At 33.9% G+C, this 103,196-nt stretch overlaps 3 protein-coding genes across 4 annotated transcripts in view; 2 read left to right on the top strand and 1 right to left on the bottom strand.

Annotated features, from left to right (window-relative positions):
* Positions 1-2,902: 2,902 nt before the first annotated feature.
* kif1ca (kinesin family member 1C, a) lies at positions 2,903-61,984 on the bottom strand. 2 transcript variants are annotated; one of them, XM_073840517.1, is made up of 24 exons: positions 61,455-61,984; positions 41,719-41,852; positions 34,852-34,928; positions 33,830-34,009; positions 32,755-32,820; positions 32,372-32,550; positions 29,876-29,987; positions 29,669-29,746; positions 29,206-29,271; positions 28,944-29,022; positions 26,296-26,374; positions 23,311-23,459; positions 22,428-22,588; positions 21,387-21,466; positions 19,504-19,579; positions 17,073-17,152; positions 16,890-16,984; positions 15,279-15,362; positions 14,055-14,235; positions 13,703-13,775; positions 9,029-9,127; positions 7,723-7,893; positions 6,385-6,771; positions 2,903-4,990 (listed from the first exon to the last, which is right to left on the bottom strand). In XM_073840517.1, exons 2-24 carry the CDS (start codon positions 41,822-41,824, stop codon positions 4,118-4,120), a joined length of 3,531 nt encoding a protein of 1,176 aa, XP_073696618.1. In that variant the 5' UTR covers positions 41,825-41,852; positions 61,455-61,984; the 3' UTR covers positions 2,903-4,117. The 2 variants fall into 2 exon arrangements, with proteins under 2 accessions (XP_073696618.1, XP_073696619.1); XM_073840518.1 differs by having other exon boundaries at positions 6,394-6,771.
* A 9,222-nt stretch (positions 61,985-71,206) lies between these two features.
* Positions 71,207-82,175, top strand: tnfsf13 (TNF superfamily member 13). Its single transcript, XM_073839552.1, has 6 exons — positions 71,207-71,434; positions 73,622-73,721; positions 73,814-73,864; positions 77,352-77,470; positions 79,749-79,887; positions 82,066-82,175. The coding sequence occupies exons 1-6, from the start codon at positions 71,207-71,209 to the stop codon at positions 82,173-82,175; spliced, it is 747 nt and encodes a 248-aa protein (XP_073695653.1).
* A 19,166-nt stretch (positions 82,176-101,341) lies between these two features.
* The window catches only part of LOC141334369 (NLR family CARD domain-containing protein 3-like), a gene marked incomplete at its 3' end in the record, with an annotated part of 2,618 nt that continues 763 nt past the window's right edge, over positions 101,342-103,196 (top strand). The window contains exons 1-5 of the mRNA XM_073839424.1: positions 101,342-101,460; positions 101,758-101,859; positions 102,021-102,122; positions 102,414-102,497; positions 102,648-103,196. The exon at positions 102,648-103,196 is cut by the window's right edge and continues 763 nt beyond it. Of these exons, the coding sequence (XP_073695525.1) occupies positions 101,414-101,460; positions 101,758-101,859; positions 102,021-102,122; positions 102,414-102,497; positions 102,648-103,196 (884 nt within the window). The remainder of the gene's footprint in view (positions 101,461-101,757; positions 101,860-102,020; positions 102,123-102,413; positions 102,498-102,647) is intronic.

Raw genomic sequence — 103,196 nt, 5'->3', positions numbered from 1 at the left:
TTCCAAAACACCAGAGGTGGCAGGGTGAATAGAAAAGTGCTCAAAGGGCTCAGTGGGAAGTTTATATTTGATGTAATGTTCTTTGAAGCAGTGAGCTAGGGGCTGGCTGGAAATGGGTTGTGGAAGCCTATGGCTCTTGGCTCTGTTGCTTTTTGGTCAATTATTGGCTGCCTGAAACCTGTTGATGACCGTATTAACTGCATTGAGGAACAGCCCAGACGGCGAAACCAGGGTTTCCAGAAGGAAGCTTTTCTCTTTTTCCCCAATGCCAGACAATTTATACCACAGATGCCTCTCTATGGCAACCAAAGCAGCCATTGAACTGAAATGGGCTGTCTGCTTGGTGGCACAGAGGGCTAATTCTGTGGTCCAGTGAAGCTCCTTGACTGACTCTTGCCAAAGTCCAGTTCTTTAACAGGTCAGCCTGATACACATTTTTAAATGATGTTACTGAAGCAGGGGTGAGATAAGCTAGAGAGCGTCCCATCAACTGCAAATATAAGCCAAGTAGGTGCAGCCACCTCAAGCAGTACTTCAAAGGCATGAGACCGATGTGTTGACTTATGAAGGGTAATCGGGTGCATTGCCAACTAGCTCCTCAGAGCCAGAGGAAGCAGATAGTAGGTCATCATCCAGACCAGACAAATACATAGGGCAAGCTTCTGAATTCAGAACGAGGTCCTGTGAGTCTGGCATGGAGCAAGAGAAAGGGCAGAGCCTCAAGCTCATCAGCCAACTCCATTGGGGACTCCCATGGCCTGAGTTGGCACGCCACCTTGGCAGATTTGGGACCTCAACCACAGGGTGCAGTTGACTGACTCCCATTGCTTATGAAAAGAGCCAGGCATGAGCAGAGCTTCCTCAAACTGAAGGGCAACTGGTTCTCTTGTTAGCAGATCTAGTATGCTCTGACACACAGAAGCTTGTCAACCCTCTTAAGGTAGTGAGTGCATGGCAGATCACACTGCTTGCAATTTTTTTGCGTATGCCATCTTTCACATAAAACCACAAAAGATGATAGTACTTTTTCTAAAATGTATTCCACTCCTAACAAACACAAAGGATTTAACACAGACTATCCACTCATGCAAACAAACGGCTTCCTGAAGACAAAAAAGCTGGTGACGTTCATTTCAGTTTCAGCCATGATGATGCTGTTACGTTACGCCCCCATTCTGACAGCCAGTAGAATTTGCCATATTTTTCACATGTGCTTAGTGTTCCTATCCACTTTATTCTTCAACGTGCAATATGGGCGAGACATCAGGCTCATTAGCCTCTATAGGGAAATATTGAGAAGAATAACAATACGCAGTAAACGCTAAAACTGCACTACAAACCAGTCTGCTCAAAATTAAGATAATACATTAAAATAATATGTTAAGACACATCAATTTGCAATATGAAGCCAGACCCGTTAAATTTACAAATGGCCGTGCCCATATTATATATATTAATATTATGTATTTACATGATCATATAAATATTATATCATCTGCACATACAGAATTTAAAAAATGTACTTAGATTTGAAGCACACTTTTTTTCACAAGAGAGGTTTGGAACGGTGGGTAAATTATGACAGAATTAGCAATTTGTGTGTGAACTAAATCTTTAAGAACCATTCAGTTATTATTCTTGTTGAATATATGTACATCTCTTGCATCAAAGAGCTTCATCAGGATCTAAATAAAAAAATGCATTTTTTAACCTTGTGTAATGAGAACGTAAAATTTTGCGCTGAAACATATCTGTTACTTTTGCTTGTATGTGAGTGTGTAACATCAGCCCTGGATGACACAGCTGACCCAGTTCTTTCGCAGAAGGGTTGAAAATAGCCATGCGGCAGAAAGCAGATAAATGTGTGCTCCGAGTTGTTAAATATGTGCCTCATGTCCCACTGAGAGTTTGTTATGATCATCTGCACCCAGTGACATAATGTGCTGAATGTGCATAATACAGTACAGTACACACACACACGGACAGTTTTAGACGCTCTAGAATAACCCAAATATATTATTGTGCTGATTTTGTGCCTTTTATAGCACAGAAAGACAGTCAGCAGAATGATTCCATGTGTGAGCATGCTAGTATGCCTTCACACGTGCTCGTTTGTGTATGGCCTAATGTTGGGGAAGCAACTAGCTTGTCAAGCTACAAGCTATTTTAAAATAGTTTGAGTACAAGGTAAAAATAACATGCCAAGCTACAAGCTACAACCAAACACAGCTAACTGCATTGAAATGAAGATTATTAGATAGCTATTGAAGCTTGTTTCAGCATGATAGATACTGCAAATAAATAGATACTTTCCCCCCCCACAATTCTGACATTTTCTTGCAATTCTGAGTTTATAATCCACAATTCAGGTTTTTTTCTTGCAAAAACAGACTTGTAATTCTATAATTAAAAGTCTGAATTGTAGGATAAGAAGTTGCAATTACCATTTTTATGCTGTGGCAGAATTGTAAATATAAAAAAAATGCTAATTACCTTTTTTATTTTGTGGTGCAAAACAAAAACTGAACCATAAAACTTAATATGGACAACTTTACAGGCGATTTTCTCAATATTTAGATTTGTTTGCACCCTCAGATTCCAGATTTCCAAACAGTTGTATCTCAGCTAAATATTGTCCTATCCTAACAAACCATACATCAGTGGAAAGCTTATTTATTCAGCCTTCAGATGATGTATAAATCTTAATTTTAAAAAATGGACCCTTATGACTGGTTTTATGGTCACATATCTAGAACTGCAATTCAATTCAATTTAATGGGTGGAAAATACTTTAACTTTTATGTTATTTGGTTGGGACAACTTTTTTTTGATCCATATTGTATTTTCGAAAATTATACACAATGCATAAATCACTGTGATTTTATTAAATAAAACAACTGGGGTAGTTAAGGTAAAATTATTTATTTTTCCAATTGTAGATCAGTTGAGACCTTACAAAATGGCAATAACAGTCTGTCCTTACCAGGTGCAACACAACAAGAATCCAGCAAGAAGTCATAATTGTCTAGAATTTCAGCAAATGTGGCACAAAAAGACAACAGCTGTCACCCATAATTTATTCTGCAATCAAAAACAGCCTAAGAGTAGACCTTAGTCAGAGCGGAAGCCATAATAAATGTAACATGGATGACTGTAAGGCTGCGAGGGACAGATTTAGCGTCTTCACATGCACTGAAAAAAGGGTAAAAATCCAAAAGATGGAATGCTGTTAAACAACAGAATACAATGCAGTACCTCAGTCCCTCACAGCCTCATGGTCATTCCTGCAAAACATTAAATACGGTTCTGCCGTGACTAAGGTCGAGAGGACAGTTACCAAGACAAACGCTGCAGGATTTGGCTTCTTCTGCCCACTGCCATAAGGTCTGCTCCACTTCGCAGTTTACTCTGGCCAGGAATAATCACCAAACACCAAAAGAAGTTAAATGATGCATGGATGGATAGCAAATCAGATCAGATCAAAACAGTCTCTTTCATTTGTCGCTTTGCTGCTGCAAAACATTGTCAGTGTGACTGCACCTTAATATAAGTTGTGCCCGATTAGGACAAGATAAAACACACACTAAAAGTATTTTTTTCTGATTGTTTGCACATAGCTGTTACGGATTACGTATCCCACGTCTTTTGCTCTTTAGTCGTCAAACAACACAACTGATGAAACACGCCCCTCAGGATGCAAGAATAAAAACATGAATGGCAAGATAAAAAACGTCAGCTATAAAAATGGCATCCAAAGCAGATGTGAGCCTGAGGGCTATTAAATCAGAGTTCTTTGGCTTTTCAGCAGGCACAATGTAAAATCATCAGAAATCTAGCTTGGCATCTCTGTGCATCAAACGGAGCTTGCAAATACATACACTTCCAATGTATAACCTACTTATATACACATCTGAGTAACATATAGATATGTGCGCACATAAAAACATCACTCGGTAGGTGCAGGTACGAAACCGCGAAATGTACATAAAATTCAGGTGCATAAAATATTGTCTCGTTTCAAATGATAGGTGTTATTGCACTGAGGAGAAGCCCTTCCACAACAAACTAAAACCAAGGTATATCTGAGAGCACAAGGTTAATAGAAAGCTTGATGCAATCAGGTCTCCATGGGGGTGGATTGTGGATTGGGATCGGACCCTTGCTGGCTCGTCTCTGGAGGGTTGTCCTGCTTGTGAGGGTGCTGGTAGTGTGAGTTGGGGTGTTTGTAGACACCTTGTCTGCTTTGGTTGTAGTTGTGCTGGAATCCGTCTCCAGGAGTCTGGTCTGAAGCGAAATTGGGACTGTACCAGGTGTAGCGCGCTCTGCCCTGCTTGTGCTGCCCTTGGACCGAGCCGCCGTCCTTACGTTCAACATTTCCAGCCTGTTCATTGGTTAAATAGCCATCGAATGGATTCCGTCCTCTGTTTCTAGATCGCTGTCTGTTTCCCCAGTTGCCGTATCCTCTGTTACCGTGATTGCGCCGCTGCTGGTGATGATTGTTCGGCCACTGGCCTTTGTTCGGTGAGGGAGACGATTGGAAAGTATGAACCGAATCAGTCTCGGACGGAGCGGATGGGTCACTTCCACTTACGCCTCCTGACGACGGGCCCCAGATGAAGCTTCGGTGCTGGGGGTTATTCTTAAAGGGGAACTGTAGCCTTCTCTCTTGAGGTGGCAAGAAGCGTCCTGTGCCTGGTAAGAAAGGCCCATTGGGGTTGCGGGGGTTTTGAGAATTAAACGACGGATTTAAGAATCGAGACGATGCCGAACTGAACGGGTTGTTCTGAGAGTGTCCCGAAGGAGGCGCTGAGTAAAGGGCGTTGTTTGGCTGATTGTTGGGTCCTTTGCGACGTTTAGGGTCGTGGTATTTCTCCGGATACTGCCAGCGATGGCGACCCCGCCGGTACCCAGAATCCTCATCGCGTCTGTTGACTTGTTCTGGCAGGTCGTCACCTCTGGCCCCGTCCAACTCGAATTCGGCGTCATCTTCCTGAAACACAGATTGCGCAAAAATCTTTACATAGTCATTTGTATTTAGTGTTTTGGCTACACTTTATTTTAACCCTTGTGCATAATAAAATAAATAAATAAAAGTTACACACAGGTGCAAAATGGACAAAAATGTCATAAAAATATGATTTATTAATTTTTTTCCCACTTTCACTGATGTCGATTTTTAACCAGCATCTGTTCTATCCATAGATACCAAACATTCATTAATTTTCAGAATTGTAACCCTTTAAATGCTGGCTTGTTTGCATAGTGCCACAGGTGTTTTTACGAAAAAATTAAAAATAGTAGTTCATTTCCATATACTAAATGATAAGCTGAATTTTTTTTCTTTGCTTATTACATTCTTGGGTGTATAAGTGAAGAACAACAACATTAATTTTGAGGCTTTTATATTTTTTATGTTGTGTCAGATAAAAAAAACAAAAAAAAAACACTTAGGTCCATAATGGACCAAAATGTCCATGTCAAAAAACTCACGGAAATGTTATATTTTAATATTTTATATATATATATATATATAAAACCACACTCAGACATCCTTACCAACATACCCACACAATTATAGCTGCTTTATTTTTCCAGTTGACTCTATAATAGACTATAATATGCATAAGGAGAAAACACGAAAAAAGCAAGTATTTCTTTTATATGCCAAATTTGAAAAAAAAAAATGGCACAATCTAGTTAAAAATGGTAAAAATTTCAAATTAGAAGCCTTGCCGATAGAATGAATCCCTATTAGCAAATATTTCATCATTTTATAGTCAAATGGCCCTGGGTTGAAAAATTGCAGTTTAAATGGGTTTCAATCTGGACAGTTTTGTCCTGAGTGTGAGTATTTTTTGTACGGAGGGTAAAATTGATATTTTGAAGAAAATGAGGGTGAAATATTAAAATTTCAATAAAAATACACACCCGAGCCAAAATTTATGCAGTTGGCATTAACACAGGTACACTTACAACAAAAAAACAAAACTGAAATGGACAAAAATGTCCGTAAGGTCGCACAAGGGTTGATAGTGACCAGAGATTAAAATTAACTTTTTCACTCAACAGCCAATTTGGCTACTAAATTTTCAAGTTACCAGCCATTCATAACTTCTACTAGCCAAAAAAAACCCCAGAAATAAACCAACAGCTTGAGGCCGTTGGACATCGGACAAGAAAAAGCAACTGTTGCAAATCATTAGGTCAGTACTAGGGGTGTGTGATACTGACAAAAAAATAATATCTCAATACTTTCTGGGATTTTATCAATAACAGTATAGATAAAGATAATTAGACAATATTATCCGGATTGTGTTATTGTGCATCTACAACTGACTCCTGAATTCTTTGATATTCTTCATTTTATAGTGGTTTTAGACTTACGAGTGTTACCTGATCTTCGACTGGGAATATCTTCTCCATCTTCACCATGCGATCTCTTAGCGATCGGATCTCCTCATCCTTCATGTTGTTCTGCAGCTTGACTTCCTGCAGTATGTCAGTCAGCTTGTCGATATGAGCTTTGAGCTCTCCCATATCTGTCTTTCTTCCCTCACTCCCTCCTCCACCAGCGGCTGTTGTCGTTCTTTCCTCCCTGTCTCCCTCCTCTTCTCCGATGCCCACCGTCTCACAAACGTCCTTCGCCACACTTTTCCAGCTCTCTCTCTCCTGAGGGTCTTTTTGGCCGTATGTGCGACAAAGCTCCTTCATCCTGACAATGGCCAAAGCCTCGATCTCTTGCCGAGTGTGTCTAAAGTCTCCAAGCGCCACCTTAAGAGGACAAATAAAAAGATATACTTATGTTAACCCTTGTGCGTCAAAAAAAAAGTTACACATTGGTGCAAAATGGACAAAAATGTTCAAAAGCGGTCATAAAAATATTATTTATTACACATTTCACTTTCACTGATGTCGATTTTTTAACCAGCATCTGTTCTATCCATAGATACCAAACATTTATTAATCATCAGAATTGTAACCCTTTAAATGCTGGTTTGTTTGCATAATGCCACAGGTGTTATTATGATAAAAAATGAAAAATAGTAGTAATTTCCATATACTATATTTTTTTTGCTTATTGGATTCTTGGGTGTGTCAGTAAACAACAACAACATTTTTTTTTTGAGGCATTTCTATGTTTATATAGTGTTAGATTAAAAAAAAAAATGTATATGCCAAATTTGAAAGAATGGCACAGTCTAGTAAAAATGGTAAAATTTTTTAATGTAAAGCATTGCCGATAGAATAAATGCAAATATTAGGAAATATTGCATCATTTTATTGTCAAATGGCCCTGGGTTAAAAAATTGCAGTTTTAATGTGTTTCAATCTGGACATTTTTGTCCTTAAGGTCCTGAGTGTGAGTATTTTTTGTACGGAGGGTAAAATAGATTTAAAAGGAAATGATGGTGAAATATTAAAATTTCAATAAAAATAAACACCTGAGGCATTAACACAGGACACACTTATAACAATAAACAAAACTGATATGGACAAAAATGTCCATAAGGTCGCACAAGGGTTAATGTAAAAACTACTGCGCATATAAGCTAGACGTTGATATAGTGTATGATCAGTGACTAGCCAATTAAATTAATGCTTGCCGATTTAACAAAGCTCTTGCTGTTTTTGTATATAATATGCATTAGGCCATCTGAGGCTAAACCTACTCTAAATCTGATGTAAAGTTTTAATTCATGTCAAAGTTACTCTTGAACACACCTCATAGCAGATCTCTTTAACAGCCTGCGTGCGAAGCTCCTCTAAGCTGAGTCTGTGTTTGGACTCTTGGCTGGCGGGTATGCGGCGGCGCTGGGGGATCTGATAGACACGCAGCGGCTCCCTCCTCTTCCCACTGCTGGGCAAACCACACTTCTTCACAATAGACTGCATCTGAAAACAATCAGCAAGAACAGCAACTTACTTCCTGTCAGAAATTAACAGTAGAAGCTACTTGAAGTGAAGCAGAAAGGAACAGAACTCAATGTGTATGCAGTATCTCACCTTTACATTTCAGCAACCATTTTAGTATCTTCTCAAGGGACAATACTATAGAAATGAAACTTGGATATATTTTAGAGTAGTCAGTGTGCAAGCTGCAGTATAGATTATTGTCAACACGCAGTCATTATTTTCAAAATAGCTGGGAACAAAAGTGAGCACACCCTAAGTGATAACAGCAGTATGTTGTTTAACCAGGCAAAGCCACATGTCCTATTCATCATGTTTATGTTTATGTCGGCTTGACAGGACCATACAAAGTTGTGTATCTTGTAATGGAGCAATTAAAATTAGGTGCTTTAAGTACAACTCTCTCATACTGACCAATGGATGTTCAACATGGCATTGTTGCTCTTCACAAAGATGGCCAAGGCTATTAGAGGTTCAGTAACACCCTGAAATGGATTTCATTATAGAACATGATACCTTCCCTTCAGAAACTAGGCCGAACGGCAGTTTTCCAACATGGAAACGATCCCAAACACACCACCAAGATGACAACTGCCTTGCTGAGGAAGCTGAAGGTGATGGTGATTGGGTGGCCAAGATTGTCTCCAGACCTGAACCCTATTAAGCACCTGTGGGGCATCCTCAAGCCTAAGGTGGAGAAGCACCATGTGTCTAACGTCAAGAAACAACCTGTGCAGCTCTGGTCAATTCCATGCCCAGGATGATTAAGGCAGAGCCAAATAACAATGGTGCTAACACAATATATTGACACTTTGGACAAGTTCACTTAGGGTGTGCTCACTTTTGTTGCCAGCTATTTTGACAACAATGGCTGTATGTTGTTTTTTTCAGAGGACAGTAATTATACATACTGCTATACAAACTGCACATTGACTACTCTAAAATATATCCAAGTTTCGTTTCTATAGTATAGTCCCTTGAGACAATATACTAAAATAGTTGCTGACATGTGAGAAGTGTACTCACTTTTCTGACATACTGTAAGTGCAAGCCAAAGGAGTTCAGTATAAATGTATTGGTGTGTGTGTGTGTGTGTGTGTGTGTGTGTGTGTCTGACCTTGTTGGCTGGTAATTTCTCTCTGAGAGAAGAGATGAGTCTCCAGCTCTCCTCACAGGACCGCTTATCTGAGTCATCACCGCTGTCTGAGTCTGCATACTGCACACAGAGAGACAGAAAGACACATTAGCTCGCTTCTGAAACCCAGTGAGCTGCCTTTGCTGTAGCTTCTATGGCAACAACGTCCTAACCGTCATGGGAGCTCTTAACAGACTCATTTGGAGCGCTCTACATAGGCAGCAATCTGCAAACCACACAAAAGCACTTCACACACAAAACACACGGGAGACTCAACTCACAGTGGAGTCTGATGTTAGCATGATGCCAAACTATGTCCTAGAATTCAGAGTCTCAAAGCAATTTGCAGGATTATTAAACATTTACATTAAAACAAAGAAAATGTATTTGATCTACTAAACAAATATTCTGACACCAACAATGTGAACGAGGTGAACGAGAGTTTTCATCCATTTCAACTGTTCCAGTCACATTGCAAAAAATGCTTTTTTTCCTTAGATTTTTTCTCTTGTTTCCAGCCAAATTATCTAAACATTCTTGAAACAGGAAGGATTTTCTAGCCAAGTAAAAAATATTGTCTTGTTTTTAGTAAAAACAAGTCAAAATTAAGTGAGTTTTTGCTTAAAACAAGTAAAATAATCTGCCAATGGGGTAAGAAAAATAATCTAGTTGTCTGCTTGAAATAAGATTTTTTTTCTTACCCCATTGGCAGATTATTTTACTTGTTTTAAGCAAAAACTCACTTAATTTTGACTTGCTTTTACTAAAAACAAGACAATAATTTTTACTTAAAATCCTTCCTGTTTCAAGAATTTTTAGATATTTTGACTGGAAACAAGACAAAAAATCTAAGTAAGAAAAGCATTTTTTGCAGTGCATTCATCATTTCTGCATGAGAATTTGTATGTCAGGCACACAAGCTTGGAATTAGGAATTAAAAAAAATATATAACTACATACAAACAGCCAAAGTTTGGAATAAGGCTCAATGCAGGTTTCATTTCTACATTTTCCCATGAAACATAACACAGCTTTTGGAACGAACATCACATCATGCTGCATAACAAAGATTATCAGGGTTTTATACAAAAACATACATGTACCGTCGCATCTGGATGCATTTAGACCATTGATATAACGACCAAAACAATGGGCTTTTCATTCACGCACACTGCCTACATATTTCCACTAAAATCTCAGTGCTATTTGAGCTTCCGATAAACTGTGGGAGCAGCAAACTCTCCCCGTCATATTTCTAATAACCGTTAATTACAAATAATCATAACATAGGGCATTATTTACTTAAGCAAACATAACTTTTTAATATTAAACTATGACATTTTAAACATTGCTTTGCCCCGTCATGTAACACTTCAAGATTTAATTTTAAATTTTCTCACAATTTCCATACACTGCTCTGCACCTGAAGCTGTGGAGACTCCAGACGCCGAATGAGAAAGCGAATGTGAATTGAACGACTGAACAACAATCCTATTTAATCAGTTCTTTCAGTTGCATTTTTTTTTTTTCTAGCTATAAATAAATAAATGAGAAGCATCTGTGCCTTTGAGATGTATTTTGTCAGCTACCTTACCATTAACTGACTGTGACCCCTGGCCATCTTGATCTTTGTAAACAAGAATGATTAAAGTAGTTATTCACTAGAGAAAAACGGGCTGTAGGGTTCCCTTCGATTTAATCGGCCATAAGCGAGGATATAATAATGTGGAAGTATGAAAAGATTAGCTTTACAAATAAACTTGGATATCCGAGTGTAGGTAACAGAGAAAGAGCACACCCTGCTCATTCAGATAGTAACAATAGACAATAGAAACCTGGTTGAAAATCTGTGAATTCATCCTTAAGATAGCCTAGCTGACTTTTTTGATAGAAATTTTTATTTTGCCATGGCTAAACTGGTAAATATTAATGCTTTATATATTAACTGTGCATACAAGCGATCCATTTTAAATTAATGTTTGTTACATCTGAAAGTTTACATTGTCTCAACTCAACTCAAATATCTATCCTGTTTTGTCTCTCTCTCAAACACTTGTTTAAAAAAAAAAGGCTTTTGTTTTCTCACTTCAGATGATCAGATAATTGAGTCATGGCTTAACACTTAAAGGGTTAGTTCACCCAAAAATGAAAATTAGCCCATGTTTATAATGGACTTCTATGGTGCACATGAGTTCGAACTTCCAAAATGCAGTTTAAATGCAGCTTCAAAGGGCTCTAAATATTCCCAGCCAAGGAAGAAGGGTTTTATCTAGCGAAACGGTTATTTTTTTAACAAATGGATAATTTATACACTTTTTAACCTCAAACGCTTGTCTTGTCTAGCTCTGCGTGTGCAGTGTACATTTTCTCCTCCAACTTCAAATTCTTCCTACATCGCTGCAGAAGTCCCGACCCAGTGTTTACAAAGTTAACATGCAAATAAGATCAAACACTCTTTACAAAAAAAGATAAAAGCGATGTAGGATTTTGAAGTTTTTCGACATACCCTAACTGAACTTGAACTGGAATACAGTGAGTACACACAGAGCTAGACAAGACGAGCATTTAAGGTTAAAAATATATAAATTGTCCATATTTTTTTAGAAAATAACCAATTGTCTCGCTAGACAAGGCTCTTCTTTCTCGGCTGGGATCGTTTGGAGCCCTTTGAAGCTGCACTAAAACTGCATTTTTAACCTTCAATCTGTTGAGCACCATTAAAGTCTATTACATGGAAAGAAATCCTGAAATGTTTTCCTCAAAAAACAATTTCTTTACGACTGAAGAAAGAAAGACAAGGGGGTGAGTAAATTGTCTAAACATTTTTGTTCTGAAAGCGAATTACTCCTTTAATAGGAAACACTGATTTCTTGAGTCATAGATTGGTGTGTTTTTGTATCAAAATACTGGTGCATTTGATTTCCATTGTGCACAAAAAAAATTTATGAAAAACTGAATAGTAATTAAAAATCAAAAAATCGTAAATCTATTTTTAATCGAATCATGACCCCAAGAAATGCTATTAATTGAATTATGAGGTACTAAAAGATTCCCATCCCTCCCTATTATTATTTTTATTATTATTTAATGCCTACAATCTTAAAAATAAAGGTGCTTTAAAAGGTTCTTCACGGTGATGCCATAGAACAACCATTTTTAGCTCCACAAAGAACCATTCAGTCAAAGGTTCTTTAAAGAGCCATCTCTTTCTTACCTTTTCATAATCTGAAGAACCTTCTTTCGGCACAAAGTACCTTTTGTGAAACAAACCATTTAGACAAAAAAAAAGGTTCTTCTATGGCAGGGGTTCCCAACCTTTTTTACTCCGGGGCCCCCCTCCTTCTCCGGACAATTTTGCAAGGCCCCCCTATGCCTGACATGTCCTCTTATACTGTACTTCCGCAGTAAAGAAAAAGTATTTATTTTAAAACCTTTTTTTATTAACCAAAACATTTGTTTTGCCTTATTATTCTTCAACTGCATGTTATAAAAAAACTCAAAATTCAAACAAACTTTAAATTAAAACTTAAAATAAACCTTATAATCTTTAAAGAAAACCTCTGCTCAATTCTAACTTTTAAAATTATTTTACTTCAGACATTCTTTACAACTTCAGAGTACTTTTTCTTAAATAAGTGAACCTGCCGTATAACAGGGAGATACCAAAAGACCACTGAACCTATCCCTTTGAACTTGACTGACTGAATATCTACTGTTTGTATCCATTAAAAACTAATACACAAATTCAAAACACAGCAAATACATTCTAAATCTGTTGAAACACATCGATGTGAAGGTTTGGGATCAGTGAACTCTGTCAGTGCGCGCCTGATGCTCATAAACACCGAGCCTCACTCCTCTTCTATGGGCGAGCATCCATTATAAAACACTCACAGGACAATAATTTGGACAACTAGGCAAATGTTTGAAATTTCACGCAAAAATAAGATAGGGATCAGAGCCCCGAGAGCGCGGACTTGCGTGTCTCATGTACGACTTTGACATACACGAGTGTTATACATTAGGCACGCGCAAGTTCGTTATTATGACACTAATCATTTTTACCTTTACATTAGAGCGACGGTTTGCTTCATGCATGCAGCTGAGAGATGTAACAGTAGTTTGCGTACAGCGTTTGGAAGTTTTGAGCCGCCATTTAGTCTGTATTTAACAGTGCGATGAGGCTTGCTGTGCCGAGTCTGAAGCAATCAATCACAGAACCCGAGAGAGGCTGTGCTTTTATTATTTTCATTTCGCATATTAATAATGAAATGAAACAATTATAGGATAATATTTAAATTAATTTTAAGATATCTTGCGGCCCCCCTGGAGGATCACTGAGGCCCCCTAGTGGGTCGCGACCCCCTGGTTGGGAACCGCTGTTCTATGGCATCTTAAAGCACCATTATTTTTAAGAGTGTACAAATTTCCATTAAACGGGATTTCTGAGAAATGCGGTTAAAAAAAGTGAATCTTGTAACTTGTAGCCAATGACCAGTAAGGGGCGTGTCCATTCATGATGGGGGAGGGGCCTGTGTTGCATAGCAACTTTGTGAATTTGGGGGCAGATATTTTTGAGTAGCTTTGGTGATTTAAAATATCATCAGAGTTTCGCAGAAATGGCTTACTGCACCTTTAAACATTGGACTTTTCTTACCAGTCTCTGCTGTTCCAGTATCTGGTCAGCCTCTTCCTTCTCCTTGCGGTACTGATTCTCCAGATCCTGCAGTCTAAGAGAGAAGGTTCAAAGAAAAACTAAATATTAGTCTAGCCTGCTGGGGGGAAAAAAACAAGTTTTACATGATTTCTTGCCTATCCAAAAAAGTCTGGAAGGTTGCTCAGATGGACTACCAACTGGTTTAGCTGAGACTGACCTGTAGACCATCATGGGCAATCTAATCTCAGCTGGAAAAACGCTATCATTCCAGTGTTTCAATTTGCATTTCAGACACATTCTCCAAGACTACAACCAGAACACAGATACATACACATAGGAAGATACATTAAACCTCTTCTCCATCTCCTGCTTTATGTCGATGCCTTGTTTCTCCAGCAGTTCTTTCTGTGCGTAGCTCCAGTCCACCGGCTCCCCCTGCTGCTCCTGATTGGCACTGCGCTCTCTCTCCAAGCGGGCCTGCTCAGGGTGGTTAAACCTGAACACATGGTTCTTCCCCATCACTATACGGTTACCTACACAAGCACAGGACAAAGGAGAATGTAATAGTTTACAAGCACGAGTATGTCTGTTTAGTTAAAGATAAGATAATAATTTTGCAACACAGAACTGTGCATAGTGTGAATTTTGTCTGTATGACTAAAACATTCAAATTACTTTTAAAGAAAACTATAAATTTAAAAATGCAAAACAGCTGAAGTTATTTAAAAATAAATGCATTTGAAATGTTTTTCTGCTGGATTTGCACTAAAGACCAATTATAGGTTTGCAAACATTACGGTTGCAGAAAACCCGCGAGAGATAATCTTTAGGGCTAGAGAATTGCACGGATACGGTATAAAATAGTTAGAATTAAAAAAAGATTATAGATTATATTGATCAGCTGTCATTTTCAAAATGTTCCCTGCTTATTACAAAGGCTTGTTATTTAACATGTTAGATAGCAAGATAGTCTTACAGATCTGAGTTTTTTTTATGAGCTAGAGGCAGAAAACTCACTATTTTTGAGTTAAATCGAGTTATAAAGTCTGAATTAGGAGATACAAACTTGCATTTGCAAAATAAAAAAAAAGTCAGAATTGTGAGATAAAATAAATAAATGTAATGTAAAAATGCTAATAGTAAAAGGTTTAAATAATATTTCATGCTGTAACTATAGGGCTAATACAATAGGTCTCTTATGAACAGTATTATGTATATTATGTGAATATTATTGTTTAAATCAAATTTATGCTTTAACAGCAGAGTAATCACAGCAGTTTTCATCCATAGTCTGTCCGTTTAAACGTCTGGGTTTATCTTCTAATGCCGTCTTTGATGACAGTATTCTATTCAAAAGAATTTGCATTCTGATTTTGACATCAAAAGGCATAAAAATATTTTTTTTTCTCTCATTCCATGGATTTTACCCATTTACCTCCACTTGTTACGTGTTTTTCTGCCACCAGCATGCACGTAACTGTGATGTCTACTCCAAATGGGTCTATACAACAGCATTTATTTGAAATAATAGTAGGCAGTATGTATAAACTGAAAAAAAATAAATAAATAAAATTACCTTGTTTGAGTACAACACCATCATTGATTCGTTTTCCATTGACATACGTTTCTGCTCCAACTAATGGCTCCAAAGTTACCACCACTGCAGACAAGAGACAAGAGATTTGGTTTTGAGAAGTGATTGTATTAACAAAAAATAGCTTGATGTAGCAATATTGGATGTAACGAGATTATCAATATTATGATATCGCAATAGCAAAACTGTCTCGATATTATTGATGATATGAAATGATAGGTCTTTCGGACAAAAAATATATTTAAACTTCGTATTCCAACATAAAAGGTCTTTAAAGTTGTGTTTTGGGCCATTATGCTTTGGCACAGTGTCTGAACTAAAACTGAAAGCACAATATGGCTTAATCCCTTCATCAAGTCTGTTTTCATTCAGCTTATGATCCGGTGTTTTCCGTGCCTCAGAACGGCTCCGTTCACAGTGAATGCTGAAGCTGGAGTTTTCCTTCAAAATAAAAGCTTAAAAGTGCAGTATGAATTGCTGACAGCTAGTGGTTTAAATGGGTAACGTTACCGTAGTCCAAATTTAAAATATCTCTTTCAAATTAGAAATTAGTAAAGTAGTATTGTATTTTCCTATTGTAGTTTAAAGCATAAATAATACACCTATGAAAAATCAATTTTCACTATTTTACAATGCAATTGTTTTACAATATATGGCTATAACTGGTCACGGTCATTATTATTCTAATATTCTAATTTGTTTGGCTAAAACACCATTGTGAATGAATTTAGACTTGGTATATCACAAATACAAAGAGGGTTGAGTTCCTTTTAAAGTTCAAGTACTTAAGTTTCTTTTCTGACTTAAGTTTTCTTAGTTAAGAACATGGTTTAAAGCGCCCTTAAAAGTGCATTAGATAGAATAATTTAACTTTAAAATGTATAATTTTTTTTGTTCCAATTCTTCATTTGTCCTTTGTTTTTAAATATCGCAATGAATCTTGTATCATGGACTTCAAATCATGATTTTTTGATATCGTTACATCTCTAGTAACTACTAAAGGTCTACTTATATGATTTTATTGATTATGATTTTTTTATATGATCTTTGACATAACTTTGATTAAAGTTTCAGTAATTATTGTTTTATGTTTTTGAATAAACTTTGACCAATGCTACATTTTTTGAGCAAATAATACTGTGATATATTGTTACAGTTTAAAATAAATGTTTTCTATCTGAATATATGTTAACTTAAAAATCACGTTTTATTAATTTAACACATCCTTGGTAAATAAAAGTATTAATTTCTTTCAGAAAAAGAAAGAATAAAAATTTACTGACCCCAGACTTTTTAACAGAAGTGTATATCGTTAGAAAATATTTCTGTTTTAAATAAATGCGTTTTATTCATCAAAGAATCCTGAACAAAAGTATCACAGGTTCCAAAAAAATATTAAGCAACACAACTGTTTCCAAAATTAACAATAAATCAGTATATTAGAATGATTTCCGAAGGATCATGTGACAATATTTTGTGGAAACCTTGATAAATGTTTTCAGGATTCTTTGATGCTACTAGAACAGAAATCTTTTGTAACATTGTGTTTGCTGTCACATTTGAATGCAATAAATGTCAGGTGATCACTCTCACCCTCGTTATTCTCATTAACTTCACTGCAGAAGACACAATGCAGCTCCTTTATAAACTGACCGCTAAGACGAATATCCACATCCTCCTGACCAACCCTGCAACACACAAACACAGGCGTGAGAAACACAGTGCAGTATGTTCACAAACACAAACCGACCACTCCTTCAACAACTCACTGCTCACCTGGTGACTCCATCTTTAATATAATAGATCAGACACTCTGACATCAGAGGATCCTCGTTCAGATTCACCAGGTGCGGCGTCTGAGAAAAAAAAAAACACATGATTTAACATGTGGAAGCATTTTGGACCTAACAGGACTCATAAAGTGCTGGGAGAGTGAGTATGGGGCTATTCACACAGAATATGTTTTTGCTTTTAAAACACGAGACGTGGCCAGAGGAACGGGCAAAATAATCCTAGGTCTTGAGACATATTTTTAAAAGCTATGTTTTTTTTTTTTGGAATGACACAACATGCTGCAAAATACAAGAATGCAATGGTCAAACACAAAAATCCAGTACATTTACATTAGACGAAAATGGAAAAATTGCACAGTGGAAGGGAAAAAAAAAATGCCATATGTGTGAAAGAAATCATAAGATGAAATTTCAGCCAAAAATTTTTCACAGGCATTATCTACACTGCCGGTCAAAATATGTAAGTCAGTAAGATTTGTAATGTATTTTAAACATGTTTCTACATTGCAAAAAATGCTTTTCTTACTTTGATTTTTTGTCTTGTTTCCAGCCAAAATATCTAAAAATTCTTAAATCAAGCAGGATTTTCTAGATGAGTAAAAATGACTGACTTGTTTAAAAAAAAATAAAAATACATAAATAATCTGCCAATTTGGGAGTAAAAATAATCTTCCTTTCTGTTTCAAATAAGATTTTTTTTCTTACCCTATTGGCAGATTACTTTGCTTGTTCTAAGCAAAAACTAAATTTTTACTTGTTTTTCTGAAAACAAGAAAATCATTTTTACTCGCTTAGATTTAAGATTTTTTTTAGATTTTGGCTGGAGACAAGACAAGACAAAAATCTAAGTAAGAAAAGCATTTTTTAAGTGTAATGCTCATCAAGGCTGTGCTTATTTGATCAAAAGTACAGAAAAAAATATTGTTACGATGTAAAACAATGGCGTTCTATTTTAATATACATAAAAAATCAGATTTATTTCTGTGATCAGAGCTACATTTTCAGCATCATTACTATTAAATGTGATCATCATGACGAGAGGAATCAGGTGTAGTAAGTTTCGTTTTTCTACAGCAAAGGGTTCAAAACGTTAAAACCATTTGAATAGTGAATACTTGAACTGCTGGTGGCGCTATAGAGTTGGTCCTAGGGACACCAAAGTTGCTCAGATCACTATCCATGGCCATCACTGCAAGTGTGCCAATTTTCATCATTTTTCTATGTTCCATTCACTGTATAGGGCTGCCATAGACACAAGTATCAGTGTTGGGTTAACGCAAGTTACATAATAATATTACTTTTTCCAAGTAACTAGTAAAGTAACACATTACTTTTTAATTGACAAGAAAATATCTGAGTTACTTCGATTTATTGATTAAAAGCTCTCCTGTCTCCATGTTGAGAGAAATTGTGAGTAAGATGTTACTTTAGTTCTAGAATAAATGTGAACATGCATTAATTCATCTCACTCACTAAAAAACAGATCCAGTGTTCTTCAAAATGAATACAAACACTGAAATTCAAGCAAACCTCCAATAATTAAATATGTTCAATAATACAAATATCCTTTATGTATTTAATCCCAATTTATTAACCGATGTCTTTGCTGCCGACCTTCGATGATCCAAATCATCCATACTAATAAGCAAAAATTACTCGAGATAATCTAACATTTGTTTTCCTTTTTATCGCTGAATAGTTGACATTTTTTCTTCTGCAGTCTACTGTACAGACGTCAATTTACTTTTCTCTAAACCTGAGGCTTTTGCTGTGAAAAGGCTTTTACATTTGACAAAAATAGAACTTTTCATATTAAAAACAAACAAGCAAGTCCTGCCCTGATTTAAAAAGTAACGCAAAAGTAACGTAACACATTACTTTGCATAAAAGTAAATAAGTAATGTAATTAGTTACTTTTTTAGGGAGTAACTCAATGTTGTAATGCATTCCTTTAAAAGGTAACTTTCCCCAACACTGGTCAGCATATTAGAATGAAAGAAACAGCTGATGAAAATTCAGCTTTGCATCACAGGAATAAATTATATTTTAAAGAAAAATAATATAAAAAACATTATTTTATATTGTAATAACATTTTATAGTATTATTGTTTTTCTGTCTTGATGAGCATTACTGATATCAAACATTTGAGCAGTAGTGTATATATAAAGCACAGCGGACTGAGATTACAATTTGAAACCAAGCAGCTTCCTGTTGGTCAGTGAGTCGAATTCGTATGACTAAAATCTGCCTGGGGAAAACTTTTAACCTCACGTGAAGTTCACAATCGTGTAAATTCCAATTAAAAATGACTAGATTTCACCTGTGAATGTGACCGCACCTTCACTTCCTGTAGAGCTGCTTTGACAAAATGTATTGTGATCATCACTACATAAATAAACATGATTTGACTCACTCCTTTGGGCGAGAAGACACCCACTGTTCCTCCATCCTCTTTGACAGACACACCCATCTCAGCCAGCAGTGCCTCCCTAATGTGTCACACAGAGAGAGAGAGAGAGAGAGACGTGTGGGTGTGTGTTTCATACTCATATTAGTCTCACAGAGCCAGACTTTTGTCGTCACTCAAGGACTGTGATAGGCACATTTGTCTGGTCTTCAATAACATTTTTGAATGACTAAAATTAGAAAGTCGTGACAAAAGCGGTGTTGAATTTCATTCATTTCACTATTTAAGTAGCATAAACATATGCTTTGTAGAGCAGAATATTAGAATACTAGTGGTTGACCAATATATTGCGCCATGGGTGAAATATACTGGCTATTATTGAGCTTTTTTTAATTAATTGCATTGGCCAATGAGTCTCAAGACTTTTATTTTGACAGCATCAGTGAATAAAAATTCTGTTATTAATTATTAATAATAATTATTATAATTATAATTAGTAATTATAATTAATAATTATTATTAATTACTCACCCTCATGTCGATCCAAACCTGTACACTGCAAAAAAAGGCTTCTTAAATTTTTTGTCAAAATATCTAAAAATTCTTAAATCAAGAGGGTTATCTCTAGACAAGTAAAAATTATTTTCAATATGAAGTGAGTTTTTGCTTAGAACAAGAAAAGTTATCTGCCAATGGGATAAGCATTTTTTTTTTTTATTACAAACTGAATTACCCCATTGACAGATTATTTTGCTTGTTTCAGGCAAAAACGCATTTAATTTTGACTTGTTTTTTTTTTCTGGAAAAGAGACGATTTTTACTCGTCTAGAAAATCCTTCTTGATTTAACATTTTTAGATATTTGGGCTGGAAACAAGAAAAAAAAAACGAAATAAGAAAAGCATTTTTGCAGTGTAAGAACTTTACTGACAATTGTGAGTTTATATCAGGGAATTGCGACTAGTTCTCAGAATTGCGGCGTTATTTCTTGCACTTCTGACTTTATAACTCAGTTTTTCTGAGTTTATATCTCAGAATTGTGAGATAACAAGTAGCAATAACCTTTTTAAAATTTTCTATTCAGTGGTGGAAATGGGCTTCTATAGATGACACTAGTCAAACCACAGAATCAAGCAAGCACTGCTGTGTTTACAATTCAGTGTTTCTGCATCCTAACTTCTTCAGTTTCCCTTTTTTAATGACTACTGCCACCTGCTGGTATGGAGAGTTATCTTTATCTCACACAGTCACAGAATGAATGCGCTGGTTGTTCACTGGCTGTAGTCAACATGGGCCGGTTGCACCAGCTAGACGTAAAAAAGCTGTGTGTAAGCCCTACACTGGGCTTTGCAACTTCCAGCTTTACAATAAATAATTACACCTGTTGCATATTACATGCTGTACAGAAATATATTTGTATTAGGTCAATTAGGCTACTGTCGGCAGCCTACACAGAGCTAATCCTGCCCGAAGACCATAAAGATTACAGTTCATGTCTGCAGGAATAATTAATTAACAGACATGAATCCTAAAAAAAAAAAAAAAAAAAAAAAAAAAAAAAAAAAAGAATAATGTCTGAGCAAACCATGACTTTAAACTTTACACCAACCTTTGACTAGGCGTAGGATTTTGTCTCATAACATAGCACTATGCCTAGATGGTGCGACGGGTATTAATTCTATGCACGACTTAAAGCGCATTTCAGGTCTAGCCTAGTCTTACAACCAGGTGTACTTCTAGCTGGTGCAACCAGCACCAGGAACTTTTCGGCCCAGATAAAGTTATTCCTTAAATGGCATCCTCATTCTGTCCATTACAACAGTTTACGTTATAACTATTCACACATTTCGACACACTGGGAACACTTTGTTAGATTGTGCCTGTTCTCACCTCTCTTGTCGTATTGACTCGGTTTTCCTGAGCTTCTCCTCCCATGTTTCATTCAGCTCTGCAATTATCTTCTCTGTTTCCTGTTAGAAACACAGCATGACAATGCTAGACACTGATTTTCTCTGTTTTACATACGAAACATATATATAAAAACCCATTCAGCTAGAAACTCTTTCTGAATTTGGATTTTGGTGACACTGGGTTAGCTGACATGCCTTTGAAAGTCATCTTTTGACAGTTGGAAGTGAGCAAAACTTCTGAAATTACAGCAATTTTACCAACTTTAAAGGGCTAGTTCACCCAAAAAGTCAAAGTTCTGTCATCATTTGCTCACCCTCAAGTTGATCCAAACTTGTATGAATTTCTTTCTTCTGCTGAACACATATGTGACCCTGGTCCACAAAACCAGTCATAAGGTTAAATTTGACAAAACTGAGATGTATGCATCATATGGAAGTTCAATAAATAAGCTTTCTATTGATGTATGGTTTGTTAGGATAGGACAATATTTGGCGGAGATACATCTATTTGAAGATCTGGAATCTGAGGGTGCAAAAAAATCTAAATACTGAGAAAATCACCTTTAAATTTCTCCAAATTCAGTTCTTAGCAATGCATATTACTAATCAAAAATTACATTTTGATATATTTACAGTAGGAATTTTACAAAAAATCTTCATGGAACATGATCTTTACTTAATATCCTTATGTTATTTGGCATAAAAGAAAAATCAATAATTTTGACCCATACAATGTATTTTTGGCTATTGCTACAAATATACCCCAGCGACTTAAGACTGGTTTTGTGGTCCAGGGTCACAAATAAGGACCAAACAATTTATGTAGCCATTGACTTCCAGTGTTTAAATGGAAGTCAGTGGTTACTGTCAACTGTTTGGTTACTAGCATTTTTAACAACATAATTTTTTTGTTCAAAAGCTGAAAGATATTCGGGTTTGAAACAACGTAAGGGTGAGTAAACGACAGATAAATTTTAATTTGGCTGACATTGTTAGACAAAATCTGCTGAGAATGTTATACCTTGAGTCTCTCCGCGGCCTCCTCTTTGCTGATGGGTGCCGTGGGACTAGTGGGCGTCTCACCCTCCATTGGGGCATCAGAGGTAGACGGCACATATGAGAGCGAGGGCTGATGGAGCTCACCTGATACTCCTCCCAAAGCTGGGCGGCCCGACTCAGACCCTGCGAGAAAATGAGTGTGCCAGTTATTGATTAAGTGGATGTTTGTGTAATCGAATTAGAATTTTTGGATATTTTGGCTGGAATCAAGACAAAAAATCTAAGGTAGAAAAGCATTTTTTTGCAGTGCAGTTTTGCATCAAAGGAAAAAAAACATTTTAAAATATACTCAAACAGAAAACAGTTATTTGAAATTGTAATAATATTTTGCAAAATTAAAATAAATGTAGCCTTAGTGAGTGTAAAAAAAATCCCAAAATTTGAACAATCCTGTATATTTTTACATTTAACAGCCTTTAATTTATGCTTATTTAAATAATGATTAAAAAACACATTAGTAAATCAAGAAAGATTTTGTAGACAAGCAAAAATTTTCTTGTTTTCAGAAAAAAAAACAAGTATTTTTTTTTTACTTGAAACAAGATAAATAATCTGCCAATAGGGTATGAAAAATAATCTTGTTTTCTGTTTTACTTTTGACTCGTTTTTTTCTTGTTTTTAGTTATTTTGGCTCCAAGTAAGAAAAGCATTTTCTGCAGTGCATTGATATTAAGCATACCAAAGAGGTTCTTCGAAGCCATCTAGACCTTTTTCAAATGAGCTTAAAAGAAAGTCAAGGAGTCTCCAAGACACATTAGCCATGTTTATACTATTTTAGCACTGTCCACTTGTGATCTGACTTTCTGAGACAGCTGATCATGACAGGCGTGTATGTGTACATGTACCTGAGGCAGTGATGAGGTTGCTGAGTCCCTGAGACAGGAGGAGGTCTTTGAGTCTGTTGACTTCTTCTTTCAGCTCCCTGACGAGCCGTGCGTTTGGATCCTCATTAATGACAGCGTTACACTTTATCTGCTTGGCTCTGTCTGCATACCTGCAGCGCCACACATAGTGCTGGTTAGATAGTATGTACTAGGGGTGGGAGAAAAAAATTGATTTTCCGATGCATCGTGATTCTCTCTTCAACCATTCTGAATATTTCAGAATCGATTCTGAGCTTGTTTTTTTTGCCCCCACACGTGGCACGTTAGGGGTGGGAACCTAAGGCACTTCATGATCTGATCCGATCCCAAAATGATTCTTGATCTAAAATTTAATTCTTCTGCTGTGCAAATACATCTTTACATTTGAACAAAATGTAAAATTGCAGTTTCTATGCTTTTTGTTTCTAGTTGTAATCTCTGTATGTCAGTACACTGCAAAAAATGCTTTTCTAGCTTAGCTTTTTTGTCTTGTTTCCAGCCAAAATATCTAAAAAATCTTAAATCAAGAAGGATTTTCTAGATGAGTAAAAATTATTGTCTTGTTTTCAGAAAAAAAAGTCAAAATTGAGTACATTTTTGCTTGAAACAAGCAAAATAATCTGCCAATGGGGTAAGAAAAATAATCTTGTTTTCTGTTTGAAATAAGATTTTTTTTCTTACCCCATTGGCAGATTTTTTTGCTTGTTCTAAGCAAAAGCTCACTTAATTTTGAGTTGTTTTTCTGAAAACAAGAAAATAATTATTACTCGTCTAGAAAATCCTTCTTGATTTAAGAATTTTTAGATATTTTGGCTGGAATCAAGACAAGAAATCTAAGGTAGAAAAGCATTTTTTGCAGTGTACTGCCATCTTCTTCTTTCACAATTCAATTTAATCAAGATTTTCATTATGAACTAAATATTACCATGTGACACATTCTCAGTTTTCAATATTACTGCACATGGCAACATTCTCATATGCATTTTATATCAAATGTATTTTTTTTTTTATATGAGCAGGTTACAGTGTTCTTTAAGTATCCGAAAGTTTACAGACAATGCTTTTTGTTTTTGCTTTTTTCCTTAGCATTATTGTCGTTTGATTTTTACTGATGAGATCATGGACAGTGGCAGCTTTAACAGGCTGCATTCAAACAGATCCATTTCCATATATCAGATGTTTTGTCCTGCTTTGAAAACATAACTGACTGTGTGTGCATTAATTTCGTATAAATGTATTCGCAAATGCAAGCGCATTTAACCACAAACAAACACAAAGCACACATGAAAGTCTGTCAGTGTGCGAGTTTCGTGCATCTAATAGTACTGCATTCCAAACTGCATAAATGCAAGCATATCTAAAGTAAAACATGGCAGATGGAAGCACACACTGTCAAGCAATGCACCGCGTCTCACAGTGCAATTCTGTGCAATGAAGCCCACCACGTCTCTAGCGCGCACACATGCCGTATGCGGGGGGAAAACAAGCGCTATATTTACAAATGACTCAGAATAATTGAAGAGAGAATCATGATGCATCAGAGAATAACCCCCCCCCCACCTCTACGGCATGTGTGCACGCTAGAGCTTCATTGCACAGAATTGCATTGTGAGACACATGCGCATTGCTTGACATTGTGTGCTTCCACTCGCTATGTTTTACTTTAGATACGCTTTCATTTCTGCCATTTGGAATGCATTTCTATTAGATGCAGCAAACTCACACACTGACAGACTTTCACATGCGCTTTGTGTTTGTTGCTCCTAAAGCTTGATTGCAGCTGTGGTTAAATGCACTTGCATTTGTGAACACTTTTATACAAAATTGATGTTAAAGCTGCCACTGTGCATCAGTGATCTCATCAGTGATAATCAAACGGCAATAATGCAGAGGAAAAAAGAAAAAACAATGACTATTTTTCTGTAAACTTACGAAAAACTTATTTTAAATAAGTAATTGTTTTTAAAAAGTAGCCTGCTCATATAATAAAAAATAAAGTACATTTTGCACAAAATACATTTGAGATAAAATGCATATGAAAATGTAGCCACACTGAGAATGTGACGCATGGTGATATTAAGTTGATAATGAAAATCTTAATTAAACTGAAACCATTGAAGATTCACACCCCTACTTTTAAGATGGCAGTACTGACATAAACAGATTACAACTAGAAACAAAAATAACTGCAATTTTACATTTTGTTGAAATGTAAAGCAGTGTTGTTTTCGTCAATGATGACGATATCATTTCGTTGACGCCACTTTTTTTCATGACGATAAAGAGACGATGACGAGATAAAAATGGCTCGTTGATGACTAAAACATGACGAGACGTGTGTGAGTTTTCGTTGACGAGACGAGAATAGACGAAAATGTTAGTGGGTGGTCCGTCAGACGTTTAATATGCATGACATTTCTGCTTATTGTGCATGCCAATCAAAACCTAAAACGTATCTGCCGCTATGGCAAGCCGTTAAATACTCTTTGCTATACTAGTATGGAATGCATTTCTATTAGATGCACCAAACTCACACACTGACAAACTTTCACATGCGCTTTGTGTTTGTTGCTCCTAAAGCTTGATTGCAGCTGTGGTTAAATGCACTTGCATTTGTGAACACTTTTAGACAAAATTGATGTTAAAGCTGCCACTGTTCATCAGTGATCTCATCAGTGATAATCATTCAGTTGATAATGAAAATCGTAATTAAACTGAAACCGTTGAAGATTCACACCCCTACTTTTAGGATGGCAGTACTGACAAACAGATTACTACTAGACACAAAAATAACTGCAATTTTACATTTTGTTGAAATGTAAAGTTGTAAAGATGTATTTGCATAGCAGAAGAATTAATTGGGGAAGAAAGTGCCTGAAGTTTCCCACCCATAGTATGTACAGGACATAGTTATCTTAAATTAATATTCACAAGAAACAACTATGGCTGTCTCATGTATGTTTTTACCTGAGAGTACTGAGTGTTTCCTCATAATTAATATCTGCAGGGCTCAGAGCAGCGATCATAGCTGTGCGAGAGTTTCCACCTTCAAACACAAACACTCAATTAAACTCTGTGAGCAGCAGTAACAACAGCTGGTTAGAGACCTGCTCACAACAAAAACAAAACCTGAATGTCAATGAATCACTGACAAGTCTATTCACACCAAAAATGAAAAAGCACTGCTTTAGCAAAAGTTAAAACGAGCTTTACTAAAACAATACTCAATATTATGTTAAAGAATTAAAGCTTTCTATTACTTCTTAATTAAGAAACGTTTCAAGTTTTTCCAAGTAAACTGTCAGTCAGTAATAAATAAAACTATGAAAAGCAGGACTTTCTTCTTTTCTTCTTGATATTGGTGTTTGATTAATATAAACAACATAATACAGCATGACAGGTCTATTAGACCTCATTTTTGATCTAAATGAAGACCCTTTTAAATATGTGAATTTCACTTAACACCAAAATTCTTTAAATTGTTTATATCTAAAACTTTCAGAAGACACACAGCTGCTTTCTGCCTCTCTGTATGTTACTGGAAAAATATGCATGACAAAATTAGTTTTGTTACTGTTTAATCTTATGTTGTGAGCTGTATTTGTCTTCACAGGTGGGTCATTCCGTGTCAAATCAAATTCCAAGTTACAAGGGGTTAAAAATGAATTCAGAAAGATGGCAGCATCATTATCTTATTTTTACACAGAGATCGGTAGTTATATTAGTAAAATCTGTCAACTTTAGCAATCTTTGTTGCATTATGTGCCAATGGTGACCATTCAAAAATGGGGAAACAGCACTTTTTAGGTTTATCTCTGAAGTTTGCATGGCTGTAACTCAAGCAGTATTAAAGATATTTGAATGCCCTTTTAGATATTGGGTCTTAACAAACTTTCCTTTCAGCATCTTTATTTTTAATGCCCTATAAGATTCGGTTCCAGAGATATTGGAATTTCAACATGACTCCAGGAGTAAATCATTATAAGGGTCAGTTTGAAAAAATACGATGTCTTTTCTTAAAAAGAAATGGCTGAAGAACAAATGATGTTAAAACTAGATATGTATCTTGTTTCTTTCTGTCAAGAAAACTACATACCAGTATGAGTGCCATAAATATTATTTTTCCAAAGTTTGCGTGCCTGTAACTCAAGGAGTATTAAAGATACTGCAATATGAATTTAGATTCTAGTTGTTAATAAACTTGTCTTTTGGAATATTAATTTTCAAGGCCCTACATCATTCAGTCCCTGAGATATGAGGATCTCAATGAGGCTCCATGACCAGATTGTTGAATGTTACCCATTTTCAGTGGTTGGAAAACAAATGTTGGTCACTTTGTGATATGGAATATTTATGGCACTCATACTGGTATGTTCAATCCAGTCATCTTGACAGAAAGAAACAAGATACATCTCCAGTTTAACATTATTTGCCCTTCAATATTCCTTTTTAAAATAAAAGTATCATTTTTTTAAGCTGACCCATATTTGGTTTTTGAACTTTTTAATAATTTACTCCTGGAGCCATATTGAAGTTCCAATATGTCTGGAACCGAATCTAATAGGGCATTAAAAATAAAGATTCCAGAAGGAAAGTTTGTTAAGACCCAATATCTAAAAGTGTATTCAAATATCTTTAATACTTCATGAGTTTATAGGCATGCAAACTTCAGAGATAAACCTGAAAAGTGCTGTTTCCCCATTTTTGAATGGTCACCATTGGCACATAATGCAACAAATATTGCTAAAGTCGACAGATTTTAATAATATAACTACCGATCTCTGTGTAAAAATAAGATAATGATGCTGCCATCTTTCTGAATTCATTTTTAACCCCTTGTAACTTTGAATTTGAGCCGGGGACGTTTTTGAAATTTGTTTGATTTAGGCATGCAACCTTTAGAGAAAAACTTAAAAAGTGCTGTTTCCCCAATTTTTAATGGTCACCACTGGCACATAATGCAACAAAGATTGCTAAAGTCGACAGATTTAACTAATATAACTACCAATCTCTGTGTAAAAACGAAATAATTATGCTGCCATCTTTCTGAACTCATTGTTAACCCCCTGTAACTTGACTCTGAATCTAAGGTGAATTTTGCCATTTTGACTCTCCTCTACAAAAAAGTGGATAACTTGGTAATTATCCATCCATGGCATTTGATATTTTGGTTTCATTACTATACATGTCTATCTTTCTTCAGAATAAAAATCAGCAAAATCCAAAAATTTAGCCGGGGACCTCTGGTTGAGTTGACACTGAATGGCCCAAGTAACTTTGAGAGCAATCCTAAGATTTAACATCTCAAGATGATGTCTGCCTCTTGGGCTGACAGTAGAGTCACTTAATGACTAGTTGGATATCAGATAAACTTGTTGTTGACTGGTTTCGGGCATCAGACCAAACTGGTTTTAGACGCCAGACAAAACTGATCTTCTGATGGGACATTCCTGACACATCAACAGGATCTGACTACACATGATTCAAAAGCATCTCATTGGCCAATGAATTTATTTCAGCGAAAACTTTTGACAAACTAATTTGTGTGAGCAGATGTGTAGGAATGTACAGTTTTAACTCAGTCTGTGAATAGGCCTTTAGACAGCAAGACATACCTAGATTTTCCCTCAATAGCCACGTGAGCACAGAATCCCTGTAGGGAATGAAATCGGAGCGTCTCTTCTTTGTGCCGTGCTGTGGACAGGAAACACATTGTTACTCTTGACAAAGAACTCGACATTTGAGACAAAACACTAAAAGACAATTAAAGAGACGAAGACACCGATGACAAATGAGGTGAAGAACTAAACTGAAGAAGCTTTAAGAAACAAAGAAGAGACACACAAATGAATGAGAACAAAAATAAGTTGTTGTTACCATTTCTGCCAGTGCTGAGATGACTTTACCCAGTGTTGTCAGAGATTTGTTAATATTTGCTCCCTCCTAAAAAAAAAGGCATTTGATTAATACAATTATAATTTCCTCAGCAGAATGTCCAAAGCATTTCAATGTAATTCAAGTAACTTTGTGTCAAGCTCCTAAATGTTAAAAAAAGCAAGATAAAATTGTTACACCTGACTCATGTCAGTTCAAGCCATGATTCACTAGAAAACTTCCATTCACATATATATATATATATATATATATATATATATATATATATATATATATATATATATATAGAGAGAGAGAGAGAGAGAGAGAGAGAGAGAGAGAGAGAGAGAGAGAGAGAGAGAGAGAGAGAGAGAGAGAGAGAGAGAGAGTGAGAGTGTTTAAATGACAGTATTTTGTTTATGTAAACTATTCCTTGAATACAGAACCAATATAAAGTCTGACAGACCTTCAACCTCATGCCTTTGGCTCCAGATGAGTCAGCTCTCTCACTTCCTGCCAGATCAACCAGGCTGATCTTGCTCACCTGAGCAGAAGACAAGAAACCAAACTGAGTAAATAACAGCAACAAATGAGTATAGGACAGTGTAGAGAAGACAGGAAACTAAGTGGGAGAGATAGAGTGGGGCAGGATCAGGATTTGAATTTGGGACACCTTCTCAGTGTCCAGGCTGGTCATGTTATCATGCCGGCGCTGTGTGAAGAGGATGGTGAAGACGGCATGTGAGCGACTGCTGGTCTCGTTCATGTTCGTAGCAGCAACCGTCCTTAAGGTAAACAAGCAGAAAGCAAAAAAATGTCACCAGAAATGCTGTCAAATACAGAGACATCTTAATTTAAAGTGTTAATTAAAGAAGAACAAAAATGTACAGATAATGCACTCACCCCCTTGTCATCAAAGATATTCATGTCTTTCTTTCTTCAGTCGTAAAGAAATAGTTTTTTCAGGATTCCTCTCCATATAATGGGCTTCTATGGTGCCCCCGAGTTTGAACTTTCAAAATGCAGTTTCAATGCAGGTTCAGTCGAGAAATAGGAGTCTTATCTAGTGAAACAATCGGTTATTTTCACATTTTTTTTTTTACAATTTATATCCATTTTAACTTCAAACGCTCATCTTGTCTATTTTTTCTGGTTCAAGACAGTTAGGGTATGTCTCAAAACTCCCATCTTATTTTTTTCCTCCAACTTCGAAATCATCCTACATCAGTGAAGAAGTAGCGACAGTGTTTACAAAGTGAACGCCCTTTATAAAAAAGGTAAAACAGCGATGTAGGACGATTTTGAAGTTCACACAGACCTAGACAAGATGACTGTTTGAGGTTAAAAAGTATATAAAAAGCTATTTTTTTTAGAAAATGACCAATCGTTTCACTAGATAAGACTCTTCTTCTTTGTCTGGGATTGTTTAGAGCCCTTTGAAGCTGCAGTTAAACTGCTTTTTGAAAGTTCAAACTCAGGGGCACCATAGAAGTCCATTATATGGAGAGAAATCCTCCAAAAAATATAATTTCTTTACAACTGAAGAAAGACATGAACATGTTGAATTACAAGGGGGTGAGTACATTATCTGTACATTTTTGTTCTGAAAGTGAACTACTACTGAACTACCATTTTTATGAATGTAATGCGTGTATGATCCAGAAAAACACCTGGTAGAAAGATCACAGAGCTTCAGTCGAGATCAGACACCTAAATACTGTCATACCTATTTTAACAATTATACAAGTTATTAAATGTATTATGAGAAATCATTAATGCTGTCAGTCACTTCTCACCACTCAAAATGCATCTTTGTCCATAAGTAATTATTTCAACCCTTCTTCACACAAGTATGCAAACTCAGATACGTAGCTATGTGAGCTCAATATACAATTGCGTTTAAAATGTGTCCAAGAGCAATTTAAGTCAACTACTTTCATACCAGAACAAGTGTTTAAAGTGAAATTCACTAAACTAGTAGGTCAGTAAACGGTCAACATTTTAACAAGCCGAGTAACACATCTAGTTAGTTATTAGAAGGTAACTACCACCACAGTAGTGTAAGAAATCACGCCTATATTTTTTTTATGCACAGGCCTTGTGTTTCTGCCTTTAGCTAGTGATTTTGATTTTATTACAATTGTTACCAGTATTTTTATTGATTGATTTATTGTTTGTTATCTGCATTTTTAATAACCCTTGTATTTCAAAACTGTTCTGTGCATTACATTACATGAAAACATGTAATGCGATCTAGGAAAACCCAAAGTATGGTAATATTTTACCTTTTTTAGGTTTTGATACCATGTGAAAAATGCCCTTTCCAAAACTGTTTTTTGGGAATGCATTGATACACCTTTATTAAATGTTAAGTGGTTTATTTTGATAGGTTAAGTGTTTTTGTCTGCAGCGTGTTCTTAACATAAGAGAAAAGACACAGACAATTGTGACCCTGGAGCACAAAACCAGTCTTAAGTCGCTGGGGTATATTTGTAGCAATAGCCAAAAATACATTGCATGGGTCAAAATTTTAGATTTTTCTTTTATGCCAAAAATCATTAGGAAATTAAGTAAAGATCATGTTCCATGATGATTCTTTGTAAAATTCCAACAGTAAATATATCAAAATGTAATTTTTGATTAGTAATATGCATTGTTAAGAACCTAATTTGGACAACTTTAAAGGTGATTTTCTCAGTATTTTGATTTTTTTGCACCCTCAGATTCCAGATTTTCAAATAGATGTATCTCAACCAAATATTGTCCTATCCTAACAAACCATACATCAATAGAAAGCTTATTTATTGAGCTTTCATGTGATGTATACATCTCAGTTTTGTAAAATTTAACCTTATGACTGGTTTTGTGGTCCAGGGTCACATTTCTGCTTGATGCAATAAATTGATATTTTTCCACAATAAACAAGTGAATTTTGCCAAGATATTTTCAGAGATGATAGACAAGATCTAATAGAATAATAATTTAATGAAAACCTATTTTTGACATTTGACCTAGCCTGACATCTGAGGGTTTTCCCAGATCGCATCACATTGATTTAAACCTCTGTTTTGTTTCATTTGATAGCTTTTATATGCATCTCATTTAAATGAGCTCATTGGGCAAGCTGCTGAATAACATGCTTTTTTCAATTAAATGCTGGAATTATTACCTGGCTTTGTTGCCAGTGTCCATGAGATCTGCAATATCACTGTAATTGGTAACCGCCATTTTGGAGAGGTCTTCTACATACGGGCCCATTATAGGATGCTCTCTGACCCTCAAGGAACCTCTACTTTTTGGGTTGAGCAAGTCCCGAACGCGCTCACAGTAAATCTCCATATACGAAACCTAAAAAACACACATCAAATTATATCAGATCTTATACTGACGACGTAAAAAGCCAATTCATTTTATTTCAGAAATGGTTTATTCAGTTCAATCTGAACTTTATGAGGCCATGCATCAGTGGATGTCCAAAACAATTCTCACAGCTGTTTTAACACTGTAAAAGGAAGCGCCAACACACAGCGACTCAGACGCACACGAACATACCTCTACAGAGAAGGACAGGTCAGGGTCAGTGTTATCTGCCGTTTGTCTGAACAAATCCTCACACATCTGTGGGGAAAAGAAAAAAAAAAAAAAAAAAAAAAATCAACGATGCAATGAGAACAAGGAAAACAGAGTTAAATAATAATATAATTACTTCAAGTAACTGTTTTTTTTTGTTTATTCTAATGCAAATCTTTACACCAACATTAAATAAACAATTACATTGGCACACAAGTCTTAAATATTCATATTATATGACTCTCTGAAATACTTAACTCTGATTGGTCAATCAGGGCTGTCAGCAACCTGATATTTCCTAATAAAGTGCAACAATCCCCACCCACTTTTTTTTTGTTTTTTTAGCACTATTTGGTTCTTGCTTCCTATTCAGTTATTCCCCATGATGATTTTAATAAAGTTGACTCGTCTTCATGCCAAGACATTTCTGAAGTGCTGATCATTCAATTAAGGGCAGAATTTTTTTAATTAGCAAAAAACAAGCCATTCAGACCATATCATTCATAACAGCTGTTTTTTTCTACTAGAGATGCACCGAAATGAAAATTCTTGGCTGAAGCCGAAGAAAATTACACACTGGGCTGAAGGCTGATTACCAAACACGGTTTTGTCGTGTTTTTCCACTATGTATTTGGCCTATTATTTTCACCATTGCATAAATTAAATAGCCAATATTTGCTTTTTACAGTTTTGTCTTGCTTTTCAACAACAACAATCAATTACAAAACAACAATTTAAAAACATTTATTTATCACTGAACATTTTTAACATTCTGGTATTCATTATAGCCTACAAACAAAGCACAATTTAACTTAAAATTAATAAGTTGGTAAAATAATACTCTTTGGCCATTTTTAAGACCCCCTTCTTGAATCAGGCATGTGTTTTTAATTGTACAAATAGATCCAGCCTGGCTGAGCAAAGGAGAATGTTATAATAAATGTATTATAGAGCTCTTGTAATGATTGTTATTATAATTTTTGTCTTACTTTTTTATTTTATTTTACAGAACAACAGTAAAATAAAAAAATTAAAAAAAACTGTCTGCATCAACTACCTGTGGTATGATGCCTTGTTGGCCCGGATCCTGTTTTCCCATCATTGTGTACGACTTTCCTGCTCCGGTCTGTCCATAAGCAAAAATACACACATTATATCCTTCGAAAGCATGAAGCAACATCTCCTCGCCAATGTCCTGATACACCTTCCTCTGAGATGCAAAAGATGGGTCTTCTTCCTGCAAATACACAGAAAAAAGGGGATTTAGTCTGAGGGAGTGTCTGAATGTTAGTATTTGGTACATAATAACAAATCACACATAAAATTGCATTTTTATTTTATATTTTTGTTGTATGCCGTTTCCATTTGCATGCATGAATAAACATCTGAAACATCTTTTTTTTGTTTCTTGCCACAGTTGCTTTTGACATTCTCACTGGCATCATAAGACAAATGCATTGTGACATGACTTTCCATCATGTTTTTAATGAAATAGGGACTTTACAGAACTTGCAGCATGACTTTCTATAACAGTATACCTTTCTGTAAAGCTGCTTTAAAAGTGCAATACAAATATTCTCTTTTTATTAAAAGGTTTATACAACTAAAAATATTGCTGCAGCTTTTGTCTTGCATCCTATTGCACTCTCTCCCCGACACTGCAAAAAATGCTTTTCTTACTTAGATTTCTTTGTCTTGTTTCCAGCCAAAATATCTAAAAATTCTTAAATCAAGAAAGATTTTCTAGACAAGTAAAAATTATTTTCTTGTTGTCAGAAAAAATCAACTCAAAATTAAGTGAGTTTTTGCTTAGAACAAGCTAAATAATCTGCCAATGGGGTAAGAAAAAAAATCTTATTTCAAACAGAAAACAAGATTATTTTTCTTATTATTTTGACTTTTTTCTGAAAAAAAATAAAATAAAAATTTACTTCTTGATTTAAGAATTTTTAGATATTTTGGCTGGAAACAAGACAAAAAAATCTAAGTAAGAAAAGCATTTTTTGCAGTGCACTCATTTATTTTGCAAACAGATTTTTTTTCTTTTGTGATGTGGGGTATTAAATGACAGTAACTTACTGAGCTGTGTGACCAGTATGAATAATCAAAAGTGAAGTTCTTGGGTGCTTCCTTGGGTTGTTTGGGATTAGCAATACCTGTAAAACATAGACAAAATTTAGCATACTAATTTCACACATTGTACTGTTAACAGTCATTTAATTACAATAAAACACTTAATCTTAAAATAGCATATTTTCATTCCCAAATTCACTCATTAAAACGATACTTCACACTATAAAATGTAACGTAAATGTAATAGAAATAAAGAGACAAATAAGAGCATGGAAGAGGACAATAGTGGAGTTCCTGCAACCACTTTAGCCACTTAAAATCTTTGGTTGATTTTCACTTTGGTCAGAACAAAAAAAGCAGACGGCCTTATTGGAAATGCAAATTCATTCTCTGCCAGCAGGTGGCGCTTTTGGAACAGCAGAAATATTGCATTTTTCCTGGGAACTACAAATTTAAGACCTCTTGAAATCATAATTAAGACTTTCTTGTACAGTTTAAGACTTTTTATGGCCTTAAATGTGAAGACTTTTCATTTTAAGGACCTGCGGAAACCCTGTGTATCATCACTTTACATTTTATCACATCACCCAGCTCTAAAACTAAATATAAAGCATTATAGACATAATAGTATTATAATTGGTAAAGCTGCTTTGAAAAAGTGTGAATTGTAAAAAGTTAAATACAAAATAAACTTAATGGCTGCATGTCTAGAAATGTGCATCTAATGATACAGCCTAATTATACAGATCTTCCTGAACAGTCTAGTCAACTAATGGTTTACCCACAGACTAGACGATTTATAATGTAATCTTACTATGCATAATGCACAGGGATGTAATACGAGTCATAGCTGTTAATATATTGCATAATTTAGCATTTCTTGAATGCTGTACTGACCAGAACTATTTATATATTTACATTAAGTAAGTAGTCCTTGCTTTTTGAATGAATGAATGAGTGTATGAGAAATGAATGAGAATATCAAGGAGCAATGCAAACGTTTCTCAGGTCATAGTATTTCCCAAGTCATGTCAACACACAGTTCTGTCTAGCCATCATAATGATCTTGGAAACGTCCCAGCTCGGCAAACACTCCAGGGCCACATCACTAGCGCTTCCCTTACATACACATTTCTTTTAGTAGCTTTAGAATGACCTCTGACACAATATTCCTCCAGACTCTGTCTACAATGAAAATGATCTATCTCAGTATTTTCCAGTGTACCTGTCTAAAATGACTTAAAAGTACTTATTGTATGTTTCCATCTTCAAGAAATGGCTAAAAACACATCTCTTCCATCTTTATTTGACCATAGCACTCTCTTTTCTAATTTTATTCTTTTATAAAAAAATGACCCCTTAAGACTTGCACTCTATTCATTTTCTAACTGATTGTTTTCTTTAAAAAAAAAAAAAAATAATAATAATATATATATATATATATATGCATTCTATTTATTTGATTGCTCTATTCTTTTTATTCTGTTTTCTATTTTTTAAAAAAAAAGTACTTGTTGATTTCGATTGCTGCCATTGTCCTCATTTGTAAGTCGCTTTGGATAAAAGCATCTGCTAAATGACTAAATGTAAATGTTAATATACAAGTGAATATGAGTGTGATTTAAACAAGAAGAAATATTTGACAATGGACTAAAAAAAATCAACTTAAAAATCATTTACTCACCCTCATGTCATTCAAGATGGAATGTTTTCCTCAAAAAACATAATTTCTTTGCCATGGATGACAAGGGGGTGAGTAAATTATCATGAAATTTTTATTCGGGAAGTAGAGTAATCCTTCAATGCTAAATTTATTTTTTCTTTCAAAAACTGATTTATTTATTTAGTTATTGATTGATTGTAGTGCATGCAACATTTAATGCCATGACTTTATGACAACTTTCTGTTCCAAATTAAGACATTAAGACCAGTTCAAATGTTACAAATATGTTACAATATAGATGTTGCAATACTGGTAGCACTAATAGAACAATTTGATGATATGTGTTACAATAAAGTAACAATTTTGAAATACGTTGATGATTACATATTTTGTGTCTTTTATCTCAGTATTCCTATCAATGTTGTATAATATTTTTTTATGCATAATAGTAACCCTAGAATGTGATCAAAGAGTTTAAAATAGCTGGGCTAAGATATATAACCATTTTTATGACTGCAGAAAAATGGTAATTGAGTACATTATCCCACTGCTCACAATTGTGACCGACTATAAAACTATTTTTCTCACTTTTCCAAAAAAAAAAAACAAATTCCAAAAATAATTATTGACTATTTTTAAAGGTCACTCATGACACATGATTTGATATTTCGGTAACACTTTACAATAAGGTTCATTAGTTAACATTAGTTAACCACATTAGTTAACATGAACTAATAATGAACTGCACTTATACAGCATTTATTAATCTTTGTTAATGTTAATTTGAACATTTACTAATACATTATTAAAATCTTGTTAACATTAGTTAATGCAGTGTGAACTAACATGAACAAACAATGAACAACTGTATTTCCATTAACTAACGTTAATGAAGATTAGTAAATACAGTAACTAATGTATTGCTCATGGTTAGTTCATGTTAGTTAATACATTAACTAATGTTTAACTAATGAACCTTATTGTAAAGTGTTACCGATATTTCCATATCTGGGAAAAATTTGGGATTTAACGGTTTAATACACTGCAAAAAATACTTTTCTAGCTTAGATTTTTTGTCTTGTTTCCAGCCACAATATCTAAAAATTCTTAAACCAGAAGGATTTTCTAGATGAGTAAAAATTATTGTCTTGTTTTCAGAAAAAAAAAGTCAAAATTAAGTGCATTTTTGCTTAGAACAAGCAAAATAATCGGCCAGTGGGGTAAGGAAAATAATCTTCCTTTCTGTTTGAAATAAGATGTTTTTTCTTACCCCATTGGCAGATCTTTTTACTTGTCCTAAGAAAAACAATCACTTAATTTTTACTTTTTTTTCTGAAAACAAGACAATTTTTATTTGTCTAGAAAATCCTTCTTGATTTAAGAATTTTTAGATATTTTAGCTGGAAACAAGACAAAGAAAATTCTAAGCTAGAAAAGCATTTTTTGCAGTGTACTTGAGGAAATGCTTCACAGGCTGTGAAAAGAGTCAACTGCACAAGAAATTTGCCTCAACCTTTCTAAACTTGAATTTCTAGATGGCAGCGAGCAGAAAATGTCAGTCTTTAGCACACACCGCTGTAGTTAGAAATGAACACAATTGCAATTCTTGAGAACTCAATGCAATAGTGATGCATTAGTGAATAATCATTTCCTCCCACCAACGTACTGAGAGGGCACTGCATGTTTTGCTTGGCTGTGATTTAGCTTTTTTTAGTAAAGATGGAGACATAACTTTATGCGAGCAAATTTAGACAATGCACAGATCAGGATCAGTTTTGCCCTCTTTAAAATTCAAATTGGTGTCATTAATTTTCAAAGGGTGTAAAAGTAAAACTCCAGTGAGTGGGGTCATTAAGAGGAAGCCAAAGGGTGGAGAGGCCCCAGTAGAATAAAGCACTGCTGGGTAACAATGAGCACTGCTGCCTTGAGCTCACACAGCTCAGTGTTTGTGCTGGAGGGGGGTCAAAGCAAACAGACTGCCAGCCCGGCAGATTCTTTAGATAGAGAGTGCGAGAAGCAGAGAGAGAGGAAAAAAGAGGGGTGAGGCAAATGCAGTGGCGGCGCTAGAGAGAGTGAGCTGGAAATGCTGCGTAGAGGAAGATGGGAATGTGAGGTCTGGCAGCCAGGACTGCAAACAGCAGGATTTTACAGCGGTTCAAGACTGTGGTTTCCAAACCCTTAGAAATTCCCCCCCTTTCAACGGGTGGGTGGAGACAAGTATTTTTGGATATGACCATGGAAAAGTTCATGGAGAGTAACTGGTGAAAGTGTGGAGCGGGATTTAAGAGGGTCATATCACGAGAGCTTGATTTTTCCTGGATCTTTTGACATTGAGTTGATTGTGCAAATCAAATTAACTGTCATGCGATAGACAGTGGAAAAGATTTAAATATTGTGCTCAAGTGCTTAACATTATACTTTATTTTGAGAGATGAAAAATGGAAAAGTTAATATTTGATTACATAAAACACTGCAAAAAATGCTTTTCTTAGATTTTTTGTCTTGTTTCCAGCCAAAATATCTAAAAGTTCTTAAAACAAGAAGATTTTTTCTTGAAACAAGCTAAATAATCTGCCAATGGGGTAAGAAAAATAATCTTGTTTTCTGTTTGACATGAGATTTTTTTCTTACCCATTGGCAGATTATGCTTGTTCTAAGCAAAAACTCACTTAATTTTGGCTTGTTTTTTTTCTGAAAGCAAGAAAATCATTTTTACTCGTCTAGAAAATCCATCTTGATTTAAGAATCTTCAGATATTTTGGCTGGAAACAAGACAAAAAATCTAAGTAAGAAAAGCATTTTTTGCAATGTACGTACATATTTAATATTTTGCTACAAAATATATATTAAATAAAATATTTAGTAAACAAGTACTGATCAGAGCTTGACAGGGTTAGTGTTTCACTTGCATTTGCAACAAAAAAACAGAAGTGTGTGAACTGTGAAATGTATTTAGAAGCACAAATGTGAAAATTGAAGGTAAAAAAAAAAGTTTTTTTTGAGGCTGATCACCTATACCGAACTTTTTAAAGCCTTCTTTTTATCATGTAGAAATATTTATAGTGAAACGCCAATCAGGATTGTTAAGGCATTTAATCAGTTTTTTTTATTTTATTTTTATTTGAGGGGTGGAGTGAAGCATTTTTTAGACATTTTCCAATATATATTTATCTGGCCTAAATGTTTGATCATGCAGTGCATTTTGGTTTTTAAAATTGTGCAATTATTGTACAATCGCTTACACACAGCACAAGCCTGATTTCCACAAACACTTTTATCCATTATTTTGATTCAAATTCAAACATTATTGAAAATAATGCTTTTTCAGCATTGTGATTCATTTTTTTACACAATACAGTAAAACAGTACATCTTTCATAGACTAGTTTAAATGCAATAAATATAAGCAACACATTATTCAATGCTTTTTACTTTAGCATTTACTTCTAGATTTATAAATTAAGTTGCTCAAGCAAGTGGCAAAATATTTAAATACTTAAAACTAATTAAAACTTACTATTGATAGAAACAGTCAGCTCTACTGCCTTTTCTTTTGCATTTAAATCTTTATTACAAGCAATCCTGTTGTTAATAAAGAAATTTGTCTACCTCCACGAATGCCATCTATTATTGCCTTGTTTATCTAAAAATGCTCTTTTCCTTTAAACTTTATTGATTTGGAAGTCATATGCACACTTTGCAAGAAAAAGAGAGAGAGCGCGCCGTCATTTACGTCTCACATAAGGTTTTCAAATTACTTTATTAGTTTTTAAACTAAGAAATATGAGTTGTACCTCACCTTCAGCATTATAACAGAGACTGAGAGCGTGCCGCTGCATGTCGAGCCAATGTAAATATCATGTGTTTATGTTCTGCAGGCTTACGCTTTTAGAGCAGTTTGCAATCAGTGAATACTGTGCATTTACACCAATAGCTTCCTTATGATTTACTGTTGTTAAATTATAACAGTTTACTTTATGATATCTATACTGTGATGTTGTAAATTGTTGTCAGAGGTCATATTTTATCTGCCTCATCTTTTTGAATGAGCAGCAATCAATAGTTAAGCATATTTCAAAATAAGAGTCCCTGTGTGTTTCAGGCTTGTTTATAATTAAACCCAGCATTATTATTTTTCCTGGTTATAGGCATGTTTGATATTTAATTCAACATAAACTTTGGTAGCATCTGTCCCATCACATGAAAGAAAGAAAATCATCACTGAATGCGTATTGTTCAATATATCAATGTTATTATATTTATACTATATCAATATACTAAACATAAGATTTTTTTTTAAATTGAGATTTATGCATCATCTGTAAGCCATCCATTTTTTGTAAAGATGGTTGTAAAGACAATATTCGGCCGAGATACAACTGTTTTGAGAAAATCTGTAATCTGAGGGTGCAAAAAAAAAAAATCTAAATATTGAGAAAATCGCCTTTAAAGTTGTGCAAATGAAGTTCTTAGCAGTGCATCTTACTAATCAAAAATGAGTTTTGATATATTTACAGTAGGAAATTCACAACCTATCTTCATGGAACATAATTTTTACTTACTATCCGATTGATTTTTGGCATAAAAGATGATTTTGATCCATACAATGTATTTTGGGCAATTGCTACAAATATACCCATGCTACTTAAGACTGGTTGTGTGTGTACATACACACAGTTTAAAGTAGGCCTATAAATATTTACATAATTATAAATACAGTCTGATGCTTTTTGTATCCTAATAAATTGTATCATGTTGCTCCTGTATCATAATTTCTCCTTGCATCACCCTATTTTAAAAAAAGAACATTTAATATATTTCACATGCTTGTAATTTTTTACTTGGGAAAACGTGATGCTCCTCAAAAACAAAAGTAAATGCCAAGCCCTGTGGAAAGGGCAGGTAATAGGCTTTCTGTGAAAAATGATTGCACAAAAGTTATTGGAAATATGATGATAATCTGGAAGAACTGTGGCAACAAATCGTACCGTTGGAAAAAGAGCAAAATGTTTTCCTAATTTACAGTCTGATGCATGTTTACTTTAAAAATTCAACCACCTCCATGAACCACGGTGAACGAAATGTCTGGAATTCATGCGTTCACGTGAAAGGAATGTTCTTTTTAAAGGCGAAGATAAGGGGTCTACGCACAATGTAGACAGAAAAATGAAGATATAAAATGAAAGAAAAGCATTACTCTGCTGTACTCACATGTGCTCTTGTCCTGCATCTGGATCACACACTTGGCTCCTCGGTTTATCTCTCGGCTGTTGAAGGGCCGCACGCGCACCGCCACCTTCACCGAGGAAGACGCCATGATTACTACTGGCCAACCTACTCAGCACCTGAAAGACAGGAAAAACAATGATTACAATTCACTAAATCTTCAGAAATGCTGAAAAATAATGTACTCTTTTCTTTAACCGTTTCATCCATTTCTGTACTAAGAATAAATACAGAAATGTTGCTTCATACTGTACTGTACTGAGCAAAGAGTCAAAGTTTTTCTGGTTGGCATGACATTAGCTCATGCTGTTTGATGCTGTAATATCTGGCTACAGAATCTGGCATTTATCTCCATTAAAGGCCATTCAAACATTGCCATGTATTCATATCAAATATGTAAATAAAGTCAGTCTAAAAGTTTAAAATGTTTTTTTTTTTCAAGGCTTGGTAATGTTATTCATTCTTGTCACGTCTTTTTCACTGCCGGCTGAATAATTAGTCACACAAAGCATGACAAATTCATAGAGCTTTACATTTATACGGTATAAAATGCTTACTGTTACTGTTAACTTACACTACAACTATTGTAAACCGCCTCAAGTTAACTGAAATAAAAATATTAGATGAAAAACTTAAGTTAGAGCTTTTAAAACTGCAACTTAGCAAATATAGTAATGCAACTAACAATAAAATATGTTTGTTAAATAACTAAGATTACTAAAATTTAAGTTAAAGCTAAACAGAAATAAATAAAAAACTAAAAACACTGAAGCACTTTATACTTCACATAAAACAAACTAAAATTAAAATGAGAACTGAATATTAATACGTACTAAATAATATAACTGAATATGAATACATACTATAATAGTATATACATTTACAAAAAAATACTGTTTAAATAAGTTCAGTTTATTACATCATTACCTGATCGTGACCAATATGCTAGTGGAAATAAAAGTTTATATTAAATTTCGATTACTGCAAATATTAAATTAGGGGTGGGCAACATGGCAAAAATATCATATCACAATTTTTTTTTTCCAGAAATATCACGATTCGTTGTCATGCTGGTTTTACAATTTAACAAGTTGTCTGAGCAGTACAGCCAAACTAATTTCCCTATTTTAAAACCAAAACCCCATGGTAATAAAAATAAAAAGAATGGCAGATATTCAGGCCAAAGAAGGCAAACATAAAAATCGCATTTTTTGCATTGAAGAAATTATTTTTTTATTTATTTTATTTCATAATATACACATGAAACAAACAGGGATTTATTTTTCAGATACAGAAGGTGTATTTACCAGAGTGATTTTGCTTTGTGTTTTGTTTAATTAGCATGTCAAAAATGACAATTCTGTCATCATTTACTCACTCACTCAAGTTTTTTTGTTTTTCTTAAGCATAAAACATGTTAAACATAAAACTTATTTTTGGAAATTAAGAGCTGCACGCATCTAATGTCTACAGGCGTGCATAAATTTTTCTCAACTGTTTACTTTCACTTTAGACATACCCAACTGTGTTTATATGCGATCCTTGCATGTTTTTGACAGTATTTAGCAAATTAGTATATGTGAATATATGGGACTTTTTATTGCGATTTTAGTTCTTTTACAATAGAAATATCATGTTTTTGACAGCTTTTTAACTGTTATAGCGCCACCTATGGTCCGCTCTTCATGAAACTTTTCATGCTTGTTAAAAGCCATCTGGTACATGTTTTCACCAATTTTCATAAGGTTTTGAGTTTTTGTTTAGGTTCTATAGGCTTTTGGGTATATGTGACCATGTCCCTTTTTATAATGACCTCGTTTTAGCTAACCAAAGGACAAAATTCAACATTTTTTTGATAATTATTGATCTAGAGAGTCTAGAGAACTGCACTGCAGTGGGTTGTAAAAGTAGGTTTCAGATATAAGTCAATTTTTCAGTTAAAAAAAGTCGCAGCTCAAAGATTTCGGCTCCACTTTTGTTTGTGCTGACCCAAGGAATGAAACGAATCAGACGCCAAAGACAACTTATTTTAGTGATTAGGCGCTGTTTGACAGGCTTTTAGGTCAGGCGATTCAGGTTTACGTGCTCATGAAGTGCATGCCAGAACAGCGCTCAGACGAAATAACGTTATTTATCGGCAAGGCTTTAATGCACATGCAAATAATGTGCTTTTGTGATTCCGAATAAGTGCAGTGTCCCGTGAGTGAATGCATGTCGTGTTGTACAGTATATTGAGACAGAGGCACACTGTAGCACAATACTACGATACTTATTCAAAAGCAGATTATCCACGATCAAAATCGTCACATCGCACACCCTATATTACATAAGAAAGCACTTTTATATTCCATTTTTTTTCAGCACATTATCCAAACCCTCTGCATTCTCATATTGTTTCCCTATTCCCTTATACCCCATGTATCATCACTTGTTCTCCACCGGTTGACAACAAGGTGTCTTGTTCGTGCAGATGAGAGTCTGGCCAGCAGCCAATGGGCCGTGTACACTTGTCAGCTCAAGAAAAATCTTAATGATGCACACGACGGGAACTGCCTCAGGACATTATTACCTCTTTAACTACAATAAAAACAAGGAACACCCACTGTTACTATAAAAGATAATAATTATGGCTGTGTGCCATTACAACAGCTACAACAAAACGCACAAAACAGTTGAGGAAAACAATGCTTATTCTGCCAATTTCACCACACAGAGACATTCACACACGCTACTGTTATTGTACCATCACATCAGCCCAGTCAACACACTCCCGACCTGCCAAAATTAGGAATTACCTGGGACTTGCCTTTGTTAAATAGCCAACAGACAGACTAATTATTACAGTAGAACTTACCGTACATTAAACTATTTTAATTTATATTATTTCAAAGCATCTTTATAGTAATAAACAACAGAAAAATTAAAAATAATAATATTAATAAAATATAGCTGCAAGCAGCAATTACCGGGGTTCGAGCATTTAAGGCCTTTATGGCTTCTATGCTGTTAGTGTGTCGGCCAACATGAAATAAATGGCTGACAGCAGAACACATCCATGATGGAAAATATGATTTTATTGAGTTTGAGTTTAAACCTAGGACTAGCTCACCAAAGTCTGTTTTTTAATTAATTTTTAAATATTAAAAGAACAGTTTGATTGACAATAGTTGTTCAGAATGAGGAGATCTATCATGTGATATGAAGATATAGCGTATATGTGAATAATATGGACGTTTTATATGCGATTTAAGTTCTTTTACAATAGAAATACCATGTTTTGACACCTTTTTACCTGTTACAGCGCCACCTATGGCCCGATCTTCATGAAACTTTGCATGCTTGTTAAGAGCCATCTGGTACATGTTTTCACCAATTTTCGTAAAGTTTTGAGTTTTTGTTTAGGTTCTATAGGCTTTTGTGACCATGCCCCTTTTTAAAATGACCTTGTTTTAGCTAACCAAAGGACAAAATTATTATTTTTTTGATAACTATTCATCTAGATACTCCAGAGAACAGCACTACAGTGGTTTGATCAAGATACGGCAAAAAACCTTGGACTAGCTCGCAAAAGTAGGTTTTTAACATAGTTAAGAATAATCAATTAGATCAAAAGTAGGTTTCGGATATGAGTCCATTTAGAAATCCAAGAAGTCTTTTTTTCGTGCTGACCCAAGGAATGCAACAATGTAAAGTTTTTGAGTCTACGACAAATGGTGTACGAGCTTTGCCCAAACGTTTTTTGTTTTTTTTTGCACTGTAGAGCCACCTTTAGGCCCATTGGGGTGAGCCTTTGGATCTTAGTAGCGAACAATACTACTACGATCTGACCAAGTTTCAGTTTTCTAGGCCTTACGGTTTGGGCTGCATGATCAGTTTTAATAATAATAAAAAATAATAATAAAGTTTACTTGAAAAAGCCTGATCAGAAAGAGTGAAAAAGTTTAAAAGTTTTAAAAGAATTTTTAAAGAAGAAATTTTATGGCTCTCAGTCCAAAAAAGATTGAAGTTTAACGTAGTTTTAAAGATAAAAGATTGATTGTTTTGAAGGCGGTGTGTCAGATGGATGGATAAATGGATAGATAGCATGATTAACATGTTGTTAACATGTTTCTAGCATGTTTGTAAAATGATTAACTTCACACTACAGAATTATGTGTATTTCTAGTCTTCCTTTCTGGTAAAAGGGTTTACAAAATAGGCTACTACCCATGTACAAATGAACAACAAATGCATTATTATTATTATTATTATTATTATTATTTAATAAACTAGTTAAGCACTAACACTGCCTTGCATTTAATTTAACTGGTCATGTCAATTACAATGTGGATTAAATACACAACACTGAAACCAATACTAAGCACGTTAACCACAAATATAGCACTGGTGGCACATACTGATCATTACTGTTTGTTGTGATCAGATCCATTTTTCTGAAACAAATCTATAAATATTGACCTTTTCTTGACAGGTTTCTGCATGATTGAGTTGACCATTGAAATTTGGTTGAGCACAGGAATTGTGCATCAAATGCTTTGTACTGTAGAAAGTTTGCAGATTGGCTAAATTAAAGAAATATTTTGCATAAAAATAAAACTTGCTGAAAATGTTCTCACCCTCAAGCCACTGAAGATGTAGAGGAGTTTGTTTCTTCATCTGAACAGAAATTGCATGATATCATTTCTCACTGTACTAAGAATGGACAAGGCCTGTTGATTCAGAATGAGCCACTTTTATTATTGATCTAAACTAAACTAAAACTCACAGACTTATGAGAATCTGAATCATCTTCTTAGTTGAGTTTCCATAATTGATTCTGCTATTGTCCTGTTAATCGCTGTGACGCTGCTTTGACACAATCTGTGTTATGTAAAGCGATAAGGAAAAAAAGGTGACTTGACTTTCTAAAACCTTCACACTCTTGATTCCTCTCTGGTGGAATGAGCTGCCAACCTCCACCCGAAACGCTGGGAATGTCACATCTTTCAAGACGCAGCTGAAGACACTCCTCTTCCACAAGCGCTTAATCAACCCACACCCATAAACCAATGCACTATAAAAAGAACATTTTTGTTCTCTGCATTTCTCTAGCTTGCTTCGTAATCTAGTTATTTAATAAAACTGCTAACTGCTTTTACTTCTCATTTGTAAGTCACTTTGGATAAAAGTGCTATGTACACTATATGGACACAAGTATTGCAACATTACACCAACAGAGACTTTAATGACACTGCATTCTAAACACATAGATATTTATATAGAGTTGGCCCCCCCTTTGCAAATATAACAGCTTGAACTCTTCTGGGAAAACTTTGCCGAGACACTTATGTGTGTTAATGCAAATAGCAGTTTTCAAAGAAAACAATACAACATGCATAAAACAAAAAAAGCGAATATGAAAGACAGGGAGCAGACAAGACGGAAACTCAAATTGACAATTCACTCAAAATATAACATTCTGTCATCATTTACTCACCCTCATGCCATCCCAAACCCATAAGGCTTTCATTTATCGTTGGAAAAAATTCAAGATATTTTCAATAGTTTCTTATAATGTAATTGAAAGACATAAAAGTAAACCATATGATATGCTGTGGATGTGTCCCCCCACTTTTACTAAAACATAAATTTGCACTTTTTCACACCTTGAATAATTTGCTAAATATTAATTATTTTACCACAATAAGAGGGATTGTACAAAATGCACGTTATTTTTTTATTTGGTACTGACTTGAATTGGATAACTCACGTGAAAGTTTATATATAGTCCACAAGAGAAAATAATAGTTCAGAATTTATATAAATGACCCTGTTCGAAAGTTTACATACGCTTGATTCTTAATACTGTGTTGTTACCTGCATGATCCACAGCTGTGTTTTTTTGTTTAGTGATAGTTGTTCATGAGTGCCTTGTTTGTCCTGAACAGTTAAACTGTCTGCTGTTCTTCAGAAAAATCCTTCAGGTCTCACAAATTCTTTGGTTTTCCAGCATTTCTGTGTATTTGAACCCTTTCCAACAATGACTGTTTGATTTTGAGATCCATCTTTTCACACTGAGGACAACTGAGGGACTCATATGCAACTATTACAGAAGGTTCAAACACTCACTGATGCTCCAGTATAATGTCCCTACAACATAGTTTTACCCACACTTGTTCTTTATTGGGTTAGTGTGACTGCACATGCATGTTAGCCATTGTAAACACATTCCAGTGTATTTCAGGCCTTAGCAGCTTGGTATGAAGGGACAGTATGGGCTAGTCAACAATGCACCCTCAGGGACTCTTTGTATCTCCAATAGTATGTACAAGTTTGAATACACATGAACAAAATCTGTGATACTGTACTCTACTGTAGGTGAAAAGACGTTTACACAGAACAAAAAGAGTGGAGAGAAAAAAGGCTACAGGGTCATTCCGTGTCAAATCAACCAAATTTGAACTTTCTAAACTTCCCTGGCTCAAATTTTTGATTGTGCTATTTTTTTTTTTCTGAAGAAAGATAGACATACTGACGAAAGCCAAAATATTAAATGTCATGGGTGTATATTTTGTAAAGGGAGGTCAAAATGACAATTTTCACCTTAGTTTCAGAGTCAACTTACAGGGGGGTAAAAATGATTTCAGAAAGATGGCAGCATCATTATCTTATTTTTACACAGAGATTGGTAGCTCTTTTAGTCAAATCTGTTGACTTTAGCAATCCTTGTTGCATTATGTGCCAATGGTGACCATTAAAAAATGAGGAAAATGCACTTTTTAAGTTTTTCTCCAAAGTTTGCAAGCCTGTAACTCAAGAAGTATTAAAGATATTTGAATGCTCATTTAGATATTGGGTCTTAACATACTTTCCTTTTGGCATCTTTATTTTTAATGCCCTATGAGATTTGTTTCCAGAGATATTGGAATTTCAATGTGACTCCAGGGGTATGTCGTTAAAACATACACATTTTCAGTGGTCAAAAACCAGTTGTGGGTCAGTTTGAAAAAATATAAAACTTTTGTTTTAAAGAGGAATGTCTGAAGAACAATATCAAAACTAGAGATGTATCTTGTTTCTTTCTGTCAAGACAACTGCATTGAACAAACCAGTCTGAGTGCCATAAATATACTTTTTTCCCAAACGTTTGCATGTCTATAACTATAATGCCTATATATGATTTCAGATTATAGTTCTTCATAAACTTTTCTTTTAGAATCTTACTTTTCAAGGCCCTACATCATTCAGTCCCAGAGATATGAGGATTTCAATGAGGCTTAATGTCCAGATTGTTAAATATTACCCATTTTCAATGGTCGAAAACCAAATGTTGTTCACTTTGTGTACAGCTGATACTTATTCAATTTAAAGAACAATGTCTGAAGAAGAAATAATGTTGAAATTAGAATTGTATCTTGTTTCTTGTTGAACGATCACCATTGGCACATAATGCAACTAAGATTGCTAAAGTCAACAGATTGTACTAATAGAACTACCAAGCTCTTTGTAAAAATAAAAAAAGATAATGATGCTGGCCTCTTTCTGAACTCATTTTTAACCCCCTGTAACTTGACTCTGAATCTAAGGTGAAAATAGCCATTTTGACCTCCCTCTATAAAATATTGGATTACTCAGTAATTATTCTTCAATGACATTTAATATTTTGGCCTTCGTTACTATACATGTTTATCTTTCTTCAGAATAAATATTAGCAAAACCAAAAAAAGTTTGAGCCGGGTACCTCTGGTTGAATTGACACGGAATGACCCTACAGTAAAATTAGTTTGTGACCCATGTAGAGGTTGTGATTTCTGGGTGTCGTCCTGAACGCATATCCAGCACTCAAAGATTTGCATTACAATCAGGTTACAGGAACAGAGCTACACCCTTTAGCTCAGACAACACAAACAAACGCTCTGCCACTGTGACACAGCCCGCATTACACTCATAGTCTGCATTACACACATATTGCTGGCTTATGCAACCGCAGCAGGTGACATGGAGTCGCTCTCAGCCAAGCAGTACATCTAAAGTTTCACACTCCTGACTCATACTCTGAAATGAGATTACACACTGCAGATTGGGACACACTTTATCAGTCTGCTTACATGTGTGCAGAAAAATAGTAAGTATCCAGTGATGAACTTATTATTTTTTTTAGGTCTCTAACACTAGCTTGCTTTTTCTTTTTTTATTCTATCTATTTTCTTTTTATTTATTATATAATAAAAAAAAATGATATGTGCACTGTCATAGCACTTATATATATTCATCAGTGTTTCCCCTAGGTTTCCAGTGTTGGGGGGGGGGGGGGGGGGGCCTTAGGGGGTTGGGTGCCGGTAGCCAACGTTACTTTTTTTTTCCCGGTACTTTACCCTACTTTGTGAAATAACGAAAACATTATTATAGACTTATTCAGTGGAAAAATAACTCCAAAACTCTCTATTTTAACATTTTGAACAATAGGGCTCTACCAACTTTTGCTTTTTTTTTTTTTTTAATTCTTGTGTGTATTATTTTTTCTCATAATCAAATTAAAAGTATAAACATTTATTTATTTTTAATCAAATGAAAAATAAACCCTTTTAATTTTTGGCAAACAAACAGAGGTTTACTGTTAAAATCAATAAATAATAATAATTTAACATTTAAATAATAATTGTAGTATTTTTTCTACAATTAAGTGGTTAATCTTGTTATATTTATTTTTATCATATATATTGTTTCATGTCAATTATTTAAATAGGAATATATAAACAACTACATTATACTGTACAAAAGTAATACAAGACTAATGTTCTGTTACATGTTACTTTTATTTTGACAGGTTGCCTTGAAGTTTCTGTGTGTGTACAGCATGTTATGATGCTAGTTTTCTCAAATGAAACGGTAAAAGTGACACTCACAGCAGCTTTGGATATTGAGTTTATCTGTTCATGCGAGATGCAAATGCCCAAAATTAGCGGGAGCGTCACGTGTGCTTCAGTATATGCGTGTAGTAAAAGCGCGTCTCCACCATTCATACATACAGAGGCAAACGGAGCATGCAGGATTCATATTGAAACGGTCTTTTTGCATTTCAGTTTTCACAGACACTAGTCCATATCACGATTTGAATGAAGTAACAGACCAACTTTTGATTTATTAATCCAAAAATCGACGAATTTACGTGGCATTTCGCGCTATAGTAGATTCGGTTTTTATGAATGGAGTCCGCGATCCCGTCTGTGTTTTCGCAGATGAGACATTGTAAACACGCGATCATGTAAAGACAGAAATGACATGCCTTCGTGTAAATAAGATAAATAACACAAGGCAATTTAGTTTGTTTAATAAAAGAACAATGTATAGCCCTGTTCTATAGGAAAGATAACCTTAATGACTTCTATTGTGATCTGACGCTATATCAAAAATAAAATGAACTTGACATTCAAGGGGGGCGGGGGGTGCCGTTGGGGGGGCGGGGCGCCCCCCTAAGATAATGGTAGGGGAAACACGGTTCATATATATATATATATATATATATATATATATATATATATATATAAACTAATTAATTCTAAATAATCTTATTTCATTCATGTTGGTGTATTGAGTTTAAAAAAAGCTTCACAACATTTACAAGAAAATTTTAATTTAAAGACTGTTAAAATGTAAAACATTTTGCTTACACTTTGAATATGCTATTAAATATTATAAAAAAATAAATGTATTTAATATATTCTTTTATATTATATATATATATATAAAAAAAAACAGAAAACAAAGAATATGTAGTGTAATTCAATGTTACCCAGGACCACAAATCCAGTCATAAGGGTCTTTTTTAAATTGTTGTATAATTTATTTTATACATCACCTAAAAAAAATAAGCTTTCCATTTAATGTATAGTTTGTTGGGATAGACAATATTTGGTCAAGATACAACTATTTGAAAATCTGGAATCTGAGGTTGCAAAATAAATAAATAAATAACAATATTGAGAAATTGGCCCTCTAAAGTTGTCTAAAGGAAGTTTGTAGCAATGCATATTACTAATCAAAAATTAGGTTTTGATTTATTTACGGTAGGAAATTCACAAAATATCTACATGGAACATGATCTTTACCTAATATCCTAATGATTTTTGGCATAAAATAAAAATCGATAATTTCGACCCATGTATTATGGGCCATGTATTATTCGCTATTGCTAGAAATATACCAGTGCTACTTAAGACTGGTTTTGTGGTCCAGGGTCATATATTATTAAAAAAATTTAATATTATTATTAAAAATAGAAAAGAAAGAAAAAATATACTTAAAGGTTATATGCAACACTGGACAAGCCATACACAAATGTTAAATAATGTTAATGTTTAAATCTTACTTTCCAAAAAATGTACCCTTATGACTAATTTTGTGGTCAAGGGTCACATATATCAGTTATGAGAATAACTGCCTTATAAATATCACTAACACCACAAGCAGCACAAGGTCAAATCTGATATTTTAAGAGACTAACTGTCCTTGACACACTGTCCTTGAGGGTCTGCTCTCTATGACATTTCCAGCTTTACTGCATTGGGATTTTCTTTGTAATGACTTTGATGCATCACATTATTTTAATGAACTAAAATTTTTTAAATATTTCCAAGCAGTGAAGCAGTTTTGCTAAATTTTTAAAAAATGACAGATTGTGGCAAAATACTGTCTTTTTTTCAATACTTCCATTCCTTTTAATGAGGCTTTTTTCTTCATTATAATTCCAGGAGGAGATGTATCACCTTGGCATTTTACTTGGCTTTTTAATAAAATAACTTGCATGCTGCAGACCTTCACCTACCTACTTTCTAAACTCCATGAACTGGAAGATGTTAAAAAAAGCAATGCTTATAGTAAGTGGACATGGCAACACTTCAAAGGATCGCTCTGAGAAGCAGTCTCCCAAACATAAACAAAACACAATGGCTGGTTTAGATAAAACTGCCAAACATAACAAGTCTTTGGTCACTGTTATTTTACTTTGTTCAAAAATTGCAGATGCCAAACATGCGGGACGCCAGAACGTTGCATATAGTCTTGGGGTGCAACGGATCACAGTTGTTTTGTGATTCGTAAGGACATGGCCTCATAGTTCTGCATGCATGTGATTCGAAGATTCACCAAGTGTTTTGTCATGCCTGTTTACACATTTAAGCGATTTTATACCATTCAGGTGAAAGAAGGATGAAGGAGAACTCAAATCAGTACTTGAATGCACACATAGAAAGAGAGCCGCGTTGATTGCTCTTTCACATCTCCTTGCGCTTGAATGAATACACACAAAGGTACAGTTGAGGTCAAAAGTTTAAATCCCCCTTTCAGAATCTGCAAAATGTTAATTTTACCAAATAAGAGGGATCATACAAAATGCATGCTATTGTTTATTTAATACTGACCTGAATAGGATATTTTACATAAAATGTAGTCCACAAGAGAAAATAATTGGATTTATAAAAATGACCCTGTTCAAAAGTTTACATACAACTTGATTCTTAAAACTGTGTTGTTACCTGAATGATCCACAGCTGTTTTTTTGTTTAGTGATAGTTGTTCATGAGTCCCTTGTTTGTCCTGAACAGTTAAACTGCCTGCTGTTCTTCAAACACTCACTGATGCTCCAGAAGGAAAAAAACATGCATTGAGAGCCGGGGAGTGAAAACTTTTTGAATTTGAAGACCAGGGTATATTTAACTTATTTTGTCTTCTGGGAACATGTAAGTATCTTATGTAGCTTCTGAAGGGCAGTACTAATTAAAAAATATATTATATTTGGGCAAAATAAGAAAAATGTACAAATCTTCATTCTGTTCAAAGGTTTTGGATTTTAATGAATGTTTTTTTTCCTTCTGGAGCATCAGTGAGTGTTTGAACCTTCTGTAATAGTTGCATATGAGTCCCTCAGTTGTCCTCAGTGTGAAAAGATGGATCTCAAATCATACAGTCATTGTTGGAAAGGGTTCAAATACACAAAAATGCTGGAAAACCAAAGAATCTGTGGTACCTGACGGATTTTTCTGAAGAAAAGACAAACAAGGGACTCATGAACAGCTATGACTAAACAAAAAAACACAGCTGTGCTGTGTAACAATGCATTATTAAAAATCAAGGGGATGTAAACTTTTGAACTGGGTAATTTTTAAAAAATTCAACTATTGTTTTCTCTTGTGGACTATATGTTAACATTTTATGGGAAATATCTTATTCAGGTCAGTACTAAATAAACAATAACATGCATTTTGCCTCAGATTCTGAAAGGGCAATGCAAACTTTTGACCTCAATTGTGTTAAAACAACCGCCTCCTAAACTGAGTCCATTAGGTCTTAAGTAAACAAACATTTTAGAAAGAAACCAGATGTGTGTTAGTATCTGTGTTGGGAGTAACGCATTACAAAAGTAATATATTACAGTATTTTATTACTTTTTGCTGTAGCGCGGTAATATGACGCATTACTAATAAAATTTGGGTAATAATATTACTTGTTACATTACAATCTCAGTAATGCATATTTTAACTCAAAATTATTTGTGAATTTAAAAAAGTCCACGAGTAAAATATTTTGTCTTCCTGTTGCTGGAATTCGATGGTTGAGATCACTGCAGAGAAGAGAACGAAAGATAACGCAGAGAGCTGCGGAGTCGGAGAAGAGAAAAAAAATGCAGCGGACGAGTGCAGACAAGCAACAAAAATTAAGCTAAAAATGACAAAATCAGTTTTTATTAAATCACAGTCTATATAATAATATATAATGAATGAATAGGCGAAATATATCTGACATAAATAGCCCAATTAACCGATTTTCAAAACGAAAAGACTGTGACATATGCTGCTGAGTTTGGTTCATTTTTGTGTGGAGCGGCGCTCTACGAAAGTTCACGGAAAGGAAAACGAGATGACAGAAATAAAAGTAAACACTACAGTTTTAAATGATCTGTATGACCAAAAATGACGGAGTTATTCCGCTATTCGATTGCGCCGGCGCCTCATGCACACACAGCATTGCAAAAGTTGCAGTCTGTTAATTATAAGTATAAAATACCGTCAATCAAATATAGAAACACTGGTCAAATTAAATAGTGCGTACTGCCTAGTACAATCCGTGCTGTTCAGCCTGAGCTCGGGCCAAACACATATTTGCTCATGTGAGGACGGAGGATGTTTTATAAGCGAGTTAAGTACAAATCCTGGTTTAGATAATAGTTTGGCATTCAAATAAATCAGGAATATGGACACATTTAATTGGACTGATGCCGAATGAGAGAGGTAGGCTGCGTCAGAACAATGCCTTTTAGTTTCACTTTTACCCTCATTCGTTTTGGCTTGTTTAGCAACTTATATTCTTCATTCTTGTTTTGTTCTGAAAACCATTTAAAATAGCATATAGGCTATTTATTGTGTTTAATGATTGTACATTATAACACTTCGCTTTATTTACCGGTGTTATTTATGAATGTATTAATGCGGTTTGTGCGTATCCGTATATATTTTAATGAAAGTAACTCAAAAGTAACTTAAAAGTAGTGTAACGCATTACAATTTAGAGACAGTAATACTGTAATGTAATGTAACTAATAATGTAACTAATGTAATGTAATGTAACTAATTACTTTTAAAAGACAGTAACTAGTAATATATAATGTATTACGTTTTGTAAGTAACTTGCACAACACTGGTTAGTGTATTAGGTAAGTGCACTTGGTCTTAAAGTGACAGCAGCCTATAAATACCTGCTGCTGTCTGCGTCAATAAAGCTAATCAAACAACAAATATATTTATATTGTGTTCATCTATGCTTGTAATTTGTGTATTTGTTCAGATTTTTTCACTGACTTTTCACTTGTCTTTAATAATGTTTGAATGTTTTTATGTTTTTAAAGTTTCCAAAAACATAAGGTGCTTTCATGAGACAAAGCAAGCCTTATTTGGCACTGGCAGGGTGTATGATTTCAACATATCTGCTTCTATGATAGATGAGTATTTTGTAATGACAAAAGCAAAATGGCTCTGACTGGTGAGTCAGTGCACTGCAAAAAAAGCTTTTCTACCTTAGATTTTTTGTCTTGATTCCAGCCAAAATATCAAAAAATTCTTAAATCAAGAAGGATTTTCTAGACGAGTAAAAATTATTTTCTTGTTTTCAGAAAAACAACTCAAAATTAAGTGAGCTTTTGCTTAGAACAAGCCAAAAAATCTGCCAATGGGGTAAGAAAAAAAAATCTTATTTCAAACAGAAAACAAGATTATTTTTCTTACCCCATTGGCAGATTATTTTACTTGTTTCAAGCTAAAATGTAAATTTTGACTTTTTTTTCTGAAAACAAGACAATAATTTTTACTCATCTAGAAAGTCCTTCTTGATTTAAGAATTTTTAGATATTTTGGCTGGAAACAAGACAAAAAAAAGCTAAGCTAGAAAAGCATTTTTTGCAGTGTGTTGAGACTTCCTTTCGAAAACTCAAATGACTGCTTTGTTGTAAAATCAATAAAAATCAATCCCTAAAAAAGGACTTTAAAAACACCTCTGTCAAAACAAAGGACTTCCTGCTACCAGGCCTCTACGCCCTCACTTATGCCCTTTTCCTCACTTTCTCTTTCCCCTCTAGCACAGTGCTTCTGTAACGTTTGGAAATGTAATGTTGGTCACATTTTAGTAATAAGGGCTGGAATCTGGAGCATGGAACCAAATCACAGTACAACAAACTGCTGCTCAGAGCTCCATACTGATAAAAGAGAAACACTGATTTAAGAGCAAACCTTCCTCAGTCAATTCTGAACTTTGTTTGGATCCATTTAAAGGAGTCATTCACCCAATCATGAAACTTCTTTCATCTTACTCGAAACACTTTTTTTCTCATGTGGCACACAAAAGATATTTAGCAGAATGCACATCTCACTCTGTTCCATGCTCTCAAAAGGAAATAAAAGTATCATAAAAAGAATCCACCTGATGTTCAAGCTCTCTTCTAAAGTCTTTGTGTGAGAAACAGAACTAATTTTGTTATTTCTTTAAAGTCTCTTGCGTCTGTTGCAGATTTTAAATTGATTTCCCTTTCCGCATACCCTACATTCAAATGTATTTCATGAAGACGCGCTGCAGCACTGTTTTTTTCATGTGACTTGACCTTTTGTGACACAGCTCATTTGAATATGTGGAAGTTTGAATGAGGTTTAACAGGTACGGCACAGAGAAAGATTTTCAGCAAAAACTGACTTTGTCTGCTCCTCCAACTTCAGGAAATTAGTTTAATTTAAGTTGCATCACTCTTTTGGTTTGGTTCAATTCCCACGTGGATTGAAAAGACATGAGTGAGTAAATTATGTATTTTTTTGCGAACTATTAATCTAAGTAGGGCTGCACATTTACTCAAACTAAAACCAAAATGAGAATATAGCTTAATGTACACTACCAGTCAAAAGTTGTTTTATTTTTAAGGAAGTCTCCTCTCACCAAGACTGCATTTATTTGATACAAAGTACAGCAAAAACAGCACAATTTTGTTACTGAAAATGTTTTATATTTTTACTATTTAAAATTAAAACAGTTTTCTATTTATATTTTAAAATGTATTTTATTCCTGTGATTTCAAAACTTTATTTTCAGCATCATTACTCCAGTCTTTAGTGTCAAATGATCCTTCAGGATCATTGTTCAAAAAAACTAAATAATATTATTATTATTACTGTTGTTGTTGAAAACATTATAAATGTCTCTATCAGCTCTTTTGATCAATTTAAAGCATCCTTGCTAAAGAAAAGTATTAATTTCTTTTCCCCAAAAAAATAAAAAATATACTGACTCCAAGCTTTTGAAAGGTATAGTGTAAAATGTTACAAAAGCTTCTTCATTGTAGATAAATGTTAAACTTTAACTGTTAAATATTGATAATAATAAAAAAGCTTCTTGAACAGCAAATCAGCATATTAGAACGATCTCTGAAGGATCATGTGACACTGAAGACTGGAGTAATGATGCTAAAAGTTTAGCTTTGATCACAGGAATAAATTACATTTAAAAACATATTCACATAGAAAGCAGTTATTTTAAATAGTAAAAATATTTCACAATTACTGCCTTTGCTGTACTTAGATTAAATAAATGCAGGCTTGGTGAGCAGAAGAGACTTCTTTACAAACAACAAAAATGTTTTGACTGGTAGTGTAGTTATCAAACTGAAAAAGCTGTGATTTATTTAAACATAAATGCTGCATGTTTCAAAGTGAAGCGTGACTAAATAAATAAATTAAATAAATCGTTTTCAGTGTCTTGAAGCAACTCCGTTTACAGTAAATGCTGGTTTTCCATCCATATAAAAGTGCAATGGTTTAACATGTAAAAAAATTAATAAAGTCCTAATTATTAGTATTGTAATTTTATAGTTGCACTGTTTTTTCCATTTTACAATAGTAATATTTCTTATTTCAACAATAACTATTTTAATTGCTGCTATCATTATTATTATTATTACTATTATTATTATATGTGACCCTGGAGCACAAAACCAGTCTTAAGTCGCTGGGGTATGTTTGTAGCAATAGCCAAAAATACATTGCATGGGTCAAAATTATTGATTTTTCTTTTATGCCAAAAATCATTAGGAAATTAAGTAAAGATCATGTTCCATGAAGATTTTTTGTAAAATTCCTACTGTAAACCTATCAAAATGTAATTTTTGATTAGTAATATGCATTGTTAAGAACCTAATTTGGAAAACTTTAAATGTGATTTTCTCAGGATTTTGATTTTTTTGCACCCTCAGATTCCAGATTTTCAAATAGATGCATCTCGGCCAAATATTGTCCTATCCTAACAAACCATACATCAATAGAAAGCTTATTTACTGAGCTTTCATATTATATAAACATCTCAGTTTTGTAAAATTTAACCTTATGACTGGTTTTGTGGTCCAGGGTCACATATAGTCATTTTTTAGCCAAATCGCACAGACTACAAACAAGCACAGCAAACCTAAATCGCAATTTAGATCGCAATGCAATTCAATTTTTTTGACACTTCCTCCAAACTATGTACTTAAAAACTAAACTATGCCACGTTACAGACTGAACAACTCTTATAATTAACTTTCTGCCAAGGAAAAGAGACAGAGAGAGATGGACAGCTAAAATGAGAAAGACAGAGAGACAGCATACCTTTGTGAGCCTGAGGAATGCTGGTCTGTCATTAAGTGTGTGTGTGTGTGTGTGTGTGTGTGTGTGTGTGTGTGTGTGTGTCCTGTAATAAAGACTCTAAAGACAAGCAGCTGCAGTGCAGAATACAGGCATGCAAACGCAGTTTTCAATTAAAGTGCCAGAGACAAGGCTCAGAGTACACAGATCATCTCAGCGAGCCAGACATAACACGTTAGACACAGACAATAAAAATGAAAAACAGATACAGAAATACATGCAAGTTTGAATAAAGTGCATCAATACACCTGAAGCGGAACTGAGAAAATATTATTTCCCTCTTGTAAACTCACAGATGTCATGGACACCATCATAAAAAAAAAAAAATCTTTCTTGACAAAAAGTACTGTGGTGGTAAAATAGTACAGAGACACTTTAAGAAATACATTTCCAAAAAGCACGGCATTAAGTCCAAAAACAATGGCAGTACTGTAACATCATGTCCAAAACACAACTGTAATGGCATGGCAACTTTCTGTACGCTGTCCAATCATTGAAGCAGTGCTGGGATCCACCTAAAGCAACTCAACAGGTTTATTAATCATGAACGGTTTCTGACAATTTAATGGAAAATCTAATAGATCTTAATGGCATTTCTCTCATATGATTCCAATATGCTGTCAAACTATTTTGTTTTATAAAACAGCTCACAGTTTAACAATTATGACTCCCACAATGACTAAATGCACCCGTCAAAATGAATTAAAAGATATTTCATGATGTTAAAATTCCATCCCTCGCTCTGATTTTCTAATGCATTCTATTTTTATATTCTAATGCACTACAGACAGAGTTCAAGCTTAAGTAACAAGCTTAAGTAACAAGAAAAATCCTTTAGGAACGTCTGGTTATCCGGAAAGATCTTTTTTTTTAAGATGAGTCATCTACACATTCCTTTACAAACTTTTGACAGAGTAAAACTGGTTTAAAACTGAGCTGAGTTCTCTACTAGTTAAAAGAATGGCCATAAAAAGTTTCTGTATATGTAGAATAAGGCATTAATATGTGCTTAATTAGTACTAATAAATGGCCAATATTCTAGTAATATGCATGCTAATAAGGCATAGTTAATAGTGAATAAGTGTTACCTATTCTAAAGTTCTATTTGAATATATTTTAAAATGTAATTTATTTCTGTTTTCTTTTAAAAGCTGAATTTTAGCATCATTAATCCGGAAATATATAATGTTTTAAATATTGATACTACTACTAATAATAATAGCGTTTCTTAAACAGCAAATCAGCATATTAGAATGTTTTTTGAAGGATCATGTGACCATGAAGACTGCAGTAATGACGCAAAAAATTTAGCTTGATCACAGGAATAAATTATATTTAAAAACATATTCACATAGAAAAATTTATTTTAAATAATAAAAATATTATATTAATTATAATATTATTTCAATATTAATAATTTGAACTATAATAATAATATTGTTAAAATAGTTAAAAACATAATTTCATGTATTTAGTAATTTTGGATAAAATGGCCCAATTTCAGTTTATTCAACAACATTAATAATAATAATAATAATATAGTTAAAATAATTAATTTATTTCATACTTTTGTATGAAAAAGGCCCATTTCAGTTTATTTAATAAAATTAATAATAATAAAATTGTTAAAAAGTTAAAATAATAATTTTGTATGAAAAAGGCCCAATTTCAGTTTATTTAATAACAACAACAACAACAATAATATTAAGGTTAAAACAGTTAAAAACAATAATTTTGTATTAAAAAGACCCAATTTCAGTTTATTTAATAATAATAATAAAAGTTAAAATAGTTAAAAAGTTAAAAATAATAATTTTGTATGAAAAAGACCCAATTTCAGTTTATTACTATTATTATTATTATTATTAATATAGTTAAATAGTTAAAACAATATTTTTTTTATTTTATTTTTTTGGATGAGAAGGGACAATTTCAGTTTATTTAATAATAATAATAATAATAATAAAAAAGTTAAAATAGTTAAAAAATTTAAAAATAATAATTTTGAATGAAAAGACCCAATTTCAGTTTATTACTACTACTACTACTATTATTATTATTATTATTATTATTATTATTATTAATATAGTTAAAACGATTTTTTTTATTATTTTTTTGGATGAGAAGGGACAATTTCAGTTTATTTAATAATAATAATAATAATAATAATAACAATAATAATAGTAGTAATAATTAGGAAGTAATGAAGCTGAAAATTTTACTTTGATCACAGGAATAAATTACATTTAAAAACACATTCAAATATAAAGCTGTTATTTTAAATAGTAAAAATATTTCACAATAATTACTGCCTTTGCTGTACTTTAGATCAATGAGAAGAAGAGACTTCTACTCTATTTGATTCTTAAAGAGATCCCATTAAGATTTGGTGTATATATTAGGATAATAATTCCATTGTTATTGCTTTCAAAAATGTTTCGTTTATACACAGTACGTGATGTACATAGTGAAGCAACTCTGTTTATTTGTATGTTTACTTGTCTGTGTGTTTGTCAAAGCAGATGTAGCACTTACTAGTTCTGGAAAGTTGCTTATTCCAGCCACCAAGTGGTAAAATTAAATCCAGAGGGAGTTTGAGAAGAAAACCGGTTCCAGTGTTGTTTTCCCAGATGAAACAGCGGCTCGTGTTTCTCCACCTGCTGGATCACACGACGACCAGCAGCAGGAAAAGTTGGGTGGAAGTTTTTCCGTTCACTGGAATTCGTAGAGACAAATCCCAACACAACAATCACGTCCAAAAAGAACAGAAAGTTGATTCTTCGCTTTTTTTCCCCGTGCCGAAAAGTTGTTTGTCACATAAACGTGATCCGCATGCGTCCGTTTAACGTTCACTTGTGGCTATCCCAAATCTCCTCACTTCAAACAGAACACAAAAAAACTTTAAAATCAGGAGAGGCGTCCTCGGTAAACACATCTAACGCTGTTGTGGATGATAACAACACTGTTTTACACTCTTCAGGACACTGACAGATCTTACTGAATGAAGACGGCTGAATTAAACAATCGCCGGTGTGTGAAAGTTTGGAGCTCCGCACTCACCCTTCCCAAAGATCACCGCATGACGTCAGCAGATCCCCTGAGCAGATAAAAGTCCTGCCCGCCTGCTACACCTTAAAATAAATAAATAAATAAATAAATAAATACATAAATAAACAAATAAATAAATAAATAAAATTGTATTAATCATCAAGTATACAATAGTTATAAAAGTTAAAATAATTAGAAAGTTAATTTAATTTATTTCGGAATTTTGGATGAAAAAGGCCTAATTTCAGTTTATTTATTATTATTATTATTATTAATCATTAATAATAATAACAATAATAATATGGTTAAAATTGTTAAAAAGATAATTTCATGTATTTAGTTATTAAATTTAAATAATAATAATATTGTTAAAATAATTAGAAAGATAATTTATTTCGCAACTTTGGATGAAAAGGCCTAATTTCAGTTTATTTATTTATTTATTATTATTATAGTTAACATAGTTAAAATTTAATTTTGTGTATTTATTTCGTAATTTTTGGAGAAAAAAGGCCCAATTTTATTTAATTTAAATAATAATAATGTAGTTAAAATAATTAGAAAGATGATTTAATTTATTTTGCAATTTTGGATGAAAAAGGCCCAATTTCAGTGTATTTACTATTATTATTATTAATCATTAATAATAATAACAATAATAAAATGGTTAAAATTGTTAAAAAGATAATTTCATGCATTTAGTCATTTTGGATAAAAAAAAAAGGCCCAATTTCGATTTATTTAATATTAGTATTATTATTAATAATGATAATAAATAATAATATAGTTAAAGTAGTTAAAAATATAATTATATGTATTTCATAATTTTCTGGATGAAAAAGGCCCAATTTCGGTTTATTTAATAGAAATAATAATAATAATAATAATAATAATAATAATAATAATAATAATATAGTTAAAATAGTTAGAAAGATAGTTTCATTTATTCTGTAATATTGGGAGAAAAAAGGCCCAATTTTATTTAATTTAAAAATAACAATAATAATATAGTTAAAATAGTTAGAAATATAATTACATGTATTTCATAATTTTGTATAAAAAAGGCCAAATTTAAGTTTATTTAATATTATTTTTATTAATAAAAATAATAATAATATAGCTAAAATAGTTTGAAATATAGTCACATGTATTTCATAATTTTGGACGAAAAAGGACCAATTTTGGTTTATTTAATAATTATAATTATTATAATAGTAATAGTAATAATAATAATAATAATAATAATAATAATAATAATAATATACTTAAAATAATTAGAAATATAATATAATTTATTTCGTATTTTTGGATGAAAAGGCACAATTTCGGTTTATTTATTTATCATTATTACTATTATTATATTAATATAATAAAAAATAGAAATATAATTACATGTATTTCATAATTTTGGATGAAAAAGGCCCAAATTGAGTTTGTTTATTATTATTATTATTATTATTATTAATAATAATAATAATAATAATAATATAGCTAAAATAGTTAGAAATATAGTTACATGCATGTCATAATTTTGAATGACAAAAGGCCCATGTTTGGGTTATTTAATAATAATAATAATAATAATAATAATAATAATAATAATATGCTTAAAATAATTAGAAATATATTTTCATTTATTTCATAATTTTGAATGAAAAAGGCCCAATTTCCATTTATATAATTATTATTATTATTAATAATAACAATAATAATATATATAGTTTTCAAAATAGAAATATAATTCATAATTCATAATTTTGGATGAAAAAGGCCCAATTTTGGTTTGTTTATTATTATTATTATTATTATTATTATTATTATTATAAAATAGTTAGAAAGATAATTTCATTTATTTCATAAATTTGGATGAAAAGGCACAGTTTCAGTTTATTTAATATTAATACTAATACTAATAATACTAATAATACTACTAATAATAATAATAATAATAGTTAGAAATATAATTTTACTTATTTAGTCATTTTGGATGTAAAGGGTCTAATTTCATTGTATATGAAATAATAATATAATTAAAATAGTTAAAATAATAAAAAATATAATTTCACTTATTTTTGGATGAAAAGGCCCAATTTTAGTTTATTTAATAATAATAATAATAATAATAATAATAATAATAATAATAATAATAATAATAATAATCGAATAACAGCTAATTTTCTGTATGTAAATCATCCTTTCACGCGCAGTCCCGCCAGTGGCGCGAAAATTTCTGAGAAACCAAACAAACTCCACAAATCGCTTTTATTCTAGTTACTATACTATTTTTAAGTTATATCTTCAACTAATTTTATGTCTAAATATACTCAGTTTCTTGTTAATATATAAGCGGACCTATTTCAGTCGTAAAATATCGAAATACTAAACGATTAAAATCGAAGATCAGCTGTTTTTTGCTTCATGTTTAACAGAAATGTGGAGCACGAGCTGTCTGTCACCACAAACTGAAAGAGTGGATTTTAACCTGCTTCCGCCGTTAGCAAAGTAAGAGTTTTTGTCAGTATGCTTAAAACTAAAATCAATATGCGTTTCTACTGTCTTTTAAGGGTACAGTAATGTTGTTGTGCCATCTACAGGCGATCAAAGGAAGTGGCTCGTTATACTGAGACGAATGTGTTGCCTATACAGCCTCAAAATGGCGAGACTTTCTGGGGGACAGATGTGCCATTACCATGGTAAAACTTTTACTTAAAAACAGTACTTCAGGATGCTCTGAACTGACTGTGTTTGTGTGTTTGTTGGCAGTGAGGAGTCGTTTGACCGATTTCTAGCTTTTGCTCTGAACTCCACGCCAGCTGGGATGGTGAGTGTCTAAAGGTTAATTTTTTTTTACATTTTTTTTTAATTATTATGGTATATTTTGACATGTTTTATACATTAAGAAGGTGTAGATGTGTGAAAACGCACACACAGGCCTGCCTTTTAAAAAGTGTTTCTCCACATTGCATTTCTAATGCAACAGTTATTATCAGCGTTGCATTACAAGTAACGCAAGTTACGTAATAATATTACTTTTTCCAAGTAACTAGTAAAGTAACGCGTTACTTTTTAATTGACAAGAAAATATCTGAGTTAATTTTTGGATTAAAATGTAATTTAATAAAAATGTGAGTAAGATGATACTTTAGTTCTAGAATAAATGTGAACATGCATTAATTCATCTGACTCACTAAAAAAAAAAAATTAATACTGGTTTTGAGATCCAGGGTCACCTTTTCTTTTTTTAAAGTGGTTTACTTGTGTTTTTAACTATTATTTGTCTTATTTTAAAAATGTTTATGGTTTAAGATTAGCTTTTTCATAAACTCACAAACACCTTCAGTTCCTTCACAATGTCTTCATACTGTGATAAAAAATTAGTGGAATTTTTTTCTTTCTCTTTGTATTTTTATATCAGTATTATCCTCTTCATATGATAAACATACAAAGTAATCAAACTCAATATAAAATATAAAATAAAAGTAATCTAAGGGTCTAACTATTAACTAGCAGAACACTGGAATTGTATGTCCATCACTTTACTACGGTACACTCTTAAAAATAAAGGTGCTTTAAAAGGTTCTTCACAGCGATGCCATACAAGAACCATTTTTGGTTCCACAAAGAACCATTCAGTCAAAGGTTCTTTAAAGAACCATCTCTTTCTTACCTTTTTATAATCTGAGGAACCTTCTTTCGCCACAAAGAACCTTTTGTGAAACAGAAAGGTTCTTCAGATGTTAAAAGTTCTTTATGGAGCCATTTAGACAAAAAAAGGTTCTTCTATGGCATCGTGAAGGACCTTTATTTTTAAGAGTGTATGGTGAACTGGTTCTTTCAGGTGAGCGGTTGTAAGAGAGCGAGAGAAGGCCTGACACACAAGAAGCTGCCGCATCCTTCACAGCTGATGGGTAGAAAGAGGAGGGCGCACAGACAAACACACACTCCAAAAGTTCTGGAACATTTAGGAGAACTCAGGATGAAACAGTGCTATATCAATGAGTAAGAGAGAGAATGATTGGGGCATTTTATAGATTTAAAAAATATGCGATAAACGAGTCTATGTTGTAATGTTCCAGGTTAAAGGGGGACAGATGGCGGAGCTCCTCAGCTGTGGCCAGCAGCGGCTCAGAAGAACTACCTGAGGCCGGAAATGAGCATCTCTTCGGTCCGACAGCTGGCGTTAGCATCAGTGCTATGCTAATGGACAATCTTGATGAGACCATGACAAAGCCTTATGAAGCTGCTCCCTCATTGACTCATCAGGTAACATGCAACTGATGGAAGGAGGAAATAAATAGTTCTGCAATAAAACTCTAGATGGCGGAGACTGACGGTTTGTTAAAGGGGCCATCAGATGCAAAACTCACTTTTACATGTTGTTTAAACATTAATGTTTATTGGTATAAAAATTTACCCAGTGGTATTTTTTTCATCTTTAAAAGTAATATCCCCTTTATTAAATCAGGTCATTCTCAGCTTCTTGTCATTGTGACGGCACACAGACAGAGGCCCCTCCCACAATAGTTGATTGACATGAGTGCCTTACCTTAGCCCCGCCCTCACCGAGCTGAAACAGTCCGAATACGATCACCATTGTGTGACTCAGGTGCAGAGGAAGACTCTAATTGAGCGATTGAGGTGTTCTGTTGTTGGATGTAATAATGAACATAGCAGTCGTCATTTACTCCCGACATCTGAGCCACTTAAGAGGCAGAAGACAACGTTACTTTCGTTTTTAAAAGGAAAGCGACGATCCCGATCTACATATGCGTCTAGTTCGTGTAAATCGTTTGTGATGCAGCTTCACCCACAGCAGAAGTGAGTACAAAGGTTTTTTTTTATGCATCATGCAAATAGCCTTTCTTAATAATGTGCTTTTTGGCAAGTTTTGCTGCAAAATGCGGCTAAACGTGGCTAAAGTAAATATTACGTCTCATAATCCCACAGCAGAGTGGGGCGGGGCGAGCAGAGCTCATTTGCATTTAAAGGGACCATGCAATAAAATGAGTTGAGTTTTTGCAGAGCTGATTTTGACAAGGTAAAAGGGTGTTATTTTACACTACTATTGAGAATTTTTAACCAAAGTATATTAAAGCCTTTTCATTAAGAACCTTAAATATCACATGAACTTGTGGAAAACGGGCATCCGATGACCCCTTTAAGAAAGGCCATTTTCAAAGATGCATTAAAAACCCTTATACTCACTTGTATACCTCAATCGCTCAATTAGAGCACCTGAGTCACACAATACGCCTTATTCAGCCCGCTGCCATTTTGAATCGAAAACGAGGCTGTGAGGGATAGCAGTCCAGCACGGCCACTGTGGCGCATTGTTGTGTACCGGGATGTAGATCGTACAGCCGTAAAATAATAGGTCATTTCACATTTTTCCACAGGAAAAAGAGCTCCAGAAAACGTGGATTGATCGACAGGACATATAACCTCACTTTCAGGTAACAATATTGCATTTAAGAAAATGACTGTGGAAACTAGCCGGTTGGCTAATTGCTAATTTATAATGCGAGCATGTTTATCTTCCTTTAAACGTTTACGCAGAGCTAACATGTTATGTACTACTACAACAACTAAACTAAATATCTCCATTTTGTATAGATTACAAAGAACACAAAAGTGCTCAACATTTTACTCAGGATTGTTTTTCAAAAACACTCACTGGAATTAGGACGCTTGAGGAGGGTTCAGCTCCGTCTGTGTTTACCTGGACTCTTAAGACCTCACGAAAAGAAAACCTTGCGATTGTAAATGAAAAAGATATTCTTTTTAAATGATGTTTTAAAGATTAACATGTTTAATAGTTTGTGTTAAGAGCCTGCAGTTAGATCGTAAGCCTCTTTCAGACAACATGTTAAGTCATACAAAAAACAGTGGGTTGAAAGTTTATTTTTATGCAAAGCGATCAAAAGATAACATTTATTTATTAGTTTGCCATGTAGTGTTTGATGTCAACCCCTTTTAAAATCGCAAAATGATATTCAGAACATTATTTTTTTGTTTCTGTCTTGCTTTAGACAAGGAAAATGTCATGTTTATCGTAATTTCATAATAAAGGTCGGGAAGACACTTATGACCTAGCTGCAGGCTCTTAACACAAACCATTAAGCATTTTAATCTATATAACATCATTTGAAAAACTCTGTGTAAGCGTTTAAAGGAAGATAAACATGCTCCCATTAGAAATTAGCAGTCTTTCCACAGTCATTTTCTCAAAAAAATGCAATATTGTTACCTGAAAGTTAGGTTATATGTCCTGTCGAACAATCCACGTTTTCTGGAGCTCTTTGTCCTGTGGAAAAATGTGAAATAACCTATTATTTTACGGCTATACGATCTACATCCCGGTACGCAACAATGCGCCACAGTGGGCGCTGCTGGACTACTATCCCTCACAGCCTCGTTTTCGATTCAAAATGGCAGCGGGCTGAATAAGGCGTATAGCGATCGGAGTCAGACTGTTTCAGCTCGGCGAGGGCGGGGCTAAGGTAAGGCACTCATGTCAATCAACTAGTGCCTCTGTCTGTGTGCCGTCACAATGACAAGAAGCTGAGAATGACCTGATTTTATAAAGGGGATATTACTTTCAAAGATTAAAAAAATACCACTGGGTTCTTTTTTATCATGTGCACAAACTGCCAACACACATTAGTGTTCAAACAACATGTAAAAGTTAGTTTTGCATCCAATGACCCCTTTAATAATGTGCTTGTTGGCAAGTCTCACTGCTAAATGCGGCTAAATGTGGCTAAAGTAAACATTACAGCTCATCATCCCAGGCAGAGAGGGGCGGGGCGAGCAGAGCTCATTTGCATTTAAAGGGACCATGCAATAAAATTAATAGATTTTTTGCAGAGCTGATTTTGACAAGGAAAAAGGGTGTTTTTTACACTTTTTTTTCAAAGTATATTATAGACTTTTCACAAAGAATCATATGAACTTGTGGAAAATGGGCATCCGATGACCCCTTCAACTTAACTGATGATATCACAGAGTTATACAACTTTGCACAAGCTGATTGGTTCATGTTGCGTAGGCAACCAATGAGCTTGCAGTTATTTAAATGGCTGGTAGCATTCACTAGAGCATGTCGCAGTTCCTCTGAAACCCTCCACCTTCCCCATCTCCACCTGTATAGATCTGCTACGGGTTATTTTATGCTATTTGTGCAGCAGCAGCATGTCTTAAATACTCACAACTTTTATTTTATGTTTTTTCTTCTTCAGTTGTCATTTACAGGACATGAGCAGCTTGATCTCACTCCAGTAAGGAACCCTACAATGGCGTTTGTTTCAGGAACAGCCCATAGATCGCTGTTGATGCCTGATGAAGTGACGGCTGATGAATTTTGGGCCGCAGTGAATTCTGGGACATCAGATGAGGACCAGATGTCTCTGTTTTACTAGTCTCCACTGTTTGAGCCATGTTGGCCTACGGTTCTGCGGTTATTTCTCTTAACATCTACTCTGAAAGCAGTTTTAAACATGCACTTGTAAATGTTTTAGTGTTGTGTTTATGAAGAGTTCATAAGGCTGGTATAACATTTCAAGTGTGTGATGCAGTTAGCTTATTAATTGAATTAAAGAAGAAAAGACTTGCATGTTGTACTCAGGACATCGGAGCAAAGTTAAATTCTACTTAGTTATTTGCAAATGAAATGTATATTAATGGAGATACATGTTCACTGTGACATTTATGCTTGACTGTATGTTTTCGAATCTCCTTAATTCAACAGGTAAACAGAAATAGTAAATAATCAAATGATAAATGGGTCCAGTTCCTTTTTTTGTGCTTGTTCCTACCCACATTATTTTTCCCATAAGCCATTTGTCAATTTTATGGGTCTGGCTTCCGGTCTTACCATATTATTTTAATGATTTCTCTTAATTTTGAGCACACTGATTTGTAGTGCAAACAGTTTTACCATTTACTGCACTTGTTATTCTTTTTGTTATTTTACTATAGCGGCTCATGAACTGGAAGTCTTGCCCACAGAGGCTTACTTCAGCGTTGACGAGTAAGTGGTATTTTCAAATATTTTCAAATATATTTCAAAGCATGCAAAAAAAAAAAAAGTATGCTTCCTTGTAAATGAGAACTGTACAAAAAAAAAATCTAAGTTACTTTTTGTTTCCTTTATGTATTTAATCCTTTTATTAACCAATGTTGATCCAATTCATCCATAATCAATCTTTTAGTCTATGCTGTTTTCCATTGATGGACAGAACTTCACCAGCTTTGTGTTTTGTCACTTTTGATATGAAGCAAAGTTTCAAATTGTCAAATTTTCTAGAAAGATGCATTTTGCTAGATATATGCATCAGAGATATCAAAGTTAGCAAAAACTAAAACCATTTTTCAAAAAGGTAATGCCTGTTACTTTTTGTTTCCTTTATGTATGATTTTTTTTTAATGTGTTAAATTTTATTAACCAATGTCTTTGCTGCTGACATTATCCGATTCAACCATACTAAGTGAGTGTACTGAGTGTTGAACTTCCTTTCCCTACAGTTCTACTGTACAGATGTGAATTTACTTTTCCTTCAGTCTTTATTCATCTAACTTTTTGGTGTTAAATTGATTTTACATTTCCTAGAAATCTAACTTTTTATATCAAAAACAAACATGCAAGCCCTGCCCAGATTTAAAAATTAATGCAGAAGTAATGCAAAAGTAATGTAACGCACTACTTCCCATAAAAAGTAACATAAGTAACTTTTTTAGGAAGTAACGCAATTTTGAAATGCATTACTTTTAAAAATTGCATATCTTGGTTATTTCCATCCTTTGTATTTTCCTTTTTTGCCCTTGAAATACATTTTGAAATATATTATGATATATGAGGGTTGAAACTAAATAAGAGTTTACAACATCTATTTGGCATATACAACTTTTTTCTGTATTGTTTGTATTTTTATAGCATGACTAACCCTTGCCATGTATGAATAGAAACATTTCCCATTTCCGTTTTCTCTGGAATTATATGGCATTTCATTCATTAAGCTACTTCTTCAGAATCCTGTCAAATCCATTGGGATCTAATTTGAGATTACGATTGGTTTAAACTCAATAAAGGACGACCATGTGTTGTTCACCGATTGCTTTTTTCCACTCCCACCGCTTCTGATGAAAGTTGCGAAACCGAAAGTTAACGGATCAATTGTAAAACGGGAATATTAGCGCTTTTCTAAACTCTGCTGCCCCATCAGACCAGCGTTTAGGATATAATGAACATCCACAACAGTCCTGCATCTGTTCGGAGGGTGAATGTGGAAGTGTTGAAGCGCTTTCTTGTGTGCACTGCTGTCTGCACCTGTGTGGGTGTGATGTATATGCAGTGGACATACATCTGGATGCTCAGGTCTGAAATGGCTGAATTCAGGCAGCGGTTCAGGCCTCTGGAATCAACGGGAGACGAAGGTGGGATATGCTGCGATTCTGCCGTATGCTACGGGGTGGGTGAGTGCTTTAATCACTGCTACTTTAACTGCTTTCCATCTGTTGCTTCACCAACAAATGCCTTGGTTTTGCACCTGTATACCAAAGCATTCTCTGGAGAGTGAAATGTAATGAATACAATCAGGATTCAGTATGTTATATATCAAAGTGCAATGGCATTACCATTGTTACCCTCACGAAAAGGAAGTTTATTCAACTGTGCAATTAGTATACGTCTTTTAAACTAAAATAGGAAAGTGTACTTTCATGTACTTCTCAAAAATGCACTTTATATCCTTCTCAGAAATATATTTAAAATGACATTTAAGTATACTTGACTTATTCTTAGAAAAAGAATAGTTGAGGATTTGCGGTGTTGATCAACTCCATCTTCATTTTGATTATCAATAGACTTTTTGTTCAAAATGGTTTATTTTATTTTATTTACTTTATTTAACATACCCACATTCAAGTGTTTAGATGCTAGAATTGTTGTTTACAAGCAGATACCCTTTTTTCCTCTTTTGATGTTTTGTATGTTCAGATATTCATATAACAAAATATATACAAATGAACACCTAAATAGGGACATAGCAGTATACTTAAAGTATGATGTTAAGTTCACTTAAAGAAAACTTATGCGTATACTTGCAGTATAAAACTACTAAACTAGTAGTTTACTGAGACTATACTTTAAAGTGTACTGAAATGCATAAAAAAGCATTTAATATGTAAACTATCAGTATACCTATAAGTTCACTTTTAGTATACTTGCAGTACAAACTAAAAACATAGATGTAAACTAGTTGTGTACTCAAAGTTTACTACTGTTATACTTAAAGTGTACTTAAAAGTATACTTTTATATACTAGAAAGTGGGCCAATTTAGTCCCAAGGAGTTGAAATAGTACACTTAAAAGTATACTTCAGGTACACTAATATTTGCATACATAAAACATACTTTAAAATATACTTGAAAGTATACTTCTTTTTGGTAAGGATATGTATAACTTTTTTTTTTTTTTTTTTTTAAAGCACCTTTAGGTACCATCATGGTATATGAATATGGTTACTCACATTCATACCATGGTACTCCAATACATTTTCAACAATGCCATTGTAAAGTTCCAAAATAATCATAGTGGTACCATGTAGTTTAATTGTGAAACTGATTTTACTTCCTCATCTGTGGTAAAAAAAAAAAAAAAAAAGACTTCTACACTTGCAAAACTGATGCAGAACTGCTCACAATGCAGAAAATAATAAACAATCAGAACCAGAATGCACCATGTTTACTAATTTAAAAAAAACAGGACACCAGAATTCTTTACATTTATCTCAAGCATTATAAATTATTTATTTATTTTTATTTTTTTTAACAAAAGTTTAGGTCTGTTTAATCTGGCATATTGTTACACTGCAAAAAATGCTTTTCTACCTTAGATTTCTTGTCTTGATTCCAGCCAAAATATCTAAAGATTCTTAAATCAAGAAGGATTTTCTAGTCGAGCAAAAATTATTTTCTTGTTTTCAGAAAAACAACTCAAAATTAAGTGAGCTTTTTCTTAGAACAAGCCAAAAAATCTGCCAATGGGGTAAGAAAAAAAATCGTATTTCAAACAGAAAACAAGATTATTTTTCTTACCCCATTGGCAGATTATTTTGCTTGTTTCAAGCAAAAATGTACTCAATTTTGACTTTTTTTTCTGAAAACAAGACAATAATTTTTACTCATCTAGAAAATCCTTCTTGATTTAAGATTTTTTAGATATTTTGGCTGGAAACAAGACAAAAAAGCTAAGCTAGAAAAGCATTTTTTGCAGTGTAGGCTTGTGCAGTTCATGGCCAAAGGTATGTACACACATACTTCTTTAAATGGGTTGGGCTATTCCAGTAATATCTCTGAAAACAGTGACCAAGAATTGTGTTTTGGCTTTGTTGCAGTAGTTTGGGAAGAGTCCAACTGGACTTCCACATCACAATGATTTCCCAGGAACTGCTGGTATTGCCAACCACATTAGTGAACTCTTTAATTAGAGTGGGGTAGACCGGTTGTGTAGTCTAACATCTGACAGTTTTGGTTGTAATTTAGTACAAAGTAATGAGTGTGTTGTTTAGCTAACTGATGTCCAGTGTAAGCAAAAACAAAGAGTCTTTGTTGTATGATGATGTTGAATTTCCCATAGGCTACATCTTGTTATAAGGTAAGCTGTTATCACAGATTCCACGAGAGACGGTCACACGAAGAGGGCAGAGACAAGAGAGATGTGATGAAGCAAAGGAAACAGAGGAAGAGACGAGAAAGTGAGTCATGCTCTCAACCCTTTCTCTATCTCTGTGTTGCATACAAACACACATTTTGTTTTATATCTCATGTGAATTGTCCTTTCATTTAGCAGAGCAGCACACTTTTCTGCATCTTGTTCCTGTGTCCTCGCAGTCGTACAGTGAGTATAACACACACAGGGTCTAATGATAAAATAAATAGTTTGACCAAAAATGAAACTGTAACAAACCTGTATGACTTTCTACTGTGGAGCACAAAAAAACAACAACGTGTTTTCTGTGGAACAGAAAAAAACATGTGTTAAAAAGTATCTTAGTATTTATATATACATATATATATATATATATATATATATATTTTTTTTTTTTTTTTTTTTTTTTTTTATTATTATATATATTATTTTTAATTTTTTTTTTTTTTTTTGGAAAAAATACTAAGATGCTTTTTAACTAGGGGTGGGAAAAAAAATCGATATTGCAATATATTGTTGTGCTCTCTGTCGCAATAAATAATCGATACACTAACGGCCAATATCGATATTTTATTACAACACAAATGATTAATTTACCCGTCGTCAGTGTCACTGTCACTACCCAATATCTACCATTCTGTTTGCGGGGGGCGCTGTTCGAGTAAATAGGCGTAAAGCGGCGGAAGCAGCGGCCAGTGAAGAACACAAGTTATCTTACAACATCAGAGAAGAAGCGCAGAAAAAAAGAGAATTGAGAAGAATGGCGGAAGATAACGAAAAACAAATCAAAGACGCACCCGCTAGTTGAGCATGCTGTTTAGTTACGCCTGTTTCACACATACTCCGTCTGCAGTGCTTATGCGTTGAGTATTTTTTTCCGCACCCATGTTAACGGATTAGACTAGAGCGTTCACACTGCACGCGGTTGCTGTGCAAGTGCATTGAATAATACGTTGTTTATTATACGTTGAGTTTAAACGTGAATATATCTAGAATTGTATTAGTGTACTGTGATAAAAGAGTATCACAATGCTGAAAAAGCACGTTTGTATTTGAAATCAAAATAACGGATAAATGGTGTGTTTGTGGTAAACAGCCGCGGATCAGGAACGGACTGCAAACGTGTCCTGTGTGAAAGCAAAACGAGTCCGTGCTGCTTCTGCATCGCATACGTAACACACACGGACTGCATACACACTGCAGACGGAGTATGTGTGAAACAGGCGTTAGTGTTCCTCAAGAAGAATATGCATTGATGAGACCACTGTCCAGGTTAACATAAAGCACTTTACAGTAACTTACTACTGACGTTTCAGGATCACGGTTTACACATGTTAGTTAATGTTCATGTTGTTTTTTAATGTTCAGGCACTTTTATCTGTCTAGCTGTACAGTGTTTACATTTAAGACCAGGAGGCAGTGAGTTATTATGCAAATGCATATTTCTTTGCACAGTGTTGGAAATGTTGGCATTAATAAATGCATAAGATTTCCTTATTATGGGTATTTTTTTCTTTTTCAGTCACATATATCGTGATATATCGTTGATGAAATTTCTTCCAATATATTGAATATCGTAGATATCGTGAATCGCGATATTATCGATATCGTGGGCCACATATCGCCACAGAATTGAATCGTGAGTTACCTGTATCGTCCCACCCCTATTTTTAACATGTTCTTTTATACCTACACACATTTTGTTTCATGTCTCATGTTTTATATCTCATGTGGGATATACATAAAAGTATACTTTTATATACTAGAAATTGGGCCAATTTTGTCCCAAGGAGTTGAAATACTACACTTAAAAGTATACTACAGGTACACTGATATTTGTATACTTACTACATAAAGCATACTTAAAAATATACTTGAACTTTACTTAAGTTTACTTAATAAAATAAAATATTTTTTATTGTTTCCATACAAAAAAAAAAAAAAAAAAAAATATATATATATATATATATATATATATATATAAATGTATTAATATATATATATAATTTTTTTTTTTATTATTATTGTATGGAAACAAATACTAAGATACTAAAACATGTTTTTTTTTATGTTCCACAGAAAAAAAAAACATAGTTTTAGATTAGATATCACTTTAAGGACATCTGTCATTTGTAAACATAATTTTTACTAAAGATAGATAGTCAAAACTATCTCTAGTTCCCCTCCCCCTCACATTACTGGCAAAACCTTTTTTTTTTTTTTGATTACTTCAGTTTCTTACTCAAGTCACAGGGTTGTTTTGGTTATTATTTTTAGACAGACGTCTAGCCGACTTGTGCATATGCATATGTTTTTTCAAGACACTAACTTTGGTTAAAGAGTTAATATATTTCATTAAACATTTCCTTTACAATAGATTAGATAGGAATTATATCCCCCTTTCAGAATATGCAAAATGTAATTGCAGAAGGAAAAAAACATGCATTAAGAGCCGGGGGTGAAAACTTTTTGAATTTGAAGATCAGGGTAAATGTAACTTATTTTGTCTTCTGTGAAACGTGTAACTATCTTCTGTAACTTCTGAAGGGCAGTACTAAATGAAAAAAATATGATATTTAAGCAAAATAAGAAAAATCTACATATCTCCATTCTGTTCAAAAGTTTTCACCCCCCAGATCTTAATGCATATTTTTTTCCTTCTGGGGCATCAGTGAGTGTTTGAACTTTCTGTAATAGTTGCATATGAGTCCCTCAGTTGTCCTCAGTGTGAAAAGATGAATCTCAAAATCATACAGTCATTGTTGGAAAGGGTTGAAATACACAAAAATGCTGAAAAACCAAAGAATTTGTGAGACCTGATGGATTTTTCTGAAGAACAGCAGGCAGTTTAACTGTTCAGGACAAACAAGGCACTCATGAACAGCTATCACTAAACAAAAAAAACACAGCTGTGGATCATTCCGGTAACAACACAGTATGAAGAAACGAGGCGATGTAAACTTTTGAATGGATTGATTTTTTAAAATAAATCTTTTGTGTGAAATATCTTATTCAGGTCAGTACTAAATAAACAACAACATGCATTTTGTACAATCCCTCTGATTTTGGTAAAATAATTAACATTTTACAGATTCTGAAAGGGGGGTGTAAACTTTTGACCTCAACTGTAGATATATTTAAATTGTGTATTCAACTGTATGCATACAAATGTAGTTTCTTGAAGATCCATAATTTTATAAAAATTTATGGCAAAAGGGAAAATGTGGATATGTAATGTAATATTTTTGAGTTTGATTTGAAGAAAGCAGTGGCAATATGAAAACCAAATATTATCAGTGATCCAGAATTTTTTTTTTTTTAAGCGATGAACAGGCCAAGATACCAGTATGGAGTTTGAGAAGATTGTAAGCACTTAGGGGCAATGTTTATTGGAAGTTTCACTACAAAACTTTTGAGAGTAATTTTGTACATGAATATTTACAGTCACTGTGATTGTTTTTCTTCTATTTTTCATCAGCTTTACGTCCTCAGAATCTCTCAAATGTCTATTAATAAACTTTTATAATACTTTACTGTTGCTGTGGTTAAATATTTTTCATAAAATGTTGTTCTTGGCAGCAGAATGTCTTGCAAGTCAAGGGGGTTGAATAGTTTTGATTGCAACTGTGCATGCTTTAAATAGATAAATATGATTTGTTCTCTGTGTTTTTCTCAGGCGATCATGACACCACTGTTCTGTCTTGGGCCGTAGGGCAGAGCAGAGGAGAGGGGCTTCAGGTATCGACTGACACTGTAACAGTGGAGGCCGAGGGCACGTACTTCATTTACAGTCAGGTTGGTCTTCTTTGGTGCATACTAATGCATTATTAAAATACAGATTTAAAAGGGTTGGTTCACTGAAAAATTCATTAATTACTCACGCTTATGAAAGCTTAACTTTGACGTGCAAGAACAGACCTTATTGGTGCATCAATCAAAAGCATTTGAGCTTCCATTTATTTGAATAAAAGTCTAACAACATCCCGAACAACCTTTTTGAAGCATCACAGTTTGGGTGAATAGACTTCTATCAGATTTGTCTTTATCTTTGTGCTTTGAAGATGAACAAAAGTCTTAGGGGTTAGGAACAACACAAGAATGAGAAATTAAAGTCATAATTTAATATTTTTTGTAAAGCTTTTAAGTAACCTAAACTGTTATTTAGCAGAAATTAAATAAAAAAAATATGTAATAAATTTTTCCAAGTCAGGAGTAACTTTAGATTTTGATTTTATACTATACAAGCACTGTAATTGCGCCTAACTTGAACTATTGAGTTAAATAATTTATACAATTTGATTGCACTTAACATGGTCTTAAGCCTCAATTCCCATTGTGCACCATGGCTCAAACTTGGTATATATAATATATAATATATAATATGTAATATGTAATATATAAATATATAATAATGAAATGCTTTTCTTACTCCCTTACTTGTCTTGTTTCCAGACAAAATATCTAAAAATTCTTAATTCAGGAAGAATTTTCTAGACGAGTAAAAATTGTCTTGTTTTCAGAAAAAACAAGTCAAAATTAAGTGTGTTTTTGCTTGAAACAAGCTAAATAATCTGCCAATGGGTAAGAAAAATAATCTTGTTTTCTGCTTGAAATAAACAGTAAGTTTTAGAAAAGGTCATATATATATATAAATGTGCGTGTGTTTGTTATTTATATTCTATTGTTTAGGTTATTGCAGTAGTGCTTTTGTCTCTGTTCTTCCTTTAAATTCTGTGTTACAATATGTAAATTTTAGAGAGTATTTTTGTAATCTGTGGTTTGTGTCAAAAACACACCAGGAAAAAGAGGAAAACAAAACAAAAAGCTGCATGACATGATCTCTGCTTCTTTTTTCTTGGATATGAAACTCAAAACAGTGCCATCTGCTGATGTGTTAAAATAATTACAACCATCAGGTTCATTGGTTAACATGAACTAAGAATAAACAATACTTCTACAGCATTTAAAAATCTTAGTTAATGTTAATTTCAGCATTTATTAATGAATTATTAAAATCATTGTTCATTGTTCGTTGATGTTAGTTAATACATTAACTAAAGTTGATGACACCTTATTGTAAGGTTTTAATGCATTTTTTATGAAAATGTTCTTTAAAATGTTTTGAAAATGTTCTTGGATGGTGAAATGTTTTTTATAGTATGTCATTTATTGCACAAGTAGCTTAAGCTTTTGTAAAAATAAATAAATAAATCAACTGTTTCTTTATTTATAAGCCACAGAGCTCAAATGCACAGAGACAACAATTCCATTGCAATACACTGCAAAAAATGCTTTTCTAGCTTAGCTTTTTTGTCTTGTTTCCAGCCAAAATATCTAAAAATTCTTAAATCAAGAAGGATTTTCTAGATGAGTAAAAATTATTGTCTTGTTTTCAGAAAAAAAAGTCAAAATTAAGTACATTTTTGCTTGAAACAAGCAAAATAATCTGCCAATGGGGTAAGAAAAATAATCTTGTTTTCTGTTTGAAATAAGATTTTTTTTCTTACCCCATTGGCAGATTTTTTGGCTTGTTCTAAGCAAAAGCTCACTTAAAACTTAACAAGAAAATTATTTTTACTCGTCTAGAAAATCCTTCTTGATTTAAGAATTTTTTTATATTTTGGCTGGAAACAAGACAATCAATCTAAGGTAGAAAAGCATTTTTTGCAGTGTAGCATAAGCAATGTAGTCATGATCAATCATTTTCATGTGTTTGAGACACGTTTGAGAGATGTGGATCACTTTCTTTCTTCAGTAGAACAATAAAACATGTTTTTAGCTGAAAGCATGGTCCTTTCTGATTCATAAAGTGTCAATGGATAATAGTCATGAAAGTACATACCGGCAACACAAAATGAATCTCCACAGCTCCTGATGAAATATTTAGGTCTTATGAAGCAAAATGATCGGCAAGAAACTGTATTTACAAAATTAGTACTGCAGCTGTAAGGATCATGGTTTCAGATAAAAATATTTTACTTGAATATAAATCTTGGATGGCCTGTGTGTGTGTCTTTTAGGTTCAAACGCTTATTCAATGACTCATTAGGGTTTGTTGTGTTACTCTCCACAGGTGCTGTATAAAGACACCCCCTGGGCCATGGGTCATGTGATCACCAAGAAGCTCAAAGGGGCAGAGACTAAGCTAATGAAGTGTCTAAAAAGCATGCCCATTAACGTCAGCCAGCCACTCAACACCTGCTACACTGCTGGTGAGACATCACCACAATAAGCTTCAAAAATATATTTGCCATGTTTATGCATCAGATTGCTTAGACTACAACCTTTTTCAAACATCCATCAATTAAATAAGAAAAATGCATAACAGTGTTGAAAATGAAGGAACTAAAATAAATTATATTTTTTAAAACAGGTGAGGGCATGATATTTCAGTTTCTATAAAAGCTGATGGCTCGAATTCTTTGAATTCTATGAATTGAAATGAAAGATGAAAAACAAATATTTAAAAAAATTAAAATTTGCAGTTTTAAAAACACTGAACGAAATTAAGGGGAGACAATGCAGGCAAAAACTGTGTTTTTTCATGCACCTGTCAATTTTGAGATTTTGGGCTTTTTTCAGACTAGTAGAAAGAAAACACCCAAAAGAAACTGATAAGTGTTTATTTTATAGAGGACACTTTATCTGTTTGTGTCAATAGATTTCAATTACAAAACATATTTTTAAAGCCCAAGAGTTTTTCTCCTACACTGAGCCATAAATCTCCACTTCAGCAGCACTTACACACACTAAACTTTACTTTTTTATTCCTGTCTACATCCTGAAGGGTTTTGCTGAGGGTTTTGTTCATATATAATTTGCTTGATTTTATACAACATTTTATTCCTCGAAAATGGTAAAAATATAGTGTTTTTATCCCAAAATCCCTATTTGTCTCTAATAGGTCTTATGACTTTTGAAATCTGACTTCATCCAGTGTTTAGATTTTTGTGCTAGAAATGTATGCAAATAAGTGCATATTTCATTAAATACTGCTAATTTGCATATTTAAACATAACATTTTAGAAACCTTGTAATACAAAAACTGTTTGCAATTATCAATGTACTTATTCAACTGAGTAAGTATTAGTTAATTTTTTACCCTATTCACCTGCAGTGTCTCACCTTAAGCCTTTCAAATAATGTGAATACATTTCTTGTTTTATTTTTATAGTATATACTGTATCTGTGGACATACATGGGCTGCAAATGGAACACTAAGAATGGCCCAGCTTACTCTCAGATAACAGAAAGAAATAAAAAATGGCACTCAAAACCACTATTTTTCAGTTTTGAGATTTTGGGAGATTTTGCTTCTGTAACATCAAACTAGTAGAGAGAGAATAAAATAGACATTTAAGTGTTTAGGTTTTTACACTTTATCTATTCGTGTCTGTAGATTTCAGTTACAGTGAATATCTGCAAAGGCGTTTTCTCCACTTCTGCAGCACTTATTGTACATAAACTGCAAAAAATGCTTTTCTTACTTAGATTTATTTGTCTTGTTTCCAGTCAAAATATCTAAAAATTATTAAATCAAGAGGGATTTTCTAGACAAGTAAGCTTATTGTCTTGTTTTCAGAAAAACTAAGTGTGTTTTTGCTTGAAACAAGCAAAATAATCTGCCAACGGGGTAAGAAAAATAATCTTGTTTTCTGTTTGAAGTAAGATTTTTACTTACCCCACTGGCAGATTATTTTTCTTGTTCTAAGCAAAAATTCACTTCATTTTGACTTGTTTTTTTTTTTCCTGAAAACAAGACAATAATTTTTACTCATCTAGAAAATCATTGTTGATTTAAGAATTCTTAGATATTTTGGCTGTAAACAAGACAAAAAATCTAAGTAAGAAAAGCATTTTTTGCAGTTTTACTGAGGGGTTTGTTCATATATCATTCACCTGATTAATATAACATTGGCTGTTGAGAGTATTTTTTATTTATGGAGTGATAAAAATATAAACATCCAAGAAAAATATTTTGGACTGGCTTTATCCAATGTTCAGATTTCTGTTCTGTAAATGTATGCAAATTATTGCATATTTATTTAAATAAAATTTAATTTTACTATTTAAATATTTCAGACAAAAGCTGAGAGACAACAAAAAGAGTTGTCATAATGTACCTATATCTAGTGATATCTAGTAGTTTTTACCCTGTTTTAAGCTTCACAGAAAGCATTTGAATGAAAGCATTTCTGTGGTAATCAACATGGAGAAGGAGAAGCTGCCATAGTTCCTCTAGTTTAATAAGATCAGATCTCTGTGTGCTGTAGAAGTTGCATGCAAAGTGCATGCAAAATTATCAATGGATTATTTTGCAATATTTGCAAAAATATTTACAATATAATCGAAATATCTGCCTGATTATGAAGTCTGTGTTGCCCTTGCAGGAATTCACTTCCTGGAGTCTGGATCCACCCTTCAGCTCTCTGTTCCCCGCCAATCTGCAGAGCTCATCCTGACAGCTCACGCCACCTTCATGGGCCTCTTCAACATTTGACATGTGATTGACTTGCGTAATGGACAGCAAACCTGTTTATCCTCTTCCATGCTAAACGAGAATTGCATGCACTCATGCTTTTATGCGGTGAATGGATGACACCTAGTGGACAATTGAAACACTAGCATGTTGGAAATGGTACTTATATGCACTAAAAAAATGAAGTTGCACTCCTATGTTTTTGGATATAATATTATGGTAATAATAGTATTAATAGTATTCAGTACTACACTGAGCAGCCACAACATTAAAACCACTGAAAGATGAACTGAATGACATTGATTATATCACTATATCATGGCGTCTCTCAAGGGTTAGTGAGTGAACAGTCAGTTCTTAAATTTCATGTTTTGGAAGCAGGTAAAATTGGCAAGCCAGAAGATCTGAGTGACTTTCACAAGGGCCAAATAGTGCTGGCTAGATGATTGGGTCACCTCATCTCCAAAACAGCAAGTCTTGTGGGATGTTCTTGGTGCACAGCGCACAGCACAAAATGACAATAGTGTTTCCAGACACTCTCCTCTTTCAGCAGGATAATGCACACTGTCACACTGCAGAAATCATTTGGGAGTGGTTTGAGGAGCATGACAAACAGTTCAAGGTGTTGCTTTGGCCTCCAAATTGCCTGAGCATCTCTGGAGGATTTATAGGATCTGCTGCTGAAGTCCTGGTGTCAGATCATTAAAGGACATGTTCACAGGTCTCTTGGAGTCCTTGCATATGTTTTGGCATCTCGAGGGAGACCCATATCATATATTAGACCAATGGTTGTAATGTTGTGGCTGATCAGTGTATCACAATGCCAAGGTATTACTGTCTGATGCAATAACTGTATCATCGTTTTTGACAATACAGCCTTGAACAAATTGTCATCAGTATTGATTTTTGATTGCATTCCAAAATAAATTCAGAGCTGTCTTGTGTGACTGGGACACAAAATAAACATTTAATAATCAGTGTTGGGGAAAGTTACTTTTAAAAGTAATGCATTAAAATATTGAGTTACTCCCTAAAAAGTAACTAATTACATTACTTAGTTACTTTTATGGAAAGTAATGCGTTGCGTTACTTTTGCGTTACTTTTTAAATCTGGGCAGGGTTTGTTTGTTTGTTTTTAATATAAAAAGTTATATTTTTGTCAAATGTAAAAGCCTTTTCACAGCAAAAGCCTCAGGCTTAGAGAAAAGTATATTCACGTCTGTACAGTAGACCGCAGAAGAACAAATGTCAACTCTTCAGCAATAAAAAAAGGAAAACAAATGTTAGATTATCTTGAGTCATTTTTGCTTATTAGTATGGATGAATCGGATCATCGAAGGTCGGCAACAAAGACATCGGTTAATAAAATGGGATTAAATACATAAAGGATATTTGCATTATTTAACATATTTAATTATTGCAGGTTTGCGTTGAATTTCAGTGTTTTTATTCATTTTGAAGAACACTGTTTCTGTTTTTTAGTGAGTGAGATAAATTAATGCATGTTCACATTTATTCTAGAACTAAAGTAACATCTTACTCACAATTTCTCTCAACATGGAGACAGGAGAGCTTTTAATCAATAAATGAGGGGAAAGTAACTCAGATATTTTATAGTCAATTAAAAATTAATGTGTTACTAGTTACTTGGAAAAAGTAATATTATTAACATGCGTTACTTGTAATGCATTACCCCCAACACTGTCAATAATAACGTATGCAACAAAAAGTAAAACCTAAAAGTAAATGAATGTAACATTTCCCCTGAGTGCAAACACTGAAAAGAAATAGCTAAAAATGTTCAGTCTAAATCATAATATAAAAACTTCATTTGTACAACTTTAAAGGCGATTTTCTCAATATTTAGAATTCTTTGCACCCTCAGATTCCAGATTTCCAAATAGTTGTATCTCAGGCAAATATTGTCCTACCTTAACATAACCATACAACAATAGAAAGCTTATTAATGATGCTTTCAGAGTTTAAATCTCAATTTAGAAAACTGACCCTTATGACTGGTTTTGTGGTTCAGTGTCACATTTATTATTTCTTACACTGCAAATAAATATGAAAAACCAAGTATTTGTAACAAGCTTTGTTCTTATTTTTCACCAATTATTCTGCACTCATAAAACCTAATTAAATGAATGAAATAAAAAAAAATGTCACAACAAAATGTGCTGCTGTCTAGCTATTTGTCAGTGCATGTAAGCTTTTTTTGTTTACCATTTGTCTTGTTTTATCATTGGCAATTGGTCCTAATCTTTATCAACCACACTGTAAAAAGTTTTCACCAGTTTCAACAGTTTAGCAGCTGCCTTAAGATTTTAAGTTAAATCAACTTAAGTCATTTAAACTCACAAGTTATATCAACTCATTTTTATTGTAATAAGTTAAAATGACTAGTATTTTTAAGTTGATTTAACTTAAAATTGTAAGGCAGCTGCTGAACTTAGGTTTTTGAGTTGAATCTGGTGAAAACTTTTTACAGTGTAGTTTTTCAATTTGCTCTTTAATTCTGAAAAACAAATTCTGTTATTCCTTAACCTCAACACAGGAAAACCTGCATCCTAATATCCTCAATAATACACACAACTGCCTACATACAGTACTGAGCAGGAGATATCTGTACAAGTTCACTTTACACCATTAAACTTCTTTTCGTCATCAGAGACGGAAATCTGAGAGATAACTCACACAGACCCAGAGTTTTAATGGTGTCATTATTCACTCATAAATTAATATAAATTGGATGGATAGATTGAATGAACTTAAATGAACTCTCAAGCGGTTACCGTGTGATGTGCCCTTTGACCTTTTCCCATCATTGCTCAGATAACCTCCCTGACCTGATATAAAATGTGAACGTTCTCAGTCTCACGCATTTTCTGACCATTGTTCATTAATCATTGAGATTGCATTGTGTGCTGCTGACCTGGAAACTCTTTGGACCAACCAGAATACATCTAAATAAATCAGAAGTAGATACAGTGGCACCAAAACCTCTTTCTTTGACACATACACAGGTCTGAATGCCATTTAAATCCAGAAGAAAACAAATGATTGATCAATGTACCGCAGAGCATTTATTTTATACCGAGAAAAAGTATTTGGACATTTCCTGCTGCAATATCTGTGTGAATTAGACAGGAACTGACTTCATCCACACTGAATAGAAGTTAAATAACCATTTCAGTTTTTTAAAGCACATTTTATATTGGTCTAACATTAATAACAGTAGTATTAATAGCAACTAGATAAAAAAAGTTTGTCAAGAAGACAAACTTTAAGTTGGCTCAAAAAGCTTGATCAGAACATTTGAGAAAGTTTTAAAGTTTTTGAGTCTGAAAAAGATTGAAGTTTAAAGTAATTTTAAAACTCAAATGCTTTGAAGGCAATGCAGTCTGTCAGATAGACGGATGGATGGATGGATGGATGGATAAAGAGCATGTTTAATGTTACTAGCATGATTGACATATTACTAGCATGTTGCTAGCATGTTTTTAAATTGATTAGCATGTAGCTAGCATGATTAGCAAGTTACTAGCATGTTGTTAACATGTTTTTAACATATTTCTAACATGATTAGCATGCTGCTAGCGTGTTGCTAGCATGTTGTTAGCATCATTAACATGTTGCTTACATGTTTCCAGCATGATTAACAAGGCACTCTCATGTTTCTAACATGATTAACAAGTTACTAGCGTTTAGCTAGAATGATTAGAATGTTGCTAGCATGATGTTAGCAGTACTAGCAATGTTTACCAAGTTATTAACATCATTTTAACATGACTTTTAACATGTCTCTAGCATGATTAGCATATTCTTAACATGTTTTTAGCCTGATTAACATGTTGTTAGCATGTTTCTAGCATGATGTCATCATGTCTCTAGCATGATTAACATTTTAATAACATGTTTTAGCATGATTAGCAAGATATTACTATGTATTTGGCATGATTAACAAGTTATTTCCATGTTACTAGCATTATTGACATATTACTAACATGTTGCTAGCATTTTTCTAAATTGATTAGCATGTTACTAGCATGATTGGCAAGTTACTAACATGCTGTTAGCATGTTTCTAGCATGATTAGCATGTTTCTAGCATGATTAGCAAGGCACTCTCATGTTTCTAACATGATTATCAAGTTACTAGCATTTAGCTAGAATGATTAGAATGTTGGTAGCATGATGTTAGCAGTACTAACAATGTTTACCAAGTTATTAGCATGATTTTAACATGATTTGCACATGTTTTTAGCATGTGTCTAGCATGATTAGCATGTTCTTAACATGTTTTTTTAACCTGATTAACATGTTGTTAGCATGTTTTAACATTATTAGCATGATGTCAACATGTTTCTAGCATGATTAACAAGTTATTACCATGTTACTAGCATTATTGACATATTACTAACATGTTGCTAGCATTTTTCTAAATTGATTAGCATGTTATTAGCATATAGCTAGCATGAGTGGCAAGTTACTAACATGTTGTTAGCATGTTTCTAGCCTGATTAGCATATTACTAGCATGTTTCTAGCCGGATTAGCAAGGCACTCTCATGTTTCTAACATGATTATCAAGTTACTAGCATTTAGCTAGAATGATTAGAATGTTGCTATCATGATGTTAGCAGTACTAACAATGTTTACCAAGTTATTAGCATGATTTTAACATGATTTGCACATGTTTTTAGCATGTCTTTAGCATGATTAGCATGTTTCTAGCATTTTTCTAAATTGATTAGCATGTTACTAGCATATAGCTAGCATGATTGACAAGTTACTAACATGTTGTTAACATGTTTCTAGCATGATTAGCATATTACTAGCATGTTTCTAGCAGGATTAGCAAGGCACTCTCATGTTTCTAACATGATTATCAAGTTACTAGCATTTAGCTAGAATGATTAGAATGTTGGTAGCATGATGTTAGCAGTACTAACAATGTTTACCAAGTTATTAGCATGATTTTAACATGATTTGCACATGTTTTTAGCATTTGTCTAGCATGATTAGCATGTTCTTAACATGTTTTTTAAGCCTGATTAACATGTTGTTAGCATGTTTTAACATTATTAGCATGATGTCAACATTAACAAGTTATTACCATGTTACTAGCATTATTGACATATTACTAGCATGTTGCTAGCATGTTTCTAAATTGATTAGCATGTTACTATCATTTAGCTAGCATGATTGGCAAGTTACTAACGTTGTTAACATGTTCCTAGCATGATTAGCATGTTACTAGCATGTTTCTAGCAGGATTAGCATGTTTCTAGCATATTTTAACATGCTGCTAGTGTGTTGCTAGCATGTTGTTCTTTTTCCTTTCTTTCTTTTCCTTTCTTTTTTTCTTTCTTTTTTCTTTCTTTCTTTCTTTCTTCTTTTTCCTTTCTTTCTTACTTTCTTTCTTTTTCCTTTCTTTCTTTTTCCTTTCTTTCTTTCTTTCTTTCTTTTTTTCTCCTTTCTTTCTTCTTAGTTTTCTTCTCTTTCTTTTCTTTCTTTCTTTCTTTCTTTCTTTCTTTCTTTCTTTCTTTCTATTTCCTTTCTTTCTTTCTTCTTCCTTTTTTTCTTTCTTTCTTTCTCCTTTCTTTCTTCTTAGTTTTCTTTTCTTTCTTCTTCCTTTTTTTCTTTCTTTCTTTCTTTCTTTCTTTCTTTCTTTCTTTCTTTCTTTCTTTCTTTCTTTCTTTCTAGTATGTTAAAAATGATTTAAAAAAATTATTTACAATTTTTTGGGAAATTTGTCAAATGCATTAACATAAATTATTTTTTAATGTGGCAGAAGCGTCTAAAACTGAAGCCAAATGTACAAGAGGTAGAAATCAGGAAGCTGTCTGTCATCAGCAGCATTATGTTGAGTGTTTGTGGTTGACTACAGAGCTCATACAGTAGCGCTGGTTCCTGCATGCAGAGGTCAGGAAGGCCTTCACTCAGAGGAATAAAACACAAGAGAACGGACAGAATAGGAATAAAAGGCTGCCTCTTCCTCCCATTTTGGCGGCTGGCACTCAGGGTGACCTTTATTGTGTGGCAGGGTCAGGTTTGCAGCTGCTGATGTCATTTCCACACACACACACACACCCAGGCCGCCGCTGCAGATCCCGACAGGAAGACTGTGTTTGTCATTACTCACAGGAGTTTTGACTAGACCCTCACCGCACCATTCCAGTGCACTCACTCCTATCATTACATTCTTGGACTTGGTGCCATCCTACAGTGCTTGTGTTTGCTTTCTGTGTTTTAGACTTTGTTACTGAAATAAATTAAGATAAATAAAATGTTTATTTATTTTTTTAATTTATTTTATTATTGTTTTGGACGTATCATGGCACTAAAATGTTTATTACGCATCATAACACCATCTTTATTTTTTGGATGTAATAGGCTCTTTTCAGTCCTGTACTACGGCACTATCATATAATATATTTGTTATGTAATTGAAATGCATTAGTCTTAAACATAGGCCTATTTTTATTGTATTTTTTTTATTGTTTATTTTTTTTGTTTTATTATTCATTTTATTTTTATTTTCTATTTTTATTTATTTATTTATTTTTGTACTGTACTAGGAGGTATTCTGATTGCATTTTGTCAGTTAAAATTTAGTTTAATGCATTAAAAAATGCCATATATAAGCAGTAACTCTTCCATGCATTACCACTTTAACTTTTAAAAATAGTTTGTAATTGTTCTGTTATTTAATGTGTCAAAATATCATGTGGTGCAACCATCCAACCATAGATTTTTTGTCTTGTTTCCAGCCAAAAAGTCTAAAAATTCTTTAATCAAGAAGGATTTTTTAAACAAGTAAAAATTATTGTCTTTATTTTCAAAGTCCACTTTAGACATTTCACAAAGTGAAAATCATGCCAAATAGTGCAGAAAATGAATCTACCAATGGGTTAAAATAAATAATCCAGTTTTCTGCTTGAAATAAGATAATTTTTCTTACCCCATTGGTAGATTATTTAGCTTGTATTAAGCAAAAGCTTACTTAGTTTTAACTTAATTTTTTTCTGAAAACACAATACTTGTTTAGAAAATCCTTCTTGACTTAAGAATTCTTTGATATTTTGGCTGGAAACAAGACAAAAATTCTAAGAAAAGCATTTTTAGCAGTGTTCTGTTTTGGAAACATCTTTGAAATTACCCAAAATGTATTGAGATTAATTTTCTGCACTATTTGGCATGATTTTCACCTTATAGTTAGTAGAATGTCTAAAGTGGACTTTGAAAATAAAGTGTAACCAAAAAGAAAAAAAAATGAAGCATGTTAAGGAAATGAATTAATTTGAATATAAATTATGGTCGCACCACATGACATTAAAATAACTTCATTTAAAATTTTAATATGGTTTTTTGTGTACAAAACATTCTTAATGTTTGAACAGTTATAATAGATATTATTATTTTTATATTTTAAAAATTGGCCTGTTGAAAATCCTTATACATCAATGACCCGAGTATAGTAATAACAAATAATATGTGACCCTGGAGCACAAAACCAGTCTTAAGTCGCTGGGGTATATTTGTAGCAATAGCCAAAAATACATTGTATGGGTCAAAATGATCGATTTTTCTTTTATGACAAAAATCATTAGCATATTAAGTAAAGATCATGTTCCATGAAGATATCTTGTAAATTTTCTACAATAAATATATAAAAACTTGATTTTTGGTTAGTTATATGCATTGCTAAGAACTTCATTTGGACAACTTTTAAGGCGATTTTCTCAATATTTAGATTTTTTTGCACCCTCAGATTACAGGTTTTCAAATAGTTGTCCTATTTTAACAAACAATATATCAATGGAAAGCTTATTTACTCAGCTTTCAGATGACACAAGAATCTCAATTTTGATAAATTTATACTTATGACTGGTTTTGTGGTCCAGGGTCACATATATGGAATTACACTGTAACTTTATCATGATATCCTTTGAAATAGCTTGGATTAACAATACCATGGTATGTGAATATGATAATCATTCTGTGCAATAGCATATATCAGTATACCATGGTTTTACCAATAATAACACATCTATTAAATACAATCCGTTTATGAGACTGGAATAAGTTCTTCTCGAGGCAACACCACGCGACTGAAACCTTGCTGATGAAATAAATATAAGATGTTGTGCAAACCGCAGCAGTGTGTGAGACTAATTCATATGGACTGTGTGTGATGCACCTGCCTGCAGCGATCCAGGTGTGAGCCAGCTCTTTATTTGTTTGCATGCTTTGCTTTCTCTCTCACACTAATAATCAAGTGCACTAAGTCTAGGGTGACCCAGATGATGACCTTCATAGCGGCTTACACACAGAGTAAATGCACGCGGTACGGCGGGATGTGCTGATAAATGGTCGTGGCCTTGCTGCATTTCCCACAGAGAGACGTGTCACAGATATTTTTGCAGTTGTAGCACTCAGCAGAAACGCACACAATGGAGAGACACAGGGGGAGAGGTGAACGTGGCGCTACATACAAACACAGTTATTCATCAGTCTGCTGCACACACTTCCTCTCTTTGACTCCATCACCTGAGGAGCTTGTTTTCCAGTACTCTGAGAACAAATCTAAATTAAAAGAGTCAAACATCCTGTAGGACAGAACAATCACAAACCAGATCTGTAATATCTGGGTTATTTCTCTTAGAGAGCATGTGAGATTAAACAGGGCCTTGCATCGCAAACGTTTCTTCGGAGAAAAGACCTTTCACTGTACATGTGTCCCTTCAGAAGAGATCTCAACAGCGTCTCAATTTCCCACCAAAGTCACATAATAGCGCAATATCGCTTGTTGTAAAAGTGCACTTTAGCATAGTGTTACAAAGAACTTATGGTTAAACGTTATTTTAAGATGTCGTTGTTACAGTGAAATTATACATTTAAGTACTGAGTAAAATTAATTAACTACATCTACTTACTATATGGTTAGGGTTAGGAGTAGAAGTTGGGCTTAGGGCTACTTGCATGCAATTATGCATAATTAATTGTTAATTTTAATAGTAAGTACATGTAACCTGTAACAAGGACACCTTGTGTAACATGGGTTACTGAACTTATTATGGAAACATGCTAACAACATGTTAATAACTTGCTAATCATGCTAGCAACATGCTGGTAACTTGCTAATCATAGTAAGAAAATGTTAGTAACACCCTAGCAAACCGCACAGCAGCAACACTCTAGCAATTGCCCGGTACCCTAGCAACCGCATAACAACAGCCTAGCAACCACCCTGGGTACCCTAGCAACCGCATAGCAACAGCCTAAAAACCGCCCCGGGTACCCTAGCAACCGTATACCAACACCCTAACAACCGCCCCGGGCACCCTAGCAACTGCATAGCAACACCCTAGCACCCATCCTGGGTACCCTAGCAAACTGCGTAGCAACACCCTACCAACCGCCCCTGGTACCCTAGCAACCGCATAGCAACAGCCTAGCAACCACCCTGGGTACCCTAGCAACTCCATAGAAACAGCCTAACAACCACCCTGGGTACCCTAGCAACTGCATAGCAACACCCTAGCATCCATCCTGGGTACCCTAGCAAACTGCATAGCAACACCCTTCCAACCGCCCCTGGTATCCTAGCAACCACATAGCAACAGCCTAGCAATCACCCTGGGTGCCCTAGCAACCACATAGCAACACCCTAGCAACCACTCAAAGTACCTTAGCAATCGCACACAACACCTTACCAACCACCATGCTAGAAACATGTTAGCAACATAATAGTAACTTGTTAATTGTGCTAGAAACATGTTAATAGCATGATAAACATGTTAGAAACATGCTAGCAACATGCTAGTAACTTGATAATCATGGTAACAACATGTTAGTAACCACATAGCAACACCCTAGAAACCGCATAGCAACAGCCTAGCAACCACCTTGGGTACCCTAGCAACCGCATACCAACACCCTAGCAACCGGCCTGGGTACCCTGGCAATTGTATACCAACACCCTAGCAACCGCCCCAGGTACCCTAGTAACCACATAGCAACACCCTAGCAACCACTTAACCAACCACCACGCTAGAAACATGTTAGCAACATGTTAGTAATTTGCTAATCATGCTAGAAACATGCTAGTAACATGTTAATCATGCTAGAAACAAGCTATCAAAATGTTAACATCTTGCTAATCATACTAGCAGCATGCTAGTAACCTGCTAAACATGCTAGTAATATGCTAGTAACTTTTGCTAAACATGCTAGTAACATGCTAATCATGCTAGAAATAAGCTAGCAAAATGTTAACATCTTGCTAATCATCCTAGCAACATGTTAATAACATGCTAATCTTGCTAGTTTTTGTTAATCATGTTGAAGACATGCTCAAGCCAACCTAAAGTTTGACAAACCTTTTTTATCTAGTTACTTTTATTGTCTTAATATGGTTTGGTAAACTAAACATTTATAATACACTAAAATATATTTTTTAATGCAATTTCTGTTTAATCTTGTATTTAATGTATTTAAATAGAATTTGATTACACATTTACGATTGCAATTATATAATACGTTTAAAATCAGTACATTTAAAATGTATCGAATTTGGTGTTAAAATGTATTAAATTATGTGTAATATCAAATAACACATTACAGTTAAAATCATAATCATGTGCTTTAGTATGCTAGTTAAGACATTAAGTGTACTTCTTTACAGCACAACAAAAGGTCATTATAACAATGATTTAAAATGTATTTTGATGAGAAAAAATAATTGATATTATTACAAAGTGCACTTTTAAGAAGTTTACCTAAGTGTGTTACTTAAGTCATGAAAGTGTTTCCAAGTGCACTTAAATGGCTTTTTATTTCATTAATAGTTTATTATCTTAAAAAAGCATAAAACATATAAAAATATATACTTTTAAGATTTGAAGTACACTAAACGTGCACATGCAATACAATTACGTACATTTCTTTTTGAGAATTGATGCAATCCACATTCATTTCAAAAGTTATAAATGCTTACTTTGTCAACACAAACTATTCTCACACAATTTTTATACTTCAATAAAACATAGGAGAGTACTTTATTAAGTAACTAGAGAGCAACCTCTGATCAAGAACTTTTTCTTCTGCATAAGTTTGGATGACAAAATCTCAAGCTAAAACCAATACACTTACAGTGCCTTCATATCTACACTAGGTGGCAACTTTGTACTACTTCTTACATACTCTTCTCTCTCACACATACATAGACACACACACACACACACACACACACACACACACACACACACACACACACACACACACACACATACACACACACACACACACACACACACACACACACACACACACACACACACACACACACACACACACACACACACACACACACACACATTCTCTCTTGGGTTTGGAGTTAAAGATAAATTGTTCCTCTCTCTCTCTCTCTCTCTCTCTCTCTCTCTCTCTCTCGCGCTCTCTCTCTCTCTAAGGATTGTGGTCTGAAGTCAAATCCAATAGAAACGACGGCAGCCATATTTGAGCGTGTGTCCTGAAGGATAAACAAACTACAGAATAGCAAAGGAATAGAACATAGTTACAGAGGCACTTGGGTTTCGAACTCTAATATGTAAAACCAAATTTTCTGCATTAGATTACACTGTCTAGATTACATTTTCTAAAGAAAATATAAGTGCACTTACACATGCAAAACTCGTCAGGTTGTTAGTGCATGTTCTGGTTGGATTCCTGTTGCTTTGTGGTTCAAAAGAGCCAACTTAAAGGTTTTTCTTTCAATGAATGTTAATCTAAAGGATTGTTTTGGCCAGTTTATCATCTTCCAGAGGAAAAGTACAAAAAGTAATAGCACAAAGGGTGCATGAGTTATGCGTTGCATGGTTCAAATGCTTCAGCAAACCCATTACAAAGACAACCCTTCAGAAGACACTGAAAGACAAACGAACTCTTCCCACAATGTTATTGTTTATCGTTACTTAGCAACATTTTTGTACATCATATTTAAAATGTTTATGTTCTATTCCGGGAACTTCTCAGATTCAGCCATCTGTTTCCAATAAGTGCTCTATCTGAGGAGTTTTGGATAGAATTGTCAATCGAGAAAGAGAGAAGTTAGTGTGTGTGTGTGTGTGTGTGTGTGTGTGTGTGTGTGTGTGTGTGTGTGTGTGTGTGTGTGTGTGTGTGTGTGTGCGTGCCTGTGTGTACGGAATGGAGTTTAGCGTATATAAACATCTGTTTAATATTGTAGCACTAGTGGAAGCATGGTAATTCTGTTATATAGCATATACAAATACTAGGAAAATAGTTACAAAATTACGGAGCCCCTTACGTCACCTGTAGAAGAAAAATAATTAATCCGTGGGGACGGTTTTGCAATTCGTTCCCTCATTTTATAAACCGTACTCACGAATTCTTAAACTGTTCCCTCGGTTTAACAATTCGTGCCCACGGACTAACAAACCGTGCCCACGAATTTCCAATCCGTGCGCTCAGATTTTGTAAACCGTACCCTCGGATTTTGAATCCGTACCCACAAAATCATAATCCGTGCGCACGCTTTCGCAATCCGTTCCCACAGTTTGTAAACTGCTCTCACGGATTTGTGATTATGATAAGCTTTTCACCCAGAGTTAGATGCATGCTGCACTATTAATGTTATTATTAAATAAGGCCTATTATTACATTGCATTTAGTTTGAAAGCAAAGGAATGGCAACATAACCTGTACATTATTTGTTTTGTATTGCTTTTTACCTTCTCTCAAAAACTCGTTTTTTTTTTTTAATTCAGGTAATATTTTGAAAAATATTATTATATAAAACAAAGCCGTTTGAACAGCGCTCTTCACTTATTATTTATTTTGGTACCATGACCGCTTACAAAACAGGCTTCTTTTTATCGTTTATTTTACATTAATAACCAATAGGTTAAAACACATGATGTTTTGGCAGCTAATCTATTGGTGATTAATATAAAATAAAGCTAAAAACTCTGTTTTGTCAGTGTTGCATAGTCTCATTTAGCCTACTGAGAAATAAAGTTTAATAAATGTAAAACAATGCATCCAGCACTTAAACAGGTGTCTTGGTTGAATTTGGGGGCGGGGCCACAAATCCGTGAGAGCAGTTTACAAACTGTGGGAACGGATTGCGAAAGTGTGCGCACGGATTATGATTTTGTGGGTACGGATTCAAAATCCGAGGGTACGGTTTACAAAATCTGAGTGCACGGATTGGAAATTCGTGGGCACGGTTTGTTAATCCGTGGGCACGAATTGTTAAACCGAGGGAACAGTTTAAGAATTCGTGAGTACGGTTTATAAACTGAGGGAACGAATTGCAAAACCGTCCCCACGGATAAATTATTTTTCTTCTACAGGTGACGTAAGGGGCTCCGTACTAAATGATTGTACTTGGTGCTTAGAATTCTTGCAAATACTGTGAACGTTTTACCAAAACATATTTTAAATAATATCCTGCTTTTGGGTCACTCAATATCAACATGATATTTCAAACTCCTCATAATGTTCTACTGGGCCATTATTTTTATCCTATAATAATCATTATAGTGCCAATGGCAGGTATGCAAGGGAATGGGAATTTTTTGTTTCATGTTGGAATGCTATAGGGTGAATTTCATAATACTGTCAAAAATATGTTCTACTTCTAAAGCCTAACTTAACTGTAGAGATCAGATTTTATGCTAAAAATTATATTATAGTTGTTGTTGCTATATAAAATAAAAACTGCAGTGATATTTTATGGTTTACAAATTCAAATGCTATTAACATGCTAATCATGGTAGCATGCTAGTAACACCCTAGCAACCACTCTGAGTACCTAGCAACTGCATAGCAACACCTTAGCAACCACCCTGAGTACCCTAGCAACCACATAACAACAATCTAGCAACCATTCCGGGTACCCTAGCAAACCGCATAGCAACAGCCTAGCAACCACTAGAAGTACCTTAGAAACCGCATAGCAACACCCTAGCATCTACTCAAAGTACCTTAGAAACCACATAGCAACAACCTTATTGTGAACCATATTTGTAAACCATATTTTATGGTTTACAAATTCAAATAGCAATCCTCTACACTGATAAAATGATTTTGTGGTGAAGTAAGTAAGAATAATTGAGTTCAGGCAAGAATTTAAAAAAGGAAAATTCAATATTAGTACTCAATTTAAGCTTGTACAATTACAATCTGAAGTATATTTTACTTGGAATCGTTTGTTATTTTTACAAAGATTGTTTAAATATCAAAGTCATGATCCAGTTGTTCCTGTGCACTTGGGCATGACTAATTGATAAGGTTACATTTGTTGCTGTTTTCAATTTATTTACATTGTTTTATGGTTGCTAAGGTTAAGTAACTTGGCGTTTTGTAACATCTAGAGTTTATTTTCTACTCAAAATGACCCATTCATACTCAAAAACTATTCACTGATTGTTACTGTCAATGTGTATCATGTGCCAAGTATTGAGGTCTCTGTGTTCATTTGGTTAGTATACATTGAGTCAACATATAACCTTAAAAACAATAAGGAATCGTCTATTTGCTTACGTACATGTTTGTAAGTGAACCACACGCTTGTAATGACATTTTTTTTCAGTGCCATGATGTTTGAATTGTACTTGTGGACTGCAGGGTAAACTTAAAATAATTAAGTAGAAATCTCATTCAACTCTAACTGTACATGTTAAATTTATTTATTTCTTTTGCTAATTTTTCTTAACTTAGTTAAGTAGATTTTACTTAAAAAATATGTGTGCAAAAAAACTTGCAAAATAAAAATTAAGTAAATTTACTTTTACTCCTTGCATTCTTTTTGCAAGATATAAGTGTATTTAGACCCAGCATAGCCAGCATTGTAAACTGTCCTAGATGTTTTTATAACACAAACGGTAATCCAAAAGGTAGGTAGCATAATATTTTTAAAATTGCATGCTTCATGGAGAAAATAATCCCATAATGCACTGCAACAAGCTTACTGAAACAAATCCCATCCAACAAGGCTGACAAACAGACATTCTTCAAATGTAAGCTATATATGTGGCAAAGAATAGCCAACCTATAAGACTCATGCATGCTCAGGTGCATAATTAATGCTAATCACACTATGCTATGTCTTATACTGCCAAATTAACTTACAAATAACACAAATCTAGGCAGACAACACAGCAACTCTTTCGGTCCTCACTAATGACATTGTTTTCTCCCACACCCCTCAACTGGAAGGAGTAGAGGAGCAGGTTTGCTTATTTACAATGCGAAATTTAGTCCTATTTCTTCACATATTTATCAATTGAATATGATTCTATGATTAAGTAAATACTACAAAAATGTAAATGTAAATATAGCAATTATGGGGCCAAGCACTAGGCAAGCAAGCATCAGAGCAACTAAAGCAATGAGTAACTGAGGCCATTTAAAGATGATTTAAGTCAAAATGGGTGAAAAAAAAACAACCACTAGTAATGTTATCACTGTTGACCAACAGGTGGCACAATTATCAAATCGATGTGGTGTGTTCAGTGTGAGGTGACAATGACACACACAAAGTTTGGTGTCAATATTTCAAAGCTTTGCAGAGATAAAGCCTCAGAGTCAAGCCTCATGGCTCAAATTTGTTGCATTGCTGTACAAAAATGTTTTCGTCTATTGACAGAAAATTCATAACTTTGTGTCAGCACAGTCTGAAGATGATCTGACTTGATTTTGGTGAAAATCGGTCTAGGAAAAGTACAAAAAAGTAGGTTTGGACAGGAAGTTCGGCCAACTACGCCAAAATTGGTATGTATGTTGTCGACATGACCCAAGAAATATTTTGACCAGTTTCATTACAATAGACTAATGTAGTCAAACGTTATTAGAATTTTTGTAAACGTCATAATTAATGGTTAATGAATGGTTTATTACTCCTGACCAATAGATCGTGGTATTACCAAATTGATCAGTGTGACAAAGTTTGGTGCAAATATGTCAAAGCTTTGCAGAGATACAGCCTCAGATGCAGTTTGGCATCTTTCCAGCAAATTTGTTGATGCGTTAAACGAAAACAATTTCGTATTTCAACATGAAATCCATAACTTTCTGTCAGCATGGTCCTAAGATAATTCAAGTCAAATTTGGTGAAAATCAGACCAACGGTCTAGGAGGAGTTAAAAAAAGTAGTTTTTCAAAATTAATCAAAATAGCAGACAGGAAGTTTGGCCAATTTTGGTATAATTGGTATCAATGTTCTTAGCATGACCCAAGGAATATATTACTTTCATTACAATAGGCCAATGTAATCAAATGTTAGTAGTATTTTTTAAAATGTCGTTGTAACTTTTGGCCACAAGGTGGCACTGCAAAGAAACTGTTTAAGTACCATCATGACATGGAGCCGAAGACACATACCAAGTTTTGTAAAGATACCACAATGCGTTCATAAAATATAGCATTTTGTGACTAAATTCAAAATGCCCAACACCAAAATTAGTATCAGTTTACTTGGCATGCTCCTCTGAAGCTTTGTGATTTTTGGCCAAACCATTAAGAAGTTATAAGCAAAAATAGCCATTTTTCATAACTCTTGGCCACTTGGTGGGACTGCGCCGAAACACTGCAGGTAGCTTCAGGTCTTGCTTGTTAACACACACCAAGTTTGGTCTCAATATAACATTTTTGTGTGCTTCTCATAAAATTTTATGCACATTATTCGAGAATGGTTTGACTAATCAACTTGAATACCATAACGTTTTGCCAGCATGGTCGAAAGATGATCTGAGCCAATTTTGGTGAAAAGCAGACTTCGACAGAGTTCGAAAAAGTAGGTTTTTACGAACTATTAAAAATAGCAAAATAGCTAAACCTTATGGTTTTTAAATTTCGTAAGTGTTCATTTGACTCATCATGAGCCAATGATTCAGAGGAAAAAATAAATTTCCTTCTGTGCCTTTTGATTCAAAAGTTATTAGCAAAGAAAGTTACATTTTGGACAAGTGGTGGTGCTAGAGAGTTTGAGTTAGAGACTCCAAACTTGCTATGGTTAATGTTGAGACTGTCCTTTATCAGTGTGCCAAATTACACAACTTTCCCACAAGCGGTTCTATGGGCTGCCATAGACTCAAGAGTGGAAGAAGAAACGAAATGAGGAGAAGAAGAATGCTAACAAATACAATAGGTGCCTTTTCACCTTCGGTGCTTGGCCCCTAATTTCTACATGAAAAAAAAAATATTTAAGCTAATAATTAGAAACAAAATAAACAAAGTAAATTCTATATCCGTACTCAATTCAAGATTGTAGAATTTAAAGTGTAAAACAACAATATTACCAAATTAAGTAAGACCTATACTCAACTTTTCTGATACTGTTGTTCCCATCATGCACTAGGCCATGAATAATGAATAAGGTTGATCAGTTTAGTGGTTTAGTGTAGTGATTGTGTGCATTGGTGAAGACAGAAGTGTTGTGAAGACATCAGTTGTCAGCAGTGGCATCTCTAGGAATTCTGGGCCCTGTGCATTGAATTTGATATTGGGTCAGAGAAGAAGTGGGATGGTGTGGAGGATGACAGAGCTGAGATAGGAAAGTTGTGATAGTTTTCAGGTATTTGGGGTGTTGCAGATTTTTTATTTAATTTTATTTTATTTTTGTAGTAAGCTTTGTTTGAGGGTCAGAGAGTATGAGTAGCTTGACTGACATCAAGAGAAGTGGTTAGTGGAAGGAAAGGGATGTACAGAACAGAGGAGAAGGATGTAGGGGAGAGAGAGAAAGAGGAGGAGACCAGAGGAGGAGTCAGTGACAGAAAACTGGAGATAGACTGAATAAGCCTCTGAAGCCTTCATTGGCAAAGCATCACCCAAGAGTCTGTCTGGTCAACATGTAAAGCAACCAGTCAGGGTTCATTTAGTCAGCATCATGTTTAAGGGTGTGAATATGTAAGTCGATGTCCCTACAAAAATAAACCATAGTATTTAACTGATCATCTATAATCAATGTAAAGGGGCACACAATTGATAAAATTGGATCATTGACAATCCTAAAAGCCCATCTTGTGATCATGAGAAGAACTCCACACAGAGACAGTGTTTTCAAGTCTAGTCAATCCACCTTCATTCCTTTATACAACAAAGATTGTGTCAAAGCAGCTTTACAGTGTTAAACATTAAAATAATGTTTCAATAATGCACACAAAATGCAATTCTGCCGTAAAGCAGCAATATAGAGAGGACAAACGTAAACAGACAATTTTCCATTTAAAGTCATCATCAGCTCAGTTCAGCTCTGTTCCAATACTGTCTGTGCAATCAAGTCAATATTGCCAAATATAAGGGGTGTCCCCAAGTAAGCAAGCCAAAGAAAACAAAAACTTTGTGAGAAACTAGACTCAGTAGGTCAACACAAGTCAGACTTTGGACCAGCATCACTCAGAACATACATTCAGTTTATTTAAGAGAGTTATTTAAGAGTGAGATTGACTATATGCATTAAACCAAATAATCACTGCTTGCAGCTATCTATTAAATAAATAAATAAATAAATAAATAAATAAATAAATCATTGCATTGCTAACGTAGGCTATTCTCACAGTGGAGTATACACTGCCCCTTACGTACTATATGCGAATATCTAGCGAATATCCTAATAATATATGTATGAAGTGAATGCCTTATGATTATTTATTTAGGTAATAAGACTATACAATATGGGCGCCGCCATGCGGATGAAGCTCGTGATCGCGCACGTAATGTGACGTCATCATTGCATTTACCTGTATCAGTCACAAATAGAAGTGAAAGTAAAAGTTAAAAGTTGATGTTTTGCCATTTAAACAATCAGAATCGATTCTTTACCATACGGAATATTTACGTGTTTAATCGGAACCTTTATAATGCATGTACGTGTAGCTACTTAATAGAAAAATTAAGCTTTGTAAACAATGTAATAAAACTATGTTAATCAAGGTCTTGACATTACAGGTGACTTCCGCATTCGCATTTTCCACGAAGGACGTGTGCTTTGATGTGTGTTTGATATTTTTCATTTTAAAAGCTGAAGATGAAAGATGAAAATGTTTCGTTTGCGTTGTTTGTGGTTTAGTTTAGCAAATGTATGTGTTAACATAAGACTAACATTGAGTATTTGAGTGAACGCCACCGTCGTTCTCCTGTTTCTCCGACTCTCAGGATCCGTTCAACTCAATTATTTATCATTTTCACCCAGAGTAAGGGTTAGAGATCAAACTGTCTGTTCAGCTTCATCATGGATGACACACAAACATCCAGAGACGATTTTTCTCCAGGATGCAGGTACTTTGAATACAAATTAATTCACCTATTATAAGAAAGATGGTCATCGTGTTTTTTTAAGTTGGAAATTTTGAATTTGAAAACAATAAGACCATAAAGCTTTCTTAAAAAGTGTTTTTTCCTTTTTAAAATAAATGTTAATGTTACATCTGTTCAGCAGAAGAAATCAGGTGTTCATATTAATAGTATTCATAGTTTTTTGTATCAATATAGTGTAAATTAAAAAATCACAAGTGTTTTTAGTTATGAATTGATATTATAATAGCATACTGTAATTCCAAGTATTCTCTGTTATAGTTCAGTTCACCAGAAGAAATCAGAACCAGAGCCCAGCTGTGTGTCTATGAAGAGTGACCAGTCTATGATTTTACCAACTGTGTTTAAGAGTGATGAAAAAAGGTAAGTATAACATTTTTGTAAAAGATATCATTATATTAGGAGATATTGTAAATTAAACTGTCATAATTATCCAGCACTATAATAAATAAATATGAACAAGTGTGTTTAATAATAAATTAATATTAATAGCATACAGTAATTCCAAGTATTCTCTGTTATAGTTCAGTTCACCAGAAGAAATCAGGACCAGAGCCCAGCTGTGTGTCTATGAGGAGTGACCAGTCTATGATTTTACCAATTAAGTTTAAGAGTGATGAAAAAAGGTTTAAGTATAACATTTTTGTAAAAGATATTATTATAGAAGGAGATATTGTAAATTAAACTGTCATTATTATCCAGCACTATAATAAATAAATATGGGCAGAATTGTGATGGGAAATGCAGTACATCTAATGACAACGAGCAGATTTAAAGCACGTAGTAGAATTCTTCATTTATTTACATTTATTTAAACTGTATCTATTTTTTACCTTTGTGACCTTGAGCAGGTGCATTTTTTAATAAAGTCACAACTGTTAGGTCATAATATCAAAGTGTTTGATTCTTTATTCAAGGTCAATCCTGCCACCAAAACCCATCTGTATGAAATATGACCAGTCTATGAATCAGCATCAAGAAAGCACGTATCCTGGTGTCAGGTAAACTGTGTATTTTTTTTTTAATGCAATGCATGATCATACATAATTCAAATGCATCAGTGTCTCAAACCACAGAAAATAAAAAAGACATTTTGCTTTGTACATTTACCTCTGTAACTCATGTAATAATGTTGTATTTTAATTTTACAGCCATGAAGTCCTCAACACGTTTAGATCAAATCTGATGAAGAAGTTTGAGCGTCTGTATGAGGGAACAGTGACGCAGGGAAAGCCAACACTCCTGAATGAGATCTACACAGAGCTCTACATCACAGAGAGTGAGAGTGGAGAGATCAGTAATGAACATGAGGTCAGACAGATTGAGACACAATCCAGGAGAACAGCAACAGAGGACACAGCCATCAAATGCAATCACATCTTTAGACCTTTACCTGGACAAGACAAAGCCATCAGAACTGTGCTGACAAAGGGAGTCGCTGGCATTGGAAAAACAGTCTCTGTGCAGAAGTTCATCCTGGACTGGGCTGAAGGGAAAGAGAATCAGGACGTCCAGCTCATATTTCCACTTCCTTTCAGAGAAATCAACTTGATGAAGGACAAAACACTCAGTCTTTCAGATCTTCTTCATGTGTTTTTCCCTGAAACTAAAGAAATGGAAATATCCAGTGATGACTATAAAGTGTTGTTCATCTTTGATGGTCTGGATGAGTGTCGTCTGTCTCTGGACTTTAAGAGTAA

The sequence above is a fragment of the Garra rufa genome, chromosome 5 (genome assembly GCF_049309525.1).
Source record: "Garra rufa chromosome 5, GarRuf1.0, whole genome shotgun sequence".
NCBI lineage: Eukaryota > Metazoa > Chordata > Actinopteri > Cypriniformes > Cyprinidae > Garra > Garra rufa.
Note: the sequence above shows the minus strand (reverse complement) of the source record. Positions and strands in the feature narration are given on the sequence as shown.

Excerpts from the sequence above, each read along its gene's own strand:
- tnfsf13 (XM_073839552.1), top strand. The coding sequence starts at position 71,207 with ATGAACATCCACAACAGTCCTGCATCTGTTCGGAGGGTGAATGTGGAA. Across the intron at positions 73,722-73,813 it reads ACAGAGGAAGAGACGAGAAA|CAGAGCAGCACACTTTTCTG; the intron begins GTGAGTCATGCT and ends CCTTTCATTTAG. Across the intron at positions 79,888-82,065 it reads CAACACCTGCTACACTGCTG|GAATTCACTTCCTGGAGTCT; the intron begins GTGAGACATCAC and ends TTGCCCTTGCAG.
- kif1ca (XM_073840517.1), bottom strand. The coding sequence starts at position 41,824 with ATGGCGTCTTCCTCGGTGAAGGTGGCGGTGCGCGTGCGGCCCTTCAAC. Across the intron at positions 14,236-15,278 it reads TGGTGTTGTACTCAAACAAG|GTAACCGTATAGTGATGGGG; the intron begins GTAATTTTATTT and ends GTGCTTGTGTAG. Across the intron at positions 13,776-14,054 it reads AAGCAGGAGATGGAGAAGAG|ACTGCAGGATCTGGAGAATC; the intron begins GTTTAATGTATC and ends CTTCTCTCTTAG.